The 144,179-nt window shown below is 37.7% G+C and overlaps 3 protein-coding genes across 5 annotated transcripts in view; 1 reads left to right on the top strand and 2 right to left on the bottom strand.

Moving 5' to 3' along the window:
• Positions 1-35,645: 35,645 nt before the first annotated feature.
• Positions 35,646-57,293, top strand: LOC140244273 (protein MIS12 homolog). Of its 3 annotated transcripts, XR_011902272.1 has the most exons (10): positions 35,646-35,730; positions 36,139-36,315; positions 38,807-38,874; positions 39,765-39,809; positions 40,893-41,015; positions 42,169-42,252; positions 43,060-43,180; positions 44,183-44,274; positions 45,134-45,407; positions 57,278-57,293. XR_011902272.1 is itself a non-coding variant. In XM_072323916.1 (9 exons), the coding sequence occupies exons 2-9, from the start codon at positions 36,165-36,167 to the stop codon at positions 45,227-45,229; spliced, it is 780 nt and encodes a 259-aa protein (XP_072180017.1). In that variant the 5' UTR covers positions 35,646-35,730; positions 36,139-36,164; the 3' UTR covers positions 45,230-47,076. The 3 variants fall into 3 exon arrangements, 2 of the variants coding, with proteins under 2 accessions (XP_072180017.1, XP_072180018.1); XM_072323916.1 differs by lacking the exon at positions 57,278-57,293 and having other exon boundaries at positions 45,134-47,076; XM_072323917.1 differs by lacking the exons at positions 35,646-35,730; positions 57,278-57,293 and adding an exon at positions 35,822-35,829 and having other exon boundaries at positions 45,134-47,076.
• LOC140244272 (filamin-A-like) lies at positions 57,286-121,715 on the bottom strand. Its single transcript, XM_072323915.1, has 18 exons — positions 121,364-121,715; positions 108,639-108,903; positions 106,855-107,134; positions 103,357-103,468; positions 70,855-71,132; positions 70,189-70,347; positions 68,512-68,656; positions 67,338-67,508; positions 66,680-66,826; positions 65,428-65,553; positions 64,643-64,792; positions 63,822-63,926; positions 62,656-62,841; positions 62,005-62,109; positions 61,327-61,503; positions 60,857-61,006; positions 58,730-58,897; positions 57,286-57,571 (listed from the first exon to the last, which is right to left on the bottom strand). Exons 1-18 carry the CDS (start codon positions 121,662-121,664, stop codon positions 57,312-57,314), a joined length of 3,285 nt encoding a protein of 1,094 aa, XP_072180016.1. The 5' UTR covers positions 121,665-121,715; the 3' UTR covers positions 57,286-57,311.
• Positions 121,716-131,191: 9,476 nt separating this feature from the next.
• The window catches only part of LOC140244862 (epithelial sodium channel subunit alpha-like), a 25,632-nt gene continuing 12,644 nt past the window's right edge, over positions 131,192-144,179 (bottom strand). Inside the window, exons 4-9 of the mRNA XM_072324472.1 lie at positions 141,158-141,321; positions 139,480-139,699; positions 137,020-137,078; positions 136,331-136,404; positions 131,907-131,982; positions 131,192-131,353 (exon numbers count right to left, since the gene is read on the bottom strand). Of these exons, the coding sequence (XP_072180573.1) occupies positions 131,192-131,353; positions 131,907-131,982; positions 136,331-136,404; positions 137,020-137,078; positions 139,480-139,699; positions 141,158-141,321 (755 nt within the window). The remainder of the gene's footprint in view (positions 131,354-131,906; positions 131,983-136,330; positions 136,405-137,019; positions 137,079-139,479; positions 139,700-141,157; positions 141,322-144,179) is intronic.

The following is a 144,179-nucleotide window of genomic DNA, read 5'->3' as shown; positions in this document are numbered from 1 at the left end:
ATAGATGATATGATTTTTTTCTATTGTAATAATTATTGTGAAGAAGAGGCATATTTGACAGCAGTTGATTTTGAAAAAGCGTTTGATTCAGTTTCGCATGAATTTTTATTTAAAGCGTTGGAATTATTTGGGTTTGGTGAGTCGTTTTGTTCCTGGGTAAAAACTATGTATAATGGAATTAGTAGTTGTGTTATGATCGGAGGTGTTTCGACAGGTTATTTTTATATAAAGCGAGGAGTGAGGCAAGGCGACCCATTATCACCATATTTGTTTTTGTTGGTAATGGAAATTTTGGCGCAGGTGGTGAGAAGGGATAATGGGATTAGAGGAATTCAGTTTGATAATTTTGAGGTTCGGCAAGTTTTATATGCTGATGACATGACTTTATTTGTTAGACAGAGGTCATCAATTATCAGAATACAGGAAATATTTATGGATTTTTATGAATTAAGTGGTTTGAAGGTAAATATTGATAAAACAAAGGTAATGAGGATAGGGAAGAAAAAGGGAGGATCTGAAAGGTTACCCATGGGCAATGTTGTAACTGAAATAAAGATTTTAGGGGTGTATTTTGCATTGCATAATCATTAAGGTCAGAGAAGAATTGAATTATAAAGAGATATTGAGTAAGAGTAAAAGACTTTTGGGATGGTGGAGACAAAGAGATCTAACTGTAATGGGAAAATATATTTGCTTAAAACATATGCTTTATCTAAATTATATTAGGTTTCTTCATCATTAGATGTTCCAAAGAGGGTAGTGGCAGATATCAATAAATGTTGTTTTTGAATTTATATGGAATGGTAAAGATCGAATTAAAAGGGTTATATGTTATCAGGATTATAGTGAGGGCGGCCTCAGAATGACAAATTTTGAATTATTTGTTAAGCGCCAATATAGTTAGATTATTATAATAGCTGTGTTACATTATTTGTTACTAATGGCTTTCCATAGCCACTGTTATTGTTACGCACGTTGAGTTTCTGTGTTGGCCGTAAGCTCGTCTCGGCCACGGCAATAAATCGTTTCAACTACATCCGAATCGTCTGTTGTTTCCTTCTTCGGTAATGGCGTGGTGGCAGCTCGGATTTCGAATCTAACGCCGCAGTTCTGTTCCCCCAAGTTCCAAGACAAGGAGGAATCTCGCCCAACATAGTGGGGACAGGCGCTCCATTGATATTTTGGTGATAGTTTGGGTGTAGGTATACGATTGGAGTGATTTATAGTGCGTTCAGTCCCGTCCGTAGACATGCACGTTGCATCGACGAAGCGATGCGCCGCCGTGGCCGGGTCCAACCCCGGCAACGCTCCAACGCAGCGAAGCACTGCCGCTACCGCACGGGCATCAGAGAGATGGTGTCCGGTCGGTGTCGCGCCGAGCGACGTTTGGAGACCCCGGAATGAATTTCCGTGTTTCCCAGCCAATGTCCACTCGAGTTTGGACACAACCGTGCAAATAGGGGTTAAAAGTGGTTCGACTGTAAACCTCATTAGACAAACTACTGCAGATGCTTTAGGCCTCGATGTGGTGGTGGATGATTTTGGTTATGGTGATTATTTTGACCTTGATTCCTCCACTGACATCTTGAAACAAGGCATTGTAGGCCTCGCTTGCTTTTCACTTGTACACAATCAACAAGACATGTGGTTTGATGGTCTAGTTATCGATGATGACACCATGGAATTGTACACACATGACACTGCCATTGATGTTTTGGCTGGTGCTCCATTTATGGAGGAAAATGATGTGTCCGTAAGACCCTCTAAGCATGTCATCATGTTTGGTGATAGTTGTGTTTTTAGTTACGGTGCCAGTAGTACTACGTCTGGTCAGGATGGCCACCCTGGTGTTCGGTCAGATGTGGCGGATGTTGTTCACCATACTGACACTGAACACGATCGTGTGATGAACAGCGAGTGTGTGAATGGATTTGTTGGTGGATATGAACATGAGATAAACAGTCACAATACACACAGAGAGACAAACACAGGCAAAGCCACACATATAAACAAGCATGGACATACCGATTGTGATCACATGACACGCACTATCACTGATAACACCTCTCACTCACACATGCATGGATATGATTGTGACCACATGACCTTCAACCACGTTGGCACAAAGACAGAGTGTGTGGAGAATGAGATGGGAATGGAGAATGAACATGATCATGAATGTGTAGAAAACGTGATGGGTACAGAGAATGAGCATGACCCTGAATGTGTGGAAATAGTGATGGGAACAGAGAACGAACATGTTGATCCTGATTGTGTGGAAAATGTGATGGGAACAGAGAATGAACAAGTGGATCCTGAATGTGTTGGTAATGTGATGAAAGCTGTAGGTGAATGTGAGATGATCATCAAGTTTACATCAACACACAGTGACACCATCACTGAACACACTGGTCTACACAAGGACAAACATACTGGTCTACACAAGGACAGGGATGATATTCATGACAACATGGAGTTGTATGTAAAGTCGTCAGAGTACTTCAGTTACCTGTCAGGTGTTGATATAGATTCATTGGGTAGCAGTTCCTCCGTTCACTTCCCACCTGGTGTATCTGCAGACGTTGGCTGTATCCCCATTTTTTATGACTCTGATTGTTCCTGCGCTGGGACAGATGTTGATAGCAATTGTCTGTCCACTAAGTGCTGTTCTACTGCTCCACACATCAAGCTTGCTGAGCATAGTGCAGATGCTGTTGAGAAGTGTTCTCACACCGACTGTCGTGTGGGTGACTGTCCCAGCCGGCGTCGCGATGCTGGCCAGCTGGGTCATGTGGGTGGTGCTGGTGTTACCCATGGCTACAGTGCTTCTCAGGACTACAGAGAGACTGGTATGAGCACCCTGGACATCTTGACGCCGACCCATTCTCTCAGTAACACGAGACCGCCAGTTATACCTCCACGGCAACACCTTGATGGTCCTAAGGACAGTACAGGCAAGCCTCCCAACGAGACTACACCTTTAGAGGCAGATCTCACACCCCAAGGCGCATCTAAGCCTGGTACCCTGACTTCTCTAAATGCCGATGATGACACTGAATGCCTCCATCCACCTGGGGATGGAATGGATGATGTTGGCTCTTCTGATAGCGACACACTCCCAGCTTGGAGTCCCCCCTGGACTAGTTGCCTTTGCCCACCATCATCACTGAGTGAAGGAGGTCCTTTCCCTCGTCCCCACCTTGGAGCTGCACATGCAGAAACTCGGATGATAGCCACTGCCCATCTGGGAAATGTCTTCTGCGCTCCTACCCGTGATCGTGCTGGCCCTGATCCGATGGACGTCCGCCATCTTCGCGTGCTCCAGTTTCCCCATCCCTCAGCACCCCCTGACTACATTGGACTGCCAGCAGTACTCCATTGCCCTCCCATGCCCCCGTTGACCCCTGGTTGAGTGTGGCACTAGTTACATGTCCCTAGTTTCCTTACACTGCCCTGTAAACTCCACACTGAAGTGTATTTGTAGTTTACACACATATGATTTATTGGGTACATGTTATTTGTACTTGCACAGAGGACTTTTTAAGTACATATACCCACATCATAATAGTTAATTAGGCCATTTGTTTCATATTTTTAGAGAGTTTTTAGAGTACAGTGTATTTTTAAAGACTTTGACTACTTATTATTTTTATTGTAATGGTAGATGTACATGTACGTAAGTACATTGTAAATGTATGTGTACTTTGTTTATAAAATACACCAATATTTTTGTTAGATTATGTATGGTCTTTAATATTCCGATACCATAAGTGGTGTAGGATAATACTTTATTTCTGGGCCACATGCTGTTTGTACACCTTATTTCTACAATGTGATACTCCTTTTGTGAGACTGGTACGCTGTGGGTTTTCACTAGCTGGAAATTCAATTTGTTGCATTAATTGTTTCTTTGGTTGGTTTTTTTTTTTTTGGTCATGAAACAACATATGCATAATGAGAATTGTTTGGTGATTGTGTTTTAATGATTTATATTAATATTTCTTTAACGATCACTTTTGAGGGGACCTCATATCTGCGATTTTTTAGGGTAAACAGAAGATGGTTAATATGGATTCCAGTTGATGTTGTATGTTTTATTAATGTGGCCCATCCAGTGTAACTATCCCATTTTGTATACTATTATGCTGATTATTATGTGCATATTGAATTTGTGCTTTTATTTTTTAAGTATAACCTTAAGGGCACAGGTGTTTACTAGTGGTTGTAATTCATATGCTGCTTTTACTCTGGTTGCAGGCTGTCATGAAGGGTTTCTTTCCACTCCGTATGTTCTTTTTATGAAAGGATTATTTGTACACGTTGCTTGCTACACCAACTTTTTGGTGGTTTTTTTTTTGTTTTTTGTTTTTTGTTTTTTTGTTTTGTCTTTAAGGGCATTAATTGCTCGGGCTATATTCTTTACGTTGTAACTACAAGTTTTGTCCCGGGCATATCCTGTGTGTCAGCTTACACGATACACAGCATATACATGTACCTTTGTTTTATTATGTATACTTGCCTTCAGCATTATCCGTGTACCTGCGAGTTTCTATAACTTAGGTTCAAACGCCTTTGATATTTGCTAGTTTTTGTTCTTTTTGTATTGTATTCACTTATGGTGCCCATAATCCTCAGTCACCCACATAGATTTTTAAAATGTTAGTTAATGTATTGCTAAATTTGAAATTATATATGTACAACGTGTACACCTATTTTCCTTTGCCTTATGTTTTATTATGTGCCTTTCAAGTGGAGGGGTCTGTGAGGTTCATGGTCATACCTTCCATAGTTCCCAACTGTTACCTATAAACGCTTGCCATGTTGTTTATAGTATGTGTGGGTTTTGTTTGTTTTTTAATTATGCACACATTTTTGTAGTCTGTGTCCTTTGGCATGCACTATGTCCCATTGGGTGTGACAGATGTAGTCCCCTCCCCAGAGGTGAAGGGTAGGGAGTAGGAAAACTAAGGTGTGTTATTTTGCCATCTTTAATGGTGCAGCCTCACCTCCTTAGATAAATATGCATGACAGGTCAGCAATATGATTATGTTATTAAATCCAGTTTTATTCAGGGTTTTGTATTATAAATGCACATATACGTTTGTTTCGTACATATAGTAGAGATGAGAACGTTGGTAAGGTGATTTTATTTTTGATTTATTATATGAAGATTGTTTGTATACGAACAGTTATTGGTTGGTAAAGTATTATTATGTATGGTAGGCGCTGTTTAATAAAGAGTTCCTTATTTCTGTTAGTGTATAAAATTAGTTGGATCCATAATATTGCCGTGTAGAAATGGTTTCAATAATTTGTAATTTTTGGTAGGGTAATGTGATTGTTAAAAAATTTGATTTGATTTATACATGAGTATATATTTAGGTTTAGAGATTGAAGCCTTAAATAGTCGTTTATTTGTTAGGCGTAGCAAATCACATAGTGGAAATGAAAGAGATAAAAAGGAAAGAAGAAGTCACGCCAATATAGTTAGATTATTATAATAGCTGTGTTACATTATTTGTTACTAATGGCTTTCCATAGCCACTGTTATTGTTACGCACGTTGAGTTTCTGTGTTGGCCGTAAGCTCGTCTCGGCCACGGCAATAAATCGTTTCAACTACATCCGAATCGTCTGTTGTTTCCTTCTTCGGTAATGGCGAAGAGTCAAGGAATTATGTGGTTGAAGCGATTGTTATACGGTGAGAAGCTTATGGGTTGGAAACTTTTTTTGATTACATTTTTAGGACTGTGGGAGGAAGATTTACATTTTTGTGTAATCATGATATACGATTATTAAAGCTTAACGTACCATTGTTTTATTTAGAAATTTTGAGGGCATGGCAAGAAGTGGAGAATAACCGGAATTATCAAGAAGGTAAGATTAATCCAATTTTTTTTTTGATAATAAGGATTATTTGTGTAAAGGCAAAATGTTTTTTCTGTGAAAATTTGTATATGAAAAATATTTATTTAGTTAAGCATATTTTGGAAAAAGATTGTATTAGAGCACCAGTACATTTTCACAGGTTAGGATTAGATAGTGAAAATACATGTATAGTTAAAGTTTGGAAAATAGGGGAGGTTGTTGTAAGAAGCCAGAAATTTGAGGGAAATATGTATGATTTTTGTTCTGTTGATAAAGAGGAATATAACATTTCTTTGAAAACTTTCAAAAATGTAATTTTATTGAAAGATGTTTCATTTAGAAAGGTGTATGAACTCTTAATTACAAATTTACAGCAGTCGTATACTCTACAAATTAAAGATGGCCAAAATGATTATTTGTTTTCGAAGAAGGAAGTGACACATATATTTTTAAGACCAAGAATGAGAACGCTTCTAACAAAACTCAGGGAATTTCAGTATAAATTATTACATGGAGTTGTTTATACAAAGGAAAATCTTTTTGAGTTTGGTTTCGTTGAAAATAACCGGTGTTCTTTTTGTGAGCAATGGATAGAAACATACAAACATTTATTTTGGGATTGTGTGTATGTTAAAAATTTGTGGCAGAAAGTGATAGATATATAGGTTTGAGATGACAGATCTTCGAGATATAGAGTGGAAAGATGTTCATTTCGGTGTTATGGAAAGGGACCCAAAAATGAAATTTTATAATACAATAATTTTCATTTTGGAATATATCATTTTTAGATCTAGGTCGGAGGGGAAAATTCCTACTTTTGAGGACATTTATAAAAGAATAATAAAATTTTAGGATGAAGAAAAAGAAACTGCTTTAAAAAGAAATAAGTTTGGATTACATTTGCTGAAATGGGAAAATGTTTCTGAAACAAGGGCCTAAGTATTTTTTTTTTATACTATAGTTATCAGTGGTGAAGGCAAAATAATGTGTTATTGGCCGCGCGCGGGGAGGGGTAAGTTTTTGTTGGCATGAAGGTTATATGATTTTATTAGCAGCTAGGAGTTTGATGAGTTTTGTTTGACGGATTTGTATTTGAATTTGGAGCGGTGCTTGTGTGCGGGCGGATGCTGCTTTTATGCATATACGGTCCATTATGTTTTACGTATCAACATTTTGGAAGTCGTTTCATCAGGAAGGAAGGTGGTATCGTTTCGGGTGAGTGTGTGTGGGGGTGTATGTGTGTTGGTGTGTGTTTGATGTGTATGTGTGTGTGTATGTGGGTTGGTGGTTGAGGGTGTGGGTGTGGTTTAGGTTTTGGTAAATCGTGGGTTGGGGGATGGGGATTTGATTTGAAGGATAGTTATAACTGTATGAAAGATATTGGTAGAATTTAATATTTAGGATAGATGTAGATTTGTTTTGGTTGGTAGGGGAAGGGTTGGTGGGGGGTATGAATGATTTCATTCTAGATTTGTATAGCGTATTTTTGTTGCTTTTTTATGCACATGCCTTGTGAGTGTGAGTTACATAATTCAGTATATTTAAAGGATATAGGTTTGGTACGTGTCAATAATTTGCCGTGAAGAAATTGTCAGTATGGTTGATTTATAATCGAGTTGTTTATGTTGAAGAGAGATGATTTGCAGATTGCAGATTTGCAGTTGACAAATTAATTTGTTTGTGTTTTGAATTGCATTTGTACCGTTTTATGTTCATGTTACACCCAGAATGGGTTGATTTATGAATGATTTGAATGAAAGCAATAAAATATCAAGGAAAACCAAAGTGTGTGTGTGTAGTAAGTTATCTTCTGAATGTACTAACACTTGGAAAAGTATTCGCCATGAGTGCCAAACTAATTCACTATCTATCAAAATAGAGTGCTGTCTCACTGCATTATGTATGCAAGGTGTGATTAGATTACCAATATGTGAGTACATGTATATGGTGCATTGCTTACTTGCTGATAGTAATTTCAGAGTTTATTTTTTAAAACCTATCCTTGTACTTGTTGATGAATTAATGTCGATGTCGTACTTTCATACTTCCTGAAATCCGACATCATGCTGAGAATTTGCATACAATGATTTAAAATCTTAGCATTTATGGCGGTCCAATACCGAAACATTGTTGTATTACTGTACAATTAGAACGACCACTCTCGTTAGACTACGGCCCATTGTTTTGCGGTCATTATGGCCTTGTTTCGTGAGGGTCTCTATTGTGTAAATTGTATTTATATAAGATCAGTTTCAATTTAGGCATTCCGGCGTCATACTTAAGACATAGAATAGATTATTAAAGATGTGTAGCCGGTGCTGACGAGACATTGGTTTGAAACTCATTCTTACTTTTAACGATTTTTGTCTCAACTATTGGATGTGCCTCCCATTATATACTATAAACCATTATTCTTTATTTTCGAATCTTACAATTACTACTTCGCTGCGTTGCTTGCAGTATTATGTTTGAAAAAATCTATCAAAAAATATCTATCCTTCTATACAGTATGTATAATAAGAACCGGAGATTCAGAATTGATCTTGATTTGTGACGGTCAAACCTTTAAATTTCTAAAACAGAGATACGGGTTCACGTCACGAGCTCGCCGCTCACGAGTCATACTGCCCACGAGTCATACAACATACAAGTCACCCAGCCCACGAGATACGACCTACGGGTCACACTAGAACCTGTATTCGGATCTATGGAAATTTTGGTCAATATTAAGGAAATTAATCATGTTTTACCCAACTTTTTTTTTTCGCCGACGACACGACCCTCCTAAACGCCGACGATAATCTTGATTATATTTTCTCCAAGTAAAATGCTATGCAACCAAAATTACAATGATAGCTTCGCGCAAACCGTTTGACACTAATTGATATAAGAAACCCTATTTGTATATTAAAATAAAATGAATGATTATAGCTAATGAAATAATAGAAAAAAATTCAAATTCCTAGGAATTTTCTTTGATGAATATTTAACCATGAACAGAAGTAGCAGGTCCATGAGGTAGCAGCAAGCAAGGCCCATGCGTCTGACACCATAGGCAAACAGGTCCATCAGACCGACACTCAAGGCAAAAGTGGTCCACATGACCGACATTGCATTCATTTCAGTCTCGTGGGCCTTTTTTTTTTTTTTTTTTTTTGGCCTTGTGTCAAACTCTCGGGCCTTGTTAGGCCAGTGTCGAGGTAATGGGCAATATTTGTCCAGTGTCGAGGTGGTGGAACGTGTAGCTCGTGTGTCCATTCTGATGTCGAGCTCATGGGCCTTGTTCACTTAGTGTTAAGCTCGTGGGCTGCACTGGGGCGCCATTTTGCAGGTTCAGAATATCGGACTAACGGCGTTCAAATTCATTGGTTTGCTGTCGATTTGTTAGATTATTATGCAAGTGTCTCTCCTTAATGCCCCTGTCACACTTTGCCGGATAAGGCACACGTATGAGAAACGAATATCGATGATTTGCATCCGTTGATATCCGTTACGATGCGTTTCAAGTCCTTTTTATCCTTTGGATTTACTTGTTACTTGATACTGCAGCTCCGTGAAGCTATACCGGGATGAACAATCCTTGTTGCGTGTCAACAAGGGTGCAGAGGTGCCATAATCGTAACCCACATATTTACAATAAAAGTGGTTGAACCCGTGCAAGTAAAAATAAGGTTGGCTCCTTACAGAACATTGGAACCAGATGGATGGACGTTATCTTCCGGTGATTTCCGTCAGAGTGGCCAGAAAACTTTGTGCATGCACAACGTTTTTTCTCACCAAAAACGGATAGTTGCACGTTTTCTCCTGTAATGTACTGTGCTTTGTCGTTTTCCACGCGTTTCCATCCGCTAGGCCTCCTGTCATTAAGTCCGTTACTGCAAGAGATGGGACGGATGGAACAGCTATGTACAGCACATCAAACTCATACCCACGGATGACTACCGGGCAAAGTGTATGTAGTTACGGATGACAAACGGACAGGACGGCCATAATCGATGAGTACAGCATATCTACAGGATATCTACAGCACATCCACAGTATTTGAACAGGATTTGAAGCTGATGTTTAACGAATATGTACCGGCTTTGCTGCAAATGACTCCTGCCAGGACATACAAACGTCGTAGGACAAGTAAATGCTTTCGTACTGAAGCTATACATCGATGTTGGGCAGCCTTACTGCAGGCATTATCTGAATCTCAAGAATGCCAACATGGCCCTATGCCTCCGGGAGGAGACAGCGCAAGCAACGGAGAAGGTGTGGTCCAAGAAGTGGCTTGGTCCTGAGGCAATATGGTTTGTACAGTATATTTATGATCAATTGCCATTAGACATTGTCAGTTAATTGTCAATTAGACAATTTTACAACTTTTTTTTTTCTATGGAAGCATCATTATCATCAATACACTAGTTGTACATGTACCACCAAAAAGGGCATTTTTTTTTTAAAGATCAAATTCGCTATCACGGGGCGGTGAAGCTCGCTCACTTTCAGTGGGCATCGGCCGAGATAAATACGTGTTGGATGGTCGTAGGTTAAAAGTTGTGAGTTTCATTGCTCTGATGCAGAAGTGGTGAACTTCGAGTTGAAAGTGAGACAATGAGTAGAAGATTGATGTCATCAAAATCAAAACTCATGGTTACATGGTTTGAATAGCAATAGGAAATCTAAATGAGTCATCTTACTGTGCTGCATTTGATTTGATGTATCACAGAAACTATTTGAGAGAAAATAGAGACTGCTTCGAGCATAGAGTCCATTTCCCAACTCGAAAAATGTGATGCAGACACTGATATCCTTAATGCAGTCAAATGTTCTTTGACTTCAAGATCTTCTAATACAATTGATAAGTTCAATGAAGAATGTGTGCCTTTACTTGAGGAAATGAATGTTGATCCAGCCATTGATATTCATAAAAAGCATCTGAAAAAAAAAGAAGAAAAAACATAGAGGAAGCTAAATTTATAAAGTAACAACGCGCATATACATGTATAAAAGTGATTTTGTGTAAATGTGAGAAATTTTAAGGTAAATCTGTACGTGACATTGGGACCAAAATGAAGAATGTGGTGTCAAAGGTCTAGCGAAAGTAGCCACTATTATTGAGGAGACAACTTAGTCTTGGTCTTCGATCCCTTTGGCATATTGATGGAAGTTGTTGAGATGTGAAGTAAAATGTAAAGGTATAAAAAGAGGCAGAACTGGCCGAGTGATGGACGTTCTAAGATAACGCAAGTAATTAGCCTGATAGCCGTCACGTAACTGGATCCTTGATGTTCGATCAAAGTCGATGTGCGTCTCACGCATCACCCATTTGTTCTTTGTGCGTTTTACCCATTGTGGACATGCCCGTCATATTCGTTTCTCATGCGTTTGCACACGTTTCACTGTCCTGACACAATCGCCCCGGATGCGTTGTTTGATCGTGGTTAGGCCCCTACACCGTGCATGTGCACTCCTCTTAAAAACGAAAAGCCCCTGTCACACTTTGCCGGACAGGCTAAGCGTATTAAAGAAACGGGTGAGATTTTGCTCATCCGTTGTTGAAATCGTCAATCCGGTGGACAAAATGTAAATTTTCCGTTTTAGTGCAGCGTGCATACACGGTCTTGCGGCCGAACAAAACGCACCTTTGACGACTGTGTACAGGACAGTAAAACGTGCTCAAGCGCATGAGAAACGAATAAAAACCGCATGCTCACAGGAGAGAAAGCACGAGGAACAAATGGGTGACACATGAGACGTACGTTGAACCGTGTGTATTTTTATGTGCTGTACGTATATAGCCGTTCCATTCGTTCCATTTCTTGCAGCAACGGACTCTACAGGAGGCGGAAAGGATGGAAACGCGTGGAAAACGACAAAGTAAAGTACAGATACAGGAGAAAACGTGTAACTATATAGGACAACGATCAGATCTCGCTACCCGTTTTTGGCGAGAGAATAAACTTTGTGCATGCACAAAATTTTGTGTCCACTCTGACGTAAATCACCGGAAGATAACTTCCATCCAAAGGATAAAAAGGACATGAATCGCATTTTAACGAATATCAACAGATACCAAAATTCGACATTCGTTTTAATGCGTTTGCCATATGGGGGAAGCAATATTTTTTTTTTTCCCAGGATGGGAAAGTAACTAGTGTGTGTAAAGTCTACGGCAGTCTACTGACAAAAAAGTCTGAAACCTAAGACTATAGGGACTCTACCTAAAGGCCGTGTCACACCATTCCGGGCAAGCTACGCGGGCTTGTGGCGAGGAGGTAGTTTCCAGCACGTAGAAGATTTTCAGCGGGCGAAGAAGAATGTTTGTAATTTTCATTCATGCCTTGTCATACCGTACGCGGGAACTTCTGCGGCTTGACTTGCGGGGAAACAAATTTACTCCCCGGAGCTCTACGCAGTTGGTCCGCACCTGACAGTATCTTGCGCGTAGTTGCCCGGAGGTGCTCACGCAAGTCCGATCTAACCGCAGCCAAGTTTTGAGCATGACCAAAACTTTTTCCGGGTGAGTCGCGGGAATGCCCGTAGAGGTCCACGCAGAACGCCAGTGGGAGACCCTTAGCGGCAGTACTTCCCAGGCAGTTCCCACGCAGGTACTTCGCAGTCCCGTATGCAACCAAGATAATGAAATTCTGTGATATTTCAGCCATTCCATTAGAGGAATTCCTTCACTGAGTTGTCAGCCACCACGCGACTGGTACAAAGGTCGCACAGTATACTCGCAAGTATAACGCGTCCAGCCAGTAAGACACATGCGCTGACTCGCACAAATCCTTTTCCGCCCTCAGGAATGTCCGGTATGCTAGAAAATCCCTACACGCAACAAACCCGAGTAACTTGCCCGGAAAGGTGTGACAGGGCATAAACACGGTTGCGGGTAAAAAACAAAAAAAAAGCAAAAAAAAAACAAAAAAAAAACAAAAATATGCGTGCGCACCTCCGGGCGACTACTTTTGAGATACATGCTAGGTACTCTCATGTGCGGATCATCTACGGGGACCTCCGGGTAGTCAAAATTGTTCTTTGCAAGTCGCACGCAAGGCTGGTGTGACACGGCCTTTAGACAAATTGTGTTCGCATACTTTTTAAGCACAATGACCGCCCATGTCGGCATCTCCTAGATCATTTGGCACGGCGTGTTAGGGCTTGGACTGATAGAGAGAAGGACCGTGGTTCGACTTCCAATCGGGGTCTTGCTCAACTGTCAACATTTTGTTTTAATTTTTGCTCTTAATTTCTAAAGTACTATATAGTATATTAAGTTTGTAACCGTTTATTCCATCAGGCTTAAGGCTAGAGAGAGTGATAAAGTCAAAGACTTGATAGTTATTCTCTATATCCAAGTCACCAAGACAAATAAATGCCTTTCCCATACTTGGAAAAAAAAAATATCGCATCCGGGAAAGTGTGACAGCTAGGGCAAAAGCTGTACACTTTGTCCACCGAATTGACGATTTGAACAACGGATAAGCAAAGTATCGCTCCTCACTTGTACGACGGGCTTATCCGGCTACGTGTGACAGGGGCTTTCACACCGTTAGTTCAAGTTTGATCAAGCATGTAGAATGCTTTGGCGCTCTTTTTAAATGATAACAAATGATTGATATGTATTAATATCTTAATATGTTCTTTATTTATCGTTTCTCATGTGCGATATCACGCGATGGTGCAGTCTTCGCATCTAGCGATGGCTGTACGAAACTTAAAGGATTCATAACTTTCGAACGGATTGTCCAATTTTCATCGAACTTCAAGGATGAGTTCTAATATGATTTTCTGCAGTCGCTTAATCCACATTACGACAGTAAATGGGTTGTATTACTCTTTGAATGTCTAGGCAGAAGGAATTAAAGAGTGTTTGTTTGTGTGTGTGTGTGTGTGTGTGTGTGTGTGTGTGTGTGTGGTTGGACATCAACTTCTGACACACCGCGTATGACCTACACTGTTTGTTTTTTCTGTACGTGTGAGAGTGTAAGTCCCTGTTTTGTTTTAATTTCATGACTTCATTCGCAGTCGGAGAAGAATTGTTAATATCGTTCACATTTTAAGCTTGAGAATGATACCTACATATATCATTATGTAGTCAGGGTTCCACTGTTAACACTTTTCTCTGCTGGCTCGTTCAGGCCACTAAAATTTTTCTTTTTGAAATTTGCCAACGGATATAAATGACGTAGATTATGAATGGCATGTGAAAGTGAGAGAAGAAATACCTTTCAGGGAAGATCACGTCAACCATGATGATTATGAGTGAAATAAAAAGTTGTTGACATGACAACACAGATCGAGGAGTACACCACCAGACTACTTGAATCAAAAGTGATAACTGTCCATGGCATCGGTATAATATCTACAAATGCAGGGACACTGAGCGACTTGCAACAGTGCTGGTTTGTCTTTGTTTACCCGTTGCAACGTGAAATCAGAGGTAACACTCGTACTAAATAATGGAGCTGATATTAGTTCTTGCCACTGTTTTGCTTCTAGACAACGCATATTCATCAGTCTACGTAGAATCAGGTAAGATCCGAAATAATACACGTGCTGTAAGTTAGAAATAAAATGTCAGTGACGTGTGGTTTTTATTGCCTTCGTTAGGGTAATATTTGAAGCTGTATATACAATCATTAGTTGTCCGGCCAGCAAAATTTACCCAGCTTCAGAACGGAATGTCACAAAAATAAAAAATTACATGTGCTAAGTTACATCCGTGATTTGCATAATACTGTACGTAAATTTCTGGACGAACTTTTAATCGAACATCTTGACCAACAAAAGTACCAAACTTGCACATGAAACGTGGCAAAATTACTCAACTAAAATACAAAGAGTTCCAAACCCTTTACTTATCAATGCTGTTGGTAATTGTGTGCCCACTTTTTAACATAAGTTTCATGATAATTACCCATTATTTGCTGAATTACTTGATTGGTTAATTGAGGAATAATGGCCCTGACTTACACATTTTAGCCATCAAACAGTTTCCTTAAATGTATAGAGATTACATGTTTGTAATGTTTATATTTCCAGCTTAATCTGTTCCGGTTACAAATATGAATGCGACTGAGACGAAAATGTTGTCTTTGTGTTTTGTTGGAAACAGAACCATAATGCTCCTCGCAACAGCAACAACAGCAACACCGTGATCCCATGGCGCTTGCTATATGATTTCCGATATGTTTGCTAATTTCCAGAGGCACTAAATCATGACAGGTTAAAACATTTATAAACAGGTTATAATCTAAACTTATTCACCAAAGGCAGCATTTTCGGTCCCAAAGTATACTTTGTATAAAATGTACGTAAGCGCTGTTAGGTAAATTATCTTAGGTATACCATGGTCGTGGAATATATCGTTGATACTACCTGTTGTTATAAAGGGGAAATCCAATCCAAATATAAGTTAGTCTGATTTTTTTTTTAGTACAATCTTACGGGTTCAACGGTAAGAATTTGACTGAAATTAGATGAAAAATAAAGAAGTAATGACACTTTGAAGTTTTGATATTTTCTGAAAAACAGTTCTTGTACATCGGTGGATATGAATATGAAAATGAGTGAGCTAACCATGATGTGATAACTTCACAATTTTCCATTGATTGTGTACAAAAAATGACGAAAATCCAATGTTTCTGTCATTGAAGTCTGAAAAACGATGTTACTCCTGATTGAATAACTTCAAAAGAGTGATCAGTTAAATGTACGACGACATGAGCCTCGGGCATAATTGCTTTTGAATGAAAACTGGCCATTTCAAAATTGAATCTATAAACTACATGGTAATTTGTGAGGGAATGACATGTTCACTTTGCCATTATGGCATATTCATATTGACTGCTCAAGAACTGTTTCCCCAAAAAACTGCGAAACTTCAAAATGTCATAACTCCCCTATTTGTCATCCGATATCGATCATAATTATATCGCTGAACTCGTAATGTTTTACTCTTTCTTGTCAGACTAATTTGTATTTGGACTGGATATCCCCTTAAAAGGGATGATATTAAACTAAAACACCTCTCCTCTACTAGATTACTGGACACTATCAAGGTTTCCATAACGCGTCAATTAATCATTTTGAAAGCACACTTTAATAATGTGTTTCATTTGGTACGTCCCATGCAAAAGAGTTAATTGTGAATGGTGCTTTAAGCCAAAATTAGTTAACAATTTTGTGAAATTTTGTGATAGGATTTATACGCCGATTATTTATATTATTACATTTTATAACAGCAGTCTAATAATTCCCTAGTCGCAAATTGCCGCACTCAATATTTGAATCGTATCTGATCTACAATCAAGACATAACAGATAACCATGGGCCAAGAAATCATCTGATGAGTGATTTTTCATTTCCATTTTATAGTGTAGTATCCTGGTGGAGAGGTTGCATTTAAAAAAAAATCCATCAATTTTTTAATGTAAAAATTCCCCATTCATTCACTGTCAATATTCACCGACTCGTCATCGCACAAGAACCAACCAGAATCCAACTAGATTTCTTGAAATTAGCTCAGGAGATCATTTCAAGAATTCTAGTCAATATGCAACTTCTCTTCTTGATTTAGATTTTGCTGGACTGTTTTGACGTTATTCACATTCCCTATATTCACAGGGATCTGTAAATTTTGTTTCAGCTGCAGATACAATGGCTCTCACACTTGATTCACCTGTCTTAATTTCATCTGAAAACGCTGACCAGTGGAAGAGGGCTAAGGATGAAGGGGATCCCTTCGCTCTTCTTTGGACCTTTGAGGCAAATTCCAGTCACAGGATTCATTTCACCTTTCAAAGCTTCGATTTTCCATGTGACTTCAAGATGAACATTGGCGAAGGTCTTTTCTATGACCCAGACAGAGTTATTGTTAGTTTTAGTGGCAATGACTTACCAAGTAACGTAACATCGCTGACCAACCATGCATGGCTGCAGGTGATATTGAAGTCCCTATCAATGGATAAACCAATCCTGAATGTAGCTGTTCAAGCGGTGAAGAATCAAGGTCAGTCCCTGCGGAGGAAAAGAGTAAAACCCCAAGGCTCTTACGATTACCGTTACTAACAAAAGTGACGCCTTTATATCTGAAGGTCTTGAAAGATTACGTCACCAGTAGGCCTATGATATAGTGTAGACTGGTTGAGTGACGTACATTCCACCCAACTTCAAAAACTAAGTCTTATCTATCTGATGCGGTTATGCCTTGACAAAATGAGATTGAAAAAAAAAACAACAACAATTGATTTGATTCACTTCTAAATGAATTGGACTAATATAAATTACATTAGACCGAACCTGTAACCCCTCAGTAATGACAGACATCCTTTTCGAATTCGTCTGCATGTAAATCCAGTTCATTTAGAAGTGAATCAAATCAATTGTTATTTGAATTGTTTATTTGGTTAAATGCGGAATAAATCAGACCAAAAAAAAAAATGCAATTGAATCGATAGGAGCAAGGACTAAATTCAAACCCATTAAGGTTTTATTGGTCTATTCTGTTATTGAGTAAATTTCTTCTTTCTAAACATTTTTTTAATTAGCATTTTTCTTTTTGATCTTATTATATTGTAAATATTACGTTATCACTTTCTGGATGATTACCTTAGATATATTCTGTTTTCTCCTCTAAATGTATAGTCTACGTGACTGCTGGTTACCCCCCCCCCCCCCCCCCGTTTACTGTCACTTGGTCTACTATCAGATGGTCCACTTCCCACTTCGTCCAACAGTACTACAGCTAAACTCATTAAACTGTCTTGGTCTACCATCAATTTCATCTGATGTGCTTTTGATCTACTTCTCCCAGTTTGGCCACTTATTGTTTTGTCTAATGACCAGATGGTTTAATTGCTGTTTTATCTCCTTGGACTTGTCTAATAAACTGTGAGTATGCCGAAGTGCATGGGCACAGCCCATCTGGAAGTAGATCAACTGGGAATGGGCTAGGTGGCAATTGGACTGAATGGTCAATAGACGAACTGGTTGTAGACGAAACAGGATTATACCATGTGGGTTGAGATCAAATGGCTATTAGACGAAGTGGGAGTAGACCCACTGATAGATCCCCCCCCCCCGCCAAATTCTACAATGCATGATCATATTTTTTGCTTGCAACTCCACTCTGTGGTTTGCCGCCTCTTTTGTGTTATTCTCTTCTCATTGAAAACTTATTCATGCTGTCAAGGTTCGTGCACTTGTGGTATCATAACAAATTGTTGGGTCAGATAGCGCTCTTCAAGTTGACTACGAAAGTACTTGAAACATGATGACGAGAATGGAACTTCACAAGCCGCATTTACAGAAAGGCGATTTCTGCATGCAAGTTTACCGTGCATGGGGGCAAAGTAGAACGAAGAATGTTCAAATGCATGTTAAGATATGTGCAATATGCGTGCAATATTTCTTCTACCAAACAAAAGAAACATTCACAGAGAAAAAAGAAATATGTAATTACATGGACTTGTTAATTCATATGCATACTAGATTACTGTCAATTTTTCGTATGATTCTGTGATAAAACAGTCTTTAATGCTCAATGCAGGAACAAATTACATTTGAAAATGACAATATTCAAAGAGTGAATGGTCACGAGTGCGATGGGAGACCTACAATATTTTCGCATGACTCGGTGAAAAATAGAGGATTTATGTTCAACGAGGCGAAGTCGAGTTGACTAGTGCGCCTCTATATCTTTCACCGAGTGCGAAATCTTGTTCCATTTCACGAGTAAAGATCAAACACTATTTATCTGTTAGCAGTTATATAAAACACCTCGGACATCAATAGACGACGATCACATGGAATCTTGAATTCAATACAGAAATGGCAACATTTTTTTTTTTCTCCATGAAATGCGAATGGGTGGAACGAGAGTCAGTCCGAGGCGAACGAACGAGATCGGTCAAGTTGTTGAAAATGAGTGACTGAATGCGCACTTGTAACAGCAAGGGCATGTTTATTGTGACATCAGAGGCATGCAATGGTACTGAAACCAATTTATCTTGAATTTAACAAGGGAGTCAAAATAAATTGGTGACGTCAGCCGTGCAATATCCACTTTTGCTCTTAACAAAATATGTTAACAAAATTGCATGGCTTATCAGAGACAGCGTGCAATAATACTTTTAACTTCGTGTGATGAGCAATCGACTACTCGGATAGCTAGAATCTTGTTAGGTGTTTTATTGTAATATTTTATCACGAATTTATTGTCTAACAACCATATATTTTATGTACATGTATGCTCCCCTTATTTACTTTATTTGTTTTTGTTTTTTCTCCTTCTTTCATGTTACACGATCTGTTCTCAAGAAGAGTTGGTCCTGTTAGACAGAATGGAAATGCCCGTTAAATCTCCACTTTATCCTGAAGTATATCCAAATAATGGTTACCGTCTCTGGGATATCAAAACTCAAGACACCTTCCTTATATTAATAGAGGCCCTGGTGTTCAACATGGAAAAAGATAAAGACTATCTGCATATAGGTGACGGAGCTCTAGGCTTTACCAAGTCTGGAGACACTTGGAAACACTGGACAGGGAACATGGAAGACTCGCGCCAAAATTTGACATTCCTTAGTGCAAGTTCCCATCTGCAGATGATCTTCACAAGTGACAAGGCTGGGACCCGTGTCGGATTCCACATCTTGTTACAATCCGTTGATACCACGACAACCCGGAGCAGCGCCACAAGTGGCATTCAAGGTAAGAACACAAACTGATTCACAAATAAACTTCAGGTACCCACCCCCCCCAAAAAAAAAAAAAAAAAATATGCTCCACATCATTACCAAAGACAAAACATCGGAGACAGTAGATTAAGACTCCTCGAAAGCTAATATTCTTTCAGATATTGTTGCATTAAATTGATGTTTATTTCCAATTCCCAACATGATTAAAACACATACAGGCAATATCAACACAGGAAACAACTCCATGACTCTTTAACCTCACGCAATCAAACTAAACAACTGATGGAAATGGAGAAATCCCTTAAAAAGCAGACTTGGCCGCCAAAATGGCAATATTTTTTTTTTTTTTTTATATCTCGTAACCTCAAGGATGTAAGAGATACGACAAGATTCGGATTAAGCATTTCTGGAATAGAGTTAACCCATTAATTTATTTTCAACTTAAACGCCATTAACAATTATTATAAGGAAAGGCTTATGTTGGAATTTCAATTTTGGTAGCCATCTTAGATGTTTCAATACCCTCAGGGATGCAAAGAGTTGCTTCAATTAGATTTGAATTCAGCAACCTCAAAACCGGGTAAAACCATCAATTTTCATCTTCCACCAGTTTATACGGGATTTCTTTTTATCACAGTTTTAATTTTTGACGGCATTTTGGATATCTCAAAACCCTCAGAGAAGCGAGTAAAAATGTCAGCAGTAAAAATGTCAGAGGTTGACATGTCAAATGTAAAAATGTTACAGGTAAAAATGTCAGAATCAAAAATATCAGTGGTAAAATCGTCAGAGGCGAAAATGCCAAAGGTTAAGTCATATGTCAGACGAAATATGTATACGTAAATGATGGTAGAGGTACTGTCGGAGGTATACATAAAGATCTCACAGTTTACATTAACATCAAAAAAATGACACTTCTAATTTTGATATTTTTACCTCTGGCATTTTCACCTCCGACACTGTAACCTCTGACATCATTCTTTACCTCTGACAATTTCACCCCTTATATAATAAACCTCTGACAATTTTACCTGGTGCGTACCGCATCAGCAACCTCGACATTTGGGGCGGACTATTAACACGATTAAACAATTAAGGTTAGACCCAAAATCTGACTTTTGCATCCGCACTAGATGACGGTATATACGTAAAATATCAGGCAATGTCAGGATGACAAGATCTTCCAGAACCTGAAATCTCTTCAGCACGAAGGTTTGTGATGATAAATCACATATGAAACGGCAAACAAAAATGTTTAGTAGACATCATGCAAATATATTGCGAGGTAAAACGGTCATTTGAAGGGATTGAGGCGATTATTGTAAATTCACATTCTCTCGCACGTCCAATCTTAATATACTGATCATGTCTTCTAATGTGTATTGATTTGCAATTTGTCAATAATTTCCTCATATTCAGGGACAACTACTGAGCATCCATTCAGTCATCGGAATGTTCTCTCGCAAGGTTTGCAATTTCCTCGTTTTATCATTTCTTTGTATATTTTAGCGATCCATTCCAGCAGGCACATTGTGTCAAATTTTTGCACCCGGTCTAAATGACGGTATATAGGTAATATATCAGGATGACAAGATCCTCCACATCCTGAAATTTCTTCAGTACGAAAGGTTTGTAATGTTAAATCACATATGAAACGGCAAATAAAAATGTTTAGTAGATATTATGCAAATATGGTGTATATTATATATTGCGAAATAAAACGGTCATTTGAAGGGATAAAAGTGGGCTGAGGCGATTATCATACATGCGTGTTCTCTCGCACCCTCAATCTTAAAGGCATTAATTACCATTTGCAGATGAAACAAGGACCCAGCATTAGTGCTTCAAAATAGTTCTAAAATGTGAGTTTGGGATAGAAATAACCAATGTAAAATTTTGAACCAGTATAATCGATGTGAAGTATTGTTAAATATACAAATGTGAACAATAGATATAATAAAAATGTTTTCAGAGCAAACCGTCTACATTTATGGTTTAAAAAGAAAATTAGTGTAATCTCCTTATATTTTAGGCTTTACTGAAAAAAAAGAAGATGTTTATGGTAGGATGTTTTGCGATTCCACTGACCTACATACAGGCATCAAAAGTTACATCTTGCATATTTTTAAAATCACTGCTCCCAAAGGTAAACAGGACCTTTAATCTACTGATCATGTCTTCTAACGTGTATTGATTTGCAGTTTGTCAATAATTTCCTCATATTCAGGGACAACTACTGAGAATCCATTCAGTCATCGGAATGTTCTCTCGCAAGGTTTGCAATTTCCTCGTTTTATCATTTCTTTGTATATTTTCAGCGATCCATGCCAACACATTGTGTTAAATTTTTAAGGCCGCGTCACACCTTTCCGGGCAAGCCTTGCGTGCGACTTGCAAAAAACAATTTTGACTACCTGGAGGTCCCCGTAGATGATCCGCACATGATAGTACCTAGCACGTATCTCAACCGTAGTCGCCCGGAGGTGCGCACGCATATTTTTTTACCCGCAACCATGTTTAGGCCCTGTCACACCTTTCCGAGCAAGCTACTCGGGCTTGTTACGTGTAGGGATTTTCTAGCATACCGGACATTCCTGAGGCGGAAAAGGATTTGAGCATGTGTCTTACTTGCTGGACGCGTTCAACTTAAATTATACTTGCGAGTATACTGTGTGACCTTTGTACCAGTCGCGTGGGGGCTGACAACTCAGTGAAGGAATTCCTCTGATGGAATGGCGGAAATCCCACAGAATTTCATTATCTTGGCTGCATACGGGACTGCGAAGTACCTGCGTAGGAGTTGCCTGGGAAGTGCTGCCGCCAAGGGCCTCCTACTGGCGTCCTCTCCGGGCATTCCCGCGACTCACCCGGAAAAAGTTTTGATCATGCTCAAAACTTGGTTGCGGTTAAATCGGACTTGCGTGAGCACCTCCGGGCAACTACAGGCGAGATACGCGCTAGATACTGTCAGGTGCGGACCAACTGCGGAGAGCTCCGGGGAGTAAATTTGTTTCCCCGCAAGTCAAGCCGCAAACTTCCCCAGATACGGTATAACAAGGCATGAATGAAAATTGCAAACATTCTTGTTCACCCGCTGAAAATCTTCTACGTGCTGGAAACTACCTCCTCGCCACAAGCCCGCGTAGCTTGCCCGGAACGGTGTGACACGGCCTTAATAAACGCATTTCTTCTTCAGTCCAGCATCAACCCGCGGATCAACGAGCTGAGTTTGCTCTAACACACATTACTTATAAGCACCTGCCCGAGTATACTCGGGACTAGTCTTCAACGGTTTAAGCAGTATTATACAACTTTAACAGCATAATTCATACAACTATTATGTTGCTTTGCTACCAACCAGACCTCTTTCTTTGCCATTTTAGAAGTATTTTCAAGTGAGTCATGAGTTAACACTTTGTTCACGAAAGTTTTTCGTGATAATAGCAGAATGCTTACCATTAAAAAACTATGAAAATAGGGGTATACTGAGACAATTGATAATCCTTTTTTTGAATTGTTGTTGCTCCCATCCTGCTTTTTGCAATTATATTGCAAACGTAGAATAAATCACAACGAAAATGATCAGTAAAATCATAATAAAATGAAAAACTACAATACAGCGGGTTATTATACAAACTAACGTTAGCTTTACTGGCTCATCATAGGTATATGTCTATATGTGTCTCCCCCTTTGCATTTAGCTGCACAATCCAATTTATCGATGCTTCTGAGTACGAATCATGAAATTATATTCATCCAATTATGTTAAGTTCATTGTTCAATTTACTTTTCATCGACTCTTTAGCGGGTTCTCAGACTTCTATGGACACCCCAGCAGCAGCGCTGCAACGCGCACAAAACAAGTTCTTCAAACTATTTCTCATCGCAATTCCAGCACTCCTCATTCTGGTAATGATACTCATGAGATGGCAGCACAAAAAGTTCCTCAAACGTCGGGGGACGCGACCCAGTAACAGCGTAAGGATGCTGCAAGAGAAAAGTGCTCACGAGTATAATATATTTATTACATTATCATTGACTCATGACTGTGATGTTTGATTGCTTAAACAAATAATTTATGCACCTTGGATGGCTGAACATGAAATTTTGGTCCATTCATCTGAATATTCGTTGCATTAATAATTCGCGTTTTCATTATTCCCACCGGTTTAACCATCAGAATAACAAGCCTTCTGAATAACGACCTGTAACCCTGAATAGCTAAAACATTATGTACTTGCACCCCCCCCCCCCCATGAGAAACTTACATACATTATAGGGCACTGTCAATTTACCTTACAAAATTTGGAGAGCATTCTTGAGAGTGTAGCTGATAGATTTTGTCAGTCCGGTGCCTCATCTTGCAACCTAAGGCCAATAATTGTTTTCATTTTGAAAAGGTAGAGATTTCATGATGAATTCTGTAGCCGCGACGCTTAAGCGAGATGTATCTTTTCAACATAAACAACAAAACAAACCCTATTCAACACGCAAGTGAGTTTAGCGGTAGCAGCCATTAAATATATCTCACCTAAAAGCCGAAAGTTTCCCCTCTAAACATTTTACTAATACTTAGCTGGCTATATTATCTCTTCATAGGGCCAACAATAATTTCATTGTTCTTCTCTCGTTGTGATGTAAGCAGATTGAATTGATTGTACAGAACTCTAGTACTACGTATTTTTTTTTTTACTTAGTCGTTATCAGTAACCAGCAGTGTATTACAATCCAAGATGTTCAGAGTGAAGAGCTGATAATCTTAATGCAACAATTCTGAATGCAATGGAATACTGCAACATTATTTTGATGGAGTGTAAATAAGGGTCATTCCGAAGGTTTGTTAATTTGAAAATGAAATGGGGTTCCTTTTTCCGATACATGAAAATTGCTGGGTCGTTTATTGTCCTTCTTGCTAGGTGCTCTTTAATCCGGAAATGAAAATGAGGTTCGTTAATTCGAAAATGTAAAATCAGGTGCGCGTTAAAACGAACCTTAGTTCGTTTTCGGATTAACGAACCTCTGGTGTAACGATCCTCTTTCCTAATCACGAATTAACGAAGGTTCGGATAAACAAACCTTTCGAACAACGAACCTTTTTTTTTGTTTTCATTTAATGATTTCATTTCCTGATTAGTGAACCTTTGGAACAACGTATATACTGCATGGTTACCAAAAATAATGATTATCTGAAACACGCCCGATTCCACCCCTCCCTCTCTTTCTCTTTCTCTCTCTCTCTCTCTCCCTCCCTTTGCAGGCAGTTTATGCTGCATCAAAAGACTTCACTCAACAATCTCTTAGCATTGAAGAGGAAAATTATTACGAAGAGATATATGATGATGTCGAGCCACAACAAATGAAACCCGCCTCTCCCCGTAACGCTACTACGGAAACAAATCCTCAACTAGCAGAAATAACCACAGAAATCACGCAAGATGAGTTTGGCTATTTGATTTTCGGTGACGCAAAACATCCTTTGCAATCTACAAGAATTTACGACACTAGAATTCCGTATAGGAATCCAGAAGATTTATCAAGTTAATTCTGGAAATCATGAATAAGATATTGGGTTACTTGCTCTTAGGGGATCTATGAAATTTACACAACAAGCCCCTTCCATATTGTATAGGAATCCAGAATGGTCACACATTAAACATTAATTCTGGAAATCAAGAATGGAGTATGGGGATACTTGATGTTAGGGTGATCTGCAAGAATCCACACGACACTCGTATTCCTTATAGGAATCCATAGAAAGATCGGACATTGATCAAATTGTAATTCTGGAAATCAAGGCCAAAAAAGAAAAATTGGATTCTTATTGTTAGGGTGATCGATGAAAATTTACACGATATTCGCCTCCCTTACTAAAGGAATCCAGAAAAATCGCACATCGATCAAGTTAATTCTGGAAATCAGGGAAAAGGAATTGATTTACTTGATGTTAGGGTGATTAACGAGAATTTACGACACTGAAGTTAGGTCGACAAACCAGGAAAAAAAAAAAACACTCGAAGATCAAATTTGTTCTGGTGATGAGAGATGAGGATGGTCAAGGATGACGAGTTTAGCTCGTATTTTTTATTTAGAAAGTATATCGAAAACACTGATGGAGGTCAACTTGTACAATGGTTTGTGAAGCCCCTATTCATTCAAGTGCGAATCAGTTCACACAATTGTAGCTGGAACTAAAAAAGTGATATAATTTGAAAGCTTCACTTGCTTTGATAAACATTGATAATAGTAAATTGCGATCACATGCAATTTATGTGTGGTGATATTGGCCTCACGAATCTCGCATTCACTTACATTTTCCTGACACAACTTTTAATGTCACTCAAAGATGTATCAGAAGCACACGAACAAGAATCACCTTAGTGCAATTTTGTCCCTAATTTCAAATACAGATAGGACTCAATTTGATTGTATATAGGTCTAATGCTGTTTTATAGCCTAAAGCATTCTAACAATTATTTTACTTCAATTCTGTCTATAAGTTGACGGGCTAAGAGGTATACTCTCTAAAAAAAATCGAGTGAAAATGTTCACTCTTGAAGGAGTGACTAACAGAAAAGAGTGAATAGAGCGACCTCAGGGATCACTCCGAAATCATCAAATTAACCCTGCATGCCTGAGGTCATTCAGAAATGAATAGAAATTTTCACTCTAAATTCACTCTTTTTTGTTATTTACTCCTTCAAGAGTGATTATTTTCACTCGACTTTTTTAGAGAGATCTGATTGCACACAAACAATGCAGTTTTGCTTGTATTTTACTGTGTGAGTCAAAGTCAGCGAAATTTCGAGAATGTTTTTCCTGACGCAACTTTTAATGTCACCCTAAGATATTTACTCATCAAGTTACTATCTCATTATAGCATGTAAACATATAACAATCACTTTCACCTGACACAACTATTAATGTCACTCAAAGATGAATCAGATATATTTCCAGAATCACTTCAGTCCAATTTTGTCCCTAATTTCAAATCCAGATAGGACATAATCTGATTGTATGTAATGGTCTTTTATAGCCTAAAGCATTCCAACAATTATTACTTTACTTCAATTCTGTCTATAAATTGACAGGAGAAGAGGTGATATCCGATTGCACGTGACAATGCACTTTTGCTTGTGTGTCTTGTATTTTACTGTGTAAGTCAAAGTCAGCGAAATTTCAAGTAGTCTTTTTCCTGACGCAACTTTTAATGTCACGCTAAGATATTTACTTATCAAGTTACTATCACGTTATAGCATATAAACATAATAGATATCACATAACAATCACTTTGCTTTACTTTTGTCCGTAATTTTAGGAAGAGATAAGTCATATCTGATTGCACACAAGCAATGCTCTTTGGCTTGTATGATGATAATGATAATAATCATAACAATGGTAGTGATGAGAATTATAATACCAATAAGGTCTTTTCTTTAATAACTATAGATATCTTGTCAGTCAGCGTCAATGTTTTCCTGACGTAACTTTCAATGTCACTCAGAGATGTATTAGAAGCATACGTATAGATATAATACAAGAATCACTTTAGCTCAATTTTGTCTCTAATTTCAAAAACAGACAGGACATAATCATTCTGATTGTATATAATGCTCTTTTAAAGGTATTTTACGGCAATAAATGCTTTTAAATCTTGCTGTGATTCAATTCAATTTTTTTTTTCATATCTCCATATTTTGTGAACTGAATCTTATTTTCATATTTCCATATTTCCCAGGGGAACTTATAATTATTATTACTCTGACATCTGTACAAAAACATAAGATAACAAATGTATACAACCACGTGTACTTTTGAATTGCACATTACACAATAAAGTTTTGGTATCGAACACGAATGTTAATAGTCTCATTATGGTATATGAAGATGTTTCAAAGAAGTACATTGTATTGAAATATAACGAGGACTACGTAAAATCTACCTCGGAAATCAGCACGTTCCAAAATTCATGGATGTGAAAATGACGAAGAACGAATATGGATGTCCTGACAAAACAGAATTATTAATTGTAATAAGATAAATGCTGAAGACCGGGACTTGCACAAGAAACACAGTCATGTTGCTTCGACCAATAATTATTCTTTGGAAGAAACATCTGCATTTCGTGATAAAGAGGACTAGATCTTTATGATATTAATTTATGATAGACATTAAATCACATCGAAATAACACAGAATATAAAATAATGATAACAAAAAATGATGATGATGTTGATGATGATGATGATGTTGATGATGATGATAATAATAATAATAATTATAATGATAATAATAATAATAATAATAATAATAACTATTATTATTATTATTATCATTATTATTATTATTATTATCATTATTATTATTATTATTATTATTATTATTATTATTATTATTATTATTATTAGATTATTATGTCTCAGCAATTTACCAAGAGTAAGAGAGCCCTTCCATTACCCCAGCATTGCCAGGTGGATCGAGAGGGACATATGGATAAAAACAGCTCGCCCAATGAAGGACTATAGGGCCTATACAAAGGCAGGACTCGAACTCGGGACCTGTCTTCGAAAGTCAAGAGTATATCCACTATTATACCATTAGTGCCATCATATCACCCTTCATGAGTGTTTCCCACACCAGGGGTAGTGGACAAAGGTCCTTTTGATAGAATGATGTTCCAGCGGCAGCAAATATTCTGATGATAAGCATAATATATTGGTCATACACCTATACACACGACCGGCGCCACGTTTCAAAAGTGGGGGACCCAATTCATATTTCTGGCACCGTTTCATGAAAGTTGTCGGCCCTGACAAGTTGTCAGTCCTCCGACAAGTTTAGTAAAATCCTTGGTTTTGATTGGCTGAAAAGCTCTAGTCACTGACTGTTACTATGGTGATTGTCAGATACTGACAACTTGCCAGGGCTGATAACTTTCATGAAATGGTGCACTGGTGCCACTTCCGGGTTTCCATGTGACACAATTATTGAAGTCTCATCTCTTTTGAATGAATGCGGTGCATGCCTTCATGTCAGAGCATCTTTTATCGGTATATAGTGTTAGGATTCATAATTATGTACCATCGCTAATTTCAGCAGCATACAAGATTATTTGGGCAGGGGGTAGCAGTGACTGTTTCGAACAATCGTTCTGTACATAGCTATTCGCGTTGTAATTTTGCTTGCACTTGATACATAATGTCTAATCATAATGTTAAGTATAATTTATAAACTGTCGGCTATAATCGTGACTGTTTTGTTTTATGCAGTATACATTGTTTGAATTATCAATTTCTGCAACATTCTATGATATCTTTTTTATATACATTGTGAGAAAAGATTCATGCGCAGTTCTTTTAACATTCACTGTTTATTTTTATTTTTTATCCACTTTTGCATATTACAGAATAATGCCAAAAAAAGTGCGAGTCTGTTAATGACCAACTTCCGCAAAGCTGAAATTTCGCATTTCAACTTTTAACGTGTGACTTATTTTTCATGCATGCCCTTCATTTAAGAGCAAGATGAATCTCAGTAAAAAAAAAAAACAAAAACAAAACAAAACAAAACAAAACAAAACGACAACCGCAACAACAACAACAACAAAACATGTATGTGTGGATGATCAACTGAACTATAGCTCATGGGCGATTGTTCCTTTATCATACGCGACCTGAAACCACAAAACGAACAATAAGTCGTCAGACATGGATTTTTAGTTAAGGTCAAATTCTGAAAAAAAAAACAGACTCTAAGCTTTAAAATGAACTCAATTCAAATGGATTCTCCTAACCTATCTGAATATTGGAAAGAAAGTACACACCCTGGATAAGTGTGAACTGAGAAAAGAGGCTCTGAAGAACAAGGTCTATTCAAGCGTTTAATCTTTACCAAGGCTGTGCGATAAATGGAACAAATACAATGATGATAACCACCAAAGCAACAACAACGAAGGGATTATCAGACCATGGTGAAATTGAGCATGCTTTATCAACACATTCTGTTGATGATTAATGCCTACTTTCAATGCAGTAGCATCCTTCTTTCTAAAGTTATTGGAGTTGAAAGTGAAGTGTATGGACAGGGTTTTTTTAGAAATGGGAAGAGGGTTCTGAGACAACTAATCACACTATTCCACCAAAAGGTGTTCGAGAAAAAATGCTGAAAACACAAGTTCCTGTTTGTTTTATCAACCCAAACTTTGATATGATAATAGAAAAAGACTTGCTCTTTCAGAAAATATGAGAAACTCAAGATTGGCTGGGTTGACCTATTTCACCTATTTTCAGTTCTCACACAAAATTAGTGCGTGCGACTTTGGCGTTTTGTGATGCACTGTCACATATCGTGATGAAACAGCAAAACTTATGACAAGGTACATTACGAGCTTTAACAGTAACGAAAAATATATTTTTCAATACTTTAACAGCAATTCCATTACTTTTCTTATTTTAACCTCTTTGTGTATGGAAATAGTTCTTCCAGTTGTGTCATATAAATCACCTGAATAAACTTATCCTTGGATAAACATTTTGTGATGAGTACCAAATTTATTCGTATATAGTGCTGTGTTGTGCACGATAGGGTTGCCTATTTACTGACTAAATCAATTAAAGTTCTTTGCCTAGTTGATAAGTAACCATAGTGATTTCAATCTTTTTTTTTTTTCATATACATGTATAGGTTAGGCTTCCTTACATGTTTTACTCCCGAGAATTCGTTGTCTATTGAAGTCCCTGACATCCCATGTAAGAGAATTTTGAATACAATGATTAATAATCGCAGCACTTACCAGATGAAACTGAAACCATAATTGGCTTACAATTAGTTTACCACTCCGATTAGACATTACAAGGCCCATAAAATAACGGTCTCGCAGTCATTATGTCCTTGTCGCTTGTCAGTATAATGTTCACTGTGTCGGAAAGACGTAATACTTCTCAGACAACTTTTTTACACGCAATAATTTTATATCCGGCGCTGACAGTGCATTACACGTAACTGTTTGACCGCGTCATTCTAAACTTCTGCGGGTTAAAGATACACAAGTGTCTGTAATTTTTACCCATTATCCCTCAATCTCAAATCTTGTATATTTCACTTACTATATTTCACTTTCTTGTTTGCGATGTTTGAATGAATCTATACAAATATAAATTCTTCTACAATATATGGGCAAAATATACCGAAAATTTATAGGATCAGATGCTGATTTGTGGTCAAACACCTACATTTCTTAGATACTATTTTCCCCATGCACATATATTTAATGTTATGCTCGATTCCCGACTCTTTAATTTTCACCCGGTGAATAGAGAAAGAACTTGATAATATACCTACTTTATATACTATATAATCCTTAGCAGGCTATACAATTCATATGCAAAAACAGCAGAACAGCATGGAAATATACATTGTCAAATTACACTTTAATGCCCGCTTTCCACCTTTCTGCCACAATACCACAATACCACTCCCCCCCCCCCCCCCCAAAAAAAAAAAATAAAAACAAGCAACATCTATATACTCACACACACACACACACTTAAAAACAGTTGCACCAAAATAATCAAGCAATCTTGAGTTGGCCAACCCATCCTCAAGAGTAGTCAATTTGGAAAAACAGGAAATGGAAAATATTCACGACATGAATGTCGATCAAGGAAAAAAAGAATCCTAAAAATTGTCGTGGTATAAATAAAACGAAAATGAGACATGTGAGACCATGCCAGGACTTAAAGGGATCGACTTAAGGACTGATAGCCTGGCAGGTCAGCATCATTTCCCTCGATCTCTCTCAGTCCTGTCCTTTGTGAGTAAAACAATCTACTTTTCTGAGATAACATCAGGGCCGGCGGAGCGTTTAAAAAAAAAGGAGGGGGGGAGGGGGAGGGGGGACACTTTCATGAGCTAACAAGCAAAATAACAAAACAAAACAAAAGAATCAGCTCATCTCTCCCCTCTCTCCTTCCATTTTTATACGGGTTTCTTCAGCTGACAAGCAAAAAAAAAAATTGTAGTACGACATCATATGATGATGAAGCTTGTGTTTGCGTGCTGGCACGTTTAACAAAAACGCAATTTTAATATAGTCAACATGCACTAAAATGGCGTGGCCTTGCACGTTAGGCCTAAATACTGACTTAGCACAGCAATCGCTACTTCAAATTGCTGTGCGTATACCAATCCACACACCAAGTTTTGAAAATTAAGAAAAAGATTACTGCTAAAAGAATTGTGCAAAGTTCTAGACCTATATGAAAGATACATAATTCATTTAAATATTTCTGTGTATTATCTGTCAATCAGTTTGTTCACTTCAGGGTTTTTTTTTTTTTTGTGTGTGTAGGACCACGTTATTAGAGAAAAGTAATAATAACAGAATAATAAGAAAGAAAAGATAAAACGTGCTTTCTGAATCTGAGCCAAATTGCATTCCCAAAAATAACAAAAAAGAATAAAAACTAAAGTTTTAAATCGGGGTTCCGAGTGAGGTGCTATACATAGCCATCCTATCCCTACCCCCACCCCCTCCCCCACCCCCACCCCTCCCAATTCGTGAACGAAGCATGTTAGCATGTAACAATGCTGTGTAATTTGATAAAGATAACCAGACCCTACTTTATTTCTTTTTATTTGTATTTCTAAAACTAAAATACTATTCTACTTTTGGTGTGGAAGACTGATCATAGATCAAAGTTATTGAAAATAAGAAAAAGAACATGATAAACGAGCCTGAACTCGTTATTCCGAAAAGTCCCGCGAATCTAGCTGTGTACACGGTAGGTATGTGTACGTTCGTGGTGTGTACGTGTGTGTGTGTGTGTGTTTGCAATACTGCTAATTACGCTCTATCGTGCAACACGATTCTGCAGCTGACTACACAGCACTTGATTAGGTAAGATCGGATTATTAGTCCACCATACACAGAATAAGAATACTTAACTTCGAGATGTACTATCATGGAAACTGAAGCTACCCAGCAGAAGGAGGAATGTCCTTTGAATCTCATGAACTGACATGCTTTTAATGTTTGTCTTTGCAGATCGAGATCAGTGAGAGCGCGAGCGACCGCTTAGCTCAGCTCATCTCAGCTTAGCTAGCACCGCGCCGGCAGTTCCCCGCCGCAGCCGGTCTGTCTGTCCCCAATACCCACTCACCCGGCCATGATATGCCGTGCCGTGGATGCTTGGCTCCTCCCAAAATCTGACAGTTGCCACAATCGTATTACTGCTGCAAACCTTCAATTAACGTCATTAGGCATATGTGATATTAAACCAGCTGGTACACTGCGATCTCTTCATGTAATTTATTTAGATCTGTTAGGCCTAAATGATTTTTTTTTCTTGCTTGGCATGTACAAATTACAATCTGAGACTGAGTGAATCTGATGATGTAATGTTAAAATAAAAACGTTAACGTTAGACCCTTCAATAAATTCATGTGAGTGCCATGCCCATGGTTGAGGTGAATCATCTTCAATCAAAAATGTGCATGTAGTAGTATCTAGTAGTAGAACTAGAGTCCAAAAAAAGTAGATTAATCGCCAGATAGTAATACAGTGAAACCCCGTTATAACGAGTTCGGTTATAACGAGGAACCGCTTATAACGAGGTGGTCGCGTCGGTCCCGTTTTCCTTTGCATGTAAACCTATGGCAGAACGAATCGGTTATAACGAGTTCGGTTATAACGAGATTCCGGTTATAACGAGGACAACTTCGGTGCATCATGATAAAGAAAAACATAAGCAATTTGATCGGATATAACGAGGTTCCATTTCTTGACTAATTTGCCGCTTTCAAACACGCGACAAACGAAACCCGGAAAACCGAAATCACGCTATCCACGTCTTTTTCCGTTTTGCAGAGAACCGTTCCTTCCATGTTTTCTTCTAAATCACGCGATAAGACACAGGAATGTCTTCCGATGTTCCTACTAAATCATTAAACATAATCATTCGATTTTCTTTTCCGCGAGATACGCGTGCGTGATATTAGGGCAGACCACACCGCAACGAGAAATAAAAAAGATAACGCATTCAAAAACTTTTCATGTAGCGACACTTGTGGCCAAAAATGGACAGTTGGAATGCGTGTGCAACTCATTATTATATCCTTTCCATTTTTAGTTCGGACTTCCAGTTCTTTTGCTGCTGAGCAAATATGAGTGTGGATGATTAAAGCCGAAATAATTAATGAAATCATCGCGATCCCGTCGGGTGACAGTAGCGTAAAAATAGTTGAATAACGCATGTTAGCCTCCTTAATCGGTGTTCAGGAAAAGAAACGAACGCATTTATTAATTTGAATAGATCTGGATTTGTTCATTATCATTAACAAATGATAATTTAAATATGAGTGTGTATGATTAAAGCCGAAATAATTAATGAAATCATCGCGATCTCGTCGGGTGACAGCAGCGTAAAAATAGTTGAATTACGCATGTTAACCTACTTAATCGGTGTTCAGAAAAAGAAACAAACGCATTTATTAATTTGAATAGATCTGGATTTGTTCATTATCATTTAACAAATGATAATTTAAATATGAGTGTGTATGATTAAAGCCGAAATAATTAATGAAATCATCGCGATCTCGCCGGGTGACAGTAGCGTAAAAATAGTTGAATAACGCATATTAACCTACTTAATCGGTGTTCGGAAAAAGAAACAAACGCATTTAACAGTTCAAGGATGTACAAAACGCGAAGAGATTTTCGAAAGAAAGTAAAGAACGCATTTTTAATCCCGTCGGACGCATCGATCATACATTGTATAAAATTACAGCCGAAATGATTCATGAAATTATCGAATTCCCGCTGGGCTCCAACAGCGTAAAATACCTCTCAAGTTAACGGTAAATAACGCATGTATGTTACTCTGAAATTATCGCGATCTCGCCAGGTGACAGTAGCGTAAAAAATAGTTGAAAAAGCATGTTAACCTAGAAACAAACGTATTTATTAGTTTGAATAGATCTGGGTTTGTTCATTATCACAATTTTAACACTGCTTTTCACAATGAAGATTTTTCTTTCTTTCAGAATGGTCTATGAGGTACAGAATTGCGTAAAAAGGATCACAACGTAACCTTCCACATTCAATCCTGTCACATATTTTTCAAGAACGGATGTACAAAACGCGAAGAAATTTTCGGAAGAAAATAAAGAACGCATTTTTAATCCCTTCGAGCGCAACGATCATAAGATTATATTGTACAAGATTACAGCCGAAATGATTCATGAAATCATCGCATTCCCGCTGGGCACCAACAGCGTAAAAATACCCCGCAAGTTATGGTAAACAACGCCTGTATTTTACTCTATTTGCGCTGGTGTTAGGAAAAAATAACAAACAAGAATTACAATAAAGAATTATCTCATTTCAACATCTACTTTTTCGTCTAATTCACAAATAATTTCCCTTTATTATCTCAATAATAATGATCCATAATTGTGTAATAACAGCGCAAAGGTTGGGTATATTCCGATGTCGTGCTTATGTTTTTCTTTGTTTTTTATGCGTACGGTTATAACGAGGTACCGGTTATAACGAGGTAATATCGCCGGTCCCACGGACCTCGTTATAACGGGGTTTCACTGTAATAAATTGTGAGATTGGAACACAAAGTAGAGTGAGCATTACTCAAAAAGTGTAAAAAGTGTAATTGTGTGTGTGCGACAGGGCTGTGTATAGATGGTCTTTCAGTTCTCCTAGGACTCGAGGAGTCCTAAGTAGTTAGACAGAGTGAGTGTTCTTCTTCTTCCGGTAAAGTGCTGCCCTCAAATGGTCAAGGATGAACGCACTGCGAGAATATATGCATACGCGCGCCACACGGCACCGGGGCAACAGAAATTTGAAATCAGGTGCAAAATATTTACAGGTGCAAGTAAAGGCATAATCGTGATATAGTCCCCACCGCTGCGTGTCCGTACTGAATACAACCCTACCTAACCCTATACCCTAACCCAACCCTAGTCCGCGGCGCACGCGCACTAATATGGTGGGCACTATATCACAAGTCTTCTATACCCAAGTAAAAATCTCTGGATGAAGAGTTACATCCTACGGAGTTCAGTGGTGCAACACCTATGCTATGTGGTCACAATGCTTAGCTTTCACTAGAGCACCCAACTTCTTGTGTCTGCAGCCAGCTGGTATCTGAGACGTAGTACAATGTACATCATGTAACGGCTCTCATTGGCAATGACCATTGTCAGAATGCTAGGCCAATACTAGTGCAATTCTATGGATCTGGTGGGATGCCCAGTTTAATTGTAGTCTTGCTGAGTCCTCTATTTTTATGAAAAATTAGAAATTAGTATAGAATCTATTTAGCAGATCTATGTAGACCAATTACCACATATTGAGCAATAAGTACCCACTGTCAAAACGGTTTGTTTGCTTCCAGAGCAGTAATGCAGTGCAGTAGTAGTACATCCTACTGCGCACTGGCTTGTCTTTCATATGAATCTCATAAATTTCGTAATTGTATATCAACAAATCTTCAACCAGAGTGAAAACCTCAAAACTTGAATGATTAAAAACCTGAAGAATCTTGTAAATCATGATATCTTTCTCTGCAGATGTGTGTGCAAGGAATGAAGTAGCCATGGATGTGATGCAGTCATCGTCCGCAGCCAGCCAGAGTGGCGATGCCTCCTCTGCAGCATTCAGCATCACCAAGGCAGCCATCGGTGATTCCCTGAAGGAGTACGAGACTCAGTACTTTGGCTTCACACCGAAGTCATTCATCGATGGAGGTCAGTCAGTTGGATATATTGGCATTCTTATTGGCTATGATATTGTGATTTTCATTGTAGCACAATGCTGCAGATACTGCTGTGGATAGGCAAGGTAGGTGGCACGGTCTACATGTTAGATAGTGGCGGACCGGATCCAGGGGGGAGCGCACCAGGTGCACGCCCCTCCCTTTTTTTCTTTTTTTTTAAAACAAAAATTAAAAAGATAAGGAAAAAATGGGGGAGGGGTGCGTGCGCCCCCTTTTAAGTTTGTAAAGGCACCCCCGCTTTACGGAATTCCTAGATCGCCCCTGTTAGAAGACTTTACTTTGTCTGATTCAAATAAAGATGCACTTTGAACTACCAGGAAGGCCCTACTGTATACGCCGAATATTATGTGATGTTTTTATTGTCATGAATTTCGTGAGTTGGGTGCTATTCACAAATTTAAAGACACACACACACGAAAATATTGACTTTTATCCCGGCATAAATTATGACATGCGTATTGATAATAGATAACGATTTATTTATGATTAAAATGCATTTATTTGTGCATTTATATGGGGCTTTATACTGGTGTTTCTAAGTGCACTGGTGCTATTCATACAAAAAAACTAGAAAACACAACAACATTAGGACAATACGAGACCAAAATTACAGTCATAAAAGAAGAAGAAGAAAAATATATTCAAATTCATGAATTTCTTCCGTCGAGATGTTTTCATTGCAACTGATTGACAAATTGCCCTACATCGACGTAAAAACGTGATTTGGACTACTGATCAATTGAACACTGATCAATTCAGTGCTTATTTACGTCGATGTAGGGCAATTTGTCAATCAGTTGCAAAGAAAAATATATATATATTTCTCCATTCAGTACTGTACTCCACGATCGCGAATTTAACCAACTTGCAAAATCAGTGGGTAGTCCCAATCACGAAAATTTAAACTCGCTAAATATAAGGCGTAAACAGTAAGCAGTGTCATAATCTTGTGATGTGGTATAGATTCTAGAACATGATACAGCACACCGCTCTGTGCCACAAATGGTCAAAAGCTGCTTAATGCGATCAGTACCAAAATGTGGCATGCCAAGTTTGGATCACTGTTTACATGAATTAGATGTGCAAGATGGATTAGTTTTGCAAGATAAATGCAGAAATCTTTAATAGGAAAGATTTCAAGTTTTGGCTGTATTCATCTTGTAACTGACAACTGATAACAGCAGATAAACTAGAGAAGCACTCTGAGAGCGCAGACCTCCACCAAGCATGCGGCTCATTTTCATCACTGATCTTGTTCTTCCATAGAGATATCTGTGATTTCCACCCATACGTACTTATACTATCACATGCTGAAAGTGTTTATAATATAGTGGGCTGAAAGTCTCCCGATTTCCCAATATAGAAGCCTTTGTCAGGGGCCGCGGAAGCGGGGGGGGGGGGGGGGGGGGGGCTGCAGCCCCCCCCCACACTTTTGGTTCATCAAAAAAAAAAAAAAAAAAAATGGAAAAAAAAAGAAAATCGAAAAAAATCACAACACTCATGAATTTCAATTCCCAAAGATTCAGCCCTTAGATTCTTCCGTCTAAGCAGGGGGGTCTTGACCTTGCCACCCCCCTCCCCCCGGTCCCGCAGCCCCCCCACACTGAAAAACGTTCCGCGGCCCCTGTTTGTTACGTCATAAACCCTCAGCTGCACAGCGCGCCTCACCCTAGCAGAAACTAGAGCACGCACTTTAGTGCACGCATGCAAACCTCAAATATGTGCAGCCTGAACTCCCTAGTTCATTGACCCTACCTGTCAAAATATCAAAAATCCTTCATAAATTCCCCCAAAATTCTCAGATCACTACCAAAAGTTAATCGTTTGTTACTTGTGTCATTCTCAACCTTTCCTGCAAGTTTCATCCCAATCCGTTATCTACTTTTTGAGTTATTTTGCGCACAGACAAACGAACGAATGAACGAACGAACCCACATCTGCAGTGTGAACGAACGAACAAACGAACGAACGAACGAACAAACCAACGGTAACGAAAACATAACCTCCTCCCTTGGCGGAGGTAATGATGCAGTCTGGTGGTGAGAGAGTAGCAGCCTGGCTTGAGTGCTCAGTGAGAGTGAAGCAAATGCACAGTCACACTGCAGATGTGGGTTTGTTTTCAGTGCCCAGAGTTCTGTGTTGTAGTGCATTTAGCACCTTGGCATAGTGGAAAGGAATAATGCAAAATGTGAAAAAAAATTGTCTTGTCATGATCATTATTTTCATTAAATGTTATTATTTGACTCTTCTAGTATATTCTTTTCTGGTTTTCTATCGATCCTGCAGTCACTTTAAAAAATGAAATATGTGGGGATGTTAGTTTTGTGTTGCACATTATGAAGTACCACAGCTCTGTGGTACTTTCTATAAAGTAGCTAAAGTAGTGATATCATAGTTGAACCATAGAGTTCAGATTCCATTGTCCTGCTAACTAAATGTACTTCTTTCATCAATGTTGTTAGTGTACAACGCCCTGGGAGACTACCTGTATGATTGCATTGATGCAATGGACAAGTACATTGCTTCGGAGGTGAGTGTGAATTCTTTGCCCATAGTTTGCAGTCTGGACAAAATAGCTGACTGCGAGAATTTGAACACAGTGATATATTGAATTTACTAGATAAGCTTGCTGATATGTTGACCTTGTCAGAGAATATTTTATGTCAGCTGACAGCATCACACCCTACGGGCAGAAAGTAGATTTGATGCAATAGTACATCTGTTTGGTTCTAGGTTTGCCTTTATGTGTGAGTTTAGTGTGTGTATTTGTGTGTATTAGAAAGCCTAAGTGTGTTTGGCAAAAGTCGCTCAAGTTTTATGTGGCTGTAAACCATGATGGAGCTGTAAACCATGATGGAGCATTTTTCCCATTGCTGTCACTGGATATCTCCGTGGTCAACACATTCAAAAGGTCAAATTATGTGAGTATAAGTATAATGTGTCTGTTTGATATAACTCCAGGAACATTTTAAAACTGATCAGGTAGGGGCAAGTGACACCAGTTGGCCATACATTGAGATGCTGTGTATGGCACACACTTCTCAAGTATAGTGTTTCGTAAATTGGGCCTTGTACAACTAAGGCAGTATGACAGACGGTTGGATTTGCAATCAAGAACTGCAGTAAGTTACATGCAGTGAGAAATGAGTATTATCAATCTTACAGAGCAAAGTTGGTCATTTCTAACTTTAGAGATGATATACATGCTCTGTGCAAATTTTTCTTACAGAAGGCTCTATTTTGACAAGTTGACTCACCAAATTTGCCAAAAAATAGATATACCACCAAATAAACTGCATATATAGAAGTAAGGAAATATTTTTTGGGGGTTATTTTGCATTTTCTATGTTTATAGTGATATTGGTTTTTTCCAGCTGACATTCCATTAACTATTCATTCTCCATGAAATATTCATCTTAGGCTCAACAAGGGAAGCATCCAGTTTCAGCTGAAGCCATTCGAGAGGTAAGATGCAATGGTCAGCGCATGGTCAGTTGGGACCCATCACCAGGAACCACTGGTGGCCAAAACATACGTTTTTTGATTGTGATAATTTTCACTTCTCCAGACCAAACTTTTCTATCATGTATAACTTGCCCCACAAATTTTCCCCTATAGCAGGTCTGCACACTGACACATTTTTTCTACTGGTCAGACCTGTCTGGCAGACTAGTAGGTGCTCAGTTTGTCCTTTTTTTTTTGACTGGTTCATTCCTGAAAAAAGTTACTGGTCCAGCAGTAATTGTTACTGGTCAGGGACCATCGGACCAGTGCCAGTGTGCAGTGTTGCCTATAGAGCCTACCATAGAAATGTGAAGAGAGCTGGCTGCCATGTAGGCAAGTCAGAGAATTTAAAGTATGAAGGCTATAAGGCATGCTAAGTCAGTCTACAACCATCAGATATACATGCTTACGGGGACCCGAAAAGTTGTGAATATTACATTCTTGAACAGGAATATTTGGACTGGAAATAGAAAACTATTAAACTCTGATGGGGACTGTGAATTTTTACTCTTTTGCCATTTCAGTTTTTATGTGCAGTTTTCTATGTGCCTAATGTCTGAAACTTCATGAATCAATCATGTGGAATGAACAACCTCAGAGCTTGACAGCAAATGTGTTTGTGCTCAGGAATGCCATGTCACGCTTTGTTTAATAGTAATAAAGAAAGTGAAGTATCCCCTACAAAAACAAACAAACAAAAAACTATAGAAGTATAGATTTCGTTTAGGGTAGTATACTGTTAGTATCCCTTTTGCAAACGCCAAAAATTTGGCATGGTTGAAGAATAATGTCTCCCTACATCTTGTATGAAATTTTACACTAATACACCTCAGAAGTTTTTGAAAAGAAATGAAAAAATAACCCCATGTCACTCAAGAATAAAATCTATTCATTCCTGCTTGCCATACAATATTTTGGATTGTAATACAGTGGAAATATATCTCTTGCAATGACTTGTTTAAATATTGGAGACTTTTCCCCACAAGTAATATTTGTTTCCTTTTGTTCATTCCATCCCAACCTCACTCCTAATCCTTCATGTAGTCCTCAGACAGACTCCTGGCTTACCTCCAGTTTGCATTTGACAAGGCATTCGACCGACTGGAGACGTATCTCATGAAGAACATCTTCCACATTCCCAGCCACGTCACGTTACCGGAGGACAAAGTAAGCAAGGAACACATGGGGGAGTCGTTCTGAATGATGCCCCTCCCCCCCCCCCCCCCAAAAAAAAAAAAAAAAAAACTCTGCTATTGTAAAAGCTGTTATTTTGGGGAGGGCTTTAAATAATAGCGAATTCATGAATCATTATTGGGCCGCAAATTTAACTCGCGAAAATACATCACAGGCAACAATCACAGGCATTTATGCACTTACTATAGCCTTGGTGTGAAAACTGAGAAAACAACACCTCATGAAAATGTCAGTGATCTCATTAAAAAAAAATAATAATAATAAATAAATCTGTACGTCAAAATTACAGATATTACAGTAATATGAAGATGTCATAAAGTAATTCTTAATTCTTACTGTGCTTTGTTTCCTATTTTACTTCATCATCTGGTGTGCTCTGTCCATTGATCTGCACTTCTGTACTGAAATGAACTGTCAGTGCATGGGAATTGCATAACCCTTCTTAAGATCAGGGGGGCGTTTCATCAACGAGTTCGTCGGAGGTTTTCACCGACGAATTTGCTATCAGCCAATCAGACGCAAGGATTTACACTGACAACTGTTAAAAGCTAATGAAATCCTTGGTCTGATTGGCTGATAGCAAATTTGTCGGTGAAATCTCCGACAAACTTGTTGATGAAACGCCCCCCTGATCCATATTATGCATAGAAATAATCCTCATGTGGGCTTCAGTATTTTCCAGTTCCTGTAGTTCTGTTTGATGTACCGTCACAACCAAGGTTTAAGGGTGTGAAATTATCGCCTGTAAAACAGCATGAACATTTGTCACTGATTGGATCGCACAATAGGTATTCTAAGGATTAATCAAATCTTATGTAAAACCTATGTGCAATAATTGTGACAGTGCAGAAAGAGCTGATGATCTATGATGCTGCCGATGGTATGATAGAAATGTCAGGACATATCTGTTTGTAGATGTTGGTATTTTCCATCAGAGGATGACATGATGTTATACACCTATTTTGATGAACTAAAGTCTTGGAATTCAGGTATACACTGACTGACGAGATGTTAGTCAAAGTTTGTGTCAGTGTGTTCATTGTCTCATAGGTTCTCATTGTAAATAGTATGTAGGCTGGAAAGAAAATATCTTAACCCGTTGAAGAACATGGGTTTGTCATTCCAGGTTCATCTAGAGATTACAGCGACTGAATCCGATGAAGTGAAGATTGATGCCGAGCTTGAAGAGTTGAGAGAGAGTATCAGGAATGTGAGTATTGACCACTGAGTCTATTCACCAAAATGATTATCCAGGACGCTGTTGCATAAAAAGGTGCAATCAAACATACATGTAAGTCAGAAAATCAAACAGAAGCCAATTATCTGCCAATCAGAAAGAAATATTGAGAGACTTATGTTTGATTATGTTTTATTTTCTGATATGGATTTGATTTGAACTTTTATGCAACAGGCCCCTGCTCACACAGGCATGTAACAAAAACAGCTTGATTCAAATAAAAGGGACTTTGCAGATTATTATTTTTTTCTTACTGAAGATTAGAAAAGGTAACCTGAATTAAACCATCTATACCATGTCAATGAGCAAAATTTTTCAGCTGCTTGAAAGTGACAGTTGCTGTGAAATGACAAAGTGGGCACAGCTCATTTTTCTTTTCTTTTCTTTTTTTTTTTTTTTGAGGGGGGGGGGGGGTTAGGGAGGAGGTAGCTGGGTTTATTTAACAGCTCAAAACAATTGTGATTGTGCCTGAACATTTTAGTCTGTTGACTCATTATATAAACATGTCAATGCTGCTGTCAGGATAGAGATAGCACATCAACTGATTCTTATCTTGAGACTTTGGGTCTTGATTTCCCATTTTTCATTTTCATCTTGCAGGATCTGCAGATGTTGCTTTTGAATTATTTTTGAAATAAAATGAAGTTGACATAGGATGCAGTAAAAAATCTTCACACTTGTATTTGTATTGAGTCATATAGTCATGCCTGTCTGTATGCAATCAGGTCATTCAACTCTTGTTTTGGGAAAGTGTGCTGTCATTATCATCCTCTTGTGCAGGCCCGTTTTGTCAATGCCGTTCTGCAGCAGTGGACCCATGATGTGCAGAAGGTGCAGCAGTTGTTAGATGGTTTCCACGACCAACTGGAGCAATTCCAGAAGACATGCCAGCAGGCAAATGGTGAGACTCGGCTCCTGTAAAGCCTCTGTGTGCTTTGAGTGCCGATTGGCACAGAAAATCCCATAGCATTGTACACACAGTCCAAAGTTGTGGCACAGAAAGGGTTAAACATTTTTTGGCTCTATAGAGCTTTCAAGGAAATGATAAAGAGAGTCTGCTTGTCTTTATCAAATTCTGTCTATGTGATAGGGAGGAAGGTCTATTAAGAGTAATGCAGTTTTATAGTGCAATTGGCAGACATGCAAATTATAACCTATGTGCTATTAGCTCCTTATGTGTCACGGTAGAAACCCCCTGTGTGCCACATTATTCTGAGACACCAACGTAGTCATGCTTTGAGAAAACATTCTGTTTTTTTTTCAAATCCATGTAACTGTTATAGATTTCTGTTAAGCTGGACATGTATTGAGTAAAGTTGTAGAGAACATGCAAAGCTTTGCTTTGATGAAAATTGTACCACAAATCGATGATTGGTTTTCTTTGAAATGACCAGTAGCTACATTATTGTAAAGGCATGACTTTTCAACACAAAACAGTGACAGAAACTTTGAATTTAACTGCAAATCTACTGCTTGATAGTCAATCGCCAGAAAAAAATGCAAGCTATATGTGAGACGAACGGAAGCGCAAGAAAAGCTTTTATTGTACTTCGGCATTTGGCGATGTATCGATCGGCTCGGGTGGGTTTGTGGGTTTGAGCAGAAAATGCAAAGTTGGCACGCGGTCGACTTAGTCGGACGTGCGAACGTGGCACATAAAGAGTTAAAGAGAGTTAAAAACTAATTTTCTGTGTCTGTAGTCAAGACCAAATAACTTGTGTAAATGAAGGGCTATGTACCATTGGCAGTGGCATAATGTGGTGGTTATCTAAGAAGGCACAGGCACTGCACTGCATTTTTTTTTTTATTGGGGTTTTTTGTTTGCTTGTTGTTTTGTAGTGCTGGTGTGCATCAATTATTGCAATTCTTTGTCACTAGTATTCTATTCCATCTTGTTGCACAGTACCAGACTTGAGAGAATCTGTGATTTTCATGGCTTCCAGAGCACAGAAGTTGCTGGATCTGTGCGGGACACTACAGAAACAGCTCTCCCAGGTGATGCTTTTCACTCTTTATGTGGCACATACATTGATGTACATCTGGTTTGGCAGTTATCTCAAATCATTTTTTGAGCCAAACTGTGTTCTAGAAAATCCTACTCGGTTTAGATTGGAAGTCTGGAATATTGTTGGCTTATTCAAAAAAGCAAGGAACATTTCAAAATTCATACATGGAGAAAGCACTGTGAAACAAAAAGTCGAAAGGAGTGGGTCCCAGATGTTAAGGGATCAAGTTATGTGACATCTCATCGTTTACACAATAAATTCCAAAAAGTGACGCGCTCTGTCAAAATGAGTCAAAAGTCATAGAAAACAAAATTTTAGTTAAAAAATGCATCTATGTGAATTCTACAGACTCTAAACATTACAATAATATATAATTCAACCCAATGCCACGTCCCTATAAACCTTAAAAACGAATATAAACTACATTAGTGATGCCAGTCCACGTAAAAAAAAAAAGAAAAAAAAAAAGAGAAAAATAATCTCTGTCCAAGTTCAGGTTATTATTAGGCTCGCAACCTGTTTTTTTTTTTTTTCCCCAGAAGGAACAGTACAGCTTAACAACAGCGTTTACACTTCACCGCATGCACTACGATAATATACTTTGTAAAATTTCTTCAAAGGTTTTGTATTGATTGTGCATTAAGGTAATTGACTATGTTGTGGAGCAAAATGTAATTAAGATCAATTTTATAGTTCTTTTCAGAACGCCTGAATTTAATGCAGCAAGATGCAAGCTCACAGAAGCCACTAAAAAAAAAAACCCAAAACTGAACAAATACAGCCATACTGTTTATCCTGACTGGCATTTTTTCTCTCTTTTTTTTTTTCCATTTCTGTTGTCAATGCAGAAGCGGACTTTACCAGATGAAGAGGCGAATGAAATTCCAGCCAAGCTTGTGAAGCCTATGGATGGGGAGGCAAAAAGTTCGAAGGATAGTTTGTGATGTGTGATCCGGCGCCCACGAACTGATTTATGCATAAAATGGGGAATGACAAGAGATCTACAAAATTTCTGCTGTAGACATGGTGGTACCAAGACCAGGTGTGAGCGGATGTCCATGAACAAAATGGGTAATCATGACAGGAGATCTGCAAATTTCCACATGGCAGTGCTGGGACCAGGTATGTGGCCAACATGATGCAACGATGTCATCTTTGAGAAAAATGACTCTACTTGTGAGGAGGCATTTCCCATGTTGTTTTGCTGAAGCTGTGTGCCCTTTGGCAAATTATGATTGCATATCGCGTGACTTGATAAGAATTAGTACTATGATTGCAGCGTGAACTGACAGAACCACCAAGTCTCTGTGACTCTGCGAGACTTTTCCTACAAATTCAGATATATATATCCCTTCATATCCTTACAAGAGAATATGAAAGTTGCCTTGATTTTGGAATGACTTTTTGATATGCCTATTGAAATGCTTCTACAGAGATGCTAACTGTAACTATTTGTGTTTGCAGTATTTTGAACTGTGTTTGCCAACATACTGTAGGTATAATAATGGAAAATATTGTGTTTCCCAAATTGTACTATTGTGCTTTGGCATCCTTGCATTTAGCACACAGGTATCCCCTTGATTGCCCTTTTGAACCTCTCAGATTTTGATGCATTTACGTGTACATTGTATGCCTGGATTGATAGTTTTTTTATCTTGAAAACAAGCAAATAAACAAACAAGTCACATACAATATGAATAGGAGTACAGATGTTGCTGCCAAAATGTAAATCAAATCAAGAAGTACTGGCCTGGCATCCTAGGTCACACACGTAATTGTAGCTTCTTTCTTGGACTTTGACTTTGACTAGTTGAACCAGTCCTGGACCAGTCTTGGATACATGTATAATATTCAAGCTAGAAGATTTACAGAATGTGCCTTGTAACCAAATCAAGTCTTCACTAGATGAAATGGTATGAATCACCTTCAGGGCTTCCATTATTTTCAACCGTCATTCAAAGGAGAAAATGCCATTTCTTTTATGATTTTACTCCAGGCTGTTTTATGCATACACATCCTCTTGATAGAAAGAATAAAAGTATTAAAAAAAAAAGAAAGATACCAACAAACGAACCAGAGTTGTTCTAATTTGTAGAATTATCTAGGAACATTTTGTCTCATGAGGTGCATGTAATTAGATCAAGAAATTGAAAATAGGGATATCATAAATGTTGAAAATGAATCAACATTGAGGTTGCTACAGGTACAGTAGTACCATTAAACCCATAGAACAAAGAATACTCAAACTAAAAGTAGATTTGAAATTAAACTAGATTGTTCTTACTATGAGAAACTAAGTTCACTTTGATATATTTTACTGTACATAAATGATGAGAAGAAATATATATAACTTATTTTATCCAGCTCTGCTTCTTTGTAATTACTGTATGAAGATAGTGATCAGACTTCATTCATGTGTGAAGGGGAATTTGAAGCACAGGTCTGAATTTGTGTTTGATTATAAGTTCAGATCTAATGCAGGTGTTTATTGAATGCTTGTAGATAGGCAGCCTAAGAACAAATAAATTGTCAATCCCATCACAGGACCGAGTGATGAGGATAAAGTAGCTTCCCTAGGGCAGTAGGGTCTCGAACTAGGAACCTTGAGTATAGGGATGTGTAGTCTTACCCACTGAGCTACAACATCTCCTCAGTGCATGCATTTACACTCCAACCCTGCACTTCTTATTCAAGACTAACAGCAAGGTCTGAAATTTATATTCTGTTAACCCTTTTCCACTACAGTGTAGTAATTCAGGATTGATATGATACATAATACTAGAGGTGGGCTATAGAGGGTCAATTTTAGGTCATATATTCAGAACATGCTCATCACACCTTAGTTTGATGACTTTTTGCCTACTGACACCATTTTTGAAAAAAAGAACGAAAAAATGCAAAATCCGGGGTGCCCCGGCCGAAATCGTAAAAAATCCAAGATGGCCGCCGTTTTCGCTTTAAAAAGACATTTTTGGCCATAACTCGGCTATTTTTTGGTCTATTGTGATGGTTTTGGTGTCTAACCCCATGTTTTAGGGGTCAAGGAAATGGATTATCATGATAATTTTAGTGGAAAACCTAAGCTTCTACATAAAACTAACCTTTTTCCCACATTTAGGGTTGAATTTCCTTCTCCTTTACCCCTACCCCAACCGCCATTTTTTTGCCGTTTTTCCGCATTTTTTTCAAGTCATGTTAAGTACCATACTTTTGATAACAAGTTCTAGCAATCTGTTTTTGTTTTTTTTTTACTACCGACAATACAGCAAGAAATATACAAATAACTTACGGTATACATGTATGTGTCATGCTAATACTGGTATGTGGCTGGTGCATTCAGAATGCACGGTAACTGTGGAACCAGTATCAAATACTGTATCTGCTTTGTAGTGTCCATTAACATTTTGGTCATAAGACATTTAACAATATAAATAAATAAATATAATAATAAATAATAACAAATAACTTACATTATATATGGTTTACATATATGTGTCATGCACATATCGGTATAGTGTGGCTTGTGCATTCAGGATGTATGGTACATTGTAACAGAAGCCAGTGCTTATACTGTATCTGCTCTGTAGTGCTGATAAACATTTGGTATTCAGACCTGTAGTGCATGATACATATGTAAACCACGTATAATGTAAGTTATTTGTATAGTTCTTGCTGTATTGTTGCAAGAAAACACCACATTGATAGCTAGAACTTGTTATTAAGAGTACGGTAGTTAACATGACTTGAAAAAAATACGGAAAAAAGTGCAAAAAATGGCGGTTGGGGTAGGGTAAAGGAGAAGGAATATTTATTATCATATCTATTTATTTATATTGTTAAAGGTCTTAGGACCAAAATGTTAATGGACACTATAAAGCAGATACAGTACAATACTGGTTCCACAGTTACCATGCATTCTGAATGCATCAGCCACATGACCAGTATTGGCATGACACATACATGTATACCGTAAGTTATTTTGTATATTCTTGCTGTATTGTCGGTAGTAAAAAAAAAAAAAAAAAAAAAAACAGATTGCTAGAACTTCTTATTAAGAGTATGGTAGTTAACATGACTTGAAAAAAATACGGAAAAAAGTGCAAAAAATGGCGGTTGGGGTAGGGGTAAAGGAGAAGGAAATTTAACCCTAAATATGGGGAAAAGGTTAGTTTCATGTAGAAGCTTAGGTTTTCCACTAAAATTATCATGATAATCCATTTCCTTGACCCCTAAAACATGGGTTAGACACCAAAATCATCACAATAGACCAAAAAATAGCCGAGTTATGGCTAAAAATGTCTTTTTAAAGCCGAAACGGCGGCCATCTTGGATTTTTTATGATTTCGGCCGGGGCACCCCGGATTTTGCATTTTTTTCGTTCTTTTTTTCAAAAATGGTGTCAGTAGGCAAAAAGTCATCAAACTAAGGTGTGATGAGCATGTTCTGAAAATGTCACCCTCTATAGCCCACCTCTACTTATAATACAACACCAAAAAAAGAATGTAGCTATCCAATTGGTCGATTGCCCATCATGTGACATTCATTTCAAAAGTACCATCACATCCTATCTCTGTGAGCCATTCAATTTTGTGCGAGCAAAAATGGATATCGCATGGCAGACATCACTATATTTTCTTTGACTCCCATGTTCAACTCACGATTGACTTGAAGTTTTTGTGCCATGGCATGGCTCTGATGTCTTAATAAACAAACATTTGCCGCATGCACTCAACAAATACAAGCGCATATTTTGTCACTCAGTTTTGTAAACAACTATAACTGATCATTTTCGTGTATGTACGTACGTGTACACGGCTGACTGTGATTGTGCTATTCGGTCACCTGTCAGGGAAAATTGTTCCCATTTCTGTGCTAGATTCAAGGATCCATGTAGTCTTTTGACAAGGCCTCGTGGCTGAAGATTGAGACTAACTCGCCACACCGAGCACTGCGAGAAATGGGTGAACGCGAATGTGAGACCGAGTGGCGCAGCCACAAGGCCTTTTGAAACTTGGGTTTTTTTTTCCCTACTGCCTCCCGACGAAGGCGAGTATGAATTATTCATATATTCATGAGTCAGATCACAGTTGGTATGCAGGCAGGCAACGCAGGCTGGATACAGATGAGCGAGCCGCCGACATGCATACTTATGCGTATTCATTAGATGCGACGGCGTGGTGAGCAATGTGGTCGCTGATTGGCCGCTACCCTTTTTGGTAGCAGAATCGGCGAGAAACAAGGCTCAAGATAAGAAATTCATGTCAGGTTTCAAAAGGCCTCGTGGCTGCGCCCCTCGGTCTCGCGTTCACCCGTTCTCTCACAGTTAGTCTCTTTTCAGCCATGAGGCCTTGCCAAAAGGCTAGAATCTATGTGGACCACATGTGTTGATGTCCGAGATGTATAAAACGAATAGTGTATGGTCTTTACTAATGCAATGGAACAAGATTTCGTATTCAGTGAAAGATGAGATGCACTATTTAACTCGGCTTCTCCTCATTGAATAGAGCACCACTATCTTTCACCTCGTGCGAAATCTTGTACCATCGCACTTGTGACCATTCACTGTTTTGTATATAGCACTTCCAGCTATAATATCAAAGTTAGATCCAAAGTCCCATTTCATATTCAAGTGATGTTCAATTAATCCTGCTAACCTGTACTAGACTTCATTAAATACACTGATTTTTTTTTAACACATATGCTGTATAATACTGTAAATTGTACATTGTAGTAAAAGCTACTTGTAAATACATTGTACATGTCGTAGTAAAACCTCCTAGTGAGTCAGTAAGCATGCACTTTTCTATGTAGTGGAGCTCTTTCTATATATATGCAGCTGTTTTCATTTTCTGATAAAAGTTTAGATCACATCCCTTTTTGTAAATTTGCATTTGTGACACACATTACTGGGTTTGCTTTTGCATTTGATATGTTTTTTTTTTTAATGAGATTTGGGTACTTTTTCCAATGAAATAAGAGGTTCAGGAAAACCTTATAAAGAGGACCCACAAACCATGAAAATTACCTTAAGTTATATGAGGTCCCTTGCTGTATTAGGGTACTAACAACAAAGAAATACAATGAGTAGGGACTTGCATATCACCATGTAATAAGTTCTTGTTATATCCGACCTCCTTATAATGAGATTCAACTGTACATCTATTCCCAAAAGCCAGATCAGCCCACTAGTTGTGCCACTGTCCAGCACGCAGCGAGTGATGGAGGTTTGAGTCTCTCCCAATGCACTTTTCCAAAAGGAGAAATGTATCACGTTGAGTGTCTGATCTTTGTTACTCAGGGAGTAGAGCAAAACCTGGCATGTTGTGAAAGTTAATTAGTCTTGAGAGCAAGGGAATATTAATCAGAGGGATGAAGGTTGAGTTGTGAATTTCTTTCAATGTTTCCCCCTCTACAAATGAAATTTATGAGATTGCAACTGCTGATCTGTAGTTTAACAAACATGTTGGAAAAAGGAACTACGGTACTCGAACCTGTCATTAATTTGATAGTCTTGTTTTGACATGCTACATCACAAGGCACTATGTGACTGGCTGTACCATGGTGATGGGATTGTTGCCATTTCAATGCTCTAGTCTGGTGGAAGGTTAGTTCTTTCGAGAATATGTGTGGTTCTGGAGGTCAACAAATGTTATACTTGTAGGTATCACCCAATAAATGGATGTGATCATGGCAGTATGACAAAGTTTGCTGGGTAATGGGATTGCTCATCCGAATGCTCTTTGAAACAAAATTGATGTGTGAGCCACTTTTTGAATTAAATCTATCAGTAGGTCAGAGTCATCAACCCCTGGTGGAACAAATTCTACGCAATACAATTATGCACAAAAACAAAACAAAAAAGCGACAGGATGTATGATTATCTACAGTCTCTTCATTTCCTCCTCTTGTTTGAAACTTAGTTTAATATTTTCGACTTATGACCTTTCACCACCAGTAATATTAGTTATTCCCAATTCCTTGCATTGGTACAAATGGATGAATGCATGCACTATTTCTAATAAAAACAAGAACCGGACAGTTTAATCCTTTGTACCTGTCCTCTGTCCTCTGTCCTTAGTTTTGTCTACTCTGAAATTTGCAATTGCCAACATCAAAGCTTACTCTCTGGTCTGAATCTAAGAGGAAACATTTCCAGTGATTGTACAGTCAACCTCTCCTAAGTCAAATCCAAAACGTCTGGAGAAAATCTTTGGACTTGCATGTATTTTGACTTTTTACACAATAGAATTGCCACATTTTTTTCCATTCAGGACAGAATTTTTGACAATTTTTCGACTTGTGCGAGGTCGACTTTAATAGATGTCCTTGGTTTGTTGTACTTCATTATGCCATGTGGACCGTCGTAGACAGACAGAAAAACAACTTAAATATGATATGGAATCAAAGCAGGAATTGCTCTCCCTCATCCCTCACTTTCAAGTATTGTGTTCTTACAAGTCCCCAGAATAGCAGATGATGATATCAGGGCTAACCTTTGCAGAGCAAAAGACAAACTGATCTGTAATGCACAATTTAAAACACACACACACACATACATGTTTTTAAGGCAAAACTCACATTTTTTTGTGTTTTTTTTTTTATGAGAAAATTGCACATAACAATTTTCAATGAATTTCAGAAAAAAAAAAAACATTTTCAGATTTATATTTTCTTCTTTACAGTATGTAGAAATATACTAAATTTTGTGAAAACATGCTAGTGATAGCATAAACTGCTACAGTGTAGTAAGCACAGTGCGCTGTGTATGCTGTTGTTCACAAATAAACGCAACCTTTTGCTCTCACACCTGCACAAGAACTCAATTTCAATGCAATTCAGAACTGCAATTTTTGTGTTGCTGCATATATTGTATTTTCCTTTATTGATACTGCAATTTGACCCCACAGATATGATTAAATATTCATAGGCATGGAACACTGAGGATAAGACTACATAAACAGTAATATTATGGCTTCTTTCAAGTCTAACCTTTGTCGTATTTAGTTTGTATATAAATCTTATAATTCTATTTGTAAAGTAGGCAGATTACACTATTAAATATGAGTTAATATATTAATATTGCAATATAAATAATCATGTACATATGTAATCCTGATTTTAAAAACATTTTGAGATGACTTTCTCAAAAATAGTGAAGTTTTGGGCCTGGTGATAATACTTCAAACCAAATTCCTTGTTCAAACCAAATATACATATAATCTGCTAGTCTGACATCCACGAAAAAGAAATGCATACAGTGATGATAATCAGCCTTTTATGGGTAGCATCTGATTTGACCTTGAAAAATAAAGACACTATCACTGTAAACCATTATAACTTTAAACAACGCTGCACACTGGCACTGGTCCGATGGTCCTGACTAGTAAAATTCACTGTCGGACCAGTAACTTTTTTCAGGAATTTACAAGTAAAAATGGAAAACCTGGGTACCTACTGGTCTGACAGACAGATTGGACCAGTAGAAGAAATAGGTTAGTGTGCAGCCCTGCTTTAAACTTCAGACTTAAGGGTGCTTTATGCTATAGTATGCCCTACATAGCTGCGATAATTATCCGTTAATTTTTTCAACTTGTCCATCTGTATATAATACTTCTGTTTGTCTGTTTTATTTGTTTTGTTTTGGGGGTTTTTTTTTAATAAAGAACAATGTATATGAGGTTTTTAGTCAGATACCAAGGTCAATGGCTAGCTTTACTGGGTAAGTTATCCAATATTACATTACTAGATTGAGTACATTTATTATGATTATAACGTAATAGGGCAGTTCGCCAGTTACAACACTGTACATGATTTAGGCCTACTGTAGATATGAGGAACTGTACTTGACAAGGATGGTGTATCAAAACATGGACGGGTATCAAGGATGATCCAGTGACTGGGGTCAAGGGTAAAAGATGATAAAATCAAACACATGCAACTTTCTGTACAACATACATGTAACAACTTTTGAACACAAGTTCTTTGCATTCTTTTGAAAGTTACTGTCGCACATATGGTTGATATGCAGTAAGAAATAAGGCAAAAATATCTTCTTTGGAAGGTGTTGGCACATTAGATATACAACATCAATATTTGGTATTCTACTCTTCATGCAGTTCTCTGTTAATTACAAGAAAGACATGTACTTTGTAAGAACACAATTTATCATAAGTTTAATCAATGGAAGATGATATAGCAGACAAGAAAATAACCTACTGCGAAAAGAAGTGAAAAATGATATGCTTCAGAAAATAAGCATCTGTAAGATAACTGGCTCTTACCCAACTTTTTGATTTCTTTATCCATCATTTATTTATTCATTCGTTCATTCAACTAGTTCCTTGGCTATTCATTAATTTAGAAAAATGTACTAGTTAATTGTCAGAAATGATGAATGGCAATGGGACTACTACTTATTTGCAGTACCAATAAATGAAGTACAACTGTACTGGATTTCAGTTCATGAAAGGCACAGTGGAATAAAAGAAGACACAGAATTATCTCTGCACAGGTGATGATTTGACAATGACCCAAAATTTGTTGTAAGCTTTGTAAAGACATCACGCTCATGCTGCAGATTTGTGTATGATGTATTCAAAACAGAGAAACACAAAATATGTCAGCCACAATCCATCTCCTTGTTATCATATTCTGTGTCATGGCTACATTACGAAAAGTCCTATTGCATGTAGTGTAATGATCCTTGATATTTTTTCTCAATGTATTAAATACATATATAAGCTCTGACATTTTTTTAAACCAAACTTTTATCTGCAAAGAATATGTTTTAATATATTTCAGTCTTTATTGTATGTGCACAGTATGAGAGAAGACAGAGAAAATGCAGATATATATTATTCAATTGGATTTTCAAACAAATGACTTAATATTGCCCACATCCTTATCATTATTCCGCTCCATCAGACATATAATTATTGATGAATGAACACCAGAATTCTGAGAAATTTTATACCATTTAAATATTTATAGCTTTACAGAATGATTACTATCACTTTTCTTTTTTCATATGGTGTACTCCCATTAAAACAATCACAATAATAAAGAAATCCTTCTTTATACAATGAAGTAAAAATTCAGGTCCCAAAATTATCATCTACCGTATACATCAGGGCCGGCGCAGCTGTGGGGGCCGTGGGGGCTCGGGCCCCCACACTTTTTGTGCACCATACAAAGGAATACATAAGGTGTCATCACTTTGGGCCCCCACACTTTTTTCAACCCGGAAGTACGTAAGTGGCACTAAAACAGAAATAGATAGAGATAATGTATGGCGGCGGTAAGGTTATGTGTTTTCTCTGAAGACCTTTTTTTTTTTATAACACCCGGAAATGGGAGGGGAGAGAATGAGCCAAGGCCCTTTTTTTTTTTCTTTTTTTTTTTTTTGCTTGTCAGCTGAAGAAACCCGGAAGTGGACGGGGAGAGATGAGCTGAGGACCTTTTTTTTTTTTTCTTTTTTTTTTTCTTGCTTGTTAGCTCATGAAACCCGGAAGTGGGCCCCCACACTTTTGAAAACACTGCGCCGGCCCTGTACATCACTATATACTTTACTATGCAGATACAGCGAAATTTTGATATAACAAAAGAAATCTGCAAGTCCTGAGGACTTTGTTATAATCAGAGTCTCCTGTATTTTTCTTTCAGGCACACACAGAACTGGCTTGTCAAATGTTTGATGTGCTCTGCAAGAATGGGAGTAGAATTATACATACGTGTGTAATTCTTTTGCAAAGGATATATTTAATCACGGCTCAATCATATGTTGTATGATGAGTTTGGCCCGTGACTTTTGCTCATATCACACATTTTCAACGAATGAACTCTTCCTGATTGAATTAGAGTTGAGAATTAGGCAAGCAAAGAAAGTCTAGTAAATTACCAAAGGCTGGCATTACAATCACAATATCAACATATACACATATATGCCAAGAGTCTTAATACTGAAGTTTTAGCCGGAGTGTATATCATAGGCTGCTACTCCTACAGGTATGTTATTTCCAATAAGTATGAATTCTTAGTACTGATACAATAAAGGCTGGTGATATATAATCATGTTCTACACATAATTCTCCAGTAAATTATGATTGATTAAAACATACAGATAAAATTGTATATAGTTACATGTTCATGCAGAGTATAAACATATTTGCAAGTTCTCTGCTATAAGGATGAAGTTCTTTTGCTGGAAAAAAAAAAAAATTGAATGGTTGCGGCAGATTGGAAGATTTGAAGATTTGGTTCACCTTTCAAAATGAGCAAGTGGAACATAGTCTTAAGACATCGCCCTGTTATCTATCATGGCATTTGCAATTTTTGGATGGCTGTCAAACAATATACAGTCAACCTTGCCTTAAGTCGAATCTATTTAGACTGAGGGAATAGCTTCGACTTTGAGAAAATTCAACTTATGAGGGATTAGAATTAACACAATATAAAGAGAAGAGGACGGGAAAAGACCTTCGACTTTAATGATACTAGTAGGCGATTATTTCAACTTATGTGAGGTCGACTTCAGCAAGGTTGACTGTACATGGGGACAAAAACTTGCAATCAAACGCAGAGTTCTAATTTCAAAAGAGAGAGAATGAATAGATGCATTATAATGGGCAGTATTGTTAACAAACACAACCTGAAACCTATAAATTCAAAAGAAATTCCCTGTCTTTGTATTTCCATGTAGAATATGCAAATATTTACATTCTGAGCTTACTCATATACAATGGATTTTAATTGTCTTCCATTTTGTCCAATTTCAAAAGAATACAATATATCAAATGAAGCTTTTTCATTATACAATTAAAAATAAAAACATACACTTTTAATACTTAAACAATCTACCAGACAACTGATTTTGAATCAACAATTGAATAAAACAGAAGTTACCAACACATAACCATCACGTACGACACAGTACACGTATACTGCAGTCGCATGTAGTATATAACACAATACAATATCTGTCCAGAATTTCACGAGCATGATTGTAGAAAGCAATTTGTCAACTGCGCATTATACACGGCTTCGGAACCCATTAAATACATTTGAAAGCACTAGAATAGCAGCTCTGTGGATGCAGTCAAGCACAATGTACAATATAATGACCTCAAACTCTTCCATGCCCATCAATGCCACAGTTTTTCCTTTATCACAAACTTAAATTATGTTTGCATCCAGAAGTCCCAGACGTGAGTTTACTATACATGAACCACTTGCTGTCATCATGGACATGACTATAAAAGTATCTTGAGAGTAATTCTTAATTCATTACAGCAAATATATTTGCTTTCATCTTCTCTTGGATACACTGAGCTTCTTACATATTCCAGGAACTAATCCAATGTTCCTGGCTTTATACATCTAAGGCTCAAAACACAATTTTCATAAATTCATGTAAATGAATCTGCACATCATACACTGAAAAAAAAAAGGAAAAATGAATAAAAAATCAAACCAGTGTTACTGAGCTCAACAGTAATGATGCAGCAATACATGCAGTAGCATTTCAGTTTTCTTGCCCTCAAAAAGTTTGTTACCACACTCATACTCAGCTCACAAGTCATCTGTAATTGTCACCTATTGACTTGGAGGGAGGGGGCAAGGGAGCGAATAGAGAGGAATGGCAACTGCTCAGTCACAGAAGGAACAAATCTTATTGCTGGCAATTACATATGCAAATTGTTCAACACTTTGCATACCACAACTACACGGTTGACCCATTCAATGACTTGCCTTTTGTATTCTCATCATTCCTCAGAAACCAATTTACAAATATTTTAGTGAATACAACACATCAATATACTACAGCATTCAGACGCACACCATTACATTTGACCAGTCCTCGTAGGTATGAAGCTTGCAATGTATGGCATGGAGTTGTAGAAATGTTCACGCAAAGAAGTTTTCATATATACCAGAATCTCAGGCAAATGTTCATGATTTCCCATCCATGCACAAGTTTCACTTTCGATTTGCAGAAGGTGGGTCTTCTGCGAGGCCTGATACCAGGGTTTAGATGTCTTCCGCCCAGCCATTCTCCAGGCCTCCATTATGGGTTCCCTTAGAGACAGAGGAGTAAGTCGGGAACTTGTTCTGGACCTCTCGCAGCTGCTCTTTGCCATCCACGATCTTGATCAGGAAGGGGCTGCCGGGAACGTGCTTGTCGGACCACTTGACGTGGATGGTGTAGTCGCCAACCTCCGACGGATTGTAAAGGACGTCGATGGTGCGATCGCGGGTGTCGCTCCTTTTCATCTCTACTCGGAAGGCACCTGTGTCCAGAAAGATAGTCATATCTTATAGTCATATCTTAGTTACACTGGGCGTGTATGCTAAAAGCCGGGGGGGAGGTGACAGTTTTCATCATAAACTTGTTTCAGGGTCACAACAAAGTAAAAACTACAGGACTTTGGGAAAAAACAGCAACAGAAGTATGCCTGCCATTTTACTTAAACTGTTGGAAAAAACATTTGCTGAGATAGCTGACTGCCTCACCATAGGTTTTAATTTCTTAAGCATGAAGACTACATTCCTCTTGTTTTGAGGTGATTATACCACAAGTAACAGAAATTGGATTACCGGAAATTACATCAGTCTTTTTAGATAATACCTACATGGCAACTGTTGGATTTAATATGTCTTAGATTTTCACTTTTCCTGGGATGGTGAGAGTGCAAGAGGCAGTGGATTAGGCATAAAATGAAAAATGAGAATCGTTGTTTGGTCCAGCAGGAATTAATCCCCCAACAGCTGGTTGACTTCACATAGATTTCATGTGAGAGAAGAAGACACTATTTTCAGATAATCTCCATACATCATCCATGTAGTGTCCAGAATCAAGACTACCACGTACCAAAACATGCACACAGACTTTGCATGCTGACAAGCCGCATCATTGTATTCACAAGACCTATTAAAGGAGACAAGTAAAGTCTTCTGAACCATATTCCACTTTTTATCATGGCTACTACTAAAACACTGATCAATTCAGTGCTTATTTACGTCGATGTAGGGCAATTTGTCAATCAGTTGCAATGAAAACATCTCGACGGAAGAATTTCATGAATTTGAATAACAAAGCAGTACTCGCTGCATGCTATAAGGATTAGAACCAACACTTGCTGTCGGGCGAAAGCTCGGTGGTCTAGTGGAGATGACGCCTGTCCGGTGATCAGGAGGTCGTAGGTTCGAATCCTGCTCGAGTATGTACGCCCATGATTTTTTTATCATGGCTACTACTAAAACACTGATCAATTCAGTGCTTATTTACGTCGATGTAGGGCAATTTGTCAATCAGTTGCATATTCCACTGACTCGACCTGAATCAATCAGTCGCGTGCTCGAGTGTGAATGTGTGACTGATCTGAGTGATGTGATTATTCCGTGATTGCCCTGATCAGATGTTACTTATTCACAGTCTGTCAACTCACCCTTTGGTCCGTGAACTCTGACCTTCAGCTGGCCAGCACCCGCCCCTTTGGTCTCACAGATGAATCTCCCACGGAAGGAGCTGAGAATGCCGTGCTCCAGACCCGGTCCGAAACACCTCACCTCGCTGGCGTCCGGTGCTCCAGCGACTCGCAGCACGAAAGGGCTCCCTACATGGCAGATATTTAAACATAAAGGACATCAACAGGACATTTAATTCACATACAGCTTTACACTATTCATTCTTGAAAAAAAAAAATTATTAATCCGTTGAAGACGAGTCCTGAGAATACTAGGGCAGGTGACTTTGGGAAATGTGTGTTATAGCAAAATCAGTCCATCCTCAACGGGTTAATCATACTGTTTAACCACTTATTCCATCATGAAGAGTGGCTGCTTTACACTCTAAGATCTCAACCCATCAGTTGCACGACAAATGATTTCGTAAAACTGTCACTACCACACAGCTAAAAACTATTCCATCTCTGAAGCCTACTTCTCAAAACAATAATTCCAGTACACTGGATATCATTCATTGTATGTGAAAGCATAAATGATTACATAAATTATGCACTGCTTTAGGGAAAAATGTTGGGAAAGATGCAGATGCTTTTTTTGTAACAACCAATGGTTAGCATATTACATGATGGAACTAGAAATGTCGCTTTGGCGACTGGTATGCCTCCGCCATAATGCATGATTTTCCCAATAGGTCTAGATAGTACATGTGGACAATGTGTGATTACATTTTCACAAAATTGGCAAAATATTGAAATGACAAGTTTGTCACAAATGTGTTGAATGTTCACCTTCCTTGACCTAGGTTTAATTGGATGAATAGGAGAGCATGTATCTAGGGATTTAAGGACTTTAACTTGACTTTGACCCATTCATACATTTAGGCATTGAGTAATTTTCAAGGTACAGGTGTGGAGAAAAAGTGCAATTTCTGAATTGAATAGTAAATTGTTACCATTTTCATCTGGCCCTTGACCCTAAAATTCATAAGATAATCACTTTCAGGTAGAACATGCATAATATGTACTAAGTTTCAAGATAACTTGAGCCACTTCGAGATATGGAGGAAAAAGTTAGTTCAGCACTTTCACTTGATCTTTGACCTTTTGACCTTTGAGGCAAAAAAAGAAGAAAAAAAAAAAAACTTTCCAGAGATTTTCTATTAGGTTACACATGCATACACCAAGTGTAAAAAAATAATAACCCTGCTGGCATTGCATAAATATGAGGGAAATAGTAAAATTTTGAAGTGTTGCACTTGACCTTTGACCCCTGACCTTTGACCCCATGAACCCTACATTCTCTAGATAATCACTTCCAGTCAGTACATGTATATACTATGTTCCATGAAGATACCTTGAACAATTTTCCAAGGCACGAAGAAAAAAAAGAAGTTTTGATATTTTTACTTGACCTTTTGACCTTTGACCTCATGACCCAAACTTTCACCAGAGAATCTTAATCGGGTAATACATGTATACACTAAGTTTCAAGAAAATATCTTCAGGCATTCAATAGATATGGCGAAAATAGTGAAATTTCATGTATTTGACCCTGACCTTTTGACCTTTGACCTCATGACGCAAACTTTCACCAGAGAATCTTAATTGGGTAATACATGTATACACTAAGTTTCAAGAAAATATCTTCAGGCATTCAATAGATATGGTGGAAATAGTGAAATTTTATGTATTTGACCTTGACCTTTTGACCTTTGACCTTGAGCATGTGCACCCAAAAGTTGATAGGCACAACTTCACCCCCTAATACACATACATGCCAAGTTTCATTAGGATACCTCAACAGGTTTTGATAGTTACCTTGTCCACAAAATCCATTACGGACAGACGGAAGGACGGACGGACGGACGGACGGACAACCCGAAAACATAATGCCTCCGGCACCACTTCGTGGCGGAGGCATAAAAACTTTACATAAGTGGATGAATATCATCTCAAGTTACTATGTACAAGGCAATTGCAGCTTTGCTCTCTTTTTTTTTCATATAATTATGTGCAAATGCATAACCAATAAGTTTGATATGAAGCACTTAGAAAGCAACTGTGTCCAAAGCAAACAAGCAAAGATAAGCAAGGGATTGCGTAGGGTACCTTGAATGTGTTCTGAACCGTATTTGACCTCCAGGACGTGTTTGCCTTGTTCCTTAGGGGTGATCAGCAGGGAGTAGGTGTTGTCTTGGTTGTCTCCGATGTGAACCTCTGCCATGGAGCTTGGACCCATGCAGCGTGCAGTCAGGTCACCTGCAGGTAGACAATGTGTGGTTAATTGTCCTTACAAATGTCCTAACTTCGTTGGCGCTGCTGTTAATACTTCACTGTAATGGACACCATATTCTATGAAAGGAAAATTCCACTTTACAGTTATATCATCATGATGCAAATCTGATTACACAGGGCTACAAAACAAATTCATGTAACAATGAAGTTGAAAATAAATGTCAGATGAAATTATGTTTGTATGACTTTGAATTTGGAAATAGCACCTGACTTGTGAAATTTGTGAAAATAAAAACCTTGCAAAATATCTGCCGTATCCAGTAATTTCAAACATGAATTCTCACCATCTCCTGCCTCTCTTCCATCGATGACCAGCCGGGATGTCTGGTTCGATACCAGCATCTTCAGGGCCCCGCCTGACGCCTTCACCCGCTCAGCATGGGAGTCTCCTTGGATGTTCACCTTGAAGGGTGATCCCACCACTTGTCTGTCAGACCATGTAAGATGGAGCAGATATGTTCCTGGGAAGAGATTTTTAAAAAGGCAGCCATTGACATTTGACAGGTACTTCTTAATGCCTGGTGCAAGTAAAAACCTATGTCTCCATAACCACGGTATAGGAGGCATTAGTTTTAGATTCTCTTTGTTCTCTACCCCTTACACCTATCAGCTGCACCCTTGTTACGTGTATCTATATATATCTTTACCTCAGAAGTGAATATGACTGCTATTCCCTCCAATATTTTTACACTGCCCATTATTTGTTAGCTCTAATAATGGAAAGCATTTTGATCTTTTTATCAAGCCTACAGTTCATCACAAATAAATATCTGTCGTTACATGAACTACTGTATAAAGTTGGCAATATCTTTGCATTTTAGTCAATTCAATTGCAGTCGCCATACAACAGTCCATGCATCATCTTATAATCCAGTCTGTGTGTTGCGGAGGTAAATAAGATTCTAATTGTCAACAGCCTATTAGCGATTGTTTGTGAGTTGAAATATGCAAAAGGAACTTACCTGGTTTCTCTGGGATGTAGCTGGCTCTGTATGTGGAGGCTCCAATCTGTGTTAATGTGACGTCGATGTCGGAATGAAGACCACTCATTCTCACACCGGGCACACCTGGTAGAGTGTGTAGGAGAAATACAAGCAGGGAAATGTGCTGAAAAAAACATATCATTCGGTGGATTTTGATCTCCAAGCATGCATGCACTTCAGCAAGCTTGAAGCGCAGTGAAGCTGTGACTCAGTCAATATAACTGCTGGTCTTGGCTGTAAAGTAAGGGATTGCATCTGTAGATGTCATCATGCTTTGATTTATATCACTGTGTGATCTGAAGTAATGCTTGCTAGATTTTCCCGTTCAATACAGTGTGAGTAAAAAAAGAGACCATTCAGGCTCAGTCATTTTCTTCACGAGGACTGAGAAATAAAGCAAATTTAATGTTTCTTGAATACAGCCGCAATTCTGCATATATGCCTGTGCAATTGATTATGTAAACTTCAACTGAAAAACTGTCCATTTGGATGCACAAGCAGATATTTGTCTCTCTTCAACATCTTTAATCGGACTGGACTGTACAAAGTACGCGTGTGAGTAAATCTGTCAGTTGCCTTGGTGCATTGTGCATGGGAGAAAGAGTCAAAGGTGTAATCAGCTCCACATACCTGGGCCTGCCCCAGCTCCATCGATGATGAACTCGGAAGGCTTGAAGACCTTGCCAACCTCCATACCCTCACCCCTGACCCTCACCTTGGTGTGGTCTATGGGAACTTCCTCTGTCTTGCAGAAAATCTTGATGGGTGACCCTTTTATCGGGTAACCAGACCACATCACCTTCAGCTCGTGTTCACCTGAAAAAACAACATCAGTACTGGTGTAACTTCACATCGCTCACTCACTCACTCAACAGGTGGAGGCAGTAAATGATGACAAGTAAAACTGCATCACTTTCAAGACAGCTAACACAAATGGTACCTTACCCATTGGATAGAATGCCTTCAAGATATGATGCAATTACAAAATCAAGGTTGGATTAATTGTGCTGTGCAGTCATCTCTGTACACTTTCACTTTATTTTTTTTTAATCTCAATCTGAACCTCCAATATATCCGTTTTAGATATATTGCATGATTCTCTGATATTCAACTCCTCCCTCTTCCTCTTCCCTTCTATATCATCTTTCCCTTTCTAACGATGTCCGAACATCTTACTTGATTCTCACTCTATTCTTCCTTACCACTCTCTCTGTTCCTTTCTCTACCGTCTCCACTAGTGCAACTTCAACTTCTAGCCCATTACTGTCCCCCACTCTTCACTTTTTGCTCTCCTCACAACCCCCAAATGTCACTTCCCTCTTCAATTCTCCTCTTTCTAGGCTCTTCTGCCAAACAACGATCCGGTTAAGGACCACATACACATGGTGTCACTGCAAATCTTTCTCCCTCATATTGCATGCAGTTGTATATTCTATTAATCTGTCCTTTTCTTGAGTGCATAGGGACATATGCACTACGTAGGCTGTATGTCTTATGTGTTATATAAGCATAGTTAATTATCACTATTATCATTCTCATACAGCATTATCGAATAATTTCTTTTATTTATTCTGGCCTCCAATATTGGAAATAAATCTATCTCAGAAGTAGTAATCAAAATTTGGTCTGGTATACAGTACTATTAGCTACTAGCAAAACTAATACTTGTACTGTCAGGCGAATCAGCATTTGAGACCCTGAAGGGTGCTAACAACACATTCTTGGTGCAGTGAGAACCTCCTTTCTGACTCTTTTTATCTCTCTATCTCTCAACCTGAGAGACGCCATCATCCTACCTTCCTCATCCGGTGTAAAGGTGACACTCTGCCTCCCCTGCATCTCAGATTCCACATTGAGGGGTACTCGGCTGGTGGGCGTGTCTAAGTCTGCCTGCATTATGCCTGAGTGAGGATCGAAGTGCCAAGTATGAGAATGTCTATGCGATGCGCTCATTGGTGTTCTGCACAAATGTTCATTAGAAATGCAGCTAATGTCTAACAGACATGGACTTTTAAAGGCCTGCCAAAGAACTTGTTAAATTATGAAACACTGCTGATAAATCCATTTCAGCTGTAACACAAATATTCTGCTTGGACCTTTACACCTGTATGTCTTTGCTACAGCAATAAAAGAGGGGAAACAAATGGCAGAACATACAATGCTTGAGGTCATTCAACTTTCCAAGGAAAGTATAAATTCTTTTGACTAATTAACTGAAGGATGATATCATTCTCCCTGGCTTAAAGGAGAGAAGAATAAACACAATGTCTTTATATCGTTTCATTTCTATGACATCATTTAGTTTTATAGCCTTCTTATCTAACAATGGAGGTACCAAAATGTTCATAACTCGTAACTTTTGAAAAGACTGTCAGATTTGCTTTGAAACTTCACCGATGTGTTTTACTTAAACTGCTGCATTCATTGAATCCACATATAGATTTGAATGAAAATTTTCCCTTTCATCAAATTCAATTCAATTCTGATTTGAAATTACACTTACAGAGAGCTTGGCACATCTCTGCCAGAAGAAATACAAAGCACAATGCATATTGCTTTACCAAACTTTAATATACCACCTGTTCCTTGTGAGATATGACCAATTATAGAGACTCACCAGGCCCAGCCTCAGTTGTATCAAAGACTATCTTGAACTCCTTGTTCTTGGTCATCTTCATGGCACCACTGACTATCTGGTCTGACCTCATGCTGCTCTTGACCACTCGGACCTTGCGAGGGTCAGTCACCTTGATGTGGAATGGGCTCCCTATGAGAGTAAGGAAGAGAAGGGATATTTTTTATTGGAGTTTCATAAACTTTACATTCACTTGGTGAAGTACACTGATGAGGCAAACAATTTGATCTTTGGTAATGTGAACTTTCACATCTATGATTTCATTGAGTCAAAACATTTAAAACATGACAACCCTTCAAATGTGATATGGCATGTTCACATTACAACATACATTTGTACCTAAAGGGTGAATCCAATTGGGTGGCATTAGTATCTAATTCAGAGCATCTTTGTCTTATTGTACCAAACATCAAAAACATGTTGCCTTAAAAATCTATAAATGACTCAATAATGCTTTAAGCTTGGATAGCCTAATATATTTTTTTTTAATCCCTACAGCTTTATACAATAATCTTGAGATTTTCAAGGCAGGATATCACACCTGCTGATGGTATGACCAAGACTAAAACAAATATGATATATTGTTCAGCAAACTAGGTAGTGGTAAAGGTATAATACTAGATTACTACACCAGACTATTAATTGAAAGGTTTGGGTTGCTCTCTTAAGTCTTTCACTTCCACGGGCAAACTGTTTTATAAACAATGACAACAGGATTTTGTAAACAAGCAATGACAACAGTGGTCTGAAAAGGGTTAAAATCTTACCTGGTATCATCTGGTCTGCCCAGTAGATCTTCAGTGTAAACATCCCCACTTCCACTGGTATGTATGTGACTGTGTATGTACCGTCCCTGTTTTCCTCAACGCTTACTTTGGCCATTGAATTTGGTCCTGTGATGACAAAAATATAACATAAATATGATCAAAATGAAATCATTACAATTATTCAAAATCTAATTGTGAAATACAGACAAGTGACAGATGTGATGAAGACCCATTTGATACAGATGCTTACAGTTGTTGAAAGTTGCAATTATAGGGCTAATTGAGGTAGTGACTTGATAAATACTGCAAGCTGATTAGTAGCTTTTTGGCTACTTCCACAGCCACTGCAACTATTATTGCAACATATGTGACACCTATACAAACATTACTTTTGAAAGGGTTCCACATCATTGAATAATCATATCAAAATTTTATGGGAAGAAGAGTACAAAATCAGAGTCCACATTTTACATCATTTCTCACAAGAAATATTTATGCCAGAGATGGAGATGGTGATGTCTCTTTGTGAATGGGAGTGAAAGGAAATTCTTTGGAAGTCTTCACAGTTACAGGTAAACCTGAATTTATTGACTCCTTAATGTTGATCTATCATGGGACATATGGACTCTAACCCATTCAAGACTAGTCCTGAGTATACACTAGCAGGTGTCTATGGGAAAATTAGCTCATCCTCGATTGGTTATAGGAGAATAGCATACTGTACGAGCTGAAATTTTCGCGTACAGATATTTTCTCGAATTGGTCCTTCGAGGACATTTTCGCGTGTTGTTAATTTCGCGGTTGTGAGGGTCTAACTGAACTTACTTATTTGCGCAGTGTTATTTTCGCGTGTTGTTATTTTCGTGATTCAAAGGCGATTCGCGAAATTCACGAAAATAAAACCACCGCGAAAATTTCAGCTCGTACAGTAATTGTATTTCCTATAGAGTACGCAGCATGTCTGAAACTACAAAGTCAGACACTAATTATCACTTACAATTTGAACATTGTGACCAAATAAAGAACACAAGTATTCAACAAAGTCAAAGATGTATACACATACACGAACATCCACACACAATGATAACAGCAAAGGCATGCATATGTGATTACAATATGTAGTGATTATGTTTTGATCTATCGGCAATTATGCAATTTTCTTGTATATCACAAGGACCTCATTAATTGAGCTACATCTTGTGCACACCAATGGTCAGAAAAATGACAGGACATTAATACTGTGTGTCCATACCTTCCACCTGGACTCTGGGCTGACCGGGACCAGCTGCAGTGGGGTCCACTGTGAACATGGCTGGAGTGTCTTCTCTTGCCCTGGACAGTCCCTCTCCAACTGCCCGACACTTGGATGGATCCTGAACTGATATTTTCATGGGGTCATCTGCGAAAATTGAAGTGATTACAAATAAGGAAATGATTACTTTTTAGCACTTTAGTAAATTTCCAAGACCAAAGTATCATAGAGGTACAGCACACTCAGTTTGAATTGTATCATTTCCGCCTGTGCACGAGTATTTCTAAAGTAAACAGAAACATTTATTCATATCTATTAATGATATACTACTCATTAACTTGAATTGAGTGGAACTATAATCATATGCACGAGATATGATGCATTGTAATAGCCTATTGAGAAACAGACACTTTTTAAGTATGCTTCCGGGTGTTTCATAAAGTACTATTCTACTTGTATCTACACTGATATATATGAATCGACTACATTTTAACAGTTACACTTGATTATGGATACAACCTATCGTACTCTATTGGTTCATTGCCAAAACTACTGACTTCAGCATTCCCCTGATCATAGATACAATATTATGTATAAGAATAAGATGATTAGGTCAACATTTCTCATCCAGGGATTTTAAGAGTCCTTTGATTCCTACCTGTGATTGACTGCCCATTCCATTGGATGTCCACCACATAGAGACCGACCTCCTTGGCCCTGGTGTGGATGGTGAAGACACGCCCCTCCCTAGTGATGCGGACAGGGAGGTTGACGTGACCGTTACTGATGTTGACACTGATGTCACCCTGTCCAGCCTCCTGGGCATCCACTGAATATAGATACACATATTAAAGACAACAGGACAAGAACACAAATGAACAGGAGCATCTTCTCTCAAGTAAATATATAGATTCCAAAGAAGATGAGAAATGAAACTTCATTGTTTTATTTGTTCTTTACGTTGTGAAGATAGTTAGAACTCCTACAAGAAGAAAATTAGGAAATTAGGGCACTTACGAAAGGATTATAGAAATTACATATACAGTGCACTCCCATTATGATGAACACGGCTATAACGAAATTCCGGTTACAAGGAAGTAAAAATTCAGGTTGCAACATCATCTGTTCTATGTATTTTTATTGTTTGTTTAGTTATAACGAAATTTCGATATAACAAAAGGAAACTGCCAGTCCCCAGGACTTCGTTATAATGGGAGTACACTGTACCATCTCACCTATATGCAGATTTACTGGCAAGAAGTTGAGAAATGACTTAAGTATCCTGTTTCTGACCACAGGTATAGAAGCAATTTAAAATCATGATATCATTCATTCTCAATTTTAGCGGCTTATCTTTGTGATTACTGAACATGATACACTTGTTTATCTTTTAGTGATTGTGAATTCTGTAATCTCATTGGTCAATCACACTCAGACCAACCACTTCAAATACTGTGTATTTGTCGAGACTGCAATGAATAAAGCTGAGAGAGGATGCATACACTGCTAGAACTAAGGTACATGAAACAATAAGTAATTACAGTCAATCAGCAAAATGGGCATTTTATCTATTTGCAAAAGATGTACTCCTGTAAAATCAGACATTTTCATGGGGAATTTCATAAGCCAAGATTTGTAAAAGTAAAATGCATACAAAAGTGTTTGTCTATTCACACAATGCATTGAACGCCAGTGGCAATTCACAAAGTTTCACATCGCAAATAAGGCCGTTCGCTCAAATTCCAATATTTCTGATTATAACGTACATTATTTATATGCAAAAGCTGCATTTCATACGATATGAGGAGGAAACCATGGAAAAGTAAAAATACCCTGGAAATTGAGTTCTTCTCCCAGGAGAACTGCTGCAGAAGTTCCTCCAACCTTGACGTTTCGAGGGTAGGATGACATGTCCTTTTCCACAGCAAGCCTGATGGGACTTCCCCTAACCATCTCACCCCGACACCTCACAGACACCTGTCATATGAAATACATGATTTGAACACAGACTTTAGTCAGACTTTGTTAAAAAACACACAACAAAAAAGTTATTTTTCATAAGAGAGTTTAAGCACGGATTAGGTGAGATGATTTTGCTCAAGGTAACCAGGCATACTCCATAAGGATTGTTTCTGAAAAATATATTTTTCTGTATTGGGATAAATTGACTACCGGGTAGCACCAATTGAAATGGAAGGCCATCTCAAGTTATATGATACTGAAATTCAGGTTGTAAAAAATTTTAGAATTTCCCCATTTGAATGATATGAAATACCAGTACTATTTGCTTATATGCAGGCATTAAATCTGCATAATAGGGACAGGTGCATTCTATACCCCAGGGCACTCCTGAGGCCTTATGACGGTGCCTTTTTGTTTTAATTACTGTGAAATATAACCCCGGTTGCCCAGAGGAAACTTGCCAATGCACCCAACTGAAGCTGTTTACAAGAACACATACAAACACACATACAGATATTGCAATTTACCATACCTATAGTGCCATCTTTGATGGCATGCTGGATTAATTTTGTTTCTGCATTGTAGGCCCTATAGAACAATTAAAGGAATTCAAACTATGTGACTAAGTTCAGAGGGGTCATGCACATGTGTGCTCGGCCTTGCGTTGATGCACAGCCCGATCACCCACTTAACTTTACACATGAGAAAATCAAGTTATTGCACAATATGTATACCCATTATAATAAGCAATTAATGATCAGCTGATCCACCCTGATACATAGGGGAGGTCTATAGTCCATGCATCTTTGAAATATTTTGGATGGCACAATAAAGAATGAAATTATCTCGGCCACGGGCAATAATATTATTTCTCATATTCTGGGTACTGCCAGCTCTCAAGAAACTCTGGAAACTAGACCAAAAGGGCAATTTACGCTCATCATATGAGTGACAACAATGACCATTATATTTTGGATGACACTCTGGTCACTTTTTTGCACAGTCATACCCACAGTCACATTCCCTATACATACTACATGTCATGCATAGATTTATATCTGATTATCAATCTGTATCTCCAACAAAGCAAATTAAAGTCATTCGTGCCTGCTTTAAAGGTATAGTACAGTATTGGTGGAGATGAGAATTGGGCTTTTAACTTTTTGCGAGATACCAATAATAAACTTTTATGAAATAGTACAGAGCATACCATTTTAAGAGGAATTCAAAGTTTATTTGATGTAAAAACGGGTTTGAAATGACTGAGACATCCAAAAACAAAGTAGAACAAAGCGTTCGTAATAAAAGGTGGGTCCCATATTTTATTAGAATCGCTCTGTTTTGGATATCTCAGCCATTTAAAAACCAATTTTCATCAAAGATGTCAAATAAATGATGAATTCCTCATGGAATTACATGCTCTTTCATATTTCATAAGCGGTTTCTCATTACCTCACCAAAATATGTTAGAAACCTGAAATTAGTTCTCAACCAAAACTACGTACGATCCCTTTAAAACAAAGGCCTCGAGAAAGACTCGGTCCTACCTTATGCATGCCCTGGTCCATGGGGACAAACTGGACCTCAACGAGCTCCGTACTCAGAGCCTTGAGACTGATTGGAACAGGACTACCAGGGGACTCGATCTGGGCTGAGATGTCTTCTACAGAAACCTGCTGATCCAGCACTCGAACATGGATTGTCACCTGCGTGAGACAGGAAAAATAGAAGCCCTTGTTATTTCCTAAAAGTCACATGGACAAACTCATGGCGGGGATACTGGTGTCATATAGAATTTGTCAAGAAAAACATTCTTTCTAGTCAAACTTTTGATGGAGAAATTTGATGGACAAAGTTGATGACAAAGACCCTACACGCTGTGAAAATAGGCTTAATGATCATGAGTTGCTTCTTATTACCATGGCAGTTTTGAGCAAAACATGAAATCAATTCTAATTCTTGATGTGCATGATAGGCATTTTGTTAATTTCATCTTATATTAATAACTAATCAAATCATATGTCAATGAATATCACCACAAAATTGAATATCAAATGCACTATCACTTTCTTTTCTAATATTCCACTTCTACTTAACCATAACTAATCTGCCATTCATGAAAAAGATTTTGGACTCCAAGTATAAATGTTAAGACGACCACCAATAGTGCAAATACTGAGTCAAATACCAACAATCCTGAACACTATACTAACCTGTTCGTCTGCCCTGGCACCATGTACATCACCGCCAGGAGTCTTGTCGAGCCCTGAAGATCTGCTCAGGTCAATCTTGGCACACTGCCCCCAATCTGTTGGGGTCTTTGCCGCATACGTTTCTGCCCCAAAGCTGGTCTTGAAGGTCTCCGACACAGGCTTGGCCTTGTGGAATCCGGCAGCGTATGCCATGACGTTCAGTTCATCAACGTCTGGGTGGCTGAGTTCCGATGCCTTGAGGAGCGGCTCAACGCTGACTTTGCGACCAGCTTCGATTCCTGCAAGATCACAAGGAGGCAGAGATCACAGAAGGAATGTATAAGAGCATTTGCCTCATTTGAAGAAATTCCCTCTATTGATTCCACACTGTGTAAATATATACTTTTCACACAATGTTTAAATATAATTAGAACAATTATTTAGTCTTTATGTGAAAATGCACTTGTCTCAAAAACTTGCCAAGTAATGTATGTCATTTGCACTGTATATCCTCTCACCCCCATAAAACATTTGTTGTTGTTTTTTTTCTTTAAGGCAAGTCAGATACTGATCTACTCAGGTGAAATAATGTATGTAACTCAAACAAATACTGTTGTGATGTGGTGTGGCTAAATTATATGGATATCATATTGTATTCCCAAAATCTTCTGAGTTAGATTGATAAATCTGTGCAAAGTGGGAAAAGAAAGAATTTGAAAGGACTCCCATAGTAATAATAAGTTCTGCTAAAAACAAAGAACGTTCAGTTAGAAATATATATATTAATATGTTCTTTCACTTGCTGTGGAATGTAGGCAGAATTTGAATACAATCATGCAATATGTTATTTCATATACTGCAACTTCTTGACTGTTAATGTGTACAGAAAGAAACCTGGAAAAGAAACACAAAATGAACTAATCATTCTTGTTACTTATGAAGAAAAAATTCTGTTAGTAGTCTCATTATTAGTGGTTATGGAAGCTGGGCAGGAAAACCCTGCCATGTATTTTAGCTGTGCATGTGTTAGTTTGGTATTACCACATTTTGATAAACCTGTCAGCCTGCCCCTTTGTGAGGTTTGGAACATTCAATCCAAAGTTTACATGGGCCTGTTCTTGATTTGTAGGACTAATCTATTCATGCAAATATGAATTCTGACCCACATCCCCCAGCTACTTGTCTATTGTTTAAAAAAAAAAAAAAAGTTGCTTATGTTATATCTATATGCATTGAAATTGTAAAGCCCTAGTGTTTATGGACCTATCTGGAGCAAAGTGTGATCCATAATCAGAAACAACTGAACGAATGTACTCGCTGTTATCTTTCACAAGATATGAGAAAGGTAATAACATGAAATAAAATGATAGTGAAGTTTTGGCTATGAATGTGTATATTTGGTAAAACATTGCAACTATCAATATTTGCCTTTTAGCATTGGTCTTCAAGGCATCTAGTAAAAGTCATGGTTTGACACATTCACCTAAGGTCAGGATTTCTGTTTTTAAATGAAAATTAACTCTCTCTATGAATAATAGTATAAGTAGGCCCTATATTGTGTTATGTGATTTCTGATGTATGTGGTTGTTGGTGTTTAGGCAGTCTGATTAACAGGTTTCCTGAGATGCGACTTTTCTTCAATTTGTCTCCCTCTACAAATGAAATTTGTAAGATTGCAAGTGCTGATCTGTAATTTAACAAACATGTCAAAAGAAAGGAACCATGGTACTTGAACCTGTCATCCACTGCTTTCCGGGCAGTGATATACTACCACCAGGCTATCCCTGGTTGCCAGCAGTGACACAATGAACTTGGAACAAATACTCAAGCTCCAAAATTCTGACATTTATTATGTTAAGTAGACCATGGTGGACAAGGCATTAATGAAGGCAAGAGATTATTAGTTAAAGGGGACGGCTAGTAACTGATCAGTGGGAATCAGTGAGAATGCTGGAGGATGATTGTTCCAATCCTTGTGGGATTCATTTAAGAGTATATTATATATCTATTGTTGTGTGAAAATTATTTGCTTCAGATGGTCTCGTATTCAAGTAATGTGCAGTTTAATGTTTCCAGGTTAGCGTGCCTGGTCAGTGACGGGGCATTAATCTGCACATTACTTGAATATGAGACCGTTCTGAAGCAAATAATTTTCACACAACAATAGATATATAATGTACTCTTAAATGAATCCCACAAGGATTGGAACAATCACCCCTCAGCATTCCCACTGATTCCCACTGATCGGTTACCAGCCATCCCCTTTAAGAAGAGGGGTGAAGGTTGAGGTGTGAGTTTTCTTCAATTTGCCTCCTTCTACATATGAAATTTGTCAGATCACAACTGCTGATCTGTAATTTAACAAGCATGTCAGAAAAAGGAACCAAAGGTTTACTGTTGTTAAAAATAGTGCTAAATATGTAAAAAAAAAAAAAAAAAGTGATGATGACAATAAAACCAATGGCACTAATACTATTAACGATAAGAATGTCATCATAACACTATTGATATGCAAAATAATGTGGAATTATGACTTGAAAGAATTACATTTGTATGTGAAATTTCTTGAATAGAAAAAAAAATACACCAAAGCATTTTAATGAATCATCTATAAATGCCATGAAACTGACAAATAGTCAATGAAAAACCTTCAAATGCAATAAAAAATCAAATCCTCTGAAATGTAAACCCTATGTTTCAGAGGAGAGACATATGTTTGTGCAAGCCGTATCTATCAGTGGATGCTGCGTACTCTATGCTTGTGTGGGATTCTACAATGTGAACAAGGTCAATTCCAGTGGAAACCAGGCAACAACAGAACTCAATATTTCTGAACGCCTCTGTTCCATTGTAACTGGGAAAATATTTTGCCATGGGGTACAGCAGTGTTCTATTGTTGCACAGAGTTTGCAGCCTTGACTATAGCTACCATTCTGACCTCTTTCCAAGAGGTACCCAAATGCATGCATTTTTCCTTTCTTTATTTTTTGCAACTGGAATTCTAAAGAACTGATAATCAGTCAGAGGTAATGATAACAAAACATTTTGGTATCTGGTGTCTTGGGGATGCAATATCAAATCTAATGTACAAGCATAACACTGTAACAGAAGTATAGAAAGCAGATAGAGCTTGGAATAGACAGCACAGTCCAGTATAAAGCCTTAAGGATTTGATAAACAGACAGAACAGTCCAAAATTTTCAATGGAATGTACATTTTATATTCAAGAGGGAACCTTTTTGACCATGTTTCACTACATTTTTTTTCTGCTGTTGTTGTACTTCTGAAAGAATTCAGCAGGAGGTAGAAACTTTGGAGTTGATGATGACAAGGGTTTTTTTTCTTATATGACAATTCTTTAAAGATGAAAACATTGTGTTTGTGATTGCATGTGTGCCTCTGTGTGTGTATGCATGTGTGTGTATAAAAATACAGCTCATGTTATAAGAGTAAACTTAGCTGTGCTTAGCTGTGCTAAAATAATAATACTTGGTTGTGAATATACTTCCATCTATGTAGGTGAACATTCCTCAGTGTTTGTTCTATTTCAACTGATAATACAGTACATACATGTACCTAGCATTATAAAGGCACAAAGGCAAAGCTCTTGGTAAAGGGGGGGGGGGGCACCATGACTTTGAGACATTTTCAACTTCTAGCCACAAAGTCCTGTAGTGTCTTTTATCAATTACAATATTAGTTTACTTGTTTTGTTTTGTTATGTTTTTATTTCTGGGGGTGACTAGTTGTAGCCACACACCTTAAAAAGGAGATATATTAATATTGACACAGCTACAATCAAAATACATGCATCATAAAGCGGTGTGTTCTATCTCAATGTTCTATCAATGTTCAAATGATGAGAAGGACATGTAGTCATGCTTATTGTACGTGCAGCAATGGCAGTTATCGTCGAGTTTAATGGGCGGGATTGTTTGTCATCCATCCTTCAAACTTTGTTTGTTTTGTATAATCACAAAATGGGATTTTATATCTACAAACCCAGATTGTACAGGACCTTGACGTAAAACAGCATTATCTTGCTAATCATGTTATCCTGTCAAAATATGTTGAAATAAATAAACAAATTAATAAGAACTGACAATTCAAAAGCCAACAGATTTAAAATCATTTGCCAAGCCAGTTCTAACCCTATGAATCTCTATCTCTCTTTAACAACACATATTGTGTAAATTTCATGTCAAGATTTCCATTTTACAGAGGCAAAGGGAACTTGCAGCAAAATACACTTGATATAATTTACAAGAGGTTCAAGTATAGAACAGAACCAGTGTGCTTTTAAATGTGAATGTACAAAAGTATGAACTGTGAATTGTTAGATCATATTTTTCTCAATCACATATGCAACTTCAGAAAATAATTCCAAAGTTTCATAAAGAAGTGTTCGGTGTTTGGTTTGTTGTTTTTTTTTTCAACCTGCATCTCTGTGCGAAATACTGAATGAAATCATTGCTTTTAGATATGCCTACTTTTCAGCAAGCCTTATTCTCAGACTTCATGCAAATATACATCATAGTGAGACATAATCTACTGTGACATAAAAAGAGAAAAAATCAATGTATACCTTTCTGAAAATATTATATTAATTGAGTATAAAACAATAATTGGTTGCCAAAAAAGGAGAAAAGTATCAAATGAATATAAGTAGTACAAGTGATGGAAAGTAGTGTATACAATAAACAAGTAAATAGTTTCAGGTCTGAAGAATAAAGCCATGTGAACAAAGGGCAAAGGGACATAAAATACCATATTGCTAAAAACAAAGAAAAAAATATAAAACACAGGTTAATTGCTACTGATGGTGTGTCAAAAGCAACTGAAGTAAAACTTAAACAATAATTGCAAAGGCTCTACAGCAACAAAAATGCAGGTTGTTACGTTGTAGCATAAAGCAGGTATGTCTCAATATAAGTAGTAGCATCTTGGCATGGGGCTACTAAAAATTGATGTTGGGCCACCAAGTTTCCAAAAAGGATATCTTTTGGTGGACTGAACAAGCAACTACAATTACAAAAAGAAGTGCTATGTTTCATTTTGTTGTGGGTCACCCAAATTTCAAATTTTATGATTTTAGTGGTCCAAACAGGACACCAGAGAAAAGTATCAGTGTCGAGTCCTGTTAAGTAGACCAAATAATAAAGGTGTTGGTGTAGAATTGATCACTCACATGCATGACCACTACAGACATACAAACTTTTACTTTGCTTTTGTCTTTTGTCTTTATTTTCGAAGATGTAATTTCCCTTCAAATGTGGACTGAGTATTCATGAATGATTGCTAACACAGATTTACACATTCTGCTATCAATTATTTGTTTGGAAAAGCATATCTATAGATATAAATAGAGAATATTTAAGAACAGACATGTGACAGGATATTATATGCCACATATTTTGCAGTGTGGTTTTATATTTCTTAACTTGCTTGAGCTTTATTGCCATTTGCCATTCATTGAATGAACAACATTCTACCTAAGTATCCTCCTCTTATAGGCACACATGAATGGAATGGAAATTGGTATTGCATACACAATACAAAAAAGTCACAGGAACTCTAGTATCTCAACAGCTTCATGCCAAGCAAATTCAGTGAACTCCATGCAAAATTGTCTTACACGTCCTGCCTGGTGGCGCCCAAGCAAAATAATCATCAGTGAATCATCAACATAAAAATCGCAAACACGTAGAGTGAATCAAATCAAGGCAAAAGGTTACAACTTATAGAATAAATGTGAGAAAGAAAATCATTGAGTTAGTGCATTGACTATATAGATTAGCATTTGTGCAAGAGGTCGATGGCATATGACAATTTGAACCATCAATAAACAGAACACATCATTGATGCTGTCATCATTGCATACATGTATGTACCAGGTTATAGAAAAACACCAATAAAACATGCAGATGCATTCATTTGTTTACAATCACAATCACATCAATCTGCACAAAAAAAAAAAAAAAAACAGATTTAAAAGAAGACAGATATTAGTGTGAAAGCAACTGTTCATATACATATACATAGATTTCAGTCGTGATGTTAGTGCCGGAGTTAAAACTGCAAAGCAACTGAAAAGGGAGCAAAGCAATAACTGGCCAATGAAAGATAGAATACCATCCGAGTGTCTTCCATTGCCATGCCAGGTTTGGTATCTCCTCTGCGTTTCCTTGGTTGCGTAGTTTCTGTTGATGTGGTTGCCCTGGTAACCATTGTGGTGCTGGTGATAGAGACTCCCTCCTTTTCCTTCTCCTCCTCCTCCTCCACCTCCTCCACCTCCTCCTCCTACACCTCCCATCCTTCCTCTCCTACTGCTGTTTGACTCTATTGTATGACCAACATGATTGGAATAAGAAGTCCTGTTCATTGAGTGCTTGTTGCCGTAGCGACTGCTTGAGCTGCTGCGACTGCTGCTGCTGCTGTTGCTACTGTAATTGGGCATGGTGTGGTAGCCCTCCGTCGAGTTGGTATGGTAACCATCATCCCCTGTGGCATACAACACATCACCACCTGTAGAGCCGTAGGTGTAGGTATTCCTCATCCGATGTCCCCGTGAGTGATGCATGGCTGGTTATCAGTTTGGTTTGTTTGAGGGGAGGGGTAATGGAATGGCTACAACTTCCTTTGCGGAGATTTGAGGATCCACCTCGATTAACTTTGACTTGTCAAACAACGAATAGACTGGAGGCTGTCTGTCATCACCTGTGTAATGTTTCTTTAGCACTGAAGTAGTAGAAAATAAATGAAACATTTGGGTGCATTATCAGCTTAAATGGACAAATATAATGATATTATTATTTGATTTATATTCCATTATAAAAGACAATCAAAATTACAGAACAGCATACCTGAGTACAAACATCAGATATGGCTGCAAAAGTCACTTAAAGCAATTTTAAGAAAAAATTTGCTTTTCACACATAACATAAAATTGATAGAGAGTAGCACTAACAGAAATAGTTTTGCCTACAATGGGAATACCAAGACATATGATACATGATTAATGTGTTATAAGTTTTGTGAAAGTAAGAAGTAAAAATTCACAAAAATGTTCATGCTATCAAATATTCCTCATGCACTAAATGCTAAATACCAATTACCATATATTTTCTTCTGCACTTCCTTAGCTCCATCAACATTGTGGAATAGTTTAGCTCTGCATAATGTATGACTGATATTTTTGCCTTTGCACTTGGTTTCAGCCTCTGGCATTTTTACCCATAACATTTGTGCAAGGAAATAATTAATCACTGACATTTCTATGTCTGATGTTTTCATCTCTTGAAAGTAGTTAATATATCTTTGACATTTTTATGTATAACATTTTTGCCCCTTGCATTTTCCCCTGTGGAATAGTTTAGCTCTGCATAATGTATGACTGATATTTTTGCCTTTGCACTTGGTTTCAGCTTCTGGCATTTTTACCCATAACATTTGTGCAAGGAAATAATTAATCACTGACATTTCTATGTCTGATGTTTTCATCTCTTGAAAGTAGTTAATATATCTTTGACATTTTTATGTATAACATTTTTGCACCTTGCATTTTCCCCTTAAGCATTTCTCTTTCTTCCATCTTACCGCAATCATTTGGAGTCACAATACATCTCTTCAAATTGTTCATTACTCTTTGCACATTAAATTTAAAAAAAAAAAAATGTAATACAAGTATCAATTATGTCTTCTCTCTGCTGGTTATTTTCATGGACAATAAATCCTGATTTTGCTATAACACAAAAATTTCAGGGACAGAAATGTACCACAAGCAAGGTGTGTCATTTACAATGGATAAGAATTTGTTAGGCCACAGTTCAGTGGTCTGTTTCTATCCTATTTGCATTTTTTATGGTATGAAAGCCAGCTGTCTACTAGGCCCTACTGATTTCAAAGCTTTCTGAAGCAACCAACTATGACAATTCAATTAGTTGCACTCACTCATTGGTAAAACTAAAGATACACATGTTCATGCAAAACAACAAACAGCCTATTTACTTTTAAAATCAATTATTATCTTGATCCACTAATTCACTAATCACACATAAAATGGAGGAATGCTTTGTTCCAAACATATAATGCACTGAGAACAAACATCTCATTTTTTTTTTAGTCTGTTTTGTTTGATAAATCACGCTATACTTCAGATCCCCCAGAAAACTCATTATTGCCCTCACTGCGTATGAACAGGTGGATTGCCCTGTGTGCAAGGGTGTGTCAGATTTTTGGTGGATATCACATACATATCGTATTTGGAAGTGAACTGACTAAAAGTGTGTGACCTGAACTCCAAATCCCTGTAACATTTAACCCGTTGAGGAAAGTTTGATTTTGATACAGCACGCATTTCCCATACACAGCTGCCTGATCGATTATACTTGCGACTCATCGTCAACGGGTTTATGCAAAATGAATATGTCTAAAGTAAACACATTAGACTTTCACAGAAAGTTCTCACTTATGAAAAGCAATGTCCATCAAATGATCTCTGTCAATGACACGTTAACATTCTCCCTATCTGTACTCCTCCCAAAAGTTTTTGAAATATATAGGGCTGTGACAATGTATCATAGCTACATATTTCTCCAGTGTAGACTTTCCTATTGTCTACTATAACAAAGAAAATCTTCTAAAAAGGTCAACCAACAACTCACTTCACACCCTAAGAGGTGCAGAAACAATTGTTATCTACAAAAACTATCTTTGTTCAATGTCATGACTTCAACCTGGCAAGAGTAGGATTATTCCTCCTTGTCCAAAGCATTGTGTGACGTAGGCTGTCATGGTTCAGAGAGCTGACGTCAGTATGTGGGTTTTCATTAGGAGTACATCATTTAAAGGTAGGGAATACCTTTTACAGACCTCCCAAAATGCAGCAAAACATTAAATATGAACCTCAGGGGACTTGTTTAGGCCACTGCTGAGAAATTTGGAAGTCAACAGTTATCTACAATTTGAATAATGCACAAAACTCAACTACTCAGTAGTTCTGTGTGTCAGCCACACTTAAGCCTTTTTGTTGCAGTCTTCTGTATTTTTTTTTATCTATAAACACAAATCTAAAAGTATAAGAGCTGATGTAATAACATATAGAGTATGTGGCAAGAATGTATATAGAAATGTTTGTAAGTTTTGATGAACTTTCTTCACAAAATATACATGATGGACACACATGCAGTGCATGGGTCTGCAAAGGTAGCCTAGTAATGTACTGGAATTTACGGTGAGCCCCGAAAAAAATTCAATTCAAAATCTAACGGTCAATAAAAATGTACTAAATGTTACCTTCCACTTTCAATACTTTATGGGAGTTTCTAAAATGATACTCTCTTCAACATACCACTGTATTTATACAACTCTTCATTTAAGGCATGCAAATGGGATTCCCTACCTTTAAGGGGAATGACACCCAACACACTGTATGGATTGCATGAATGCAGTAATATCAGAAGAACAAATCAGTGAAGTTTGAGGAAACATGGACGATCCGTTCAAAAGTTATAAAGATTCAGTATTTCCATTGTTGTGAGAAGACAACACTTAACTTTTTATTCATATCTTTGTCTTGCAGTTACTGTATCACTCAATCCACACATGGGTATCATTCCTCTTTAAGGGGCATCAAAAAGCAATGAAACTGCTTATACATAATATAATGACTTATATGTTATTGCAAAGGGACTTATTTCATCAGCAACTATCCATGCTACAATGTTACATGTGATATCCAAACCAATAGCTAACTAGAAAAATGTCATAAACCTTTAATATAGTAACTCTTTCAAACATTTGAATATCATCCAAGATGAAGATAAAAGTTCAACATTTTGGGTCTGTGAAAAATGCTGTCAGAATAGTCAGCTTTGAATATATTCTTTTTCTCTCTTTTTTTTTTGGGGGGGGGGAGAAAGGGAATTTGCATATGATTACAAAGCATTTTTCCATGCTATACAAGTGCAATTCTCTTTAAAGTTATGAATGCAGTTGGCTTACAATAAATTTGTAGTGATAACCTCAGCCATAAAGATATTCTGAATGGGTATTTGCCATGAATGAACCACTCTTTGACATTCCAGCAATTTGGTAAAACACACAGGTGTATTCACTAGAGTGTAGTCATGGGAAACCAATTGGGGAGCGAGTTGCTGATGACTGACATAGGGAAGAAGAGATATATTAAAAAAAAAACACAGTCACACAAAATGATCATCAACATGCACACTGAACATGCATATTCCAAAGTGAAGAAACATGTTGGTATACTTGTGTTACCAAATCGAACTATGTTTGAATATTTAGGGTATACATAAATATCTCACTCCTACCACTTTCTTTTTTTCAAGTTCAACAATAGCCGCAGTAAAATCTATGTTGTTTCTCCTTCATTGTCTTTGCATTGCACTTTGAATTCGGGGAGAGATCCAGGAATTGCATAAAGAGGGGGCACCTTTACAAAAATTAAAGGGAGGCCCATGCCCCCCTTTTCTTTTTATTTCTTTTGTTAAAGAAATCAATAAAAGGGGGTGCGCGCCTGGTGCACCCCCCCCCCCCCCAATCTGCTACTGGAATTGAACTTTGAATTGAACTTTGAATCATTTTGCCATTTTTGATGCAATAACATGACACATCTTATAATATTTTGACAATTTTGTTTGGACTGAAAATATGTTAGATTGATCTGATCTGTTTAGGCACATAAAGATCTATTCATATCAAAAAGCTTCTGAATTTCTCTCCCTGCCCCCCCCCCCCCCCCCAAGTAAGTGTAAAGCATAATGTTTACAAGTTTGTCTGAAATAACCATGTCGGGTTGCTAAAGAGGTACCACTGATTACAAAGACTGGCATCAGCTCTATATGTCTGCGGCTTGAATAGGTGTAGTTCTTCCTACAGAAATCTGTTTTGACTGGGCTGACTAGCATGAATATCTCCACAGAATCGCGTGTTTGGATAAGCAGACGGCATCTCTGTAGTACAAGTGAAATGGACCTTAAAAGCAGCAATCCCTGTTGTTCATTTACACAAAAGGACGGCAGAAAGGCTTAAGTAAAAAAAAAAAAAAAAAAAAAAAAAATTCCAAGCCTCAGGATTTGCAAGAGACTTCTCTCATAAAATGCAACTTTCATGCCTTAACACTGCCTGCAGATTTTTCAGACAGGCACACACATCTTTTTCATGTGTAGCATATATACATACCAGACATTCAAATCTTTCGTTTCAATTTCAATTTCAATTTCCATTCATTTATTTCATTCTCATTTTCTTTCCAACAAAACATAACACAAGGTAAGTCAGAAAATCCATCATAAGCATGTATACAGTACAAAGTGCGAAGGATTAACAATATACAACAAACTAATAGAGATGAATCATGTATACATACGGGAAAATACAAATAAGTTATATTTTGTATTTTGTATTGCTGACAGCAATTAAATTCAAACCTCTTAATTCATTTTATCCCTGACAAAAAAAAAAAAAGATCAACCATTATTTGCACATGATGTATACTACAGTAAAAAAAAAAAAAAAAAAAAAAAAAAAAAAAAAAAAACACACACAAACATGCACTATGATAGAAGCACTTTGAGATCAAATTAAGACTTTGACCTCTATTCTTTTCTTCTTTTTTTTTTTTTGGTGGGGAAGGGATTCCGACACTTTTATGGTAAGGCGGCCATATTATAGAAGAATTAGATCAAGGTGAGCACTATACAGCACAGATATGTTTGTCAGTTCAATACAGGTCAATACAGCAGTGATGAATCCTATAGAGTGCATGTTCAATTATGTGTGACTGTTTATACCCATCCCTAAAACCATTGCTTAAAGGAATTGTACAGTACTAGTTGAGATAGGGGTTCATGTTTTGAACATTTCTTAGTGAGATAATGAGAAACATCCTATGAAATATGAAAGAGCATGTAATTTAAAGAAGTATTCAACGTCTATTTGATGAAAATTGGTTTTCAAATGGCTGAGATATCCAAAAAAGTGATAATAATAAAAGGCGACAGGCCACGCCTTTTTTATTAGGATCTCTTTGTTTCACCTTGTTTTTGGATATCTCAGTCATTTCAAAACCGATTTTCATCAAATAAACTTTTGATACCCCTTAGAATTGCATGCTCTTTGACATCTCATACAGCGGTTTCTGAATATCTCGCAAAACGTTAAAAGCTAAATCCTCACCTCGACCAGAACTGTACACACCCTTTAAAACCACCAATGATATCTTCTGTAGACAGTAGGGCATGTAGTTAGTTGTCTGTATTAAAAGACAGCACCAATCAGGTGGAACACTGACACATGGGTGAAAAGAAGAGAGTGCCGTAGAACACAAAAATTGAATGAGGCTGATATCTCCAATAACATGATTGTTCCTCAGATGTCTTTTATGTTTATTCAGGTTTATTCTAAATCTCTCTATTCTTATATCTATTATTCTAAATCTCTCTATTCTTATATAGGATCTATCTATCTATCTATCTACCTATTTATCTATCTATTTATCTCTCTATCTGTCTATCTATCTATCATTCTATCTATTGTCCTTTCTATATATATCTCCTATCACCTCTTCTCTCTCTCTCTCCCATTCCCCTATCTATCTATCCTTTCTATTTTATGTTTATCTCTACAAGTAATATGATTCTATTTTCCCATTATTATAGTTTCTTCTGTTGTTGGTAACTTTGGGAATGAGAGTATTTTTGTACATGTTTTAACATTTCATCCATGTCATTTTCGTTTTTGCACTAAGTCAGAAGAGCTCAAAAGGCTCATAAACATTACCAAACCATTTACAAAGTCCTATTACTTATCTGCTCAAATTGGTGTTGACTTCCAAATTCAGTGTTCTATGAAATACCATAGCAGCCTTGCCAAGAGAAAGATCAAAATATAATCATCAGTATCGTTGAATACTAGTGTTATTGCCACTTTTTCATATTTCTTTACTAACATCATCCTTTAATATCATTAATATCATTATAACCATACCTCATATATACTACAACACACACTGTTACATGAAGCACAAAAATACATTTGCACTGATAATGATGTGGTGGTATGAATGTTTTCCCTAGCAAAAACTTTGTCTTCCCACATATTAAAAACTTAGGAGTCTGGGTGCCAGAGGCGAAACCTTGTTTTACTGTCTGCCCAACATTTTTTTTTTTTTTTTTTTTTTTTTTTAATGCTGAATCAGAATCTTGATGCAGCAAAGAGTTTTGAGATATCCAAGATGGTTGCCAAAATGGCTGCCGAACTGGCTGCCAAAATGTGAATTCTTATCTTTCCTTGTCTAAGTGGTACGGAATCCAAATCTGAATGATGCAACTTTTGCATCCTTGAGGAATTTGAGGTATTCAAGATGGCCAACAAAATTTGAAATTCCCATATATTTACTTCCTTACAAATGGTCAAAAATGTAAAAGATTTGATGAGGGTGCTGAGTCCAAATGTGGGTGCTTATTGTAACCCTTGCACTCTTGAAGATTTTGAGATATCCAGCATGGCTGCCAAAATTTGAAATATTGATTTTTTTCCCCTTATAAATTAAGAAAAATGCAATTGATGGTTCAACCCCATTTCAAGGGTGCTGAATTGGGACCTGCTGCAACTCTTGCATCCTTGACAGTTAATTGAGATATTCAAAATGGCCACCAAAACGGCTACGAAAAATCTTCATTATCTCTAAACCTTCAAGGATGCAGATGTTGCATCTACTAGATTCACATTCAGCACCATCAATATAGGGTAAAACCATGAATTTGTTTTCAAATTTTTCACCATTCACAAGGAAATATTTATATCAAAACTTCAATTTTTGGTGGCCATTTTGGTGGCCATATCTCAAAATTCTCAGAGATGCCAGAGTTGCTTCAAGCAGACTCTGACTCGGCATCCTCAAAATAGGTTAAAACCATCTACTGTATACGCTATAATTTTCGCGTACATAAATTTTCGCGAATTGCCGATGTCACACATTTTCGCGAGTGGTTAAATTCGCGATTGGGGGACCAGGGAAAATATGAAGTGGCAAAGAAAGTGTGAATTTTCAACTTACTAGCAACGAATGCTACCACAGCGACTGGGCTGTGTATACTTCTTATTACTAGTAGTGAAACGTGGACATGCTATATGTACGTAAACAAGCTTAGCCAGTATGGTCTGTTCGGTAAGCCGTAAAATGTTCGTATCGTCAAGGCAAGGGATTCATTTTGGAAGGTAATATTTTCGCGTGTTGTTAATTTCGCGAATAGCTCCCGACTCGCGAAATTCGCGAAAATAAAACCCACGCGAAATATATAGCGTATACAGTATTCAATTTTTTACCATTTGTAAGGAAATTTTTGGGAATTTCAATTCCTGGTGGCCATGTAGCTTGAATACTTCAAGTTTCTCTGTAATACATATGACAGTAACAAGTATCAAACTGTGTCATTGCCAAGAAAGGGCATACATTTTAGTTGCTGATAACCCAGTTCAGTGACATGTCAGGAGGTGATGTGTACAAGAACATGGCAGTCAAATATGCTTCAGAATACAATGTTCACTGCAGATTATTAGTCAAATCCCTCATTCATATGATTTAAAGGGATGGTATCATAAGTATTGGCTGAGAGAGGATTGAGCTTTTAACTTTTTGTGAGGTATTAAAAAAACACTTATTGAATATTACAGAGCAATCAATTCTAGAAAGAATTCAAAGTTTATTTTATGAAAATTGGTTTTGAAATGGCTGAGATATCCACAAACAAAATACAACACTAAGTGATCCTTACAAAAGGTTGATGGCACCATTTACTACGATCTACTTGTTTTGGATATCTCAGTCATTTCAAAATCAATTTTCATCAAATAACTTTGAATCCCTCTTACAATTACATGCTCTTTCCTACTCCAAATAAGGTTTCTCATAATCTGACAAAAATGCTGGAAACCTGAAGCCCCATCTCAACAAAAACTGCACCATCCCTTTAAGGCACCTGCACTTGATAATAATCATTCATTTCTTTGCCACAATAGTGATGCCGAATGACTGAGGAGCAAACATACCTGAACATGGCAGATTAATCTTTGAGGTGCTGGTAAGGGGGATTACTAGACAAAGAACTGCTGTTTTTTCTTTCATTTTTTCTTTCTTTCTTTCTTTTTAGAGAGAGAGAGAGAGTGAGCTATGTCCACAAAGACCTGAGATCTACATGCAATAGCACAATGAGAAAATTTTGATTACTTCTCCACCCCTATAAGTTACATTTGATGATAAACTTATTCCTTGTAGGCCCCTGACTTGAAAATAAAATAGAACAGCTTCAGCTTTCATCAGCTATGAACAGCTTTTTCAGAATTTTTAAAATCTAAACACGCTGTACAGGAAAATGGTTACCATGACAATCAAAATTATTCCTTGTCTTGAGACAAACTGGAATACTGCCAAACAATTTGAAATAGATCAGTTTAAACTACTCTGTAACTTAGTTCACAAAGTCTGCATTTTTGCAAGGCACAAAAGTGACAATGATGAAACTGCTATTCTCCAAGGGGTACATGTAGGTCACAGAGGGTTGAAATATTATAGTGTAACAAAAACTAGCCAATATTATCAAGAGTTCAAAGCCTCAACTGAGGCCTTTCAGCAACCAGAGATTGTCACTTGGTATTGCTCTTCAATTACTGGGAGCTCTCTTTTTTTACGTCTATTTGGCGGCCCACTCTCACATGCCTCGAGGGGCACCTCTAACCAAGTGCATAATGGATTTAGAAACTCACGGAATAAAGCCCGGTATACAATGGGATTAGAAACCTGAGGAATACAGTGAAGCCTGTGATAGATTTACGAACCCACAGAATAATATCAAGGGCATAATAGAACCTGACAACTATTAACTGTCAATTCCAAGTGTAAAGAGACATATGCCAGCCAGGATTGCACTTTTCTGGCAATGGTGGGGAAAGTGGGATTAAAAAAAAAAAGTTTTAATTCAAGTCAGCCCAATGTTACCATTGCAGCTCTTCCTTCATTCTGTTCATTCTGTCTTTCCTCTCCCCCTCCCCTCCCCCCCCCCCCTCGGGGGGGGGGGGGGGAGGGAGGCAAAGATTGCTCTTTTCTGGCAATGGTAGGGAAAGTGGGGGGAAAAAAAATGTTTTAATAAATGTTACCGTTGCAGCCCTTCCTTCATTCTGCATTTTCCCTCCCCTTTTTTCTTTTTTTTTTCTTTTTTTTTTTCTTTTTTTTTTGGGGGGGGGGGGAGGTTGGTGTGGGGCAGGGCAATGTGTCAGTAGGGAAAAGTGTTTGTGTCACAGAGACTGTATTACACATAGCTCTCGGAGAGAGAAATGTAGTTTTTATTATCAAAATTAGAGATAGCACAGCAAAATCCAAATTAGTTGATGTTTAAGATCCAAATTTGATTTCCCGAGAATCCTTTATTAGCGTAGAGGGAATGGTTTCTCACAGTAGGTTTTGGAATTTCACAGAGAGGGCACAGGAACGCAACAGGGGAACAATCGTGAAGTTGCGCAGTAGTGTGAATAAATCACACCAATTTCAATAACACACCATCCTTTTGAAGCTAGAATGAAAAGCGTGCAAAAGCAAGAACTCTCAGTCACATTCAAAGTATCACTATGCCCCACCACCCAACATTCTATACCATGCATGACAAGTACAATAAGCTATGGATCATTTAAATCTATAGGGGCTAGATACATCACAATGTGAGTGAATGTTCTTCACCAACAATGGAAAGAGACGGCAGGTTAGGCATCCTAATGAGCCAATCAATTCAAATAGAAATGACAATACAGAGTTCTCTATCTATGGCAGACTCAACTCAAGGCCTGGGGATTCATCCGTGAACACTATGTGCCATGACCCTTTTAAAGTTAACAAGGTTCATTTCACATTAGATGATATCAGTCATCACAAAGTTTACTATTCAAAAATTACCTTTTATGAAAGAAAAACCTCTGTGCTAACTGTACTTCATAAAATCTTACACTGTTCAGAGACATTTGATTCATTAACTTGGACTGGTAATATATGCACAGCTGATAGATCAGCACAAGAAACATAAATGATGAAAATATGTTCCCCGTATGTAGGCTGGTCATTATTGCATGGTTTAGCAATGTGAAACAGATCCATCACAAAGTTTACTATCCAAAAATTACCTTTTGTGAAAGAAAAACCTCTGTGCTAACCATACTTTATAAAATCTTACACTGTTCAATTTGGACTGGTAAATATATGTACAGCTGATAGATTGGCACAAGAAACATAAATGATGCATATTATGTGCCTCGTATGTAGGCTGGTCATTATTGCATGGTTTAGCAATGTGAAACAGATCCATCACAACGTTTACTATCCAAAAATTACCTTGGAATTTTGTGAAAGAACAAGAGACCAGCGGGTCTAGTGCTCACCTGAGTATCACAAGTTCACCTTTCACGCAGTCACTAATCTAAATTATTCACAGCTCTGCCAAAATTTGACCAGGCATTCTCAAGTAGAAGATGAAAATGTACAATAAGGGCCCAAATTTTTTAAGATTCCTTAATTTGGGGGGAGTGGGGCCCCCTGGGGCCCTCTGGATGGGGCATGGTGCTCATTTTGATAAATTGAGATCCTGACCCCCTAGGGATGCTACTTGCCAAGTTTGACGGAAATCCATCATGAGGTTTTCAGGAAGAAGATGAAAATACACATTTCAGGCCCCCATTTGGACCTTCCCAACCACCCCCCCCCCCCCCACCCCTGCCCCCAAGAGGGGCACCCCTGGATCTCCTATGAACAAACTTGAAACTACAGTCATTAATGTACTCACTCATAGTATTATCTTAGCTCTATAACTTCTGATTCTAGAGAAGATTTTTAAAGATTCCTTCATTTTGGGGGTGTGGGCCCCCCTGGGGGCCCCCTGGGTGGGGCATGGTGCCCATTTTAACAAATTGAGATCCTAACCCCTTAGGGATGCTACCTGCCAAGTGTGGTGAAAATGGGTCATGGGGTTCTCAAGAAGAAGATAAAAATGTACAATTTAGGCCCCATTAGGACCCCTCCTCACCCCCCCCCCCTCCCCTGGGTCCCAAGGGGGGCACCCCTGATTCTGCCATGAACAAACTTGAAAGTACAGTCATTAATGTACTAACTCATAGTATTAACTTAGCTCTATCACTTCTGGTTCTAGAGAAGAAGATTTTTTACAGATTCCCTAATTTTGGGAGGTTTGGGGCCACCCTGGGGGCCCCCTGGGTGGGGCATGGTGCCCATTTTAAAAAATTGAGTTCCTAACCCCCTAGGGATGCTACCTGTCAAGTTTGGTGAAAATCGGTCTTGGGGTTTTCAAGAAGAAGATGAAAATGTAAAAAGTTTACGCACGACGCACGACGCACGACGCACGCCGGACGAAGGGCGATCGCGATAGCTCACTTGAGCCTTTGGCTCAGGTGAGCTAAAAACCTCTGTGCTAACTGTACTTTATTAAATCTTACACTGTTCAATTTGGATTGGTAAATATATGTACAGCTGATAGATTGGCACAAGAAACATAAATGATGAAAATATATGTGCCCCGTATGTAGGCTGGTCATTATTGCACGGTTTAGCAATGTGAAACAGATCCATCACAAAGTTTACTATCCAAAAATTACCTTTTGTGAAAGAAAAACCTCTGTGCTAACCATACTTTATAAAATCTTACACTGCTCAATTTGGACTGGTAAATATATGTACAGCTGTTAGATTGGCACAAGAAACATAAATGATGCATATTATGTGCCTCGTATGTAGGCTGGTCATTATTGCATGGTTTAGCAATGTGAAACAGATTCATCACAACATTTACTATCCAAAAATTACCTTGGAATTTTGTGAAAGAACAAGAGACCAGCGGGTCTAGTGCTCACCTGAGTATCGCAAGTTCACCTTTCACGCAGTCACTAATCTAAATTATTCACAGCTCTACCAAAATTTGACCAGGCATTCTCAAGTAGAAGATGAAAATGTACAATAAGGGCCCAAGTTTTTTAAGATTCCTTAATTTGGGGGAGTGGGGCCCCCTGGGGCCCTCTGGATGGGGCATGGTGCTCATTTTGATAAATTGAGATCCTGACCCCCTAGGGATGCTACTTGCCAAGTTTGACGGAAATCCATCATGAGGTTTTCAGGAAGAAGATGAAAATATACATTTCAGGCCCCCATTTGGACCTTCCCAACCACCCCCCCCCCCCCACCCCTGCCCCCAAGAGGGGCACCCCTGGATCTCCTATGAACAAACTTGAAACTACAGTCATTAATATACTCACTCATAGTATCATCTTAGCTCTATAACTTCTGATTCTAGAGAAGATTTTTAAAGATTCCTTCATTTTGGGGGGTGTGGGCCCCCCTGGGGGCCCCCTGGGTGGGGCATGGTGCCCATTTTAACAAATTGAGTTCTTAACCCCCTAGGGATGCTACCTGCCAAGTTTGGTGAAAATCGGTCTTGGGGTTTTCAAGAAGAAGATGAAAATGTAAAAAGTTTACGCACAACGCACAATCTCTGTGCTAACCGTACTTTATTAAATCTTACACTGTTCAATTTGGATTGGTAAATATGTACAGCTGGTAGATCAGCACAAGAAACAGAAATGATGCCTATAAATGCGCCTCATATGTAGGTTGGTCATTATTGCATGGCTTAGCAATGTGAATCAGATACATGTTTGAAAAGGCTTCATTTGTCCAAGTTTTACTGTCACAGTCTTCTATACACCAACACAAACTAGTCTGTATGTACTACAAACCTATGCCTCAAGGCCTGCAAGAGCTAGGCCACAAGAATACCATAAGTTTAAAACACAAAGAAGATTACAGTCAACATTCTCTAGTTTTGGACCAAAAAAAAAGGAAGAAAACTTCTCAATTTATAATTAGGTCATACTCAAAATTTATAGAATCTAAGCTTACCTGGTCTATATTTCCAAAACTTGCACAGCTTATTAGAATAGGAAATCTTCCATTTGACAGAGAATGAAGATATGGGGATTGTGTTGCCATAAGTACAATCAAAGATGTTCAAAAACAGGCATATTTGTTCTGCAGATTTGATCTACGAGCGTATAAGTTCAGAGTGGGAAAAGAAAATTTGGTGACCCAATCTGCACTGTTTGCCCTCCATAGACAGCATCTACTGTATAGTGTCAGATGAATTCTGCATGACAATGAATGCAAATTTGGATAAAGCAACAGTTGTGTTGCCTTTGTCAGATCCGTGGAATGTTGGTACATAAGGGTGTGTTGTTTGCATTCAAAGGAAGCAATAGACTGAGGTAAAAAAGGGGGAGTTTGAAAGTGTCTTGAATAGCCTGTCTGTACATGATAAACCTCTCGGTAGTTAAACACAATTGCAATTTGTGATCATCACTGTGTGCCGATATTAACTCCATGTGTGGCATGCAGGTTTCCTATACCATCATCAGTTTTGTGTAAGTTTACATACCTATGGCAACCAATGTCCTAATGCTTTGTTTTTCATAACTTTTATCAAAAGGGCAAACATCAAAACAAATGTTACTAATCTGAATAATTGAAGGGGTCGGTGCAATATAGTGCTAACCCACACTTTTGTCAAAATTGAGTTACATTCATTTTCATAATCTTTATCCTTCATTCTAACCTCGGTGAAAATATCATATTTGAATTCAACCAATAAGGTGGTAGAAAATGCATGCATTCATGATTTATTAATGTGCAATGTATGGACTTTCCAAACATTCAACAGCGATTATCTCAAAATGACTATTGTGTGGGTTAGCACTATATTGCACCGACCCCTTTAATTAATTAATGCAGACACTCACAAATGAAATGCATTATATACCAAATGTACTCATCTCATGTCCTCATTCAAATGGGGATGTAAGATTTATAATCAAAAGCAACATAATAAAAAAATCAAATCCACAATCAACATTAGCATTCAGGCCTATACAGATTGGCAACAGAGGTCTATGTGAAGTGCTGTTAACTTGTCGGCTTTATTCAAATCAGATCAGATCAGAAACAGAATGGTAGAAGTTTCATAAAATTTGACTCAAAATATAGCTTAATGGAACTTAAAATACAGACCCATTATAATGAAATTGGACTTGGGATAGGCAGTTTTCTCTCATTAGGCCCTGTACATCAAAATTTTGTTTTAGCCAAACACTAAAATATGTAAAAAAGATACAGATAAATGATGATTTGGGGACATTATTTTTTTACCTTGTTATAACGAGAATATCGTTATGACCATGTTTGCTTTAATAGGAGTGCACTGTACCTAGTAACAGGGGCGCCAACACTCCCAGATCGACATCACAGAAATTCCACATAGCAATCAGGGAGGTATTATGTGGTACAGTGGAAACTCAGTATATAATGAGATCCTTGGGACCAAGTCAATTTGTTCTTTGTATCAGATATTCTGTTATATCAGTATCAATAAACAACACAAAACAAAGGAAATGAATTCATTGGGACCGAAGAAAGTAGTTTGTTATGTCAGGTATTTTGTTTTCTCTTTATATCGAGTTTCCACTGTACATGCATCTGTGTCATCTAGAAAATAATCCTTGAAGAATTTAGATTTTATATTCCCCTAACAGGACATGAAGAAATATTTCAGTTTTCAGGAAGTCTTCTGTAGAATCAGAAAGACTTGGCATTTCTGTGATCAGAATATTGGTCGCATCCACCTTATGAAAACAAGCTAAAGGTGACAATGTCATCAACTTGGAATCTTTTCTTTGGTTTACACTTGTGGTAAGAAAATATATAGGAACTACGTTTTTGGTCAATAATTCAGCAATTTGTTAGGGTTGGGGGGGGGGGCAATTCTTTCTTCCTATCAAACAATAATAATTGCTAAAATATTGCATAAAAACAAGTGCACTATGATGAAAATGAAACAAAACTTCATTTTTTATCTAATTTCACTAGGGGTTATTTAGGTAAGGATTGTGTGTATAGATCAATGGAGACATATATGAGGCCATGGTATCACCTAATTTGCATTAATCTGATAGTAATATCACTGTATGGACTTTAAAAATTCATACATTTCCTACTTTAGGTCCAATATGATGTAATGACAAAGGTTCCTTTCTTTTTGTGGATATACTCAATTTATCTAAAATTTCAATTCAATTTCAATTTATTCTCATATTTCTCGATGAAAAATACTTTAAATACAACAAAATGAAATAATACATGATATCCCACTAGGAAGCATAACAGAATATTGCAAACACATAGAAACAAGGTGGTCAATCTATGAAAGTTGGAATCTGGGAATAAATGCTAAAGAAATATGACGGAACATACTTAAAGGGTGTGTGTACAGTTCTGGTCGAGGTGAGGATTTAGCTTTCAGAAACCACTCTATGACATGTCAAAGAGCATGCAATTCTAAGGGGTATAAAAAGTTTATTTGATGAAAATCGGTTTTGAAATGACTGAGATATCCCAAAGCAAGGTGAAACAAAGAGATCCTCATAAAAGCGTGGCCTGTCGCCTTTTATTATCATCACTTTTTTGGATATCTCAGCCATTTGAAAACCAATTTTCATCAAATAAACATTGAATCCTTCTTAAAATTGTATGCTCTTTCATATTTCACATGAGGTTTCTCATCATCTTACTTAGGAATGTTCAAAACATGAATCCCCACCTCAACCAGTACTGTACAGTCCCTTTAAAAGCAAGCTTGTTGAGCAATGAGGTATAAAAAATCGAGTGTAAAGATTACCAAAGATAAGGAGAACAGGTACAACAAATGACTAAAACATAGAAAAAAAACTTCCATTTTTATGATTTTGAACAAGTGCAGTGACTAATAGATGCATTACACTCTCTACAACACATGACGAGATTTAAGCCACACTGCTAATCACACATCCAGTTCAGACATATGTAACACACGATGACTGTATCCCACAAATCAAATTCCACCATAAAACTTTTTTTAGTTTTGATGTATTTCATTTACATGGGCAGCAAGTATAGTACCTGCATGGTTCACAATCACTGAAATGCCTGAAAGATTCAGAAAGTACAGACTGCAGTGGGCAAGTATGCAACAACAACATATACCAAACTTTCACTCATAACCAACATAGACTGAATGTAAAATAATGAAACAGTAAATGCATGTTCACAAGGGCATTAAAAAAATGAGAGTAATATATCATCATTCCCATATCAGGTAAAAGAAAGCCCCTACTGTACTCCATGAGCTAAGTTGTTGTATGAATTAAAATCACCTTAAGAAGAAGTCTATAATGGACATAAGAAGTTTTTCAGATTCACCTTCAGTGCTTTTAGGCTACATGACCAAAGTTTACAACCAACAATTAGACTGGAACAAATTTGTTATTGTCTGTATTTCAGTAATGATATGGGATGTGCCATTTACAGAATGCACATAGATCATCAAAGCATATTTGGTTACATTACACTTACATTCAAAAGTTATATAATTTGTAATTCTAAGGTAGAAACAGTTTTTTGTAAGCAATTAGACAGCACTGGCCTGTGCAAGACTTTTATTCACCAGCATCCTAAACCACAGTCTCTGACACAATTCCATGAGTCGGCCATACTAACTTTGTGGTAATACTCTCTGGCCAAAATTCACAAAGGTACCTTTCATCAAATTCATCATTTACAATTAGTTCACGGATGAAAACAAGCACAAAGTAGGCGTAACTTGCTCATTATTTGCATATCAGTGCATATATTCATAAAGTGAATGTCTCTTGGTATATGGGATTTATTTAATACACACATAAACACAGATGAAATGTGCATAATTCATGAACTAATAAACTGCCTTAGTGAATTCTGGTCTTTCAGTTTGTTTTCCTGGTAAGGTAGACAAGTCAATGCCATCACTAAAATAAAGATACTCATTGAAATGATAGCAGGAAACTGCAAAGATCTCACAGGCCTTTATATTTTGTCCTTCATCTTTTTGACTTCCAACACAATATCTTTGACCCACCAGTAAACTTTGAGTTTCGATTACTCATAAGGTCTACTCTTAGATACCTTGGTGGTACACAATTGGACAGACACAATTTAATAGCTTGCTTGTATTGAGCACAAGCGAACATACATAAGCACACACACATGCTCTCGCACAGATGCACACATTAACTTTTACACTTGAATAATCCTTTAGAAAGAGCATACGGAATAGGTAATCTGAACTCCTTGTACAGACCAATACACCGGTCATCGAAATACACAGAAAGCACTTACCTGTTGTGCTGCTGTGTCCAGTAAAGCATCTAATCCAAATCCTAGAAAACAAAAGAATCACTAAAAGTCCAGCATTGTTATTGTTGGAGCTATGTAAAAACTTTTTCCCCTCTCGGGCTCAGTCTCCACAGACTGCCCTACACTGAGGTATAGCCCGCTTATACCCAGTGACTTTTGAAAACAGTGAAGTGAATAGCCTCTGTAGCTGCTTCCGCTGTCACGTATTCAACAATGAAAAAAAAAAAGGAAAAAAGTTGTGACTGCTTCTCAGAAGAAACATAAGCAACAGAACAGTCAATGATTGCAAAACATGGCAATTCTGCGGTGTAGGTTGCCGCTCAGAAATTTCAGACACAACTATGTTGTTAGTCCGCTGTTCGAGCTAAACTCACAGGAGCAAATATCAGACTCATGGCATACGTCCTTGTCAAGATACGGAACAGTCATAAGCTAACATCGCGGCACTCTCGTCTGCATGCCAGATGAATGGGTTCGATCCTGCGTGGGTGCTGCAGGTAGGCGTGCGGTCTTGTTCACAACTTCCTACCAAAACACGGGAGCCTCATCACCTTTTCTTCTCAGCAGTCACCTCACCTTCCCCTCTCTCTTGTTCTTTCTCTCTCTACGGTCTATGGATTCTCACTCGAATTCCCCTGCTATTTTTTCTCTCTGCATTTTTTCCCCCCCTGGCACTTGGCAGCCCTACGTTAGCAGCTGCGGCAAATCCACTGAGGCATGGGGTACTGTTGTGTAAAATGTTTTAAGAAGAGTGTGGAAAGAACAAAATTCTTCAAGCAGTTATAGTGGTAGGATAAAGCCATCTACGTGTGTCAAAAGACCATATAAAGCATTATTCAGCCCTATCCCCCCCCCCCCATCTTTTTTTAAATCTTATTTATCTATTTTATCTTTCTTTCTTTAGGGGAGAGGGGGCATTCGGTTTTACCCAAGATTCTATCGCCACACGGATTTTAAAGGACAAAAGGTGTTTGAAAGCCTTTTTAGCAGTTTTTGTTGATTTTTCCCCAGTATCCACTGACAAATATCCTTTTTCCCCTTCTCCTCTTGTAACTTATGCAAACAGGTCTGAGTAAATACACACAGGCCATTCAGCTGTTAATGAGATAGAAAGTGAGAGAAACATTGAGTAAACTTGCAATATTTGTTCGGTGCTAAGCACAGTGTACCTGGCATCACTTTTGGATTCTTTCACAAGGTGTGGTGGTCATTTCACTTGGAAAATTCATTTTTCAACAATAATCACAAAACATGTGTAGAAAATGACTGCCAGCCTCATCACTAATGTTGAATATTATCTGATGTGGTTTTCAACATCTGTAATGCCTGATAAAGCTTTAATACTAAAAAAAAAAAGAGAGCCATGTGATAAAAAATATAAAATCTCTTTATTCCAGAAAAATGGGTGACCTACTGGTGAGTCACCATGATTGCAAAGAAGGCCATTAGATATCAAAATACGTTTGAGAGAAAAAGAACAACAAAAAGAGAGGGAAATATAGTCAGACGGCAAGTCTTGTAGATTTTCACATTATAATGCAAGATCAGTAAGCATGTACACACGGCATTCCTCTTAGCCACATGTTGAGTAACATCCAAAATCAACTTTACTGTTCTTGTCCAACAGCATACTGAAACACATCATACTATAAATCCAATATGTTCAGTCTGCAATGATTTCAAATGCCATTTCTACAATCCTCTGTCTCTTTCTATTTATCTATCTACGATCCATCTGTCTATCTATTTATCCAGCAATCTATCTATCTATGAACCTATCTATTGATCAATCTATCAATCTATCTATCTACCTATCTATCTAGTTTTGTAATTCTAGATATCCATCTATCTATCTATCTATCTATCTATCTATCTATCTATCTATCTATCTAGTTTTGTAATTCTAGATATCCAAACCCTATTTCCATGCTCTGATAGCAAGAAAACCTCTTATCTTCTGGCAAGAAATTACAACCCCATTTATCGACTGACACTTTCAGTCACTCTGATGGATTTGAAGATGGCATTGATTTCAGTTACAGCTGTATAAGGATGAGATACAGTAAGTAGGATTAACCCCACTTTGTACAATGGCTTAGTATCACTTTAAATGTGTTTTTTGTCCAGAATAATGCCAGGAATTCAAGGGCCAACCATTATTTAACCCACGATAGTCTGAGAAAACATCCCCTTTTTCATTCAGTGCTCATCTAGCTTGGATAAGTACTTCAATTCCACTTGGTTGTATTAGCAACTTTTCCACATATGGTTCTAAAATTGACATAGATTCCTAACAGGATTCCCAGGTTTCTGTAGTCAAAGCCTTCAACACTCTGCAGAAAAACACAGCCCACAAGTACTAACATCAAAGAGAAATTAGTTAGTGGCCATGTTTTAAACCAACGTTATCCTGGCTTTTATATCTATATTTCCTCGCCTATAATATTTCATGGACCAGAGAATTTGATGAAGTTGGGAATTGTTCGAGCTTTGAATCATCAATTTATTCTACTATGAATAACAGGAATGATGATATTTCTGGGGATCAATTTGAAAATATAAGATAAAAATGATAATGCACATTTAGAGATCCCAAAATATTGTTGAAGATCAAATTTACAGCGTTACTAGGTAAGCCTGCAATCATATATTGTGATATCAACTCATTCCACACAAGATTTTGAAAATCTCCATAGATTTGGCACAAGAACCACTGAGTTCCCATAGCCAATAAGTTACACCAAACAGAGCTATGGAAAGCCAAAATCAACATTTGGAGCTCACTGGCTTCATCTGGCTTTTTTTCCCAGTCCTTTGAGTCTTGGCTACAGAAATACACATACGGGTAATGTCAGAGTTGGGACTACGCTCAACACTAACTTTTGGTCCATTCAGGCCACTAAAATCTTTGAATTTGACATTTTAGTGGCCTGAAAAAGAAATGAAGTGTCCTGATAGGAAATATAACATTCATACTGAATTTTAGCTGCCTGATTGGGCCACTGAAAGACAGCCTTTTTGAAAATTTGGTGGCCCAACATCAATTCTTATTAGACCTGGACCACAGCTTATGTTGAGCCCTGTGAGAAGTGTACAAAAATCAATATATTTTAGCACCACTCAATCTTGAATCATGCATACCAGAATTGCTACAGAAAAGGGTGAACGCCCACCCATGGTACTGCGGACTATTCAGTCACCTTGAACAGTGCCAGAATACAAAGGGACACCAATCTATAAATTTTCATCAACTTTTACAGAAAATCAGAACTGAGAAACAAAACAAACCGCACAGAACACAATAATACCCAAGCTGCATTCACCTTAACCCCAAGAGTATCCAGGGACATAGCACTGGCATTGTTAACATCACAGGACAAGGTCACTGTCAGCCAAGCAAATTTGTGTATTCTGAAGAGCCCATTTGATGGGAAGATAGCAATTTTCTGGTTCAACGTTTCACACCTACACACAATGGCAACAAAAACATCCACCGTTGATTATTACATTCCAAGAGAGAAGGCTAAAAAACACTGTACAAATAAGAGTATTCTTAAAAGTGTACAATTGTGTGCATAATAAATGCCCATTTTTCAACAGGCCCATTCACACAGCCACTAGTAGTCACGATTTGGATCACTCTCAAAAAACAATTTTTTTATGTAGGCCTATATCAATATAATAATCATGCCTATAAGTGAGATTCAAATCGCGATCCGCTCACCACTAAAAGTGTGACTTTCTGAAAAAGTTATGCTTTTTTCTGAATAGTCATGGTTATCAATTTTGCAATGCAAAGTGCATATGAATGTTGGGCGAAATAGTGACAGTTTTTTATATCTCATAATGCAAGCTGCCCAGGATATTTAGGTCAAAGTCAGGCCAAACTCTGGCCTGACTTTCTGAGACACAACCGACCACAGTTTGCTCTCGATTGAACCAGATTTTGAAGATTTGACATGCAATTATCCCTCATGATCTAGTGCAATTTATATTGCACTGTTTTAGCTGCCTGCATGCATATTGTGAACCAGAGCATAACAACTTAGCGTGATTAGAATCCCAATTCAAACCACGCCATTTGCACCAATGAGTGTGAATGAACCTACTTTATTTAGTTAGGACACACTTTGTTTTGGGGCAGGCCTAAGTAAACTGGCATCACTATGCTGAGTATTCTAATTATTTATATACTCCAAATCTAGTATGTCCTTATATTACACAGTTTGGTGATAGCACTTTTTACAGCTTCCTCACACAGGCTTACCTACTTAGAACACTAGCTGAATTACAGGTTTGTTCATTTTCTTAACCCACTGAGGACGAGTCCTGAGTAAAATCGGGCCAGTGTCAATGGGAAATGTGTGTTGTAGTAAAAGCAGCTCATCCTCAACAGGTTAATTCATTATGGCTAGTTTATGTTTTCTTTCCAGGGTACATTTAAGGGATGTCACGTTACTTTCTGTTTCCAATGTGCATTACCCCCGGTCCAAAATGATCTTAAAACACCTTAATAAGAGATGCATTTGCACCAAAATTACTTCAAAAAGACAAAATTTTATTAAAGTATTTTGAGTATTTTGACAAATGACAATTTTGGGGCGGACATATGTATCACTGCCCCGACATCTACAAAGATATAAAGATCAAATAATAAATGTTCATTCAATTTGTTTCAAGTGAATGGCCTGATATTGATGTGAAAAGATAATAACAGCCCTAAAAATCTATTGAACACTGTGTTTCATACCATTTCTAGACTTAGTGGTGAACATTATGTTACTTGGACTGACAAAACTGTTGCATATAATAGCCACCACCTAGAGCAGATTATTTTTAGAGTGACTTTTCTGAATGATGCAAAGTGCCTTGACAAGTCAGACCCCAGATGAGAATGCTAGTATGTTCTTGAAAATTTAAGTCAACAAAGTGATAGAATGATGAATGCACTGTGCGTAAGATGAAATGTGATCACATATTGTACGTAGACCACTCATATTTCAATAATTTATGATTATGCTCAACCAAAGAGAAATTCTCAGCTTGACTGGGCAAAAAAAAAAAAAAATGGAAGTTCATTGATCAGACACCAGTAATGAAAACAATAAAGACATTTAGAAATATTCCTTGTCAAGCAAAAATCTACCCCAGAGACTGATATAAATTTTTCCAATAGGTTTAGTACTTTATGAGAGAGATGGAACCCCTTGCAGAAATCATTTTTTTTTTTTTTTGTCTGCTGATGGGGTTTAACTGAATAGACCATGGCTGGCACCGTCATCAGGAGCAATTCACTAGGTATTTTCAATGATGCAACTCTGCAGCAGATTTGAATGAAATCTGGCAGGAAATGCGGCATATAGAACAAATAGAAAATATAATACTGTGATCTATAAGGGCTACAACACAGGGGGGCAGCATCACAAAAAAAAGTAAGCAAATAAATATTTTACAAGATAGAAACCAACCACAAGCGACCAACAATACACCTCCATGAAAAGTTTTTATTAACATTTATAAATATTCATATACCATAGTCAGGCTAGGTGACGCTTGACAATGTAAGAGAAAGAACAAAGAGGGCAGCAACACCAAATCCTACGGGTGCATGTCTTCTCCCTCTATGTCAAATATGAAGAAACATGCATTCAAGGTTTGAAGCTTGTGGAGTACGCACAAACAGGACATCCAAGTTGCACCTTAGGAACACTGAGGGCGCTATAACAAAAACAACAGGCTGCAAGATATTTCAATGATAGATCTCTACAAAAAAAAAAAAACTAAAATGTAGGCAGAGGTAGAAATGTGTCATTGTGCAATGGCACTTACTTGATCTTAAGTATTGTCCAGAAACTTTGATATCACTGGATTCAAACCATCTCTCTCCCTATCCCTCTCTTTTTCCTCTCTCCTGTTCTCTCTCTTCCTCTTTTTCTTCCTCTATTTGTCTTTCTCTTTCTCTCTCTCTCTCTCTCTATCTTTTTTTTTTTTTTTTGTTGATTAATGACAAAAGGTTTGTCCTTCATTCATTCATTTGAATAAATATGCGGCACCAGCTGCTATGTATGGGATATAATCCAGCACTGCTCAGGTGCAAGTTGTGTAGTCTAGTGGATATGATGCCTGTCTAGTAATCAGGAGATCCCTGCTTCGAGTCCACCTGGAATATGTATGCCCATTATTTTTTTTTATCACAGCTGCTACTACTAAGACACTGATCAATTCAGTGCTTATTTGCATCGATGAAGGGAAATTATATACTAATGTATTTTTTTAATATATTTCTCTCTTTTTTTTATCAGTTGTGATAAAAACAACTTGAAGCAAGAATTCATTAATCTGAACACTTGTGACTCTTGTTCTTTACTCCACTTTCTTTTTCAATCATTCTTTCAAGATATAAAACAATTAAATTACACATATGCACACCGAGCTGGTTGCACACTAATAGACATCTGGGAAGCACACATATGGTATTAAAGTGTGTCCATATGCTATCAATCCACTGTGTATTCAGGATGGGTCATGGTGATATACCAAGCCATAGATTTTATTGTATTGACACAGTGATGTATAGCTATATGGGCCACAGGTTATTGTCACTGTGGTGTATTCAAAGATATTTACAGAGGCTCATCCCAGCTTGTTTTCTTTGCAATTACATCCACAGGTTGGGAATATACCACCTGCACACAAGATTTAGGCCAACAATATGGTGAGCACATCATATGGTTCCCAGTATTGTGTGAAAACGTATTTGAGTACTCTTTTGAACACAGGTGGCACTACAGCCAGTACAGCTAGAGAGTGCCCTCTATGTTCACTGTTGACACAGGTATGTAATTTCCTATGCATATGCAGGGCTGCACACTAGCCCATTTTTCTACTGGTCTGACCTGTCTGTCGGACCAGTAGGTTCTAAGCTTTCCAGTTTTTATTGGTCCATTCCTGAAAAAGATATTAGTCCGACAGTGATTTTTACTGGTTATAGGGACTGTCGGACCAGTGCCAGTGTGCAGCATTGCATAGGCCTATGTGAGTTGGCCAAGTTAGGATTATTTTTTTAATATATTTTAAAGGATCATACTTCTTGCATCTCTTCAGACACTGTGGAGGAAAATATCTCCCACATATACATGGAGCACAATCAAGGAAAGTCCTTTCCTTTGAGAATTTACAGTGATGTGATATAACATCACACGTGTGGACCCAAGCAATCAATTGTATTGTTAGATGCGTAGGCCTACACATGTTCCTGTCTCATGTCCAGATTGCTTTTACAAGTTGATAGTATGGAGTGCTGTAAAGTGCCAGTACATCACACCAATGCTCAAATGATCAGAATTATCTTTAATATCTTTGTTCAAATTCCATGGATCATACTTTGACTTTTGTCATTGTTTCTGTTTGTAATACTTCATTAACAGAGGACACTTCTCTCAGAGGGGTAATCTGCAAACACCTCTAGAATCACACTGGTGCATAAATGTTAAACTGGATGCAAGGAATTCTAGTGCAGGGGTGATGAGATCTAGTTCTGTGCAAACTTCAAAAGCATGGTGGCATACCAAAACTTCCATTTCATGAGGGTTTGTCAATGAACAAATGTCAAGGTTGAGTTTATACAGAGTACAGCAAGTCTCATAACAAAGTATAAAGGGAAACAGGGCATCTTTTCATCAAGTTTTCATTAGCACTTTTCATAGTCATGGTCATTTGAGAAAAGTTCCAGAATAAAGCAATTTTATTAAATTTGTGCACCTGGATGAACCTGTCAGCATTGCTTAATCTGACAGGGCTATTAGACTTTATCTTCACGCTGACTGTGTAACTTGCCAGCTGGCAATGTAATGTACACCATCTCTACTCCTTTCATTCTCTCTACAGCTGGGTAAAAATCATCTTTGATGCTTTAAGCAGATATTTTATACTCACCTGAGTAGAGAGATTTAATATAGGTCTATACAATGATGTCTTTCCGCAAGACTACATAGTTATGTTATGTTCATCACTCAGACCTGCAAGAAATCTGTCATCGGGCACGTGCAGGAGATACCAGACTGCAATCATCTTTTCTCAAATGAAATAGCTAAAAGTTTGGAAAGATAGAAATCCATTTCACATCAAGACAAAAATTTTGCTGTTTTCTGGTAACTGAACAATGGTAGCAATTATTCTCACAAACTTTCTCTTACCCTTTTGGCAGTTGTTGGTTTTATCCTCACGGTCCATGTCCTTCCAGTCAGGGCAGTCACCTCCGACAGCATTGACCAATCCGCAGAGCACAATTCCATCATTCCAATCACTCTGAAAGCAGGGGTCAAGGGTCAAATATTTAAGGGAAGTATCACCATCAATGCTCACTGACAATGTAGTGATACTTGGTCATGTTTTACTAGTGGTAAACTGCAATGTCTTGGTTCTTGACATTTAGTTGGGGAAGAGAAGAGCTTGATATCAAGTAAAAATGAGCAGATTTCTAACTGATCTAATATTATTAGTGGAAAAGTGAGCAAAGAAAATGGGATTCCATCGGGATACGAACCCGAGACCGCCGGATTGCTAGACCGGTGCTCTACCGACTGAGCTATAGAAAGCCCTAGTACAGTGTTCGTCCCAGAAACCCTTAATTCTCAATGCTCTGGTGGTCAGAAGCTATAGCAGTGTGTTTGTGTGTGACACACACGCACACACTTGAACCTGGCATAAACCCGAAGGATAATTCAACTTGGGGATAAATGCGAGGGATCACCGAAGTGATGCAGCTTTTTTTGAGTTTGTAACAAATAAAGACAGAATAAACTGACCAGAAAGAATATAAATTATTAGTGGAAAAGTGAGCAAAGAAAATGGGATTCCATCGGGATACGAACCCGAGACCCCGATGGAATCCCATTTTCTTTGCTCACTTTTCCACTAATAATTTATATTCTTTCTGGTCAGTTTATTCTGTCTTTATTTGATCTAATATTAGACAGAAAGAAGCTATAAAATGCCTGATGATTTTCCCATCATCAAATGAAGAGCTAAGGAGCATGAACATGTGCACCTATCTGATGTAAATAGCAATTCCAGTAAATTACACAATCTACCTAGCAAAATTATTCTGCATCCCATGACATAAGTTCCTTGACTGTTATTTTGCCTGAATTTGTAAACTGAGTCTTCTGATATATTTGTGTCAGGCAAAATTATTGACAAATGCATAAGTAACAATAATAAACAGTCGAAGTCTTAAGCTACCTCACATAAACAATTAGCAAGATAGGCATAAAGATTGTTATTGCTACTTTTAAAAGAAAAGGTAAGAAAAAAATCATCCTGTTATCAAACCTATTGTGGGAAAGAGCATTCAATCATGATAGAAATTGTCTTGAATGACTGCACTATCACATGTGCATGAATATTTAAGGAAAATCATACAAATGTTAGCAAGGAATCACAGTCATTTGAATGCAAATAAATTGCAACATGCTATTCTGTGGGCTCCACACAAGAAGAACTGTCTCATTTTGTGACTGTGCAATTAAACACAACCCTCAAATGTACCGACTATAAAATCTGCTTTACTTTGGGCTTTATCATTAGAAACAATTCACCATCTTGGACATGGTATCGTTAATAGCACTTTGTGTGTGTAGGCATCATGACAAACCACATAAATTTCACCAAGTTCAGGTAAGATCATGGTTCTTAAAGTATATAGTTTAGTAAACAAAACCAAGAAGTAGTTCTACGAGAGCTACAATAACAGTCATATAACCATGTTCAATGTTCATAGGTGTCATATGTCAGGTGACTTGGTGACATAATATATATGACTGATCTGTTGCTCCTTATTAAAGGAAACCAAAACCCAAAGAGAAACGTCAATTGAGTGAAAGCAGCTACGTTAGTAGAACACATCAGATAAAGTTCGAGGAAAATCGGACAGTCGATGCAAAAGTTATGAATTTTTAAAGTTTTGGTGTAGGAGACTACTTAAGCCGATGGCATTATGTGTGGACAACAATATAAAGAAAATATAAAGAAAATTCAACATGCTTTCACTTTTCTCGTGTAATGGAAGAGCGCTTCACCAACTGCTTTCAGAAAGCAGGGGGAATAATTACTACCCTTAAAGGACAAGTTCACCTTCATAGACATGTGGGTTGAGTGAATGCAGCAATATTAGTAGAGCACATCACTGAGAGTTTGAGGAAAATCGGACAATCCGTTCAAAAGTTATGAATTTTTTAAGTTTCTGCTCAGTCACAGCTGGATGAGAAGACTACTATAGCTCATGATGTCACATGAGTACAACGATATAAAGAAAGTATAAAGAAAAACATATTTTCACTTTTCTTACATAACAAAAGAACACACGACTTTTCTCTTTCAGAAGGCAAGGGGAATAATATTTCCTTTAACATATATCAGTAACGAGTTGAAGAAATGTGCAGTCTATTCAAAAAACAAAGTTTCGTGAAATTCTCTTTTTGTTTTCCTTATACCGTTGTACGCATGTGACATCATACATTGTAGTAGTCTCCTCATTAAGCAGTGATTGCGCAGATGCTTTAAAAAATTCATAACTTCTGAACGGATTGTCGGATTTCCCCCAAACTTTCACTGATGTGTTCTACTAATATTGTTGCATTCACTCAACCCATAAATGAAGGTGGACTTGTCCTTTAACATATACATGTACAGTCAAACCTGCCTTAGTGGCCACCTGTCTATAGCGACCACCTGTCTATAGCGGCCACTGAAAAATGCCCCCGAGAGAAAAGCCCTGTTATAGACCCTGTGTATAGCGGCCACCTGTCTAACGCGGCCAGCGGCCACAAATTTTGTTTCCCGCGGTAGATTTTAACATGTCTATAGCGGCCAAAAACCCAATGGAGCCGTAGCCGAGCAGATAATTCAGCGTGTTTTCTGCTTTGTAGCCGTGCTGGCAACGTTCAGTGATCGCCACCGCTGCATTCATTCCTCATTTAGTCATAATAATGCACTGGTGTAAAGCTTTCTTCACGACAAAACACATACTACTGTGCAACAATTTCATATACACCGGCATGGTTATTAAATGCACATGATGAACACGGTGTGTGCATACGTACACACATACATGTACATTGATGTACGGATACAACGCTAATACATGTACATGTATGCAATGCACACAAAGTTGGATACCTGTCTATAGCGGGCACCTTTCTATAACGGCCACTATTTCCATTTCCCTTGGGTGGCTGCTATAGACAGGTTTGACTGTATGTCAATATCAAGTTGATGGAATGTGTAATTTTCATGAAAAATGAATTTTTGTGGAATTCTCTTTATATTTTCTTCATATTGTTGTCCACACATGACATCATGAACTCTAGTAGTCTCCTCATGCAGTCACTACAATGCCAAAACTCGAAAAATTAATAACTTTTGCATCAATTGTCTGATTTTCCTCAAACTTTCACTGATGCGTTCTATTTATGTTGCTGCTTTCACTCATATCAATCCACATTGCTCTTGGGGTTTTGGTTTCCTTTAATGTACACCTGTATTCCTCTTTTTCACTCACAGTACTTTCTTCTAGAAAAGTGTGGGTGCCCCATATACTGTACCTTTATTTCACTTTTCTATGTGATTGACAAGAATGATGTGATAAGAAGGGACATGGATCGGTAGTCTTACAAACACACACTCAGATGTACCTGGAAGTTCTGCACGTCCTCTTCCGGAACATTCTTTCTGACCCAGTTGAGTGTGGCATACCATCCAGGCCCCTCATGTCTCAGGAAGTATGAGATGTACGTCATTCCGCTAAGTTCATCAATGTGCTTGTTGCTGAGATCTTCTGGGGAGAGAACGTTGGGGATGCCAAGCTTCTCGTTGGCAACGTTCATCGCCTCCCGGCAGTTCTCCAGTTTGTCGGACCTATTCATTTCTTTCCAGTGTGCCATGAGGGTGGGGTCACAGTAGTTAATTAAGGCACTGTCAGGGGGAACAATAAATACATGTTACAGATAGCATTTCATGTGTATCTAAGCTAAGGGTTTTCCATTTTTTTTTTCATACAGATATACAAACATGAAACAGATATGAAATGACTGAAATTATATGAAAATACAATTCACTGCTTTCAACTGAAGATGTGAACGTTGAACTGAGAAATGTAAACATCAAAGAATACATGTGGATGCAATGTCACATGCTGAAGGTAGAATCCTATTCTATTTTGCATTTTGGCAAATATGACACTGTGCATAAAATCAATTCAGGTAAGTGACATATTTGTGATAGAATATGAAAATTGAAATGACAAACAGTAGTGACTTCAAGTGTATTTAAAAGCATGTACAACACTTTCTTCAACACAATACCATACCAAAATCAGGACATTTGGCCACAGAATCTTTCTAAAATCAAATGCTCAACTAACAATACCTTAGCTATCAATACGTGGACCTGAGAATAGCACAGTTATATCACCATTCTCTAATTCATATTTTTAATGGGGAAAAATGATCACAAAATATCCTCCTTTGCCATGTTCCTGTCAAACATATAAACTGTGCAATTTTTGGTCTTCAATTTGTTTCCCAAGCCTGGATTGTTTTACTGCGTGCACGTCACGAGTTTGACACCCATGAATCATACAGCCCACGAGTCATAAGGCCGATAAGTCATACAGCCTACGAGTTATACAGCCAACGAGACATACAGCCCATGAGTTTGACAGTAAGCAAACAAGGCCCACCTGACCAACACATTAAGGCCCATGTTGTAATGTCAAACTCGTGGGCTGTTTTTACCTAGTGTCAAGCTCATGGGCCTTGTTTGCCTAGTGTAAAACTCATGGGCTGTATGACTTGTGGACTGTATGACTCATGAACCTTTTTTCGATGTCGAACTAGTGAGCTGTATGACTCATGATAATGTGCACGCATATACTTGTGTATCTATATCCCATATTTCCACTCAGTTCTTATTCTTTGGATTCTTTTTTTTTCACTTTTTCTTTTTCTTTTTCTTCTCTTTTATTTCTTTTTCCCTTTGTACCATGATATTTTAGCTTTCATAAGTTTCGTCATTATTACTTTGTGTCCTATCTCCATTGATTGCATAGTAAATTTACAACGGTATTTTTTCATGGAACCTGCGTTTACAAGCTTTGCTTTTGCAGTTCCATCATATTTCACAAGTTATAGAGAATTGTCTTATGTACATTATGTATGCTGACACACTTTCTGTTCATGACCCGACATATAAATATTGTGTATTTTGCTTGGTTTGTATTCTTTCTTTCTTTTTTTTGATGTATTTTGATGTCAAGTGAAATATGAAAATAAACGTGCTGGAACTGTTCACTGTGTCTCGAGTGCAAGACCAGTGCAGTTTCAGTTATTCAATTCAATTCAATTCAATGATGTCGGTCTCATGGGATGACCCTGTTTTGCCAAATGAGGAGTCAGTTAAAAATCCTCATGTGACCTACCTCAGTAAAAGGCCGTCATTCCAGTCACTTGAGAAGTTCTTGACAGGTCCTGCTTCTTCCGGCAAGACACCATTTACCCAGGCCAGCATCATCTTTTTGGGCGGTGGTCTGGTATTCCCACTTTTCCTGGTCAGGGATGCATTCCCGTCAAAGCTTCCCTGGGTGCCACCTCCTCCTCCTCCTCCACTGAGTTGGAACTTCTGGATGATCCTCCAAAGTAGTCCCAGGATGAGTTTCAGGTTCCCTTCCACTATGTCCTCATTTCCTGGTTATGCAAAGGTCAAAGGTCAAAGACTGAGTGCTTCCTGTGCTGGAGAGCTACCTGCTCATGAGGAAGGCTGTGATCTAACTTTTGAAAGGTATGGAAACTTATTAAAGGTCCAGTTTACCTTTGGGAGCAGTGATTTCAAAAATTTTCAAGATATCATATTTGATGCATATGTGTAGGTCTGTTGTATCATAAAACATCCTACCATATGAAATATTTGCAATAAAACCGAAAATATAAGGAGATATCAGGGTTTTTCTCAATAAACCGTAACTGTATACGGTTTAGTCTGGAAAAATTTTTATTATAACTATTGTTCACATTTTGTGTATTTAACAACACTTAACATCGATTATACGGATTCAAATTTTGACAGTGGTTGTTTCTATCCCTAACTCACATTTTAGAACTATTTTATAGCACTAATGCTTTCATCTGCAAATGGTAAATTATGCCTTTAAAACAGGTGGCAAAAGGCAACGTGATGAAACTTGCCAAGGTTCCTTCATGTCCTAACGATCACAGGCAACTTCTGAAAAACCCAGAGGGGCTCTTTCCTTATGATGAAATGCAACATGTACTTACTTGGTAACATTTGCCTTCTCAAGCTAAACAAGTTTCTCAGATTATTTTAAAGGTATGATTTACGATTTGCAGATGAAACAAAAACTCAGCATTAGTGCTTTAAAATAGTTCTAAAATGTGAGCTATGGATAGAAATAACCACTGTAAAAATTTAAATTGGTAAAATCAATGTTAAGTATTGTTAAATATACCAAATGTGAACAATAGTTATAATAAAAATGTTTTCAGACTAAACTGCCTACTACGGTTTATTGAGAAAAAATACAGATATCCCCTTATATTTTAGGCTTTATTGCAAAAATTTTATATGATAGGATGTTTTGTGGTGCAACAAACCTGCACATATGCATTAAATGTCATATCTTGATTTTTTTTTTAAATCACTGTTCCCAAAGGTAAGCAGGACCTTTTTAAAACTCATGGCCTTCAGTCCTGAACAAGACACCTAGGGGGGAAACAATCTACACTCTCACCTTCCCATCCTGATTTCTGCAGGAAGGCAAGTTTCAACAAATAAGGCATCTTGGCAACTTCTCTTTGATTGCCTGCTCCCATTAAGAAGGTGCCTATGCAAATTTCAACAAATTGCCTTATTGCCACATGGATCAGACTTAGTTCTGTAGAAAGGTCATCTAATGGGAGCCCTTTCAATAGCACCACATTTGGGTAAAATGGAAAAAAAAAAAATATCCTTGAGTATAGGCTAAAGCCATCTACTGTCATCTGCTGGGAGTCACTTCTTAAATTCTGTTGGTCACAACTAGTTGTTGTTGTTGCTGCTGCTGTTGTTGCTGTTCACATGAAAGCAAATAGTTGAAACTGTGACCCGTCATATGAACTGGTAGAAGTGGTGAAAATTATCTCTCAACTGAAATGTCTTTTTTTTTTCAGTAATGAGGTCAAAGGTGATATTTTGAACATTAAACATTCTTTCATGTGGTGTCAGAAAAAAAGGTCTACTGTCTACTGCACATGCCACACATTGCTTTTTCACGTTTGCTCCATATTCAATGATTTTTTTTTTTACATTTACATTAGCCAGACACCTGTTTCTATTTCCTGATTGATATTAAATCAACATCCCTCTCGCTCTGAGTTTGTATCTCATGCAGTTGTGCTGAACATGGGGCCCGTTTCATAAAACTTGTCATCAGTGACAAATTGTCATAGATGTGACAAGCTACTGAAATCCTTGCATCTGATTGGCTGAGAGCAAATTTGTCATAGAAATTTAGCAGTTGTCACTGATGACAAGTTTTATGAAACGGGCCCCTGAAAGGCAAAATAGTGAAAACAACATTTCTACTGCTATGTGGTTTATACAGTCTGCTTTGAATTGTGGGTCCCTGTACAATATGAATTCATGTCCATGAATAAAATCATTTAACATTTGTGCTCTCACAATATCACAACTATCATGTCTTTTCATATTTAAAATCATGATCTGATTTCATATGTGATGATTATAACTGAACAACAAGCAATGTATACTGGATATATATTTTTCTTTTTGAAGCATGATCAATATGACCATAGCTAAGACTGCACCAGAATAATGGCCTAGAAATCTGGACCTAAAATACAGTTCAAATCATAACATGAAAACAAGTATGACTGATCGATCATATACAGCATACATGCCATGGTTTATGATTAACTGGAGCACAGGTGGTGAAAACATATGTGACCCTGCACCTCAAAACAAACAAAAAGTCGCCAGACATGAATATATAGTTAAGACCATATTCTGAAAAAGCAGACCTTAAGCTTTAAAATGATGTATAACTCAAATCAAATGGACTCTCCTAACCTATCTAAATATTGGAAAGAAAGCACAAACTCAGGAAAAGTGTGAACTGAGAAAAGAGGCTCTGAAGTACAGTGTCTATTCAAGCGCTTCATCTTTACCAAACCGTGCTGGCTGTGCGATGAATGGGACAAAAAAACAGGAAGTAAACCACCAGAGTAACAAAAATGAAGGGATTATCAGATTAAACTGAAATTAAGCATGCCTCATTAACATATTCTGCCCATAATTAATGCAACTTCCAAAGCAGTAGCAATATCCTTTCAAAGGTTATTAGAGTTGAAAGTGTAGAGTGTGGATAAGGTTTTTCAGAAATGAAAAAGGGATTCTAAAGACACACCTAATCACATTATTCTACCAAAAATGTTCGAGATAAACTGCTAAAAAAACACACTTTCCTGCCCGTTTTATGATACCAAATTTTAGTATAATGTAAAAGAAGACCCGCTCTTTCAGAAAATATGAAAAAGTCAAGTTCGGCTAGGTTGACCCATTTCACTTATTTTCAGTCCTCACGCAAAATCAGTGTGTGCGACTTTTTGTTCGTTTTGAGGTGCACGGTCACATATCTTGTCTAGGGGTGTAGCTTAGATGTTCTAAATTTGTAATAGTCTGCCAGGGTTATCAAATGAATTGGGTTCTATTCAGAGTGTATAAAAGTAGTACAAATTATATTACCTTATTCCTACTATGTTTGAAATATCCCTTTTAAGCCTAGATAATATCCTTGGATTTCTCATAGAATTGCACTTATAAGCTGCAGTGAGAATATTTTGCTCTTGAAGGTCATATATTAGGGGTTTTAATCTATTTCAACATGTTCACAAGTGCTTTGAGGGTGAAGATGAAGATATAAAATACGGACAGCTTTTGTTATGGAAATGTTCAAACTATCATAGGACTTAACAGCTATTGCTATGCAAAATATCTGTATACATTTTGCTTGGTGTAGATTCTGCCCAAATGCAGTAAGAAAAACAATATACAAATTCAAAAAAGAATAGAGAATCATAATACATGTATTGAGAATAACAAGCTTGACCTGCTATAGTAATCCAAACTTATGATTTTTTAGTTGAATCAAAAAGAAAAATTACATTAAATATCTGTTGAGTCTCATCAGCAACCTACATTGTATCTGGTATCTTTACAGACTTTTCTCTATCAATGTTACATGTAATACTTCATGTTTTCACTTTTCTTTTCAGATAAGTGAAATAAACTCACCAATTTACAATATACCTTTCACAAGAAAAAAAAAAAAGAGGTTCACTCATGTTAAAAAGGCTCTTCTTTGCCAACAAAACACTATATAGGTGATACAAACAGTGCATTAGCATTTGCTTATTGTATATCCTATGTAGGCAAGTTCGAATAGAATCTTACAGGATAGCTAGATGAGTAATGTAATCAGCAAAAATAAAAACAAAGAAGTTTTAGGAATTTTCAAATAGATCATGTTGGCAGTATATCAGGGACTAGAAAAGCCTGTGTTTGAAACAGTACTCCAGTGGTTTCAAGCAGCTTAGACTCTGGGTTATCTTCAAAGGGCATTAAAGGGATGGTATATGTTGGAGATGAGGATTGGGCTTATTTAACTTTTTGCAAGATACCAAGAAACCACTCATGAAATAGTACAGAGCATACCATTCTATGAGGAATTTAAAGTTTATTTGATGAAAATCGGTTTTGGAATGGCCGAGACATCCAAAAACAAAGTAAAACAAAGTGATCATAATAAAAGGTGGGTCCGATATTTTATTTGAATCGCTCTATTTTGGATATCTCAGCCATTTCAAAACCAATTTTCATCAAATAAATGTTGAATTCCTTGTTCTTTCATATTTCATTATAAGAGGTTTGATTATTTTCTCACCAAAAAGAGTAATGTAAAAACCTGAAGTTAGGTCTCAACCAAAACTGTACGATCCCTTTAATCTCCTGTTTTGTGCGTTTGGGTTTGTGTTACTGTTGTTGTTTGTTAGTTTGTTTTATAATGGGGCTGAATATTTAGGTAGGACCTAAAGAATGTAGCTCAACTATCGACTGAAAATTTGATGTAATTCACTTCTATAAAGACTCCATAACCTCAAAACGAGGTTGAGAATTTCATTTGCCAAGGGAGTGAAAAATGCCATTCATATAAAGTTAATCATGACTGTATTTGCTTTAGAATGAAGTGCAATAAGTGCTATTACACAAACTGAAAGTCATCTTCCTGACAATGGGTGTACCCTATAAATACTGATTCTAAAATCATGATAAAATGTGGACTTTGACACCTAATTACTATGAAAAGTGTTGCCACTCCTACTCTCAAGTTGACAAATTAGAGAAATACTGTCATCATATCCAAAGCACTTGACCCCACACCGCAGACAGAATATCAGATATCAAGCAAGCCAAATTTGACTGTGGCAAAAGTCTACATCCAAACATCAAAGATCACAGGTATTAGCAGAAGTGAACCGTGTATGCAAATTATTTATTCTGCTATTTGTATGAAAACCAGCATTTTTTCCATTCATCTTTTGCGAATGACAACTACGTTTTAGGTAATACTTCTGTGCGTGTGGGGTGTGTGTGTATGTGTGTGTGTGTGTGTGTGCATTGGTTGTTATGCATACTACTGAGTGTTTCATTAAAAGATTAAAAAGGGATTTTAGTTTATTTTTAAACAAAGATTACAAATTATACCTGCAATGCTAACACTGATTTGGTCCACTTTACAACTTATCATAAATGACTGTGAAACTAAATGCTTACAAACAGCAGAAAATATAAATATCAGAAATCTGTCTCTTTATCACCGCTGAGTCACAAATGTCAATGATCATTTGACCATGTCAGAGTAAACATTTTACATGTTTCATTTATGTAAAAACAAAATCATTACTGAGTACTTTTTTCAAATACAGCTCAAATTATTTTTTCCTATTTTTAATTTTCACCTCCAGGTTTTGGATCCTTTTTTTATTATTATTATTATTTCTTTATCTCTCTTGTACAACATATTGTGAGGAATATTTGACTCTGATATCTTTTATGGGAACTGATAAATATTTATAGCATAAGTATGAACTCATGGTGACAAGTATGTTACTGGCGATAGGACATTAATTTGTCCTCTTTAGTATAAAGACATTGTGATGTCAACTGATTAAATCTCATAGCAGAGTCCATAAGTCAGTTGCAAAGAGGTAAGATCATTTAGAATAAGTTAGTGCCAACACATTCAAATTACTCTACTTTCACAATTTTTTTTTTTGCTCTTTCCCAGGGCAACTACTCGTCACTTTAAGACAGATGGGTGCTTATCATTTGAGGGTTATGACATTTTGATCATAAAGTGAATGTTTATATTTATCTCTTTGTCAATATTATGAGTTGCTGATATAAGGGGTGTGCTACTTTCAAGAAAGTCATAAAAATTTAATGGAAGCTCAGTCCGATCAGCTCCTCAGTAATGCCTCTAGGCTCTCTTATTTTTTTCCCCATTCTATGATTTCTTTATTTGCTAGCATAACACAGTCGCAGTTCAAACATTGCCATCACACCGGAATTTCAATGGACTTGTTTGATAAGACTTGATATCAGAAGATACATCAACTAAAACTGTCACATAGCACCACAGGAGTGTTAGTTTAATACTATGCCAGACAAGTAGAGCTGTTGCTTGAAAATCAATCCTAAGTTCAATTCAACTGATCTTAGGGTAGATTTTGGAATCAATAGGTCCTCAGCAGTTAGGAATAAATTTTCACTACAAAGCCATTTGGGAATGATATAATGTGCCCATCTAGCCACATTCTAGAATATATCCTAAATGTCTATTTAAATGTCACAACTACATCTCGTCTGCTGAGAATGAGAAGGGCGTTAAGTGGTCTTGAACACGATGGCCCGAATTCACGAAGGTGGTACAAATGAAACCATGGTTTAAACCATGGACAAAAACCATGGAGCGCCAAGTGTCGCATGAATATTTCGTTACGAAATCAGTCATTTCGTCGATGAAATGATTATTTTGTAACGAAATGACAATATTTTGTAACTAAATGAACATTTAATGACACGTAATGATGATTTCGTTAACGAAACAGTCATTTTGTTGACGAAATGACCAATTTCGTAACGAAATATTCCGTGCGACACTTGGCGCTCCATGGTTTTTGTCCATGGTTTAAACCATGGTTTCATTTGTACCACCTTCGTGAATTCGGGCCTATGGGTTTAGTGGCAACTTAAATGCCCTTATCATTCTCAACCGACGATCTGATCTGAACCTGTCCAAACTTTGGTTTCCTTGTGTGGCTCAATATAGGTCCATGACAGTGAAACAGGGCCCACCGTGACAGTTCCAACATTCATCATAATTCTCTACTGTGGTTTACATGATACCAGGGTCCTCCCTGATGACGCTATCTGGTCACCCTCTTGCTCTTTGTATCCTAACCTTGTGATTATCTTTAATTCTTTCTGTTCAATCAATGTGCTTGTCATTGTGCATGCTGGTCTAATCCATAGCCAAAGCAAATGTTTGAATTCTTTTGTCATGGATATAAACTGTCTGTCATCAATTTAAGCATTTTGTTGTGATAATACCCAGGTAAGTCAATTTGCTCTGTCATGAAGTCAGGTTTTAATATACACAGGGCTTGAACACATGTTGAATGAGGCTCATTCACACAACTCATGGAAAAGGTCTGTGTGGCTTGAATTTTGACATCACACCTTGCCAAAACAATAAATCTTATGTGGGGGAAAAAAATCTGTTGCAATCTGCACAGTAATGCAAACAAATTGGCCCATTTTTATTTCTTGTTGGAAATTTAAGTGTTTTTATGGGGTAGCCCACTGAATTCTAAATTGTGCTGCTGTATGAATTGCAACAAATAAAGTAGAGTTTGAATTGGCGATTTAAAAAGCAATATTTGTCTGTGAATGGCCTTAATTTCTTAAGTTTCTAGAATATCTTGTAAACGAGGCCTCGTAATTGCTTGACAGAAAGCATTGAAATATCAATTATTGTTTTTGGCTTTCCATGTTATACTCTTACCATGCATTACTGAACTATGATAAAATAAATCAATATCACACAACTGTACTTCAAGTTACCAGAGTGTTGCTTGTGATTTGTTTTCATTCATGACTTAAAATATGTTTCGACAGAGAAACCATATACCCATTTTTGAAGGGTTCAAAAATACTGTGGGATGGAAAACCAAAAAAAAGGTAATAAATGTGTCCAGAAACATCAGTGTTGACAATTTTTACTAGAGACAATTTTGCCTTTCTCTTCAGTGTATCAACAGAGCTACCACTATAAATGCATAATCAAAAACCTTGAAGAATCAATGTTTCATTATGGATGGATTGTATGGAAACAACATGATACATATTCCGTGGTTACTCTAATCAAGGAGGTATACCTCCTTGCTCTAATGCTACACAGATACACATGATCCTCAAAGTGATATTGGACCAATTAGCATTTAACATGTTATTTGTTATTGTTGTAATATAATTGTATAAGATAGGGCCTCATCCATGTCGAGCTCTCCCCTGTATTGATTTCTCCTTTGTTTACATACGAATACAGTATGCCTTAACATGTTGCTTTAGTTCATACTGTTATTAGAGATGATGTTATTATGAAATTGACAATTGAAGGGTTTGTTTGCAAAAACCGATAAGTCCATTTTTGAAGATTTTGAAGTACGATCTCTGTAATAAAGTACAAAAAATACCTTTTAGTAATTTAAATGATATATTGCTCACTACCTATACAGGTATATTTTTTAAGTTATGGTCAAAAGAAGCAAAAATTTTCTTATTATTCTCTTTATTTTTCTTGACCTTTGATCGCAAATATCTCCATTTGACAAATATGGACTTATTGGTTTTTGCAAACAAACTCTTCAATTCTTGAATTGATTTGTATGTTTTACTCTCCTTTTTTTTATTGCATACTCTGTATCATTTTGTTTTCATTTGTAATTGTATTTGGAGAAAGAAATATGCAGAAATAAAACCAAACCAAACCAACCATATAATAATTGTTTTCCCCACAAGAACATTATTTTTCAAAGACAGTGAAGCTGTGAAATATGCACAAACTACAAAAGTACTATACATACATATATGTAGGACACATCTACAATATGTGCATATAATTATGTTATGAATATGAAATAAGGAAGCTGTAAGATTAGACTGTGGGTTCATTTGTGATGCAAAAAAAAATGGCTACCAATGAAAATTCAAGTTGAATTTAACAGTATGGGTTATTCTTAAAGCAATCTTACTCACATCCCGATCCACAGAGATTATGATATAATTTGTTGTTAAATTGAAGATATTGAGTATAATAGAATGCTCCAACCTCAGGAGTTTTAAAGGACGAGTTCACTTTTCATATGCATGTGGATTGAGTGAATGCAGTAAAAAATTGAAGAATATCAGACAATCTGCTCAAAAGATGAATTTTCAAAGTGTTTTTGCAGTCACTGCTGGCTGAGAAGACTAACTATGGTGGATGTCATATGCACAGAACAATTAAGAAATATATAAAGAGAATTCCACAAAATTCATTTTTTTTTTTTTGAAAAAAGTGTGATTCCCTGGACTTCTAACTGACTCATGTTAAGGGTAATATTATTCCCCCTGACTCTTGAAAGAGGAAATTCAAGTGCTCTTTTATTATGCGAGAATAGTAAAAACATGTTGAATTTCATTTATGTTTTCTTTATATCGTTCCATACAGGTGACATCACAAGCTGTACTTAGTCTTCTTATCATGTATCAGTGGCTGCGCAGAAACTTAAAAAAATCATATCTTTTGAACAGATTGTCCGATATTCCTCAAACTTTCACTGATGTGTTCTGCTAATATTGCTGCATATTTACACAATCCACATTGCAAAGGTGAAATTGTCCTTATGCTATTTCAGGAAGGCAGTAGGTCTAAGTCCCGTAGCTTTGTCTCAAGACTCATACCCGCCCTAAACCGTCCCAGACTACTTTGATGGCTTAATTCTTTCCATTCCCTCCAACACCAGTCATCATACCATATCTTCATCACTGTAATAGGTCAGACACACTAATAGCATACTGTGCTGCACAATAAAAATGGGGTTTCTCTTACACGCTTCAATGCCATGGATCAATAAAATGAATAAAGAATAATATGAGAATAAATCATGCTGACACAACACTCCTTTGTCTAGCATTTTCTATCCTATACCAGCATATGGCAGCTAGGATCTCCTCTACATGGTAATATTTTTAACCCGTTGAGGGTGGTTTGATTTTGCTTAACAACAAGCATTTCCCACAGACACTTGCCTGAATATACTCGGGTCTCGTCCTCAACAGGTTTAGCACAGCTGAACACAGACTGTAGACTGCATGCAGATCAATATTATGTACAAATATTTTATATCAGGTCTTAACACCAACTTCTTTCTCTGGTGGCCTAACATCAATGTCTACTGGCCCGGGGCCACTGAGAGATTAAGCCACCCCTTATGTCAAGCACCTTATGTGTATATACTGTAATGAGATATGATGAAAATGACACTACTTTTCCTGTGAAATGTCATCAAATCTGCATTCCTTTGTCTTGCAAAATATTCAAAGTAATATGTATGCATTAATTATTTCTCATCAATGTACATTTGAACTTGATGTTATGAATGTAAACATTCAAATGTAAAGGACATTGGTTAAAACTAGTGGCCTGTTTGGGTTCACATAAAATATGACTTTTCATTCATGAGGCATTTCAGAATCAAATTTCAAGTTTATACTCTAACATATGCTTCGATCTAGACATTTTTCTCGCTGATTTCACTGAATGTCCAGAGTACAATTTCTAATTGGTATTACCCTTGAACTTATGCAGAGGTGTCTACTGCTTCACAAATTCTCCTTTTCAAAACATGTAACTCTAAGTAATTGCAAACAAAAACAGCTATAATGTGCAGGTTAATTGATATCTCCAGTATGTTATAGTACTTAAAGGACAAGTTCACCTTCATACACATAGGGATTGAGAGAATGTAGCAATATTAGTAGAACACATCATTGAAAGTTTGAGGAAACTCAGACAATCCGTTCAAAAGTTATGAATTTTTGAAGTTTTTGTGCAGTAACCACTGGATGAGAAGACTACTGCAGTGTGTGAATAACTTAGATGTCACATGCGCACAACAATATAAGGAAATTTAGAGAATTTCACAAAATTTCATCTTTTGAAAAAAGTACACATTCCCCCGACTCGTTACCGACAAATGTTATGGGTAATATTATTCCCCCTGCCTTTAGAAAGAGGCAAGTCAAGTGCTCTTTTGTTATGCGAAAAAAGTGAAAATATGTTGAATTTTCTTTACATTTTCTTTATACTGTTGAACGCATATGACTCACAAGCTGTAGTAGTCTCCTCATCCAGTGGTTCCAACACAATAATTTTAAAAATTCATAACTTTTGCATCGATTGTCCAATTTTCCTCAAACTTTCACTGATGTGTTCTACTAATATTGTTGCATTCTCTCAATCCTTATGTTTATGAAGGTGAACTTGTCCTTTAAACATGTCTTCAACTGTCTTGTTCTCTCAACTTGTCATGATAGGAATGTGCTGAATTATAATCACTTTCAAATGTGTTTTGAAAAAGTAGTTTTCCCACTGATATTCACAAACATTCAAATAAATTCAAATAAACACAAATAATTCAAAATTGTATGGTGCAATTAATCATTAGCAATTCTTTTCCTCTAGAGCTGTTGAAATCCACAAACATAATTCCATTTTAAAGATAATGCTAACCCTTTCATTAAAAATGACAAAATCATCACACGTGGGTGACGTGCGCAACAGCAGTAGAATTTTTGTGCATTGGTCCAGCGTGTGTGGAGTACTTCACTTGCATCATTCCATGAGGGCTAACTCATCACTACCAAATATGGTTGGTTTACAAGGTGCATGAAGCTCCATCTAAAGTCCATTAATCTTGCAACCCTTATCAAACTACAGACGGTTAAATTTTGCAATGTCTTTGAACATTGCCCTTGTCAAGATAGAAACACCGTGTAATTGATTAACAGCTGTCCACTTGCTCCCAAGATGGCCAAGAGTATAAAGACAAATGGGGAAAAGGATCACTGAAATGTGGTCAAGATACACAGCTAAATTTTGTTTGTGCACCATATTTTTACATTGGATTTAAATAACTATTCAAACAATATGGAAGTTCCATCAAAACAAGAAACTTTATAAAATAATGAATTTTTGATGAAACAGCTTTATATCAGTAGCAACAACTTACATGAAAAATTAGATGAGGTGCAACTATCAATTTCATATTCATAGAGTGCTGTAAAAATCTCCTCATTGACCCATCTGCACACACAAGTCTGGTCACATAACATTAACACATAATCCACCTCTTTTGCAAATGGATTTACAAAGAATATCATAGATCATGTGTTTGTTTTTTTATCACATTACTTACAAAACCTTCACGTCGTGGGGAGAAGGGTTGGTCTTGATAAATAATTGATTTATAAAAAAAAAATATATAGACTTACTTTTTGCTTACTTATATTTACTTTTTGGTGAAATTTCTGAGTTAATGACCTGTATGACCATGTTGTTCTTCTTTTTCTTCTTCTTCTTCTTCCTTCTTCTTCTATGTTACTGTCCACTAGACCTATACAAACACCCCTACATAGTATATGAGCCAACCGGACAGCTGTATAATATATTATGATTATACCTCAGCTATATGTGTATTGTCATTTTGTATTGTTATTTTGTAAAATCACATAAACTTATAATATTCCATTTACCTTTGCATTTTTTAGTTCAATTGTGATGAAACCAATTCCACCTCCTGTTCATAAACTTTCATCTCATATTTACTCTAAAGCAAACTTGAACTGTGGTGTAAAATTATAGGTGCCTACACTTTAATTGAGACTGGTGCTATGTTTAATTTGGCTACAAATTTACTACAAGTTTAGCCAAGTTCACGCAATTCCCCATGCAAATGAAACACTTACCAACATTGACCATCTTAATTCCTGCTCTTTCCATCATGTGGAGGGCGTGTGAGACATTTTCCATTTTCTGCACCCGTAATTTGGGATTTTTACTGTAACTCGTCTTCTTCTTATACACGGGCAAACCCCGGGAAGCAATAAGGGCTTCCATCAGAGCAATCAACAAGAGTCCATCCTCGAAATCTGTACGGAGATCTTCTACTTTCTTGTCAACAGGTCGCAACTGTTCGTTAACCCAGTTCGTGAAAGTTTTCTGCTGAATCTCGATCCAAGCCGAACTTTCTGAATATGTTCTCTCCATACTCACTAAACTTATCCAGATACTGAGACGGATGAGAATAATATAGAACGTCGATCTACCACCATCGATCAGAAGATAAATGGCGATAACTGATAAGAAAGAGAACAGATACCATCCAGCAACACTGAACTTTGATGAGATTAATACAACGTCCTAATATTCCTGTCGTCTGCATGCGCTACATATTATACTAACGCACAGTCGAGGTGCATTTAGCCGATGTCTTGTTGTACCAACTCTCCAGTCTCGCTGTGTGTGAGATGGATGTGTGTAATAGCTCCTTGGGAAAACTAAAACCCAGGCACGTGAACACCGCTTGCACGTCCGCCAGCGCCCCCGGCTTCCAGGGTAATAAATGGCGCGCTGTTCAAGCTCTTGACTTCACGAAAAGCTGGTGATTTTAGCAGTTTCTTCCAGTTTATAGCACTGTGCTACTCCTAGCCACGTGATATTCCACCGTCTCCTGGAGGGACCGTGATGATGCACAGATGTATCGCGTTGTGATGTGGCCTTTGGGCTATCCTATAGACCGCACACTTTTCAAACCTTCGTTTCCAGATGATGCTACTACTCCACCGTGATCCTCAGCAGTAGTACATTTACAGTCACATCACAGCCCTCCACACCCACAAGTAGTCTAGCTCAAAAGCGCACGGGTTCGTGATTCGAGGCAAATAGCTGTTCTCACAAAACTTGTACTCTCTAAAAAAAAATCGAGTGAAAATATTCGCTCTTAAAGGGGATGGCTAGTAACTGATCAGTGGGAATCAGTGGGAATGCCGGGGGTGGGTGGTTGTTCCAATTCTTGTGGGATTCATTTAAGAGCACATTATGTATCTATTGTTGTGTAAAAATTATTTGGTTCAGAACGGTCCCAATATTCAAGTAATGTGCAGTTTAATGCCCCGTCACTGTACAGGCATGCTAGCCTAGAACCATCAAACTGCACATTACTTGAATATGAGACCATTCTGAAGCAAATAATTTTCACACAATAATAGATGTAATACTCTTAAATGAATCCCACAAGGATTGGAACAATCATCCCCCAGCGTTCCCACTGATTCCCAGGCTGATCAGTTACTAGCCACCCCCTTTAAAAGAGTGAATACAAAAAAGAGTGAATTTAGAGTGAAATTGGAGTGAATTTTGAGTGAAAATGTTCATTTTCACTCATTTTGGAGTGACCTCAGGGATCACCCGAAGATTTTGGAGTGATCCTTGAGGTCATCACTCCAAAATGAGTGAAAATGAACATTTTCACTCAAAATTCATTCCAATTTTGCTCTAAATTCACTCTTTTTTGTATTCACTCTTTTAAGAGTGAATATTTTCACTCGATTTTTTTTTTTTTTTTTTAGAGAGTACAGTTGGTTTTTTGTTTTTGTTTTTTTAATGCAAAAGAGTCCACAGACAGCTGTAGCACTTATTGTAGCTCAATACCAGGGTCTACATACGTGTAAATACTGTGGATTTATTTCGATCGCGGCACGTTTCCAGCTGCTATCTTCCCTAAATTTGTTCAACGGATCACAGCATTATGGATGGTAATATAATTTTTCGACCCCCAGTGAGTGATTGTGGAATTTTGTAAAATGTGTTTGAAATTCAAACCATGCATGACTTAATTCACGATTTTTTATTTTTTAGAGCCAAATTAAAAAGTGGAATGGGAGATATACACTGAAACATAATAATGTAGGCCCTTATTATGTACTTTATTTCCATTGCAGACGTGTAATATTCATTTTGACAAATCTGTGACTATCATAATTATATTGAACTTGACTGATATGAATTCCAACGTTAATGGCGAGCATTTGTTTTAAATGAACATGAATGTTTGAAGTAAGCCTAACTTAATACATCAGGCCTATGCAAGTTCTCTTTTATAGAAATTGCATAGGCCTGTATTGTAGAGAGAACAAACACAGAATATGCTAGGTTCATCGAATATGTAAGTAGGAATTAAAAAAAAAAATGACGTATGTGTTTAAGTAAACAGGATGAAACTATGCATATGAGACGAAATGATGACGTCATGTCCTCCCGAAGCCTTCCATTGGTGTACATCCAAATCGTTTATATACAACTTCTTTTTATCCTTTACATAAACTATATCTTTCGCATCAGATTTATATTGCATTATACCCAAACACTACTCTGGCAGTGTATAAGACACAGCCTAAAATGCCACTGGTTAGTGTCAGTGGTGTAAATGTCATAGGTAAAACCGTCAGCGATTTAGAAGTAAAAGTACTGTGATAAGGTATATTGATCTTCTATTTTACAGCCCATGTTAATATATATATCAATCTTCTCCATTATCATTAATGACGAAACAAAAACCAGAGGCGGAGCTGATCGCATTGATGCAAGGTATATTTAATTATATATATATATATATATATATATATATATATATATATATATATATATATATATATATATATATATATATATATATATATATATATATATATATATATATATATATATATATATATATATATATAATTGTAATATTATGAGCTCTGCCTCTGATTTTGTTTCATCATTATAACATTTGAATATGACAGTTCGACTGATATTTATGTTCCAAATTCCGTGGCTTCAATGCATCTGATGGCATATGTTTATTTCTAGCATGTTCACCTATAATATTATTTTCACCTGGCACACCGTTGCTATCCAGCTCTTTGTTCTATATCAACATGCAGGAAAACACACATTGCAAGCTGAAATATGTCCAGTATCGTGGAATAATGATTGAGTGGCTGGTGGGTATCAACACAGTACTGCCATGTGTTAAAGTAAAATTTTATTTCTTCCCGAGTGTGCATAGTGATCTGACAAGAAAAATGGCACTTGGGGACTTAGGGGCAATGTTTATCCTAAAACACACGGAATTCAATATTTCGGACAAAGGTCGAATTTGCTTTTCCCTCTTTCCGAAATATGAATGATCATCGTTCAAAAGCGTTACAACTGCTTCGTTTAAAGAATGGAGCTTTCTATTTGCTGATAAGGGTAAACCTGCCATAAACTATAAACGGTGTCCAATGTTGCATTCTTGAAGGGTAATATCAAGACCTTCAGGGCATGTTGATTCCTATGTGCTAAATGTGTAAAATTTATGCGATTATTAATTTTGGGCCGTTCATCCTCTATCAAACGAAAAGGAAAGTGCACGCTTACATGTCGATCAGAGGACAAAATCATTATAATTGAGAAGACGCCTAACTGATCTTGTCTGCATCGTTGAAAACAATTAGTCTGTGATTAAATCGTTCTAACACGTAGGCACTGGTAGGAGGCAAACATACGAACGACCTCTATGAGTCCATACAAAATGCATTATCTCCTCATTATTCTTTCCTGAAATGTTTATGATTAAGTCGCCTATCCAGTTGAAGATATATGTCGTGTTGTAAACCTGTGCATTTTTTTTTAATGTTCCACTTTTACACGAACACTTACGCAGACGCACACACACACACACACACACACACACGCACACACACAAACATAAACGTACACACACATTCACAAACACATACACACACACCGTCAAACTCACACAATTAAGAATTATAATAATAGCTTGCCCCTCGTCATGCTTGTGACCCACTATATCGTTTTATTCATCTTGATAAACTGCATGATAGAAATATAAAGCAACATTTACAACAACAACAACAACAACAAACTACTTCGTTAATTTTGTTGGAGATTTCCTTGGATCATCTTTCAGACCTTCTTATGCAGGATGCAAGAACTATATATATAATCATAACAACGACCTCATCAATGTTCGTGCCTTCACAGGCACTATTTACAGTTCGAGCGGTGAAGGCCTGTAATACCAACACCACCAAATTGGGACCACCAAATCTCATTTAGGGCCTATCGAAATAGAATGGAATCATTTTCGTATTCCTCCAACGTCCCCATGTTCTAGTATGATTTCGTAAAATCTGACACCAAAGTGCTGCAGTCGCACAATAATATCGTAAATTCATAAAGATCTTTGATGACAATGCAATGATTGGAGCTTATATACATGTTGGGTAATATGTATTTCCCCGGTAATTCAGAGTTTAAGCCCGGCTGCTCTCCAGAAGATGTTGTTCGTTTCATTTCATTTATTAAGTTTCCATACAAATACATTTGTGAAATGCATCTACAGATCTTTGAATAATAATAGACATTTGAAAATTCAGTGTATACAGACTTTGAGTAATATTTTATGATTAAAAAATGGATTTAAAGCAGCTAGTATACACTAACAGTACGTCATAATACAAGATAAAGTGCGGGAGGAACCTATAAAAAGCAGATGCCTGGGTGTGTATAGGGGTGTGGTCCCCATGAAGGAAGTTGAACCTATATTCACTCACTCACTCATGCACACACACATGCACACACTCACACACACACACACACAAGAAAGAGACAAAACACCAACAAGACCAGCACCAACAATTATTTTGTGATCATCATAATGACAGGTTTTTTTTCGGACGACGAAAAATTTGGTCCATATAACAATAATGCATTATGAAGCGAACATGATTGAATATAAAAAGAGGTTAACTTGATATGACAGATTGTACTGTTTGCCAAGCGCTCATCGCCAGTTTCTTCGGTTTCCAAGAAATTCTTACGTTCGTAGGAAAGATGTATAGGATTCTTAGATTTAATGGTATAAATAATTCCATTCGCTATGATAAGACGTGAGTGGATAAGGCTAAAAATCTTCGACTATTAAATGCTCCTGAACATCCGTTGCAAGTCTTTTCATGATAATTATTGACATCTACATGTGATTATCATGATTGATTTTGGTTATTATAACCATAACGATGATACATACAATTATGTATAAAGCATTTAAATATGAATGAATAAATATATATATATATATATATATATATATATATATATATATATATATATATACATATATATAGTTGAAAGAAATTGGACTGAGGCGGGACGTTGCTCTCGATCTTAGTCTCCCTTTTATTTGTCAAGCTTTCGGCCCGTCATTGGGCCTTCGTCAGGACCTACCAACAGAACGATTATTATATGAATAACCTGATGTGTCATATAATATATAATGCAATTTCACATATTACCAATCTTCTAAATCATTTCCTTTATATACACAAATCAATCATTCAATTCAATACAAATATCCACTCTAACCTCAAATCATCATCAGAATAACATCATATGTCCAAAAAATATATAAATAAATTCTTATATCATAATGCTGCCATATAATAATCATATTGTCTTATAATTCTTAGCATGATGATCACAAACAGAATCATTATACATAATTATATATCATATTCATATGTCTATTTGCATTGCGTATATATCCGCATACGCACACATAAATAAATTCTTATATCGTAATGCTGCCATATGATAATCATATTGTCTTATAATTCTTAGCATGATGATCACAAACAGAATCATTATACATATATATCATATTCATATGTCTATTTGCATTGCGTATATGTATACATCCGCATACGTACACACACACCCACATACATACGCACATATATACATATTCACATACACACACTCACATATGCACACACCCACACAACTCCGGTTGATATAATACTATCTAAATCAACATATCCTATTTTATTTCGTATATTACCGAAATATAATAGCGTCAACCCTCCAAAATATATCAACACTTAGATCAAATGTGTAAACAACAACAATTTCTGTAAATTACCTGCGTGGGACTCGTGTGGTTATCGTGCATCCCAGCACCGTGTGCTCATATTCTGCTCATCATGCTAAGAATTATAAGACAATATGATTATCATATGGCAGCATTAGGATATAAGAATTTATTTATGTGCGGTGCGTATGCTGATATATACATATACCCAATGCAAATAGACATATGAATATGATATATATGTATAATGATTCTGTTTGTGATCATCATGCTAAGAATTATAAGACAATATGATTATTATATGGCAGCATTATGATATAAGAATTTATTTATATATTTTTTGGACATATGATGTTATTCTGATGATGATTTGAGGTTAGAGTGGATATTTGTATTGAATTGAATGATTGATTTGTGTATATAAAGGAAATGATTTAGAAGATTGGTAATATGTGAAATTGCATTATATATCATATGACACATCAGGTTATTCATATAATAATCGTTATGTTGGTAGGTCCTGACGAAGGCCCAATGACGGGCCAAAAGCTTGACAAATAAAAGGGAGACTAAGATCGAGAGCAACGTCCCGCCTCAGTCCAATTTCTTTCAACTATATGCATCCAACAATGCGGCACCGCGTACGTTCGGGACCCAGGGAACTATTTCTCACATTATATATACATATATATATATACCTAATTCTTTTCAGACACACCACGCGGTGTCGCAAATTCGATGCAGCCAGGTCACTTATCATATATTTCATACAGTATATACAGAGCGACTAAATCTTATCTAATTTTCAGTATTAACCAAAGAGGCGTAATGTTTGTCTGATTGGCCCTACTTCAACCATGTATTTATTATAATGAAGATGATCTTCATAGTAAATACATGATATCTATAGGCACAGGTTACGTTTATTCGAAAATCACATTAAAGCTCATTAAATTTCTTCCTACTACTGAAGTGGCAATGAAAATGTTCATGCGCTATGTGATAACAACATTAGCATTGTTCAAACCAGATATCCTGATGATTTTCAGACATTTTCAACACCTTTACATTAGACATACTGAATACAATGTACAGTGCTTTAGAATCTATAGTGAATGGGATAAGGAATAAGAATGTTCTCAAAATTTATAATAAATTGTAAATAAACAAGGATGATGACATGGCAGCCTCACCATAAGAATGTGTGAGTTGGGGCTCAAGGAAGCAGAACAGAAGAAGAAGGCATGCATAGATTCTACACGTGACAACTTGTAAAGCAAGCGATATTGTAATGGCCAATTACACTGCTACATTTCTGAAGTATGTGAGCCTCCTATGTCATCAACATTGTTCAGTGTAATTTGTTTTTTCAGAGTATTGGTGTATAATGCTCAAGGATCACAATGAATTCCACAAAAATTTATATATGAAGCTGTCGATTTATATACTGGCTACATGATGTGAAATTTTGAAAATCGTCTGGAATGCCCCTATATGGAGAGTAGTCCTAAATGTTTTATAGCATGATTTTTTTTTTTAATGATGAGTAAACATTATTGCAACGAAGCCTTATGCCAGCTACCATTAATTTACACATCAGCCATCAGAGCATAGTCTTATGTCGATATAATAGTATGATAATAATGATTATCTACTCGAAATACAATGTATGATTTGATAACAGGCTTTACTTAAAGACAACATCAACTGCTTAAGATACAAACCCGGGTCGATTTCTACAATTTTAAGGTAATGTCTGATTGCATGCTAACAAAGACAAATGTCATAATCGTGTGGCTAAAGAATGTTATGATTGTATTGTTTTTTAAATACCTGACCCCGTTTTATCAAACGATAATAATTGATTATAATTTTCCTTACCACACCGCAGGCCGCTATGATAGAAATCAACTATATAATCAATTACAACTCTTCATAAAACAGGGCCCTGAATTTACAGAATCTATCTCACTTCTAGATTGCGGGTATTATGTCAAGCGTAATCTGAGAATGAAATTATGAACATAGATATCAATTTGTCATCTAAAGTTTATTGCTTTATGCAGATCTTGAAAATGCACATGGTGAGTGACGGATGATCTCTTTCGTCATTGCGTGACATCCGCATACATACAAGATTGATAGAACTATACAACAAACTCATTGAGCACAAAATTAACAATGATTATGCGTAGAGCATCATAAAAACACATTGTTAAAAATTCCTTTTAAGGCATGCGACAATTATCATCTATGCAAAGTAAAACCATCGCCGGCGCCACGTTTTCAAAAGTGGGGGGGGGGGAGCACTTCCAGGTTTCTTTAGCTGACAAGCAAAAAAAATAAGGGGGGGGTCTTCAGCTCATCTTTCTCATTCCACTTCCGGGTTTGTTCAGCTGACAAGAAAAAAAAAAAAAAAAAAAAAAAAGGTCTTCAGTGCAAAAACAAGGCCTTACCGCGCTCACACTTCAAGGTTTCTTAGTCCATGGGCCAAGACCCGAAAAATGGGTTATTGGTACCACCTGAGGTGGCAAAACCTTGTTGGTGTCATTTTGTTTGTCGGACATAGCTATGCTTATCAAGCTATGATAGCATTTCCAAATGAGTAGCTTAGTCATAATAAATTAATTTTTAACCAATTTGGTCTCGTTTTTATATCCCTATACTTCTGAATCGAAACTAAACCGCTATACAAGGAAGAGCACTGCCTTCTGTATGTCCATAGGTGTTCTGTCGTAAACGCGGTGCCCTTAGTCTTTATTCAAGGCAGCGAAGGGAATATCCAAAGGGTTATGATGTCCACTGCTGTCACGCGGTGCGCTTAGTCTTTATCTAGACCATTGTACCGTTATCATATCTAAAGTTCCTAATAAAAGGGATTATCTATACTGTTTTTTTACCACCCTCTCAACAAATACATCAGTTTAAAAAAAAAAAAGAAATCACTCTGTTCATTTACAACATTATTTATTATAATGTATTGTAGTGTACCGGTATTGTTTTTGCATTATCTTTGATTGTTGGATGGAAATAAAGCAACATTGGCGTGGTATTAGCGTTTTCACCGTAGCGTTTTCACCGGAAAGTGATAAATAATTGAAAAATACGGTGAAATTCACGAGGAATTGCTTTTTTGTTGTTGTTGCTTTTAGATAAAGGGATATACACTGTATTATAAGCTTTGGATATTCCCTTCGCCGTCTTGAATATTAGACTAAGCGCTGTGGACATCATAACCCTTGGATATTCCCTTCGCTGCCTTGAATAAAGACTAAGCGCACCGCGTTTACAACAGAACACCTGTGAACATACAGAAGACAGTGCTCTTCTTTGTATAGCGGTTGGTCTCGATTCAGAAGTATAGGGATATAACAACGAGACCACATTGGTTTAAAATTCATTTATTATGACTAAGCTACTCATTTTGAAATGCTATCATAGCTTGATAAGCATATCTATGCCCGACAAACATAATGACACCAAAAAGGTATTGCCACCTCAGGTGGTACCAATATCTGGCCTGGCCCATGGACTATCTATCTCACTTACGCACTTCCGGGGTAAAACCCGGTCATGAAAACGACCTGTCTCAGAATGCATAATACGGACTTGTGGTGAGAGATTATAATTTTCTGTGCTAATGACCCAACTACGCAAAAATTTCACATACATATCTATGAACATAATACAATATAGTACGCAGAGGGTTAATCACAAGGAGTTGCCAAGGCTTGTAGGTATTATTATTTTCATATCGACGGTAGGCCCAGGGCTGTAGTGTGATGGCGCCGATGTGATGGTGAAGTTCAGCCTAGTCGTTGAGGGCGTGCTCGGGGTAAATCTTGCCCCGCAGTTTCCTGATGAAGTACCTGATGATCTCAGCGCAAAAGACGGCAATCTCGGCAAGTGTGATAACGGAGATGCCTATGTACAGTCCCATCAGACCGCCAAGACCACCGAGCAGGGTCTCAGGCTACATAGACACGTGACGATGTCATTCATGAATATTCATGAGCAATCAAGGACAGTCCAGTTTTGGCACGAATAAACTATTCCATGGAAAAATAATTCTCTGTACCACAGAGCCAATCAAGAGCTGTTGTTTTGCAATTGGCACATTTTCAGTGGGTCATTTACTAAAATGTACATTACTGACACTAGCAGACAGAAATTTTATTGGCAGTTGATATCACTTCATTTCAATGTCGACAGGTCTTGAATGGGTGCACGTCACGAGACCGACACCCACGAGTCATACAGCCCACGAGTCGTACAGCCCACGAGTTAGGCAGCCAACGAGTCATACAGCCGATGAGTTCGACACTAAGCAAACAAGGCCCACGAGACCGACACATTAAACCCCGTATTCTATCTGTTGAACACGTTGGCTGTTTTTATCTAGTGTCAGTCTCATGGGCTGTACTTGCCTAATGTCGAAGTGGTGGGCTGTAGGACTCGTGGGTTGTTATCCATGACTCATGGGTGTCGGTCTTGTGGGATGACCCCGTCTTGAATGACATACGTACCGTGTATACAGGTCGCTCCTGAATTGATTCGTAATTCAGTTGCTCGTAGTAAACAACAAGGCGCGCAACGTTTGCCCTGTTGACAGATGAGACATTAAAGAACACAGAATATAAGGTAGATAATCAAATGATTAGAAAGTGATTATACAATGGGCTTTAGAATCTCTGTGATCTGATTGGTCAATTGTCATGCATTGATTTATACTGATCCACACTGAGCCATGCGTCCGCTTAAATCCGAACGCATGGCCATGCGTCCGGTAAAGTCTGAACGCATGGCTCAAGTCTTGTATAGTGTTGTAGGTGTACCGGATGCATGATGGGGAAAATGATTCTATTTCATGAGTTTACGGGTCCATTTTATAACACAGATGATGCACAGGCCTATTTCGTGGATCGGTGAGAATTGGATGCTCTCGTATAACTTTGGAACAGTCTAAAACCCACTCGCTGCGCTAGTGGGTTTGAACAGTTCCAAAGTTAAACTCGCGCATCCAATTCTCACCGATCCACTCTGTCCTGTGCATCATTGTATTTTGTATAATGTTTCACATGATGTTCAAACCACCTATCTGCATTATACCGGGCAATCATAGTCCCTTGCATTAAAGCGAAGCCCCCATTCATGGTTGGTAGTAAATTAGATGTACCCAATGATCTGGCGAGCAGTAACGACAAAACGAATGCCCAAAAGCTATTTTTTAAGTCAGAGTGAGCACAGCACCTGGTTATACGCAAAATTCCATAATCAGAATTTTAAGACGTTTAAGATTATATTGACCATGCTTAGATTCATTTACCACAGATACTATACACATAGAAAAAAAAAATCATGTTTCTGCAGCATGTATAATCCATTTCATCGTATTGGGATATCCCGACATTCACGAGTCATACAGCCCATAAGCTCGACACAAGACAAGTAAAGCCAAATAGTCTGACAGTAGGCAAACAAGGCCCACGAGGCCGATACTAAGAAAAAAAAAGAGGTCCATGCAACGGCGTAAATCCGTACTGAGGAGTGGGGGGGGGATGGTCACCATCACACACACACACACTTTACAGGGATCGGATGTCCCACTCTTTTGCAGAAATATAAAGTGGGAGGAGAATGGCAGCAAAAATATGAAGACTTTTTGTTCTTGTTGTTTTTTTTTTGCTTATCAGATGACTTGCGGCGGAAAATCAGTTTGTTTTTGAAATATCTGTGAGAGGGAGCGGAGCGACCGAACGGGGGGAGGGTGTGTATGGGGGGGGGGTGTATCCCTCTCCCACAAAAAAAAACCCAATAGAAAATGAAATATTCACAATATATTATTGAATGACTAAATCGTGGTATTTCAGCTCTTGCTCCGCCTGTGCGACATCACTGCGAAGGCCTACAAAATAGTGGGGTCTATCACCGGCGTGTGTATAGACAGGATTTGATCTTAGGGGGAGCGGTTATGAGATCGTGAGGGAGCGAAGCAAGCAAGGGGGGGAGGGTATGGTAGGGGGGTTTCCCCCCTCCACGGTGAAATCTTTTTACACTGAAAATGTTGACATTTTACTGTCCAATAACTGCCGTTTGTAGCTATATTCTTCGCTTTGGAAACTAAGGGGGGGGGCACACCGGCGCAACTGCTGTCAATCACTGGCAGCAACATCAGGAGAATGGCATAGCGATTAAATGCGAGCGAGCGGAGCGAGCGAGCTTGAAAATTTTGACTTTTACAGTCTAAAAACTGCCGTTTGTAGATATACTTCTTCGCTTTGGGAATTAAGGGGTGCCGCAACGGGCGCCGCACCGGGCGCAACTGCTGTCAATCACTGGCAGCAACATCAGGAGAATGGTGTAGCGATTAAATGCGAGCGAGCTTGAAAATTTTGGCATTTTACAGTCCAAAAACTGCCGTTTGTGGCTGTATTTTTTTGCTTTGGAAATTAAGGGGGGCGCACCGGGTGCAACTGCTGGCAATTACTGGCAGCAACATCAGGAGAATGGCATAACAATTGAATGCGAGCGAGCGAAGCAAGCGAGCTTGAAAATCTTGACATTTTACAGTAAAAAAACTGCCGTTTTTGGCTGTATTTTTTCGCTTTGGAAATTAAGGGGGGCGCACCGGGCGCAACTGCTGGCAGTTACTGGCAGCAACATCAGGGGAATGGCATAACGATTAAATGCGAGCGAGTGAAGCGAGTGAGCTTGAAAATGTTGACTTTTTACAGTCCCAAAACTGTCGTTTGTAGCTATATTCTTCGCTTTGGAAATTAAGGGGGGACGCACCGGGCACAACTGCTGCGCTGGCAATTACTGGCAGCATGCAACATCAGGAGAATGGCATAACGATTGAATGCGAGCAAGCGAAGCGAGCGAGTTTGAAAATTTTGACATTTTACAGTCCCCAAAGTGCCGTTTGTGGCTGTATTTTTTCGCTTTGAAAATTAAGGGGGGTACACCGGGCCAACTGCCGGCAATTACTGGCAGCAACATCAGGGGAATGGCATAACGATTAAATGCGAGCGAGCGAAGCGAGTGAGCTTGAAAATTTTGACTTTTTACAGTCCCAAAACTGTCGTTTGTAGCTATATTTTTCGCTTTGGAAATTAAGGGGGGGCGCACCGGGCACAAGTGCTGGCAATTACTGGCAGTACGCAACATCAGGAGAATGGCATAACGATTAAAATGCGAGCAGCGAAGCGAGTGAGCTTGAAAATTTTGATATTTTACAGTCCCAAAAACTGTCCCTTGTGGCTGTATTATTTCGCTTTGGAAATCAAGGGGGGGGGCGCACCAGGTGAAAACTGCTGGCAGTTACTGGCAGCAACATCAGGAGAATGGCATAATGATTAAATGCGAGTGAGCTTGAAAATGTTGACATTTTACAGACCCCAAAACTGTCGTTTGTGGCTGTATTTTTTTTCGCTTTGGAAATTAAAGAGGCGCACCGGGGCGAAAACTACTGGCAATTACTAGCAGCAACATCAGGAGAATGGCATGATTAAATGCGAGCGAGCGAAGCGAGCGAGCTTCAAAATTTTGACATTTTACAGTCCAAAAACTGCCGTTTGTAGCTATATTTTTCGCTTTGGAAATTAAGGGGGGCGCACCGGGCGCAACTGCTGTCAGTCACTGGCAGCAACATCAGGAGAATGGCATAACGATTAAATGCGAGCGAGCGGAGCGAGCGAGCTTTAAAATGTTGACATTTTACACTCCAAAAACTGCCGTTTGTGGCTATATTTTTCGCTTTTGTTTGTCCCACTTTTATGGGGGAACCATTCCCCCCCCCCCATCGACGCCTCTGCATATGAGGGTGCTTTTGTTAAGTGAAAGATGAGCTGCACACTCTTTGATAAATTAGGGAAATATACGTCAATCTCAAAAGTGTACAAAGTCTATCGAAAGGGATCCTGTATAGCGGAGCTTTTGCATGTTTAAGATTGCAATACAACTATCTGGTGCATAGTTCTGGCGATATTTGGACAATTTGCCATTAAGAAGGTTCGAGATTTGTCCTCATCTCGGGAATTGCTTGGGGGATAAATGATTTGTCTGCCTAAACACACTTCCGTAGGGGCGGGGCAAATGCCCCTTTGCCCCCCCCCCCCCCCCCAATAGATTCGACGCCCTTGATCTTCCCTGGGTATGCCCATAGATGTATCCTGACTGAGTCACCAGTCACTGTCGTTTCTCAGGAATGATTCAGGAAATGGAGGGGGTTCAATTATGGCGATATAGTTTTTTTTTTAATTGTTTGTTTGTTTGTTTTCGTACATATTTTGCAGATGGTCCCAAGTTACTCGCGTCATAGCATGTTTACATGTAGGCCTATACTATGTGACGTTGTCAACGTCTGAGCCATACCTTACATTGTACAGTATCGTCGGCCTCATGCCAAAAGGGCACTAATAGTGTACAATGTCTATGGTGTTAAGGCCCTTTTGGCATAAGGCCGACGGTTATGTCGATGTTACTTTATTCGCGAGCGAGCGAAGCGAGCGAGCGCTTGAGAAAATTATGTATACATTAACCAGCTCTGTTACCTGTCTGAAGGCCGGCGTACAAACGTCACGCAATATGCCAAAATTGATACAATCACATTTCTGCTTCCTCCATTTTTTTTTTCGGAATTCAGAGGGGGATGATTGTACAGGCCATCCCCCCCTCCTCCATTTCAGGGGGAGATATATCCCCCCATCCCCCCCCCCCCGGGATTTACGCCCATGGAGTCCGACAGCAGGCAAACAAGGCCCACGAGGCCGATACTAAGAAAAAAAAGGCCAGTGAGTTCCGACAGTAGGCAAACAAGGCCCGCGAGACCGACGCTGTGTACATTAAGTCCGTTACTATGATGTCGTGCCGTATGGCTCGTGGGCGGTATGACTCGTGGGCTGTAAGACTCGTTGGTGTCGGATTTGTGACGTGTATCCACTAATCTTACCGTGTTTCAGGGAGACCAGTCAGGATGTTTTCCGCTTTCTTGCTCTTATCTCGTAAACGATTGTATAAGAACAGCTGTGGAAGAAGAGTGTCAACAAAGTAGTGGCTTGAGCTTCTAAAACCGATGTCAGATTAAAATGATATACAATCATGGCAAGAAATGTTAAAATGAGAAGATGAAACTATGTTATGATTGGAGGTAGTCTGGTTTCCAGACCCTTTGCCAACTGGACTCCTATTACAGAGGGTCTGGAAGCCACACTAGATCCTAGAAAGCTGAACATTTTTAAGTGTCTATGATGTGTGTGTGTGTGTGGGGGGGGGGAGGGGGTCGAGGGCACCGGACTATTTAAATGGGGGAATCCTCGTTGTTGGGTCAAGAGTTAAATGCCCCCAACTCCCACCCCACACACACACGCATCATCATAGCCATGGAAAGAATCTTGGGATGGAAACCTCTGAAAATCATTTTTTCCCCGAATTTTTTATTAAGAGCCAAACGTTTGAAGGGGAGGGTGAAGCCATCCGGCACCTGCTGATACTGCGAGATGCGCAAGTCATGTTTTCAACGAGATGGACACGGGAAGCGTTTAAGACATATTATGACACAGGATAAACTTTCCTCTCCCCCTCCCCCTCCCCCTCCCCCTCCCCCTCCCCCTCCCCCTCCCCCTCCCCCTCCTCCCCCACCTCTTCCTCCTCGATTCTCTTCAGCCACTTCTTCTCCGCCATCCCACTGCTACCTCTCCCTCCGTATAAGTGACGTTGTATGAAGTTAATGGAATGATACAAAATGAGAGTGACTCGCGGTGTACTGGACGCGCGTACTGGACAGGAACTAGTCTCTGTCCGAGTCGTTTATCTCTTGACATTAAGAAGACCCGGATGTCTCGGTTCTCTCTGTGTATAATTTGGTACCTGATAATGTCACAATTGATAATGATCATGTAGGGGCACCCGAAAATAAGTTCTAACATTGCAGAAGCTAGTCTGTATAACACAGGCATTGCTGCTATATGTTGCTATCATTATTTATACTGCCCTAGTCACTGTCAAGGACAATCTGAAAGCGTTTATTAGGACTCATACCTCGTATGCTTCGGATGGCCAGATGGTGCTAGAAATGGTCTTCTCAAGGTTGAATTCTCTGCAACAATGTATATAGAGCAATGAAATAAAAACGAACTTATAAAGGGGCTAATATTACAGACGTATATATTAAACAGGAGGCCTGGCGTGCAAACATCAAGTCAAAATTCTTCGTTGTCTGTTTTTCCATAATAATGTTTTCACTTCACATTCAAATATATAATTTGTTTTATTGTGTAATAATGTTTTAATTCAAGGTATAGTCATAATTAGCAGTTATATATGATTATATACATATACATGTACTCACACACACATACGCATCCTGCAACCCACACATCCACACACACACACACACACACACACACACACACAAACATATAATATATACATCGATTACTATATCATACAATGAATATCGCTAACGAAATATTACATTCCTCCATCAAGAACAACCATTCTTCTAATTCTATGATAAGAATTTTAAGAATAATCATGACCGTAAATGTATGAGGAAAATGAAAATGCTAAATAAGACACTGAGTTTCTGAAAAAAAAAGTTGATTTAATAATAATCTTCCATCAAATAATACAAAAAAAAAACAGACAATGAAATGTGAGAATTTATTCAGCAGCATGCATAGAGAATACCCCGTTAAGAGATATGCTATTCATAACCAAATCGTTGCAAAGTAATAACAAAAGGTGAACAGGAAGTGACAATATGGACGACATCAATGCAGTTGACAGAGAAAGAAAGGTGCTGTAAACAATGGAAATTGTAATCTGGAGTAGAAATTATAGAAATTGAAATATTTTAGATAGATTGAAATGATACTGAAATATAGTATTGAGTCGAAATTTAAAATGAAATTAAATCGAAAACTTGCGAAGTGCAAAAACAAAGTGGAAACGAAAGAAGTTCTGCAATGAGTGGAGTAAAGTCTCATAAAATAAGATGAAATTTAGTAAATGAATAACTGATAAAGATAAAGAGAATTGATGATACAAAAGTGAAAGAGAAATTATTGAAACGGAGAAACAACTCAAATGGAAACAATATGAAATGTAGCGAAACTAAAACGGATTTAAATGCAATGACGTAAAAATGGAGATGTTATGCTAAAAAAAAAAATCAGTCGAGTCAATTACTATTTCTCCTTAGATTTTGCTGTGCTTACGTGCAAGGTACTCCACATTTCAAGCTGCAATCACGACGAATTTCGTCCGCATTGGCGTCAACTTTAAATTTGCAATCGTCTTCAGTGAAGAGAGAAAAAAAGGTCTCTTACAACGTGCAAAATGATGTATGACATGCAAAGGCTTTTTGTCTCTATGGCAACATTATTCATCTCTATTTATTTTATTATTTATCTATACCAACTGCTTGACCAAAGGGTCACCGAGGCCCGAGTAGCTTCTCTATGACTGATAGCAACCCGTATATAGTTGCGCGGCGCATGATAATGACCGCGTTGTGTTCCCTTCTTTGGTTGTTATTTCTCCTTTTCGCGGTTTGCAATGTTTTCCCTGATATGGCTAGTGGCTACTTCTCGTCTTGTTGTTGTTGGGTTTTTTTTTCTGTGAATGTACACTCCTTCTCACAGGCAGAGTAGAATTTCAAACTTCTGCTCTGTTATAAGTAAACTTTGGCCAGTGCTTTTTTCACGTTTGATGTTTTCTTCTGTCACTTACGCTAATAAAGGGAAAACAGCGACAATTTATCAAGGTCAGGGTGCAATATAGCTCCCCATCCATGCTCGTACATGGCTTGCCAATTTTTATATGTTTAATAATTCACAACTGAGAGAGGCGTGATGAAGTGTAAACTCTGTGGTATCCATAAATAGATACAGGGCACTAGAACCAAATTGAAATGACCGCTGGAGGGGAAACTTAACTAGCCAAATCATCTACTAAAGATGTGTACTTGTTTGAGTGCATGGCGGCTTTGTTGTTGATAAAGAACTTACTATATATAGCACAATTAATCGCGGTATGATCCGCCCTAAAATCGTCAACGAAAGCATGACGAGCAAATCACGCGTTAAGGTGACTTACACTGGTAGCTGTCGGTAATATTGCACGTGGTGGCATTCTTGCCCTCAGTCGTAGCGTAGAGGGCGGACTGACAGTCGCATTCTTCTAGCAGCACCCTCTGGTAGCACTGCTGCAGACAGAATTGCGACGTGTAGTGCATGCCCTTGAATGGCCCGTAATTCTCCTTAACGTGATCTCCCAGGCACTTGCTGTATGGCCATTCTTTGCGCTTGATCTCCACCTTGATGCACGAAAACAATGAAGTTTTTCTGTTTTATTCATCCTCTATTCAATTACTTATTTATGTATTTGTGTGTTTGTGTATTTATTCATTTATTTGCTTTTATATATTTTTATATTCATGTATTCATTATCCATTCATCTATTCCGTCTTCTTTTAGCAGGGAAGCCCTTTCAGCCCACTCGGAACTGCTCTGCAAAGCGACAGTGCATCACATACAAATTTTAATTCAATAAAACACACACACACACACACACACACACACATTGTAGGACAGACAAGGCAACAAACACAAATAATATAAAGAGCGTACACGAGAAACGGTCGTACACAAACCAATTAAAAAAATCAAGTTCGGGAGAGATTTAAAAAAAAATCAAGTTCGGGAGAGATTAAAAAAAAATCTCTCACACACACAGACACACAAACACACATACCTACACACAAGCTCACCCATGCTTATGAATGATATCTAACTCTAAGTCTATATTATATCAATCAAACTAAGCATTTTGCAATGCCATTTGAATGAGGTAACTGAGGTAGCGTCTGTTATCATGGTAAATTTCAAGACGCCCATATTATTAATCCTGTACTTTGCTGTTGTTGCAAAAGCCCAGGGGCTCACTCTCCATATTGATCTGCTACGCACCTGCATAAGAAAAAAAAAGTCAAAAAACTGTCTACTCTAAAAAAAAAAAGAAAGAGTGAAAATGTTCACTCTTGAGGAAGTAAATAACAGAAAAGATAGAGTTTCGAGTGGAAATGGAGTGAATTTTGAGTGAAAATGTTCATTTGCACTAACTTTTGGAGTAACCTCAGGGATCAGTCGAAACGAGTGATCCCTGGGGCAAACGTCAAAAGCTTAACCACATTCTATTGTTTGTTTTATTTTTTTTTTTGTTAGTTTTTTTCTGATTCCACTACCTTGGTGTAAAAAGTGGGGGGGGGGCAAAGTGGTTACGCCCTAAGTATGCTCATATTCCCCTGTATTGTGCAAAAAGTGGGGCCGAGTGCCCCCCCCCCCCACCTCGGTTTCGCTGGCCCTGTAGTGGAGAATTTCAAACTGGGGACTGCCGCGTGTTTAACCAAATTCTTACTGAAGAATATTTTACAAAGACAGAAACATTAAATCTATTTCGTATTTCAACCAAACTTAGGTCAAGGCACACTAATCTAAACAACAGGAAACCACTCGGAGCGCGACAGGTGTTTGGTTACGCCCTAAGTATGCTCATATTCCCCATGTATTGTATAAAAAAGTGGGGCAGAGTTCCCCCCCCCCCCCCCACCTCGGTTCCGCCGAGAAGTTCAAACTGGAGAAGTTCAAACTGGGGACTGCCGCGTGTTTAACCAAATTCTTACTGAAGAATATCTTACATGAGACAGAAACATTAAATCTATTTCGTATTTCGACCAAACTTAGGTCAAGGCACACTAATCAAAACAACAGCATACTACTCGGAGCGCGACAGATGTTTGCTGTCCGGGAGAGATAGTGAAGCCGTTCTCCTCTGGCAAAGGGATGGTGTTGGCTGGATGGATGGCCACACGTACGCCCGCCTCGCCTGCAAAGTACCCTATGTACTCGAACTGCTCAATGAACAAAGTCAGGTGGATGCCTATGTAATTGAAGAAAAGGCAGAAGCGAGAGAGCTAGAAAACTGTGTAAGCGTATGGGGGGGGGGTCATCCCACGAGTCGTACAGCCCACGAGTTCGACACTGCATAAAAGGCCCATGAGTCGTATCAAACAGCACTTCCTGTACGCAATTTCGTTCTCTTAGGTCGTTTTGCCTAGTGTCGAGCAGGTGGACCGTATAACCAAGGAGGTACTAGGCGAGCTCGCCTAGTACCTCCTAGGTATAACTCGTGGGCCTCGTTTTACTTGATGTCGAGCACATTAGACTTTTTCATTCAGTATCTTATAGTTCGCGGGCTGCATGATTCGTCAGTGTCGAGCTCGTGGCGTGCACCCGTGTGTGTGTGACGGTGGGTCGAAGATTCTAAAGTCTGTCAGGATGTCTGTAATCGAAGGAATCTGGAACCATGAACAGGATTCACCCATTTCAAGATTATAGGTCCAAACTCAGCTGGATTGTTTATATACACCCCGGAGAATGAATGAAAAATGTGTTAGTTTCAGCTTAATATAATAATTATGATGATAATGATAAAAATAGTAATAATAATAATCACCGAAATTAGATCCTACCATCATTGTAGCGTGCTAACACATCTCCAAGGTGACTTTGCTTTTTGGGCCAGTCAGGAGCCGTGCCGGTCATAATGCTATAAGAATTTGATATGGTTCCTTGAGATATACCCTACCACTGAAAGATTTCGAAATGGCACGTCGCTATGGTGTGTGCTTCATGAAGTTAAATGACACCCACTACGATTCAGTCAGACCGCAGCACCCGATAATTCGCTCGTATTTATTCAACTCGTATGCAAGCCCGCTCTAGGCTTGCATACATAATGAGCTGCGGAAGGGGATCTTGTCCTTGGGCTTTCGGCAACAAAAATACACCTTATATTCACAAATTTGGTATCAAATCCAAGAAAAATATGTAAGCTATCGTCACATGTTACTCAAATTATTGTAAATGAAAAATATCATAGCGTAATTTGAGCTTGAAAAATGATGAAAAAAGTAATTCGTGTAGTACACGTTCACATCGTCAAAATAATACCAAATTCACCTTGCGTCTCAATGAAAATGCATTATTTGATTTGATTTGATTTGATTTTTTTTGTTTCTGTATCATCATTGTACATATACACATTCATGTACAAACATAAATATGATAATATATATATGTATTTTCTTGTTCATTGCCTGTGTACAATGTACAGCAAAAGTACAAAAAAAAAACATACTACAATGAATAATACAGAGGGGCTACAGCATAAGCGTAGCTTGATTTGCGTGCAGCCCCCGTAGCATAACATAGTATTATAATGTACATCGGAAGGAGAATAGGAGGGAGGGATGACTTGCATAGAGATAGGATAGTTGAAAGGAGAAGGGGAAGGGAGAGGTTTGTCTGCTTTCACTAAAGGTTTATACAAAATAAAATCACCTGTATCACTGATTAGCAAGACATGACAAAATATTTCTTCAACGAGGTACAGGTGGACAGTTGATACAGGTCATGGTCGGTTACATAATCATTATTACATAATAGACTAATTGTGTCGATATTTGTACAAAAGAATTTCGTGTATATAACAATGACAATGGAATTACTGATATTCAGATAACAACATCGTTTTTACAGCCTTCCTAAAAGAATACGTGGACTTTAAACTTCGAAGTTCAGAAGGAAGAGAATTCCAAACATCGGGTCCGGTGTGTCTGACAGATTTCAGAGCCATCACTGTTTTGGGATTATACAAATGAAACTTATCAGATTGTCTTGTTGGATAAGAATGTATTTCCTTATTTAATTGAAATAATGAGTAAAAAGAAGATGGCAACTGACCATTATGTAAGCGAAACATAAAGAGTGAGTTTTGCAAAAAATTAATGTCATTTACCTTAAGTGTTCTTAATTCTGCGAATAAAGGATCTGAATGGTCTCGATAACCTGGTGCATATACGTATTGCTTTCTTTTGCAAAAGTAATATACTATCAATGTGGCTCTTTGATGTTGCCCATACAATGTTGCAATAAGAAATGTGCGATAATATCAATGAATTATATAACATAAATAAGATATTCTGAGGGACATAATACTTTAACTTTTGAAGTATACCAACATTACGAGATACTTTATCAGAGATATATTGTACATGAACATTCCATTTCATATTTTCATTTATATATATTCCGAGGAATTTAATACTCTCTTTTTGTTCCAATAATACACCATCCACCATAATATTTAAATGTTGCATTTCAATGTTGTGCTTCTTGTTATAGAAATACATAAAATTTGTCTTTTTCAGATTAAGTGATAATCTATTACTCTTAAACCACATAGATAATTTCGGTAATTCAATGTTAAGAGTTCTTACGAGCGAATGAAAATCAGAATTGGAACAAAATACATTGGTGTCATCAGCAAACATAATATATTGCAGTGACTTAGATGAGTTTGAAATATCATTTACATACACTAGAAATAATAACGGTCCCAATATGGATCCTTGTGGGACTCCACATTGTATAGGTAATACTTCAGAGTTAACAGATTCATAGTACACATATTGCTTTCTATTTAACAAGTAATCTTTAAACCATTCAAGTGGAATACCACTTTGGTATATTTGGTATATTTTGGAATATTTGGTATATTTGGTAGCCCATCTCTTAATCTTTGTATCCATGTAAATATCTTGACAATTTGCTGCTTAATCCGGTCAGGAACCAGTAAAATATACATCGATGTCAGTGCTGGTCAGCTTGAAACCGTGCCATCTCAAGAGTAAGCTCTCTCATTGGACAGCGCTTGCATTCAGCGCTTGCATTACG

This window comes from Diadema setosum, chromosome 21 (genome assembly GCF_964275005.1).
Source record: "Diadema setosum chromosome 21, eeDiaSeto1, whole genome shotgun sequence".
Classification (NCBI taxonomy): Eukaryota; Metazoa; Echinodermata; class Echinoidea; order Diadematoida; family Diadematidae; genus Diadema; species Diadema setosum.
This window is presented reverse-complemented; position numbering and strand designations above follow the sequence as displayed.

What these genes read in the sequence shown, in the direction of transcription:
- LOC140244273 (XM_072323916.1), top strand. Translation starts at nt 36,165, where the DNA reads ATGGATGTGATGCAGTCATCGTCCGCAGCCAGCCAGAGTGGCGATGCC. An exon ending in ACAAGTACATTGCTTCGGAG is followed by an intron (nt 38,875 to 39,764) that starts GTGAGTGTGAAT and finishes TATTCATCTTAG; the next exon opens with GCTCAACAAGGGAAGCATCC. An exon ending in CAGCTGAAGCCATTCGAGAG is followed by an intron (nt 39,810 to 40,892) that starts GTAAGATGCAAT and finishes TCCTTCATGTAG; the next exon opens with TCCTCAGACAGACTCCTGGC.
- LOC140244272 (XM_072323915.1), bottom strand. Translation starts at nt 121,664, where the DNA reads ATGGAGAGAACATATTCAGAAAGTTCGGCTTGGATCGAGATTCAGCAG. An exon ending in AGGACGTGCAGAACTTCCAG is followed by an intron (nt 103,469 to 106,854) that starts GTACATCTGAGT and finishes CCCTGCTTTCAG; the next exon opens with AGTGATTGGAATGATGGAAT. An exon ending in AGAAGAACTCAATTTCCAGG is followed by an intron (nt 67,509 to 68,511) that starts GTATTTTTACTT and finishes ATCTATATTCAG; the next exon opens with TGGATGCCCAGGAGGCTGGA.